The sequence below is a fragment of the Saccostrea echinata genome, unplaced genomic scaffold, assembly GCF_033153115.1.
Source record: "Saccostrea echinata isolate AGI-Se365-2 ecotype Australia unplaced genomic scaffold, CSIRO_AGI_Sech_v1 ptg000003l, whole genome shotgun sequence".
NCBI lineage: Eukaryota > Metazoa > Mollusca > Bivalvia > Ostreida > Ostreidae > Saccostrea > Saccostrea echinata.
Genome location: NW_026889752.1, coordinates 2,244,375 through 2,384,208, shown reverse-complemented (window position 1 = coordinate 2,384,208; position 139,834 = coordinate 2,244,375). Strand labels below are relative to the sequence as shown.

At 32.5% G+C, this 139,834-nt stretch overlaps 7 protein-coding genes across 7 annotated transcripts; 4 read left to right on the top strand and 3 right to left on the bottom strand.

Annotated features, from left to right (window-relative positions):
* Positions 1 to 28,851: 28,851 nt before the first annotated feature.
* Positions 28,852 to 32,305, bottom strand: LOC133178658 (uncharacterized). The gene is made up of 3 exons (XM_061313381.1): positions 32,245 to 32,305; positions 29,400 to 29,627; positions 28,852 to 29,126 (listed from the first exon to the last, which is right to left on the bottom strand). Exons 1-3 carry the CDS (start codon positions 32,303 to 32,305, stop codon positions 28,852 to 28,854), a joined length of 564 nt encoding a protein of 187 aa, XP_061169365.1.
* Positions 32,306 to 37,325: 5,020 nt separating this feature from the next.
* LOC133178514 (uncharacterized) lies at positions 37,326 to 51,305 on the bottom strand. Its single transcript, XM_061313203.1, has 5 exons — positions 51,252 to 51,305; positions 47,709 to 48,306; positions 47,276 to 47,542; positions 47,144 to 47,167; positions 37,326 to 40,802 (listed from the first exon to the last, which is right to left on the bottom strand). Exons 2-5 carry the CDS (start codon positions 48,298 to 48,300, stop codon positions 38,368 to 38,370), a joined length of 3,318 nt encoding a protein of 1,105 aa, XP_061169187.1. The 5' UTR covers positions 48,301 to 48,306; positions 51,252 to 51,305; the 3' UTR covers positions 37,326 to 38,367.
* A 3,059-nt stretch (positions 51,306 to 54,364) lies between these two features.
* LOC133178657 (cilia- and flagella-associated protein 58-like) lies at positions 54,365 to 55,912 on the top strand. Its single transcript, XM_061313380.1, has one exon. It carries the CDS (start codon positions 54,365 to 54,367, stop codon positions 55,910 to 55,912), a length of 1,548 nt encoding a protein of 515 aa, XP_061169364.1.
* Positions 55,913 to 59,298: 3,386 nt separating this feature from the next.
* Positions 59,299 to 82,014, bottom strand: LOC133178512 (calcyphosin-2-like). Its single transcript, XM_061313201.1, has 19 exons — positions 81,955 to 82,014; positions 81,407 to 81,544; positions 80,855 to 80,922; positions 79,785 to 79,895; positions 79,366 to 79,432; positions 78,857 to 78,958; positions 77,082 to 77,213; positions 76,588 to 76,767; positions 76,401 to 76,468; positions 75,864 to 75,959; positions 67,389 to 67,463; positions 66,785 to 66,877; positions 66,404 to 66,497; positions 65,005 to 65,123; positions 63,538 to 63,623; positions 62,291 to 62,445; positions 61,177 to 61,296; positions 60,797 to 60,893; positions 59,299 to 60,203 (listed from the first exon to the last, which is right to left on the bottom strand). The coding sequence occupies exons 2-19, from the start codon at positions 81,536 to 81,538 to the stop codon at positions 60,028 to 60,030; spliced, it is 1,971 nt and encodes a 656-aa protein (XP_061169185.1). The 5' UTR covers positions 81,539 to 81,544; positions 81,955 to 82,014; the 3' UTR covers positions 59,299 to 60,027.
* Positions 82,015 to 82,280: 266 nt separating this feature from the next.
* On the top strand, positions 82,281 to 86,407 carry LOC133178511 (kelch-like protein 7). Its single transcript, XM_061313200.1, has 3 exons — positions 82,281 to 82,312; positions 83,967 to 84,191; positions 85,296 to 86,407. Exons 1-3 carry the CDS (start codon positions 82,301 to 82,303, stop codon positions 86,331 to 86,333), a joined length of 1,275 nt encoding a protein of 424 aa, XP_061169184.1. The 5' UTR covers positions 82,281 to 82,300; the 3' UTR covers positions 86,334 to 86,407.
* Positions 86,408 to 94,566: 8,159 nt separating this feature from the next.
* Positions 94,567 to 109,205, top strand: LOC133178656 (uncharacterized). The gene is made up of 21 exons (XM_061313379.1): positions 94,567 to 94,625; positions 94,851 to 94,936; positions 95,192 to 95,223; positions 95,537 to 96,391; positions 96,577 to 96,657; positions 97,733 to 97,855; positions 98,204 to 98,317; positions 98,442 to 98,507; positions 98,603 to 98,727; positions 99,972 to 100,058; positions 100,341 to 100,433; positions 102,006 to 102,125; positions 102,391 to 102,595; positions 102,813 to 102,956; positions 105,132 to 105,217; positions 106,339 to 106,409; positions 106,569 to 106,681; positions 106,809 to 107,054; positions 107,227 to 107,767; positions 108,375 to 108,448; positions 108,992 to 109,205. The coding sequence occupies exons 1-21, from the start codon at positions 94,605 to 94,607 to the stop codon at positions 109,009 to 109,011; spliced, it is 3,303 nt and encodes a 1,100-aa protein (XP_061169363.1). The 5' UTR covers positions 94,567 to 94,604; the 3' UTR covers positions 109,012 to 109,205.
* Positions 109,206 to 115,397: 6,192 nt separating this feature from the next.
* Positions 115,398 to 127,757, top strand: LOC133178655 (laminin subunit gamma-2-like). The gene is given in 9 exon segments (XM_061313377.1): positions 115,398 to 115,403; positions 117,313 to 117,364; positions 118,438 to 118,650; positions 121,115 to 121,369; positions 124,459 to 124,539; positions 124,675 to 125,064; positions 125,296 to 125,436; positions 126,770 to 126,826; positions 127,492 to 127,757. Coding segments are annotated over 9 exon segments (1,461 nt in total).
* The last annotated feature ends 12,077 nt before the right edge of the window (positions 127,758 to 139,834 follow it).

The window sequence follows — 139,834 nt, the reverse complement described above, 5'->3', positions numbered from 1 at the left end:
TTCCTAAACGACATAAAATCCTTACAAATAAGATGCATATCGGGTTCTAGTGAATGTTCTACAAAGTCTCTTTCTTTATTCCTCATCATTATATTAACGACAGTGAAGGAGAAGCTGAAGGAGTATTGTACAACAATATATTCAAGAAGTGGTGTAAATCAGATTTGGATACTTAAAAGCTCCTAGAAACTTTTAGAAAATTTGAAATCACAAAATTTTACCAAAATCAATAACATCAAAAAGTACGATTTTTTAAAACTCTTTATACAAACATTTCCCATGATAAATTAAAGTTCAGGCTTTTTGACAGCTGCTTTTTCAATTAAAATGGAACTCATAAAAATTCCCTTACCTTGTCATAGATCATTTGCAAAATTATTTTATTGAAAAATCATTCTGATCGCACACAAAAGTGCTCCAAATTTGGTATTAAAAAGATGCTTGAGTTTTTCATTGACAATATCTATGTAGTTTTTAGAGATCAATTCCCATGGGTACTAAATGCACCCCGTTATCAACAGACCTATTTTTAATTCGTATGAAGCAGAATTTATTCAAAATCTTATGCATGAAAAGAAGAAGTCTATTACTGTGGCCTTCAATTCAACATTTAGATATATAGACGATGTTTTATCAATCAACAATATTCATTTTCATTCCTACATTGATTCGATATATCTTTTTGAACTCGATATAAAAAAATACCACAGAAACTGACATATCAGTTTCAAATTTGGATATTTTATCTAGAAGATAAATGGTACCCTAACAACAAAACTTTATGATAAACTTTCCTATCGTCATTTTCTCTTATTTATGTAGCATTATACCATTATCACCTGCATAAGGAGTTTAAGTCTCCCACTTGATTCGATACGCAAGAGCATGCAAGAGGAATAATGTAGAATTTGCAGATAACGAACAGTGATTAAATCAAGTTTAGAATACGAAACCGTGAACAAGGCACAACAAGGATCCCTGGAAACACCAGAGGTAACTCACAACGCATATAAAATAAAGTTTGTTTTTATTTAAATAATCGAATCTGTTTGATTATTCCTGTACAGAAAAATCGATAGGAAAATGAAAATTTAAATTTTAATAAAATTGTTACAAAAATGACTAAAGCAATATATACGTTCATCGAAAATGAAAAATATATCATATCAGCTATATAAGCTTGTTTGTGGAGATTTTAGATGCAATAGATGTGATTTGAAATTACACTTGGATTTTGACAGTGACTACCAAGAATGTTGTTCTTGCTCGTTCCTAATATGGTGGCATGTTTCTTCCCCCTACATGCAAGATAAATTATGTCAACATTCAAGAAAATTAAGTCAACATGCAAGATAATTATGTTTACATACATTATAATTATGTTGACATGCAAGTTACAAATCTTTTACGCCAGTATCTGACATCATAGATGCAAGATGCAACATAATTATGTCGACATGCAATTTATTTATATGACATGCAAGTTACAAATCTTTTACGCCAGTATCTGACATCATAGATGCAAGATGCAACATAATTATGTCGACATGCAATTTATTTATGTCAACATGCGAGTTAATTATGTAAACATGCAAGATATTTAATCTAATAGCAAAGGAATACAGATCGGGTGCATGTAATACACATTACCATTTATGTCTATGCCTTTTATATTATAACATGAAACAGGAAATGGTTCATTGGGTGGTGTGAGTTATAATTCCGATGCGAAAAAGTCGTTAAATAACGCTTTAAGATTACTATATGAGTCTTATATCTAATGTTTATTGCCGACGAATTCATGTCATAATTGTTAAAAAATGCACCTGTATTTTCTAGTCAATTGTTTTGCTTTTACTTGCACTGTCAATTGTTAATCGTTTCTAGTACATTTCGGACAGTTTTTCTGCCTTAAATAAACTCCAGGGTCAAGAGATCAAAAATGTTGTTACCCAATGAAAGCACTTTTGTCAATGGATATTCCTGGTTAATATGAAAGCCCAAGAACCAACCACTCAAAAGTTATGGTCAAGGTTTATGTTTTCTAGAAGTGGGTCAAACTCCGAGGTCAATGTCAAAGGTTCAAAATAAATGGAACGAAAGGGAAGACCTTGTCATAAGAAATACACATGCAAAATATAAAAGCCCTAGCAATAACTGTTCAAAAGTTATTATGAAGGTTTTATTTTTTTCAAAAGTAGGTCAAACTTCAAGGTCAAGGTTTAAGAGGTCAAAACTGTTGGTATCCAAGGGAAGGTTATGTCACAAGGAGTATACCTGTGAAAATTGAAAGCTCTTGTACTCACTGCTCAGAAGTTATGGCCAAGGTTAAAGATTTTTTTTTTAATTGGGTCAAATTTTAAGGTGAAAATATTTACACCCATGGAAAGGTCTTGTCACAAGGAATACACATGTGAAATATGATAGCCTTACCACCATCTGCCTGGAAGTTATGGCCAAGGTAAAAGTTGGGTAATTTTTTTTTCAAAAGTGAATTAAACTCCAAGGTCAAGGTCAAGAGATCAAATATGTTGGTATCCGAAGGAAGGTCTCCTAACAGGGAATACACATATGAAATATAAAAACATAGCGCCAACCAATCGAAAGTTATGGGCAATGTTAAAATTTATGCGGACAAACAGACAAGCAGACAGACAGATGGACGGACGGGGAAAAAAATTATATACCCCGAATCTTCGATTACTTAGGCTAAATAACATAAGTGAAAAGGAAACAATAGAATAATAGAAGGGTCATCCGTAGGAGGTGTGCTTTCATATTTCACATGTTTATTCCTTGTGCCAAGACCTTTCCCATGGATGTAATTTTTTTCACCTTTCGACCTTGACCTTAGAGTTTGACTCATTTTTAAAACTTTAACCTTGGTCATAACTTTTGAACAGTTAATGCTAGGGCTTTCAAATTTCACAGTTATATTCCTTGTGAAAATACCTTTCTTTGGATACCAACAGTTTTGACCTTTGGCCTTGGAGTTTGACCTACTTTTGAACAACTAACTTTCTCCATATTTTTCAAACAGTTCGTACTGGGAATTTTATATTTTGCACATGTATTTCTTTTGACAAGATCTTCCGCTACATGCCATTTATTTTTTACCTTTTGACCTTGGAGTTTGACCCACTTCTAGAAAACATTAACCTTGACCATAATTTTTTAATGGTTGGTACTTGGGCTTTCATATTTATCCGATATATCCATTGACACAAGTCTGTTCTTTGGATAACATTATTTTTTATCTCTTGACCTTTGAGTTTGACTTGCATTTGAGAAACTTTTACCTTCGCCATAAGCTGTGATACGGGGGCATCAGTGTTTTATAAACAAATATTGTTGCACTTTTATTAAACAATTATTTGTTCGATCATCAATCATCAGCAGCATTATCATCATGTTAAGGACTCATAGTTAATAATCATTTTTTTTTAAAGTAAAATTTTCAGAGTACTTCTAGATAAGTTACAAAACAGGGATCTACATTATTGAGAACTTTAATTTGCTCAATTTGACTTGGAGATTCAATATACAAATCTGAATAGAGAGTAGCAAAATAAACATCACACTATTCTTAAATTTGCGATGTTATTGTTGCGTAATTGTGTATTGCAAAATTTAGCATGCTTTATTTTTATTTCACAATTATTGAACTTAGATGTCTTGGAGCATTCAATTGGATGGAGCTTCACAAATATATAGTAATGAAGTGGCTAATGTAGTGCTGAAGAGCCAAATTATCTGTAAAATACACAACTTAAGGAGACTATATACACAAGTCTTAGAGAGCTTTGAAGTTTAAAGAGTTTATACTAATTGGTTCATCTCAGTCTGTTTTTAGAATTCCACTAGGTCATACTTTCTGGAGTTCCTAATGCATGTGCACTATAGATTATTAACACCTTCTGACAATCTATACAAGTAATATCTTAACGTTAAAGGGCATATTGCAATTTAAAAGTTCTCCTTTATAAACACAGATCATTTTATTCATCAAATATTTGACAAATAATAAGAGGCTCCTTTATCAATTTAAAACGCTCAACTTTTTGTCTACTTAAATATATGATGCATCAACTTTTTCTTCTGTAATGGTGAATTATATAAAATATCTGATGTAATAAATTTGATTTTGAGAAGAGTTCCCAGCCATTAAACATAGTTTTTTGATTATATGCGCAAAAATTACCTTTAAAATGATATCTTAATAACTATGAATGAGACAGTACATTAGACGGTACATAATCAGGACGCACATTCAGTCTTTTAACAAGAATAAATTTGGAAAAAAAATGAAAACACGAGAAATAGCATGAAATCGGTTTCCTGTACATACATGTATTTTGAAAGAAATGTGAGAGTTGTTCCTAATGTAATGTCTCTAGGGAAGTCCTAAACGACATAGACTATTATATATATATATATATATATATATATATATATATATATATATATATATATATATATATATATATATATATATATATATATATATATATATATATATTAGATACATATATTTAGTGATCATAAATTACTAATGCCAATCGTTTGATACCTACTTCTTATTTCAAAGAATAAAAGAAATATCTTCTTCTTCTTTTTTTTTTTTTTTTTTTTTTTTTTTTTTTTTTTTTTTTTTGCATAAAAGGGTTTATAAGCTACTACCAAATTGAGATAAATATCTGTTGACCCAATTTATCTCTTTTTCATTTTTTTTAAGGAATATGGTTTTTCACGAAAAAAATATCTAGTAAGGTGTATATATTTTTACTAATTTTGACACAGTGCTTTCTGCAAGATAAATAGCTCGTAATAAGATCCACGGCAGGTAGAGAAAGATCAGGTCATAGTTTTATAGTTTGAGCAGAATAAGATCATGAGGGAGGCCTTGTATGAGTCCATTAAGACAGCAGCAACATATTATATTTTTACATTTGATATTTCATTATTTACATTTGACATTTTTTTCACTAAAGCTCTCTTTCAATCCAGTATTTTTAAGGAGCTAAATTGGCAACCAAACCCTAGATAAAACTTTTCTCAAAATAATTTGATATCCGAATGTTGATTCATTTTTTCAAAGATAAACTAGTACATGTAGGATGCTAACTGTTCTATAGTTTCCCTTACCTAGTACACCGTTCTTCTTGTGAATTGGGATTACCTGGGCTATTTTTACAAGTTTGTTCAAGGATTTGGATTTTTTTGAAGGGGGGGTGTTTTTGTTTGTTTGTTTGTTTGTTTTGTTTGTTTTGTGTGTGTTTTTTTTTTTGGTTTTGTTTGTTTGTTTGTTTTTTTTGTTTTTGTTTTTTTTTTTTGTTTTTTTGTTTTGTTGTTTTTTTTTTTGCCACATTTACAAAGAAATCGTTAAAATTTTCTTAATTTTGGGCTGGTCAGTTTTTAAAACAACATTTTCTAACAAGACTCTCTTTCTGCACTCAGCTATGCTTTTTGTTAAAAAAAGGCTAAAGGCTTGATAGTAGGCCAAAAGTCCTATAACTTATAATCAGTTGAAGCAAAACAAACTGTGAGCAGAGCAAACACTGACATCTAAAAGCATCAGAGGTGTATCAGGTGTCATGGAGAAGTAAGCATCCCTGTCGACCGGTCTCACCGGCTGTTGCTCATTGGAATGATCGGTCAAACGGAAAAACCGTAGACAATTCAGTGTAAAAGTAGTGGCTTAACAATTTGTATGAAAAACGTCAGTCAACATTCGACTTAACGATAGATTGTGTATGCTAACAAGGTCATTGTATCGACCATAAAAAATTGAGACTTGTTGACAAAACGAGACTGTTGAAATTCTTTTATTATCAAGTTATTTTTAATAACTTGCCTCGTTTTAGAAATTGTTCGTCAGTAGAACATGCTCTCGCGTATCAAACTCAACTGGGAAAAATAAAATCCATATGCAGGTGATAATGGTATATTGCTACATAAATAAGGGAAATGGACGATAGAAAAATTAAGTCATCACGGTTATCATAGTATTTTTGTTCATTTGCCATTAGTACCTTTCTCTAGTAAAATATCCAAATAATTACTTAAGTAAGTAGATCTAAATACATGGAATGCTCTTACATTTATATATTATGAATAAATTATAAAGATAAACAAGACTTATCTGGAAGTAAAAAATAACATTGGGTCGGTAGGTAGGTGTGAATATTATTTCTCCATAATTTTCATCATCAAGGCTGAATTCCCAAAATCTATTTTCCTGAATGCATAAAAAGTTGTTTCCATGAAATTAAAAAAAAAAAACAATTGAGTAGGGCTATTTTTGGCCAGTCGGTCGGGCGGGGACATCAAATCATTTTTTTTTTAAAGTTCGCCTTATGCAAAATCTTCACAATTTGCAAAATCGCACGAAGATCGAAATTATTTATTATGAATCACTAAAGAAACACACACTTAAAAGGGCAAAAAAGGACAATTTTCTTATACTATAAAACAATTTTTCGAAATGAGTAGGTCTTCGCTCCGTTTTGAAAGGTTATCCTCAAACTTTGCATAAAAATACACAGTTGTTGGTGAACAATGGCACGAACCAAAGACTAACTATACTTTAAAATAAAAATACAGTTTTATGAAGAAAAAAAAAATATTTGCATCTTTCCGAGAATACCAGCATCTATTTGTGTATACAAAATAGATGCCTTCATTTTACGAGAAAAGTATATTTCGCGGGTATGTTAAGGAAGCATATCAATCGTTTCTCGGGAAATTTAGACTTTTTTAAGAAAATTAAGTTTGATAATTTATCAAAGTCGCCGATAAAACGTAAACTCTAATTAACTATTGCATAAAGACAACAGAGTGTCTGAGGCGAAGAAGTTTACCACCACAACGTCATCACGTGACTGCTATTTATAGCAAAATATTCCTTAATAAAAAAGTTAACAGAACAACAATACCCCGGGCTTTGATATTTTCTTTGTGTAAACAATATAGTTGAAAAACATCTCTTATGCCTAAAAAGTGCTGCTAGAATCCCACTGTCTGGTCAAGAAAATAATTATTCCACATATTCACATGAAACCCTACCCAATGTTTTGCTTTTTTTTTCATATAACCCGAAATATTTCTTCAAACCAGATTTACCTTACGATTCTAGCAGCACTTTCCAAGTATTAGAGAACGCAATCTTTCGATACATACAAATATTATGTTTTGAAGTATCCAGCTTAGTGTTGTTCTTTTGCATTATTGTTGTCACGAATGACAGAGGAAAGGCCGACCAGGATACGTAAATAGCTGACTGTCTTCAATAGAAGATATAATCGATCAAACATGAACTAGCATACCTGTTTAACAAACTTTAACTTCACATGAATAACACACAATATTCACGTATTTGCTTCTAACCCCCCTTTTACGTATCTTTTTACATGCCGTCTTAGCTAAATTCTCGTTACACAACATGATCAATTCTTAATTTACTTGTTGAACAGATATGACGTCATCGGTCGGAGTTTTCAATTCAAGTGAAAGATACAGCATAACAAAATAAAAACATTTTATTTTTGCAAGTATTTGCAGGTTTCTATTCATTTTCAGGAGGTAAATTACATCTCTAAATAACAATATTTAGAAAAATTGTGTTCTAAAATTGACGTCATCTCGCCTACTATGACGTCATATTGTATCACTGATTTAGTCAGGTCAGATTATCTTAGTGCTTCCTTAACACCCCTGCGTTGCAGGGACCTATATACTAGTATATAGGCCCTAAAATTTGTTTATTTGTACGTTGACTTTTAGGAGTCCGGACTGGAAAACATAGCAAGTGCTGTATATATAAAAGGTCGGTTTTTTTCTTCACCTTCCTTTCTGCTAAACCTTTCAAATGTGAAGACGCATAAAAAATGTTTGTAAAAAATACACGTAATTTTGCTTTGTTATTTAAAAAAAAAATCGTAAAATATCCCAATTATATATTGTTTTCAACCATTTTAAATCTTTTATTACTGTTGTGTTTATTGAATAAGGCGGATGTTGTTGGATTCAAATTTCAACGAAGCAGACGACGTGCAAGCGGTTACGTAAAAAAAATATTTACTTTTGAATTGTTATAAAATGATAAAATATTGGTTATCAACATTAATTATTGTCTTTTTGTTTCATACTGCATTGAAATTGGAAAATACCGAGAATAGAAGAATAACAATATGGAAACTAGGTCGGACTTTTTTGGACACATTGAAGATGGGTCCTAATAAATGTCAATGAAAAGAATAGCAAATAATCTGTGAACGAGATGGAAAATCAGACATTGAATATATGTATCATCACAGTCCAATTTAACAGGTACATCCACCACCTTTGAAACACGAATTAGTGGGATCTGTATACTTGATTAACTTTTTGCATAGTAAAACGAGAGCAAAATATAAGCAACTTTCGGCTTACACAGTGCATAGATATTGCTTCTAAAAGTCTTTCCTAAAAGTGTTACCTTTCAGGCTTAGAGTGAAGAATTTATCTTCAATTTTTTTAAAAGAAAGGGGGAGAGGCTTTATAAGGGAAAAATTCAGTTAAATTTCAAATAAAAGTACCAGAACTCAAGCTGAAAACAAAAGAAATTTAGACATAAATACCAGTAAATTCTATTAAACTATGTCACAATAAAATAATCTCCCAAACTAAATACTGTTCTTAATCTTCATAGTTCATTCAAATCATACTAAAATTAACCACAGTATTCTCTCAAAATAGGTCAAAATACTTGCAGTTGCCTGAAAATTGTTCAAAACATTGGTCAAAATAATTCAATATATTGTGGATAGATGCTTTTGTTTGGTGCACATTGTACAGAAGCCTTAACTTTGCCATATGTCAGGGTACATAAGTAGAGTATTCTGGACCTATACATTCACATTTAATTTAATCAGTATTTTATTATGTAAAGTCAAATCACGTTCACATTAGTTTTCTTTTTGTGAGATAATTAAATTTAGTTTTTGTAGAAAATTTAGCTAATATGTAATATTACAGTTACAATGATCTGTGTAATTGAAGATGTAGAACTTGGTGAATCTTTGAAATAAAAAAAAAAATAGGCACAACTTACAACATGGCTCAGACTGAACCAACACTGATTATTTTGAAGAAACAATTTATGAGATCACCAGAACCAAAGAAAGCCCTAAAATTTTTATTTCATGTAAGAATTTGTAATTAATGTGAGATCACTAAACTATTGGAAAAAATCAACAACAGAAATAAACATCGTAAAATATTAGGATCTTCCTTTTGTTATCCATAAGCAAACCTCTATGTCATATCCCTAGTCTGTGATTTACATAAAAGGGAGATTGAAACTACTTATCTTGCCCATATTTGAGTATTGTTATAGTTATTTCAATGCCCCCTGAGCTTTCCTGGAGTTCAGTACTGTGTGTTCATCAAATTATAGACTGATGTTGTGAAGGGGATATATAGGTAAGATCAGTTGCATATCATAGAAGGTATTACAGATTTACACTGGAATTAAGCTTCCAGCTCAAGAAGATGACTTAAAAACAGGGGTGATCTTAATTGTGTGGGGTCTTCAAGGAAAATGATTTTTATTGCTAAGGTTCAAACCCCACGAATACCACATCAATTTTAAAGAACAGAATAAGTTTTGCCGAGAAAATTTTCCTCGAAAAGTTTTGTTTATCATAATTTCATAAATTTGGAGACGTCACCTGACAAGACATGGCGTAAGACGCATTTCTTACGAGCACCTTTGAGTGGAACTATTATAGACTTTATTGTTATACATGTATATCAGTGTGTATTTGATTTGAGTAAAGTTGCGGTGGCAGTGGACAAGGCACGGTGAGTTGTCAGTGACTTATTTTGCAATTTAAAGTGAAAATTCCTAGTGTGCTTATAGTTTTTGATTTCGGCGTACGCCGAGTAGTGTTCAAACAAGCATGGCTAGTAAAGTTACTCCTCTCTCACTTACACCACGAGCAAATCGCAGTAAAGACAATAAAAAGAAAAAAATAATTCAATTGAACATTAAATCGACATCAACTTCGGTGAAGAACACCGTTGTGTCTAACAAAAAGCTACAAAAAACCTCTGCTAATAGTTGCGGCCAAATCCCCGTCGGGGCCCCATACAACGCAAGTGGAAATGACCTACATCCAATACAAGAAAGTCTTGACGAAATAAAGCAAGGGATGGTAGCAAAAAAAAATGATATTGGTGAGAACATTATATATATATATATATATATATATATATATATATATATATATATATATATATATATATATATATATATATATATATATATATATATATATATATATATATATGAAAACATATATATGAATATAACATAAACACATTTAACATGAATATCATGTTGGATTTATGCGGAATTCAGTATCAATAAGGTATGCTGATTTATTTTAACAATGTCTTCGTATAATATAGGCAGACAGTGTTTTTTTTACTCTGTCATTCGTAACAAAAAAGATGCAAAAGTTCATCACTACGCTGCATACTTTAAAACATAATTTTTGTTTCTATCGAAAGTTCTTATTCTGTAGTTCTTCAAAAGTGCTGCTAGAATCGTCTGGTTAACGGGAATTGATGACATTTCTTTGATCTTGTGTATAAAATGTAAAAAGTTTAGTAAGGTATCACCCGAAAGTGTACAATAATTATTTCTGTGATAAGATTGGAGGATTCTATGAGCAATTTTCATGGTCCAGAGATGATTTTACCTAATCATTTTTACAAATAGAAATTAATTATTCCCGAAGAAGTGTTGAACTTTTCTCTTTTTCATTAAGGCATCTTTTTCTATTTATAGACATCACATGATGACGTCGTGTTGGAGTGCTTCCTTTAATCTAACTCTCATTGAAGTCTATAGAATGGATAAATGTTTTATCTATGACTTTTCTCATTTATCAATGTTACATTTTACAAAAAGTGAAAACTCGCCGAATTCTGATCTGTGTGCTGCCTTAACATACCTGCGAAAGGAAACTAAGAATGAAATTATATCCGAGCGAGAAAAATTCACACACAGAGATGATGATGAAAAAAAAAAGCGTGCTAATATTGACAATTCAAAAAAAAAATGATGCCTTGAATTTAGACTTTACTGATGTAGGGAGGCAATCGCAAAAGAAAAAAAGAGAGTTACAAAAACTGAGCAATAACTTAGCTGTAGCGTCTAGGAACGCTCAGCAAGCAATATCAATGGCAAACTTTAACCAACAATATTTTCAAATATGCAGTATTAAAATACTGGGTTGGCGTGAACAGCCGAAGAAAAGTCTCAAAACGGACTTTTGCGCAATTCTTAAACAAAAAGTTAATTGTTCTTGCAATTGATGTGCACCCTAGAGACACCCTTCAATTAACCGAATCCGAATCCCCGGAAATCGGAACGTGGAGCTCGACCGGTCATAGTGAGAATGATCAGCACAGAGTCCAAAACAGTTATTATCAAACATCGCAAAGCAATGAAAGAGGGATCTGTTATGATGGATTACACCACTCAATTGAACGCCAAACTCATACAGAACTAAAGAATCACGAACATAATGTCATAAATTTCAACAATGAGAACCTTACTCTAAATACTACATACACAAATTGACTATCATCTTTATATATCTGAAGCAGTAGGCATTATGCACTCCTTGTTCATCCATCTCCTTTCTTCCACTGTGAGACATAGGGATCAAATGCCCGAACCTATTATACTGTGTTAACAAGATGCTCCAATAATCATTATTATTACGCCTCTGAATTTTGATAATGTGACCATGAACTACATCTTAGTTGATCCCCAGGTCTCTCAAAGGAGGGAAAATACTGGCAAACTTCACCTTCCAGGTGAGTCTCGATTAACTTTATAAAAAGATATGACCAAAGCATAAATATATATTTTTTTTAACGACGACGGACCTAATTCATTTCTGCAATAGATTTTTTTATTCAAATTTTAATATGAGGTAAAGTGACTTTTGGTGAGTTAAAATCAATAAAAGAAATCATATGGTCATCGATATAGATTTTTAATTGAGAGCATCTCAAAAGTTGGCGATGGAAATCGAAAATTAATATAGGAAATAATGGGAAATTGCCAGTGTAGGGTATAAGAGTAATCATTGAAAAAAATTCTGTAATAGAATTTTTATTCATATTAAAGGACAATGTTAACTAGACAATTTGCCAGCAAATTACGCCTAAAAATAAATAGGTGATAGGCTGAGAATTTTCAGAGGGGCATGTCAAATGCAGATGTATGGCACATTTTGGGTGAAATTTTCAATGAAAATACCTTGGCCAAATAAATCATTCATTTATAAAATTAACAAATGAATATAAATCAACATATTTACAATATTAAAACGTTTAAATATCTTTAAAAGAATTAAAAACGTATATTTCCTATCTTTTGCAATACATAATTAAGTCAATCTGATTCAAGGCATATGCGCGATTTTCTGCTCAATGCCCCAAAAATTCCAATTAGGTCTGTCGTCCTTAAACTACAGAATTTAATTCCATTTGACGTCATTCGAGCGAAGAAATAAATTATGTTAATTATGGCCAAATATTGAACTGGAGCCATCATTTTGTTGATCTTGAAACTTTAATCTTATTTCATATTCATGATATTTTTTGTCTTAGATCTTATACGAAAATAACTACTTAATGTAACTATAATTGCAGTAATTATATTTTAATTATTGGTTGCTTTTATCATATTCAGTGCAGAATAATCTGAAATGGGAAGAAAAATAATTTTTTTCAAATATGTCAGTGAAGTTTGAAGTTTGTTGATTTCTTTTAATTTTTTTATAGACCGTTTAACCTACATTAAGTAAAAACCAGAAAATAGTTGAAACTCGATTTTGTTCTTTATATGATTTTGTTACAATGTCGATTCCAATTATTTTTCTTTTCATCTTTTACTTCAATGAATAACAAACATTAGGAATATTTTTTTTTTAAATTGAAGGTCATCTTTTCCTTCGCTAACAAGAATGATACGTGGAATTAAAATATTGCGTTTACCAAATAATCATGGTGACGAAGCCTTTCTTACGATTGGTTTAACTTTCATACCTTTTAAATCAATTAAATATTTTTTTTTTTTGGGGGGGGGGATCTTCTATAAATCAAAACACCTGTTTCAATCACAGAAAAATCATTCTGCCGAAATTTCAAGATGAAGGCAGACGTTATTTTACTTCTTGTGGCTGCTGTTGTTTCTGTATCATCAAAAAATGTATACCTTTCCGAAACCGAGAGAGGACACGATAACATACCATTACAACGAAGGAAACAGGCTGTTCTCCAAGAAACATTGAAAGAAAACATCGATCGGCTGCTTGAAGGACTTAGATCAGAATCTGGGGAATCGGTATCAGTTGAATCAGAGACAGATGAATCAGTATCTGAAGAATCGGACACAGAAGAATTAATCAAAAAAGAGGAGAAAAAAGAAGCCAAAAGACTTAGATCGAATTCGAAGTCAATCGAAAGAGAAGCCGATAGATTGAATTCAAAGTCGAGGTCAATCGACGAAGAAGAAGCCCAAAGGTTTGAGTTGGAAAAATCCCTTTCAGAGGCCTCAGTATCTGAAGAATGGGACACAGAAGAATTAATCGCTAAAGAGGAGAAAAAAGAAGCCAAAAGACTTAGTTCGAATTCGAGGTTAATCGAAAGTGAAGCCAATAGATTGAATTCAAATTCGAGGTTAATCGAAGAAGAAGGAGAAGCCAAAAGGTCTCAATTGGATTAATCCCTTTTAGGGGAATCAATCGAAAACGAAGGAAAAAAAGAAGACGCCAAAAGATTTACTTCCGATTCAAATTTAAATTCAAATTCACTTGAAGAAGAAGAAGCCAAAAGGTCTGAATCAGAAGAAGCCTTTACAGACGAATCAGTATCAGAAAAAACAGAGACTAAAGAATCAATCGAAGAAGAGGAAAATTTGAAAGTGGAAAGGACTGCAAAATTGCTTAAGAGATATCTACAGAAACTGGGCTGAGCATATGTTCACAAAAGCAATGAGTACTCTCATCTTTATTTTATTTTATACCTGTATATAATGCTTTAATGCAAGAAAATTTAAACAATTTCTCTGTATTTAAATTCAAACTCTAATGATGGGTTATATAGGCGTTAAGACGAGAACTGAGCTGTAAAATGTGTTTTATCAATAATTATTATTCGGCCCTATGTCACCTCTCTTCACTGAAAAGAAAATAATGTACACTAAGAAATTTGAATACTAATATGCTTCAATTGTTTTCTGCAATTGAAATCAAATATGTAATCTATGATTTATCAAGTCTTTCCCAAGGGATGATGAGAATTCACGACTAATAGATTACATTTTATTTTTGTACGTTTCCGATATCAAAGTCCTTCCTTAGAGAGTATCTTCTTCCATCTAATAAAGTGCTGTATAGCTGCAATATGTTCACTAAAAATTGTGTTTGATTAATGAAATCACAACTTACAAATCTTCTATAAGGCATGAGATGACTATTTTAATGTAATAAAGCTACAGCTTATATTTGCCAAATTTATAAACAAACATACCCTCACAAAAACGAGTAATTTTATTTCGCGAGAGATGCTTCTCGCGTAATTACGCCATAATTAATTCCTCGCGTATATTTAGGAATCTACAGTAATGATCCTCTTGGTTTAGTCTCTTTTTTGACAAGAATTATTGTAATCAGACTAAGGTTGTTGGAGAATTAGCTTTTTTGAAAGAATTTTACAGATATTTCTATTTTTACTAACCATGGCAACATCATTCATCAAGATCAAAAAAAAAAAAAAAACCAGCAAAGGGCACCGAAAAGCGCAGCATTCCCTCGCAAAAGAGCATGTCAATCCTGATATGAATTATTACCTGCTTTACTCTTGTTAAACACCCCCCCCCCCCCCCGCCCAACACACACACGCGAGCGTAGAAATAGGTGCTTATTATACCGACTAATTTTATCCTCTCTGATTTCGTGGCGAGGGGATACATTTTGTTCTGTATTATTTTTAATTTTTTTCAAGGAAGATAGTAAATAAAAAGTTGACACTAGGTTTTGAATATATAGTATGTTGAGTTTTGATATATTCCATGTCAATTGATATGTGGACCGCTGCCACAGTTTGATTTATTAATCAGTGTAAATTCATTTGAGCAGTGATTATTATGTATGATTTCTGAGTTATAACTGTATGAAGGTGCCATACTTTGCAACAATTATTGTTTATCTAGAACTTTTGCCTTGCTGTAGTGAAAAAAAGTTGATTTTGGAAATTCTGTGACTGATAACAGGCAGAAAAATCAATTCTTGACCAGTGTGTGTATCATTTTTTCTGTGCTTCAATTTAAACAATATGGCATAACATACATACGAATGAATAAGATTACTGAGACAACCCGTAATTGTCGACTTCACTGTACGTAGGTAAGCTACATGTATGTAGCTAATTATATATTGATTGGACAAGCTCTGTTAAGAAATAAATGTTTACATGCTTAAAAAATTCCGACAATAATCGTGGATACGTAAACCTGTAATTTATGAGGTGATTCAAGCTATGTAGCTAAATATGACGTTAACAAAAATTTCAAACTACACACAACTCAATTATAATTTGCACTTATCCCCTCGTTCAGTTTTTCTTATGTGATTGAAATATGAGAAGATCAGACAATAGATGAATAGATTAGAAATATGCAAATAACAAGGTAACATTCAGGTAACGTCACTTACGTTTCGAACACGACTAACTAACACACCTACAAACATACAAACACAATTGAGTTACAATATGCCCCTAACTCTGTTGCGAGTTGATAATGAAGACCACTTTGTATCTCAGTGTAGTCTAACTGGATGCCAAGTTATATTAAAATCAGACCAAACTGTAGGAGAAGTATGTTTTGAAAGTGTTTCACAGAATTTTCTATATTTTAGTAACCATGCAAATATTACTTAACCAAAATCAAAAACCGATACAAGAAAACATTGATGTAACCATCAATTGTCGCCCGGGAAATAAATAAAATAAACAATGGAAATGAGTCTTGATCATCAAACCGCTTCGATATGTGTGAAAAAGGCATGCGTCTAAATGATGGAGACGATAGTCGAGAATATTTTGAAACTTATAGTCGGATGAAAATCGAACAAAAACGATACCCTTTTAAACATTATCAATTCCTCGAGTAAATGTTGGCTGCATAAAATATAATTTGAAACCAGACACATGCATCACCTATTTTCAAAAATGTCTTTCACTTTAAGAATATAAAACACGAACATAAGCAACTTTAAATGTTAAATATGAAAAACATATATATTTTTACAGATTCACTTTATGGAAGTAAATATATTGTGTATCTCGTAATTCATAAAGGGAAAGAACATTCTGATTAACAATCTTTTTAATGTTTAGAAAACCTTTAATTCTGAATAACTTCTCCCACCTCAATCCCCATATACCAACACTTAGACTTATATGTATAGAGCAGCCCGGTCCTCCGGGCTGCAATAAAGATTTATGTATCTCAATGTAATCTACTTATATACCAAATTATATTAAAGACAGACCAAAACTGTAGGTGGGGTAGTGTTTTGAAAGTTTTTCACAAAAATTTCTGTTTTTAGTAACCCTTGCATCACTTTTCATCAAAATTATAAACTGATACACAGACTAACAAAAGTCTTAATATAGCCTACTTTTGTGCCAAGTTATTAAAATCCGACCAAAAATGTAGGAGGAGTAGTATTTTGAAAAAAAATTCACAGAAATTTTTATTTTTAGTAACCAAGGCAACACTGTTTATCTAAATCAAAAACAGATAAATAGAATCATGTATCTTTGTATAGTCTACTTGTGTGCCACATTATATTGAAAGCAGGCCAAAACTGTGGGAGAAGAAGAGTTTTGAAAGGATCTCACAGAAATTTCTATTTTTATTAACTATGGCAACGTCATTCACCAAAATTAAAAATCGATGTATAGAATTATACATCTAAGTGTAGTCTTCAAGTGTCCCAAGTTATATTGAATTTATACCGAAACTGTAGGAGAAGAGTTTTGAAAGTATTTCACAGAAATATCTATTTTCATTACCATGGCAAGACCGTTCATCGAAATTAAAACCGATAAAGAGAATTTTGTATGACAGTGTAGTCTACTTGCGTGCCAAGACTTATTTATACTGAAATCAGATCAAAACTGTTGGAGAAGTAGCATGTTGAAAAATTATTTACAGATGGACACACAGACAGATAGATGGTCAGACACCTTACTATCGCGTAAGCTCTTCTGGTCTCTGACCAGTAGAGCTAACTAGAGGTCAGTGAATAACTAGCTCACCCAAATAACATCTCGCCATATTTAACTGCTGTTTATGACTAAAGCAACTTAGTAATAAGAGCTTATTATATTGCCTAACTATAACTGTAATGAAGACCATATCCTAAGATTAATTTTACAAAATTATTTATAAACTTTGATCCCCTGTTATTGTCAAAACCTAACCAGTTAACTGATAAATTAATTTTCAGTGCACGGGTACTTGAACAATATTAGTGATATAATATGTAGTCATGTTCTCAAGATCATTTGTAATTTTCATCCCTCCGTCTTAATGTCTCTCGAAATTGTTTTACACACCCAGGTTATATGCAAAGATCTCAATTTTTTGAGTGAATTTAAGCCAGTTTGTAGCATTTTAGTTTTTAACAACTCTTGTTGTCTCCTATAGCCTTGGAAGCCAGGATCGATACAGATTTGAATCTAAACAAGTATGTGTTCATATCTTTTTTCTTCTTTATCAATTCTGAAAAGGCTGTTTCTGCAGGAAATAAAATTTGTATACTACATTGTAAAACTCTATTCCCCTACTGCAATCCCATCCCATAACAGTACCACAACTGGAAAAGAAAATGTCATTTTTGGAACAGTCCTAAGTACTTCATCTGACAACAATTTCTATAAATAACAGCCAGAATAGTTTTATAAATCATCATCTCTTCTTTGGACGATGCGTCCCATTTCATTTCAACAAACTTGAATCTAACCTATCAATGTTCTGTAATAAGTTTGGTAGATATAAGCCAAGTAGTTCTCGTTAGTGAAATTCAAAAGAGCAAACTATTAACAGACCATCAGAGGTACAATGGACAAATCTGATCAGAAAAGGTCACTACAACCCTTCTCCTTTGATAAACTAAAACAATGGCATGTAAAATTTAAATATACATGATCAGAGCTAAAAAGTGACAAATTGGGAATGTCTTTGATAAAAAATACAAAGATTTTTGTGCAAAGAATCATATTAGATACTAAGTTTTAAGCAAAACACTGGATATCATTGTGAGTAATACAGTGTACATATTACAACTACATTTACAACAAAGAATAATAGCGTGTTGTTGTCTTTTCAAAATATACCATAAAATCTTTTTTTCTAATTTTATCATCAAATAAAAAGAACGTTTTTGTGAGACACATACATATCTGTTTTGATACAAAGCAAGTAAGAATACATTTTACAGGCAATAAAATTCATAATTTATACATTGTATATATTACAGATTGTATTGGTAGCAAACAGATATGGATAATTATCGTTTTCCCTGATTCTCCTCAAAATGTCAAGACTGCAGTTTCTCCCATTTTTAAAATAGTACATTTTTAAATAGTTAAGATTCTCTAAAACATGTTTATCACTGGAATAAATATTCGTCTCTTTTCCTATTTTCATAATAGTTAATTTTTTTGTCTTCCTTTAATAAGAATATTTGGCATGACTAGTCTTCTCTACTGCTCGTTTGTAGAAACAATTGCAATATACATCAATTTAATGATTAAGGTAACAATAACTACTCGCATGTATTTACCCTGAACTATTTAGTCTCAAGTTCATAAAATAATATAAATGTTTCTCCATTTCCTAAATTTGCACAAATTTCAAACATCTTTCTATAATTTACACTCAACGTTCTGACATTCCTGGTATATTTAAAAGAGCTACACATAAGTTTTCTTGATTCTTCCGATATATCTAATCATCTAGAAAACATCTAGTTACAGTCAAATACTGCTATCACTTTTCAGAGAACTATTATTACTATCGTTTTTTTTATGTCACTATCCTAATTTTCAGACATTCCATGTATTATGAAGAATGTTGACAAAGTCTTCATCTTTCTCAATGGCCAAACTGAGTCCATCATAATATTCCTCAAACTCTACATTAGACACACTCTCCTGTCTCGAGGAGGTTGTAAAAGCCTCTAGGAAGGCTTTCATCCCGGAACAACTCCAGCTACAGATGGAAAAAAAATGAAAAGGTCATCTTTATTGCTCATTATTCAAAAATAACCCATATATTCATGTACATGTAGCTATTTATGGTTCAGGGATTTTCCACTACATTTTGGAAATTGGTTCTGGGCCCTTGGAATTGCGAATTTAATTATTTAAAGCCTTCAAACAAAGAGCACTTACAGTAGATTAATCAACACGTTATTAGAAAAATTCCTCCTAAAATCTTAGGAATTCTATTGATTTTCAAATCCGAATGTATCAAACGGTTAATGTATTTGGAAAAAAGGTTTTTGCATTTGGGAATGGGGCCTAAATTCACCCTTATATGGGGCAGTGGAAAATCCCTGTGGTTAGCTCTACAGAATATTAATATGTGAATCAAACAGTAGTTGCTTCTAAGGTGGAGTTAAATGTTTCGAGAGCATTGTCGATTTTATTTATTTATTTTTTTTTTTTGATAGAAAATCTACTAACTGGCATTTTATATACTGCAGAATGTGTATCAGAAAAAATTACATGTACAGACCTGCTTGTGGGGGTGAAATTTACTGTTAAAGTGTATTCTGATGTCCATTAGTGTAACTCTAACACTCTTCTTGCAATAGAACTTTTTAAAGGCCTAAACGAAATGAAACGAGTTTAATATTTCAAACTTAAATTCACCCGAAGTACAGAACAGAACATTTACATATCCGCCCATAACTTTATAATGAACGTAAACAAATTCTCAGCTACAAAAAAATAGGCTTAAAATGACCCCCTGCATTTCTTACTTTGCAAATTACTACTGTTCAGCGTAAATATTCGGTGATACAAATCTTTTATTTTTTTATCATTTTTTAAACATTTCCACAATTGGAGTCCCTGATGACAATCTTATCTCTTGACTTTAGACTTACAATACTCATTCATCTGTCTTAGGACCTCCCTTGTGTACATCTAATACTTCACAAATGGCACCTAGTATCTGCAATAAGACGTAACAAGCATAATTAACATATGTGAATTGTTTATACCAAAAAGAAATCATCCATAAATAGTAAACATGACAAAAATTTAACATAAAATGAATTATATATGTATCTACTAATGATGTGTATTTTTTACAATTAAGCAATTAATCGCCATTAAATATAATAATAAAGATTATATCCGATTCCATTATACAACTACCTTCTTGCTATCCCCCAGTCTATCAAAAAGAATATTTTTCATTATTTTTAATCTCTGAGGTGAGAAACACGTGAAATTTCGGCTTGACATTATTTGTATCATGTTGTGAATTGCAGTTCAGACCTTGTGACTCCCTCAGATACTCCCCTGTGTGCTTTCCTATGTAAATATATATATTCCTCTTTTTGTCGAGTTTGGGTTTCTTTTTTATGTCAAGAATAAGAAATTTTTGACTCTCGTGTGTTCGTTTGACTTCAATCGTGTGATTTACTTACAAACACTGCACATGCAAAAACTATGTATTCTCTGTGTTGTGTCCCAACAAAAAATACCTTTTAAAATTTAATATGTTAATATATTAATATTTTCTAAAAGAAACCGACACTGGGATTATAATTTTATAAAGGTGTGAAACTTACATTTGATTGTTTATCTATTTCGCGCCTTTCGCGGAAAACAACACTTGCTTAATCAAGTAGTTGTTTTATGTCTTGTGTGTACATATCCATATATATATATATATATATATATATATATATATATATATATATATATATATATATATATATATATATATATATATATATATATATATATATATATATATATATATATATATATATATATATCTTACATTCAGAAAGCGCTGAATGAAATCTACGATAACTTATTCAAAAATCAATTTCCGCCAATTACTGAACATGCTAGATATAATACATTTTCAATATATGTTCATTTATACATCCCAACACTTTGTACGTACATGAGTTCCTGTTTTGCTCCCTCTTCCACATCTATAATTCTGAAGTAAACATAGTCAGCTTTCTTCATGGTGTCTGGCAGAGAGTGCTAGCCCTCTAAGGAAATTATCAGGTTAACTCCCTACATATACACATATACATATAAAAATTTTACGTAGTATTTTGCTTACAAGGTGCTAAGGTATGCAGACAGTTTTTTTTAGATTTAGAAATCAATTACTAAAATTCATATTTTAAATTGATTCTTTTGTTTTAAAAATTAAACTAACTTACTTTCTCGAAATTGATCAAAGTCAGGCCATGTTGTAAATTCACGTAATTATATAAAATTATACATATAAACTCTGATTTGCTATTCAAAAGGAAAATATCGTGTAAACACTTTTTTTTACATATTGCAATCATGTATTACAAAGCTATGGCTAGTTTTAGAACTACATTTCCAGAATAGAAAATTACAAGCTTTTGTGTCATAACAGATTCAAGTATGCTTCAAAGATAATTCATTCATTGAAAATAGTGTAACACTAAACAACAAAATCAAAATAAGGGAGACCCGTATGACCAACCTCATCTTGCAGTTGAGTATATATTATTCATGCTCTCGTCTCAGTCTTGGTCCATCATATTCCTTCACAAAGCAAAATCTGATCTGATATATTAGCAATGTCCTGCTTTCTATTTCAATAATTACCTTTCCTTTTAGGGAGGATGGACATTTTATTCCTTTAACTTCTTCATAAAAAATCCCATTTCTTGACTGCAAAAAAATGTACCACACAAGGTCATACAAGTTTCCTCTACACTTAAGGAGGGATTCTTCTCATAAGAACACTTCTTTCTTATATTTAAAAATCAATGAAATTTTCACAGAATCAAGAAGACAATATCACTAAGTGATGGTATCAGTTAGATTAAATTTGACCGTTTTATATTAGAGGCAAGGTCGGGTCAAGGTCAGTACCTTTTCCCTGGACATTAAGAATAAAAAATTACTGTTGCCAATCATGCGATGCCTACTTCTAATTCAATAACTTAAATGTTTTTCTTTTTGCATAAAGAGATATTACCATATAGGGTCTATAAGATGATATTACCAAATTGACATAAATAATTTAACTAAAATGGATGTTGGTTAATCCGAATTTTCTCTATTTTTCTTAAAATATCAAGATATTTTAGTTATTTTTATATGCTTCCTATATTTAAATTTTTCTTATTTTCACATATGGTAAAGTCACATAAAGATACAAAATGATATAAAAACAAAAAGTTTTGACCGTTTACTAAGAGAGAAAAAACACTTTTTACGGATATTTGGCTCAAATCTGAACTTAGATTGGAAGCTTTTAAAAGCTAACATAATTGTAGTTTGTTTGGAAAATCATATTTATTTGATATATTTTAAAACTTTAATCCCATATTATTAATTTAACTTACATTTAAAAATTTTCTTTAAGTCTTTGATTGTGTAAAAATTATAACTAAATTCATTGTTCTATAATTATTTTGAGAGGCAGAAAAGAAGATATTTTCATACGCTGCCATTCCGCCAAAAATATAGTCCCTGTTAGATTCTAAACTCAGTTTACCATTTCTATTTAAAGTTGTAAAATTGTGATGAGGAAGGAAAAATATGATCTTTTAAATCTCTTACATCTAAATATATAAAACATATAAGCAAATATACTTTGAATATTTCATCTAGTTAGAAACCAGACAAGAATCCCTCCTTAATTTTCAGAAATGTTTTTAAATGAAATGTATTATCATAATTGTTTTGTATCAGTAAAAATTTCATAATTCTTTCCCCAATTTGCCGCATTCAGTAATGAATTGTATAAGTCCTCTAAGAAAAGGTTTTTGCACATAATTGTCACATTGTTTAATATATATGTACATTAGACTAAAATTTACTCTATTGGCATATAGTTTTATATAATAAAATATTGGTCCGCTCCACTAGATTCTTCTTATAATGAAATACTATATTGCAATTTTTCAGTTAGTATCTTATTTTTTATAATTGATTTTTCTTGTTTAAATAGAAGAGATTGGCGTTAATATCTAAAGTATCATAAATTTGTTGACATTGATATCTTTATCCCGCTAGTTGCAAATTCATGAAACGAACAGATCTTAGAGTACTGAAAAATTATATTATATGCATAAGATATATATTATGCTTAACACTTAAAAACCATACACATATATTTGCATACTCACTGTTTTTCCCTCTATGAACCTGCACTTATCGGTTGCATTCATATCACTATGAATGCAACGTTCTCTGCTATGATTGCAGTTCGTTTCTCACACTAGCACAGATCCAACTGTCATCAGCTATGAAACTCGTAAAGATATATATATATATATATATATATATATATATATATATATATATATATATATATATATATATATATATATATATATATATATATATATATATATATATATATGAAAGCTTTTCCAAAATGAATAAATAAGAGTTTTTAATGATATCATCTGGAAAAAGACGTTCAAAATGATTAAAATTGCTGTTTGATGTGTATTTAGAATTTTTTTAAATTAATTTGGATCAATGTATTTGATAGTATAAAAAAAATTTCTCTAAACACAGGATAAAATTCTGCCATTCAGTAAACTGAAAGATGACTTAAAGTCTACTGAAAGGTGACTGATTTGCAGAGCTCTGCCATTCAGTCACCTTTTCAGACCTTTCAGTGAACATTCAGTTGACTGAATGGAGCAGGTTCATCCTGTGAAATTAGAGCTGCTTTATCTTTGGATTTATCTGTACATTTTTATGCATATAACAATAACAAGAACAATAACTCTTCACACTTGAATTCAGACAAAGCGAAATTTCCGTAAAGTTATCTACTTCAAGATTGATTTGAGCTCGTTAAATGATTTAAAATAAACACTCTTATCATAAAATCAATATGAAAGCCTTCTCATTTTCATAATAATATTTTTTTTCACAGAGATTCAATCCTTTAAATGAAACCTTGATGTAGGGAGAGGGCTAAAATAGGCTGAGCCTGCCGTCTAATCCTATTCACTTTTACATCTGTAAATGAAATATCATTTAAATTAAATACTTTAAACGATGACGTCACAACTGCATCAAAACAAAAATTTAGGAGAAAACAAAGACAGCGCGGTTTGCAGCCAGATAATGGGCATTAAGAAGCAAATGGTATGCACATTGCAAGTTTTCCTCTGACAATCTTGAGAACATCACAAAATGCAAATATTAAAAATAAACAACGTTTACGTTGTTTCAGTGAACTCAGCATGTTGTTATGAACATCTTAAGCTTTGCAGGCATATTTACCTTGACGTCCTAACAGACGTCATGGATTATATCTGCAGAGCTAATGTTGTTCATAACACCAAGTTCACTGAAAAACGTTAATCATTTCTTAAATGCTATCTTACGTATTTCTATGTTACTTTTACATCATTTAATAACTGAAAGGAAATAAAGAACACAAAAATAAAAACAAACCCGTATGCACATAACATTTCCATATCTGAACACCGGATTTTTCTTTTCATTTCCGTATTTTGAGGATAAACTTTATGAATTCACTGGGACTTCCTCAGCTGTTCCCCCGGGGACCTCATCAGCCAGAGGTGTATTTACCCTATATAATTTTACAAAATCGTATATGAACACAAAGTAATCAGTAAACCATTATTTTTAAATAATTCATTAAGTTCATTTCTTTCAAGTTTCATTGTTTAATTACTAAACTCATTAATAGACTCAAAAGCTCACATAGAAAATAAAATCAAATTTTCAACTCATTATTTAAAACTAATGACTGAACTTTACTTAGCATTTATAATGGAAAAATATGCATCTCTATGAGGTGCAAGGGTGGTAGATGAAGAACAATATTTTTTAATGATGACAAGTTTTGAGAAACAATAACTATACCGATGCTTGAAAAGATCTTCATGGGCTCTTCAAGTTGATTCAAAGTATACTGCAGGTTTAAAGATCTATCCCGGGGATAAAAGGGATCAAAGTTGATACTTTGATCCTTTCAGACTCTTTCAGTCTTGGAGTCTATATAGAGTATTCGCAAAGGAAAGTTCGCGGACAGGTTTGGGATTCTAATTATGATTTCTTGGAGTGACCATTTGCATAGTCGTGATGTACAGCTCTCAGCACTATTAGAGCATATATTTTCCTTTCTTCGCTATTAGGCACAAGTATATATGACCAGTCTAAATATGTTTTTTCATGACGCGGTACAAAAGGCGCTTGTGCACACTGTAGCAGAATTATATGTTCTGTTAATATTTCCAATTAATTAAATGAAATACTGAAAATGATTTAGGTTATTTAACACTTGATAGGAAAAAACCACGCACTTATTCTAGTTAAAATATATCTTTGAAAAAAAGCTAAATTAAGCATCATTCATAATCACAAGACATCACAGATTCAATGTGTACTGGTGATATTTTTTTGCCCTGTATATCTCCTTTTTTTCAAATTCTCAGATAGCCTAGTTCATTGTGATAGATTTTTATTTCTAATCTATCAGGGATCAAGAAAAGTCAAACGGGAAGGACTACGAAACAATCCAAAAACAGTGTCTAAAATATTAGAAAAAATAAGTGTCCCGTGCTCAGGCATGCAAAGGGTCGCAAAAGCAGACGAATTTAGGGGATTCGTTGCAGTTGTATTTCGGTATCTCGAACTCTGATATCTACGGTATATATGTCGAAGTGATTTGGAAGTCCAAACCGCTTATTCTTTAAGTAATTTCCCTTGATTTCTCGAATCCTCAGACATATCGAAGTTTTTTCTTGGTCCCATTGAGTTCGAGATAACGAGGTTTAACTGTATATACACACATTGACCCTCTCACACACACGTCTCAGCAACTTTTAATCAGGGGGCTTATCTACAAACCTTTGGTCCACTATTGCAGCTTTACTTTAAAGTTAGCAAAGCTCGTCAGTCTATCCATTCGAGATGAAGCATGATATTTGAAACAATATACTTTTTACAAAATTGAAGTGAAAAAACTCAGGAAGTTTTTCCGGATTTTATTGTCAATGCATGTTTGTTCGTAGAAAGCTACTGTCATATTCAAGATAATACTGTCACTGTAGATATTCAATATCTTACATCCGTCTGTGTACAGATTCGTTAATGTGTATAGTACGATGGCCGATAGCGGCCGTCAATTTACACTAATGTTATGTGTAACATGTACAGCATTTTCACTGAAAACTCACTGACACATTACACCTAAAAGGAAAAGTGTACGAAGTGTACAGTGTCAAAGCAAATTCCATGTACACTCTACACCAAAGTTATGTGTGTAAAGTGTCAGAAAAACTTTCATGTACACTCTACACCTAAAGGTGATATCAAGATTCAAAACAGATCCAATGTTTCTTTATCGTGCTGCTCCCTCAAAGTGCCTCTTGATGTTCACATAAACCTGAAGTAATTTTTATTTATATTTTCGCTATAAGGAAATGGCTAAATAAATGCGTCTGTCCAGTAGAAGATATCAAACAGTTCACATAGTTCTGGAAGTGAAAAATCTTGTTTCTAGTAAATATGGATGAAAGGTTATTCAAAATATATAAAGTGAATCATTTTCTTTTACTTAGCAGTAATATTCACAATCATTTTATGTGATAATTATCACTTTCCATTTTTTGACTGGAAAATTTGAATGCTGATGTACCTCTCCTACTGGCAGACTGATCCGTTTTCCAAGCTGTGTCCTAAATAGCATTTTCGATAGTTATTATCATGATCTGATTAAGTACCTGTAATTTAATTGATGACCCTTTTAAACCTTTCATAAAATACTAATTTTGCTCTTTACTGATTATTTACCAAAGAACTTAATTTGCCAGCATTTCCTCAGGCCCCAAAACCATAAAATGAGAATAGAATTAAGTCAAAATTTGATTTTTTAGTATCTTGAATTTTTTTTTTTTGAATGTTGTTGCCAGATCTATGTGAACTTCAAGAGGTACCTTGTGGGAGCAACACAAAGAAACACGTCTGGTTCTGTTTTGAATCTTGATTTCACCTTTAGATGTAGAGTGTACATGAAAGTTTTTCTGACACTTTACACACATAACTTTGGTGTAGAGTGTACACGGAATTTGCTTTGACGCTGTACACTTTGTACACTTTTCCTTTTAGGTGTAATGTGTCAGTGAGTTTTCAGTGAAAATGCTGTACATGTTACACACATAACATTAGTGTAAATTGTCGGCCGCTATCGGCCATCGTAGTATAGGTTAAGGAGATCTATAATAACAAAACATTTCTGTTTCTTTTATTATTTTTTTCTTATATATATTCTTATTACGTTATTAATCTTGCCGGTTTATTCTTTATGTCATTTAAATTTACATATTCCCTCGAAAAGTCTCTAAAACCTCATAATTGATATAATTGTGATGAAGTGAACATGTTTTTTTTTGGACAGAAATTTAGAATTATTAAGATCACTTTGCATCACTCTTTTATAACATGTAATTATCCCACATTTAACTTGAAATCATGTATCCTTCAAAAAAATCTTCATTTTTTCAAAATGAAGTAAAATACCAAACACTGTTTAAAAATGAGGTCTGAAGATCTGTGCCATTTGCACTCAAATACATGTACATAACCCCGAACCCAATTGCTTATATTTTATCATTTTTAACTGATCCTGTATATAATACTTAACAGATTTATAAGTGATACATTTATTCAATATCCATCAAGTTGAAATTGTGTATTCTGTTCTTTTCTTTTCAGAAAATCTGTACGTCGCTCAAACCACTGCGCCAGGCAGTGGTCTAGTTTCATTTTAGAGTCGGAAAAAATGAAGTTGATCCTTAGGTCGCGGATTTGAAAGCCATCGCGCTACGTGTGGGGAGTATTCTTCGGATGAGACGGAATTAACCGAGGACCTGCGTTGCAGTAAATGCTGGCACGATTACGATCCTTTACAGCTAAATGGCCATAAGTGCCGAGTACAGGTCTTCAGCAGTGTTCAATTGATGGCGTCCCAACATGAGTGATATTCGAAGGAATGTAAAGCAAACAAATGAATACATTGGGTGGCGTCATTTGCTAAGCCTGACTTTAAGGGTTCGAGCTAAAACAAAGTTTGGATTTACACCAACAAGCAAGAAAGGTTTGCAAAAGCTAGGAGATTATAGGGTCAGCCGTTGAGAACGAGGTATATACATATAATGTTAATGTAGATGAGCACTGAACAGTCAATAAAGATACGATTGATTTAGAATGTGTGTTGCAAAATTTAAGTATGCATAAAATTTTATTTAAAACTATAAATAATTAAACATTATCCTCATACTATTAGTATATTTGAAATGACAATCATGCAATCATGCACCGATTCCTGACAAAAATTATTACAACTAAACAAAAAATAATATAAAAAACAAACACCAGACAACAAAGCAAAGGGCCTAGTTAACAAATGAAAACTTGATTGCTATATATATAAAATTCACAATACAGAAGCATTCCCATTCAAAAATCGTTAAAAGATCATTTACCACCATAAACTTCTATCTCACAGATTTCCAGAATGGGCCCCGTGGATTTTGTATCTTCTGGAGCTTTATATGTAGATTCCACGATGATGTATCTGGCTCTATGTTCACAGGGAATATCGATAATATTATTAGGTAAGGCTGATCCTATGCTAATGTCTGTATAGCATCGAGTCCTTTGCGTCGTGATAGTCTCACTAGCAGGGGAGTCAGAGACATCCAAATAAAAGTTTCTAAATCTATATTGTTTCCAATCTTTATCTCCATCTCCTAAGACATGAAATTATTTTCTTATTATTAAATTACTTTCTTATTTTCCTACTGTGTTACGCGTGTGTACACCTTGTTAATGTAGAAATACATAAATATTATTCATTTGATCATGATAATTTTTAAATGCGGAGAAAATATGAATATAATAAATCGAATGTCAATTTGTGACATTTCAAACAATTTTGAATTACATGTATATTTGATTCTTAGAAAAAGTAATATTATCTGTTTGAATAAACTACTTTAGATCTTGCATGAATTTTTCCATACCTTCTCTTCTATAGTATATCTTAATGTTGTTTATTTTGTGAGGTTTTCCTAGATCAACTTGGAACCAAGCCTTAGACTGGTTGACAGCAGTATGGGCGCAATAATCAAGTGTTGTATTCAGGTTACCGTCATTTGCGTATGTTGCTTTTCTCTGCAAATACATGGAATTCTGGGATACATTCGTTGTTGGTTTTCTACTCAAGTTCTCTGTGGACGAGACAGATATAAATTGAGATCCTTAAAATTTATTTAGAGATTATCTTTTTAATTTGGTTTACTGATTAAGTTATAATGAAGTGTGTTTAAATATGATTAGCCAGTTGCTTTTCCATTACATCCCACCGGTCATGGTAGCCTAGTGGTAGGGCGTTCGCTTCGTGATCGGAAGGTCTGGGTTCGATTCTCGTTCGCCGCGCCGCTTGAAACCTAAGACGTAAACGAGGTATTGACTGTTCCTTCGCCAAGCACCCGGAATTAGAAGTGAAAGTCACAGGTCTTTCGGATATGACCTTAAAAACGTGGGCCCCGTGTCATGGTAGGCGTTGGCACGATAAAGAACCCTCACTGCTCAATGGACCTTAGTGCCGATTTAGGTCTAAATTTGAAGCCCTTCTCCGGCATACAGTGACGTCTCTATATGAGTGAAAAGTTCTCGAATGGGACGTAAAACAACATGCAATCAATCAATCAATCTAATTACTTCCTAACATACACTATATTTTATTGGTCCTTTTAAAGATTATGACAGAGCATATCGCTGAATAAAAACTAGACAGTTGCAAGGAACGCATGTTTCGCCTGCAGAAACAACATTAATTTTATGAATAAAAGTTAAATGAGGTAAATATTTTATTTGTTTGCATACTAGACTAAGTATTATAGTTCAATGCATGTGCCTCAAAAAGTCCATAGAAGGTAAGACTGTGATGCTACAGTAGTATTCATTATAAAATGTGAAAATCAAATAGAATGTAAAATGTAAAGATAATGAACAGTGATCAATTTCATAAATCCAGAAAATACAACAAATCTGAATAGGGAAAAACACTAATCCCTGGAAACACCAAAGGCGAGATCAGGTGCCTAGGAGGAGTGAGCTTCCCCTGTGTGTTGATCAGGTTTACGGAGTAATGTGTAATCAAATTAAATATAAAAGCTATGACCTGACAAATACATGTCTGTTTGTCCACAATTGTATTCTACATACAGAAGTTGAGAACTTATTAGAAAAAATCCTGCGTTAACCCAAATGGAAAATAGTTTTCATTATATAATGTATATTTAAACATATGCAAAGGGCAATGCCCTGAACAATATTGGTTCATACAGTATCCAGATATTTTCTTGATTTGCCATGCAAAATGATTCGCATGTATCAATCTGGTTTTCAGACAACCCCAAAAGACATTTTAAAAATGTTTACTTAATTCTTTTTACTATATTTTTACTATATTTACACCGAACACACAGGCAGTAGGGACATATAGACACCCCTCATAGACAGCTCATCTGCGAAATATTTTTATTCCCGTACTTTCTAAAGAAAGTGCAGGTATATTGTTGTTACCCTGGTCCGTCCGTCCGTCTGACACTCTTTCCTCCTCAAACTCCCCTTTTATATTAAGCAGTAACCAATTAATCTTTGGGAATATAATAGGTGGTATGCAATAAGGTTTAAGAATTTTCAATTTTGCCCTGAAGCAAAATGTTGGTCAAAAAATGACATTTTTCTACAAATACCTGGTTCCCAGAACTCCTCCTAAATTTGGAAGATGATTGGTGGTGTCCTATAGATGGGCAATAAGGCTTCGGGATTTATATTTACACCCGTGGGTAAAATGACTGGGGGTTCGAAAAATGACGTTTTTGATACCCCAAAAAACCTGGTTCCGAGATTTTACTGCATTTTATGCAGTAGCCTAATCATCTTTTGGAAGATGATTGGTGGTGTATTGTAAATGTAAAATAAGGTTTCAGAAATTTCATTTTCAAACTAGGGGTCAAATGGGAGTAAAAAAAAATGACCAAATGTTTTAGATACCCAAAAACCTTGGTTTCTAGAACTGCTCTTACATTTTATACAGTAGCCTAATCATCTTTTGGAAGATGATTGGTGTGTCCTAGCTGTAGATGTGCAATAAGTTTCGGAATTTTCATTTTCACCATGAGGGTCAAATGGGGGTCGAAAACCGAGGTTTTTCGTACAAAAAACTGTTTCCCAGAACTCCTCTTACACTTCACTTATTAACCTAATCATCTTTTGGAAGATGATTGAGGGTGTCCTATTGATTTGCAATCAGTTTTCCGAGTTTTCATTTTCATCCTGGGGGTCAAATGGGGGTCGAAAATGACATTTTTCCATATAAAAAAACCCTGCTTCCCAGAACTCCCCTCACATTTTACTTAGTAGCCTTATTGTCTTTAGGAAGACGATTGGTGGTGTCCTGTAGATTTACAATAATTTTTCCAAATTTTCTTTTTCACTCTGGGGGTCATATGGGAGTAAAAAGAAATGACTTTTTCTATATAAAGAAACGGGGATAAATACTCAATAAATATTTTAAGAAATTGTATTTATGTAAGACACAAAGATAAAATAAGCATGTAAAATGTACAGATGGAAATGTTAAAAGATGGACATACCGTAACAGTCAACAAATCCACTGATCAAAATAAACCACATCCACCACAGGACAGCCATTATAGAAAAGGAAGCTACACATGTATTATCAAGCAGAATATGCAGTAATGCATCGCAGCTGTTAAGGAAGTACGCCCCTAACCATTTTGATTTCAAAGTGACTGATTTGATATTTTACAAAATGTGTGTTAATATAAATATTCCTATTTACGAAATATTGTACATATACAACCAAACATAATTTTATAACACGACAGACATTCATTTTAAAGGAGTTTTCTATGGAAATTTTTTTTTTTTCGTGAGAAAGATTTTCAAACAAGAAATGAAAGCAAATTTGCTTATCTTCATTTCATAGTGGTTTATAAACATTTCCAAATTTTAACGTTATGGAAAACTATTTCTTCAGACATTAGAAAATTTTAATTTTTTTATTTCAATAATAATTTTATGACCAAAAAATATTTTGAAAAAAATAAAATAAAACAAGCATTCTGAGAGTATTGCATTAGCAATACTAGTCCCCTACCGGCAAGTGTAATCTGGTTCCCGTTAACAATTGAAAATGCCATAATTCCGTCAAAAATCAATGAAGCGGGACGACATGCAAACTTGATTTATAGCTAATCAAGGTAAAGTCATATACCAAAAATCAGCTCAATATCTGAAATCGTTCAGAAGAAAATTGCGGAAAACCCTTAAAAATTGAAAAGGCCGTAATTCCGTCAAAAATCAATGAAGCGGAACGAAATGCAAACTTGATCTGTAACTCATCAAGATACACTCACATACCAAAAATCAGCTCAATATCTGCAAGCGTTTAGGGAAAAAGTGCGGAAAACCAAGTGGGACAGACAGAGGGACAGACAGACGGATAGACCGACAGACAGACAGACAGACGGACGGACAGACTCAGAGGAAACCTATAGTCCCCTCCGGTTTCACCGGGTAGGGGACTAATAAGCGGATTATATGATTTTTTTTCTACAATAGCATTATTGATGTTTACTGATGAAATGTTTCACTTTACATCTAATATTGATGTGAAAATAGTAAAGAAAAGGTTTTTAATGCCTTCTATTGAATTTTTGACAATTTCAATTTATTATTTTTTCATTGTAGAAATATCATTTAACCATTGAAATCACAACAAAAGGAGAGAGAAAATATCTGTATTTTCTATAAAACATAAAAAGTCGCTTTAAGCTCTGTGTGTTCAACAACGACAGAAAAAGTCGCCTGAGGTTTTCAGGTGCCTCATGCTGTTTCCATTACTGTAGATTCCTTATTTTTCGCGAGTACTTATTATTGCAAAATGGCTCTTTAACGTCAAGAGAACAATAATTCGCATGTGGACGGATGATCAAGAGATTTTATATTGATTTCAGCACCATAAAAATAAAAGCGAGTAATTCTATTTCGCGAGTGGTGCTTCTCGCGAAATTACGCGATAATTAAATCCCTGCTATATTTAGGAATCTACAGTATTCCGTCCTAAAGCGTAAACTCTACTGTTTAATATTTTCTGTTTCTACTCCAGAACAGCTATACCAATTTCAACTAATTTTGGTATATTATAATAAATCATCAATGGGTAAAAAATAATATACATGTATGTATACTAATTCATATTTAGATAAATATAATTGCAAATTTTCCTGGCCTCTGACACTCTTGGGTACGATGGGAATGGAGGAAAGAGAAGGTTTTTAAAGAATCTTTGAAAGCTTTCTTCGTTCCTAATTGAGATCTACCAGGCAAATGTTTTGCTTAATTATAATTCGTACTCAATCTTTTACCAAAACTGTGGAAACCAAGTCACCTGAGTCCATGTTTTCAGGCCTTGTGATGGTCATTGTCATATACTGGATATATAACATGATGGGCAAGAACATGTAAACTTTTAACTTTATATATGATAATTAGGGATGTCAACGAATAGTCGACTATTCGACTATCAGTCGATTGGACCGACGATCGAATAATGAAACGACATTCGAATATTATTATTATTATTATTAAATAAATGTAAAAAAGTGGGATAACGAGATGGAATTCTCATCTCAAAACTGAGAAACCCTCAGTCTTCAGACACAGTCGATAATTTTCCTCCACAAAATATTGATTTTCCATATGCATATATAGAAAGTACACTAATTGTTAGTGCTTCACAATCGCGAGAATTATTTGTCCGTATTGTTTTTGTAGTAAATTACCGATCAAATTACTCTGCTTTCTTTGTAAAAATATTAATTGGGGTTGATTCTAAACCGTGTACCAATTATATTTAGTTATTTTAAGATTGCTCAAATCCAAGGAACACACCATAGCCGTGACTTGTTTTGACACTTCGATAATTATTTAAACAATTCGCTTACATTTTACGGATAGTAGAAACAATCAATAATATTATTGAATAAGCAGTATCTAACTGTTTAACAATATCACAAGCACCTGATGTTTCATGATTCATTACATTGTGAGCTTTAAAAAATATCGGCTTGCAATTTTTAAATGCTTTTTAATGCTTGTTAAAATAAAAATTTACTGTACAGACCGATTTATGAATTCGATCGACGGGGAATTTTATTTATATAATTATGCTATCCACACGTCACATCGCATTAATTTTGATGTTACATTTTAAATACATTTAAATGAAAGGGTTTGTGAGTAACAATACGTCATGTACCATGGCGAATATTCGACTTTCGTTCGAATAATTCAATCGAATAATCGACTATGAAAAATAAATATTTTGACATCCCTAATTATAATAAACACTTATATCCCTCTAAAAATGTAAGCCACTGGTTTAGACCCTAGGGTGGTACTCAACTGGTCGTAAATTATAATGCATTACACGATTTTGATATCAGCGCTCCGGCCCTAGGGTGGGGCTAAGTTGGTCATGTATTGAAATTTATTCTACAGGGTGCTTGGATTTCTAGGAGGAAAGCTCCATAGAAATGAGTATATAATCCTCTCAAAACTATTCTTTGTGAGACCAGAGGTCCAAATCTTATGGTACTAGAATGGTTATAGCTTTAAAAACTCATTATACTCAGGTGACTGTCATCCCATGCTTCACTAATTAAGTTTTTATAAGGACTCACATTGAGTAAAGAAATACACTTCTTTGTTTATTATATTATTAAACTGTTAAAGTAAATATGAATACGTTTACTTTCACAGTGAGTTTTCCATTGATAAGATCATGTGACCAATGGTAAGCATTATGATTGGTCCATATATAAAATTCAATATATGGAAACTGAAGTTCTAATCAAAGTGCCTTTTGGAAAGTACGTGTTCCTGAACTTTTCATGTAAACCCACTAATTAATTTATCGTGTGTATGCTTCATTCAGATAATCTTCAATGCTTATTATTTTGACGAATTATAGTTATTTTAAAGACCATTTTCATAGATTTATTTCATGAATGAAATCTAATGAAAACTTTGATCCCATTTTGTCTCACACTAACTCTCCGATTCAAAATATATTCTTCAGCGCATGGGTGCTTAGACTTTGCTGTACTATTCTTAAGACCTTTTTAAGATTATTTCTAACTTTTTATTTCTATTTTTACATTTTTCTATTTAAATATATTACCTATACTTAATTTGTAAGCTCCATTTTTTTAACTCTATAAAAAATGGGGATCTAAATATGTAGAGATCCCCATTTTGTGTAAATTCAAGACGAATTGTGGCATTTTTTGTTTTTCCTTCCCTTCCTAGACATTGTAATATGTTCTTTGAAATAGTCCATTATCATCGTTTAATGAACTGCTAAGCTTAATATTCATATTGCAAAAGAGCTTCCATACACTAACCTAGTGTAAAAGTAAGTCGTTGATAGTAAAAGTCAGCGCTTCTCGCAAAAGTCCAATAGTAGTTGAGAAAATTGGAAATCTATGGTGTTTTTATGATAGATATTAAAATTAACTGCAGTCAAGAAATGTGAGAAAGTAAACACACCACCATTGTCACTTCGACTCCAGTGTGTGTGCAGATTTATCGCGATTCAAAAATATTTGGTAAAGTATGAACATGGTGAAGAATTTAAGAAAATAATAAAAATGTAAATAAAATATGAATATATAAAAATATAAATTGCACACAGCTGGAATTAAACTGATGTTCTAGTTTATAATGTTTGATGTTTTTAACTTAACAAAGTAATTATGTTTGAATATATAATTGCCTTCCAGCATTTACATATTTTCACTACAACACTGCATAACTGTCATATTCCCACCAAAAGCAGTATTGAGATCGTTTGATTAAATCATTTACTTTTTCAACAGACTAATCAAGTAACTCTCAATTTGCTTTAATAACTAGGGGAATATTGTCAGATTTTGGATAGGATAACGTCACGTATAAACGAGGTGTTGAGATCTGCTAGTGCAAAACTTATTTGGTTCTAAAACCACAATTTTAAATCCCACGTTTAAGACAGATGTATAATGATTTTAAGCACAGTATTAGTTCAAAACCAGTCTGTAAAATCAAATAAATTTTATTTGTGTTGTAATTACTTTGATGTTATATTTAAGTTAAGCTGGCATAAAAAGAATCAATAGAAAACGTCTCCAGAAGACTGACAGTGTTACACAGTAACACAGAAAGAGAGAAAGAATTTCATTGTTAGGTTTTCCACAATTGCCAGAGAATTGAGCTCTCAAATTAACCCTCTGCTTTATGAGGTTACAAACATCATGGAATGTGAAAACAGGCTAAATCTATACAGTCGAGCCTTATTTATCTGGACGCTTGTGTTTCCCAACATATTGTCACGATCAGTGAATCGTCAGTCGTATTTTTTATTATTTGAAGATAATTGTAGCAGTACTTTTTGGAATGGAATTTTTACCCTACGTACATGACAGCAAATATTCCATGGAAATTTATCACAGCGTACTTAATGTCTAGTTAGACATACAAGGGCAATATAAGAGTTCCGCGTAATTTTTTACCGGCGGATTTAACAGAAATTGTGATTTCGAGGAATTTTGAACCAGCGTAAAATGTATGTTTACAGTAAATATAAAATTGCATTACCCAGAAATTTAGACCGAAAGATGAAAGGGTCCAATTTGTGGGTCCGGGTTACCAATGTTCCTCAGTAAAAGCTATTATTTTCGTACTCCGAAACTGTATAAAGATACATGTATTATGCATACTACTGTGCATTCTGAACAGGAAATCTCATATTGAACTTTGCAAAAAACTTTTAATAATAAGGAGAATAAACTAGAAAAGAAAAACAGGAAAAAGAAATTTATCAGAAATTTATTATCTATTGTAACTCAAGCAATTCGTTTATCCAACGGCAATGTTCCTAATACAAAAAGGCATAAAATGTACTTAATTGTTGTAAAGCAAAAAGTAAAGAATTAAGTACAAAAATTTGTATATGCACCTGTTAAAACTCATAATGTCACCCGGAACTAAAATTTGAAGACTTTTCTGTGACTATATATACACTTTCTATTAGTAGTCCACGTAATTAGAAGTAAGATACATGTACTTGTTTCACCATCTTTAAGAATGAAATGGAAAAAGTATGATCAATTTGCTCATCTACTTTTTGGATATCCAAAATTGTTAGCTGAAAAGTAGACAAAATTACTTCAACCTTTTTTATGTTATAAGTTTTGATTCACTATCAAGATATTATTTTCAAAAATTCTACAAATATTTGTTTCATTTAAAATTTCAAAATGATAATATTGACCTTAAGGCTTATACAAGAACCTCTAATGTGCAAAAGTTTTTTTCTATGGATCATATTTAAATCTAAGAAAACAAACGTGGAATATCTAAACAGCTACATGTAGGTCTAGAGAAAAATTAGGCTCAAAGGCACAAACACATAGGGGCGCAAAAAGTCGTGCAGGGTTTGGTATTAGATATAAAACGCCCTGTCAGCAATCAGTTGATGGCTTATGTTTAAATTCATTAAAAGTTCTACCATGAGGTACTATACGTGGGAATCAAGATCTATTTAAGTTACTGAAATCTATCCTATAATATTTCAGCATTGTCTCATTTAGATTAATTGCACAAATTATGTCATGTCACTATGAAAACACTTTTTATCTCAATCATTTTTGTTGCTGTTTTCTGTGGTCTTAAATATCATGGACAGTTCAGGTTCATACGTCTAAGTCCTTTTAACACTTATTAACCTATTATTTTAGACCAAGCAAAAGAATTCAAAATATTGGAATTTTTTGGTATATCTGTTTGTCTGTCTGTCTTTCTTCTTCTTCTTCTTCTTCTTCTTATTATTATTATTATTTTGGATTGAATTGGTTAGATGGGTTTTTTGTATACATGGCTCTCCAAGAACATTTGTATGGTATCAAAATCGTCTTTATTCCCATATGTCACCAGGACATTCTCAATTATTGAAAGCATGCTACGGGTCTGTAGAACTTCATCTTTATCGAATTGTTCTGGGGTATCGTATGTTGCAAATTCATCATACCATTCACCAGTTCTACTTCCAGTTTTATCCTGAAACTTTCTTCCTTCAGATATGAGATCGAATGGACTTATCTCTTGAGATCTATCTACTCTTCCTCCAGCCTCCCATAGCTTTTCAGCTATTTCAGCTCGCCCCAAATAGACAGCAACGTTTAGGGGATTGGATAAAAGATTGCTTGATTTAAAAAAGAAAAAATCTAACTTTTTGTCTCCGAGACATTTCACTAGTAGTTCCTTGTAATTGTGAATTATTAGGTAGTGTATGATATTGTGACCATACCGATCAACCTCAAACTGTACATCCTTTGATATGTCCAAACCTTTCTCCGCCAAGATGTCTAATGCTTCCATGTAGCTTTTCTCCCCTGGAAATTTGAGGTTAACATCCAGCTTAATTTTTTTGGTAAAAGCTGGTCCTCTCACAATATGCTGTCCGTATCTTAATCCAAACAAAAGGCAATGAAAAGCAGAGTATTCGTTCTTTGATTTTCTGATAAAGCTTGCATTCTTTTCTTCTAACATTCTCAGAAGTTCAGTACGACCCCCATATGCAGCAAAATGAACGGCTGTGTATCCATCTAAAGTACTTTTTCCTTCTAATTCAGGGTTTATCTCGAACATCAAATTTACAACAGTTTCCCAACCATATGCAATACACAGGTGGAATATGTTTACTCCATCTACTTTCAGATGAAGAAGATCGTGGAGTTTTGTATCTTTTTTAATATATGTCAAAATACTCAGAGTGTTTTTCTCATGTCCACGAATAATGGAGCCTTTCAATGCCAAGGAAATGTTTTCTTTCGTAATACTGATAGAGGGTTTAGGATTCGCAAAACCCAAGATTTTTTTCAGAGATGTTGTTATTCCAGATAATGAATTTGTCCATACCCTACTGTCTTGTATTGGACCAAATCTTTGTAGTAAATTTCGGAATAACATTGCATTTTCGTGCTTTCCATCTTCAAGACATTTCCAGACCTTCCTTAATATTGCTGGCATATGCTCCGAGACTCCATGGTCTAGTAAATACGCAACAAATTTTTCATTTTCACAAGCAGGATGCCACAGAATATCCAGAGCCCCATTTAGAAGTTCACCTTCATCACAGTCACAATCATCACGACGAAACATTCTGTTCACCAAATACTGGTAGTGAGTTTTTGTAATTGTTAAAACGCTTTCATTTTCGCATGATTCGAAGGGTCCAATATACTCTAGAAATGTTTCTCGACTGCAGTATTTGATAAGTATATCTGGTCGCAACTTTCCAAATGAAACGAGTACAACGTCCCCTATTACATCATGTGAAAGTTCGAATATGTCTCCTTCAGTGGTTGATGAAAGAAATGTTCCATGCAGAAAGATCATCAAGGCATTCCTCATATCATTTTCCACAATGTGTTCTGATGATATTCCTATCAGGTTCAAAATACAGACTAGTTCTTTCTCTGGTATGCTTTGAAGATTGATTTGTTTTTTAAACAACACATATACAAGAACACAATAAGCCAGTTTCTCTTGAATGTTGTCGGAATTCATCATCCTGTCTATTAATATACGAAGAGCATTCTTTGCATTTCTAAAGAAATCAGCTTTACTGGAATAAAATGTTTTATTTGCAAAAAAGAAAAAGCAAAGTAATGGAAATCCATAATTGTCAAACAGTTGTGTGTCAATAATCTCCTCTATCTCAGATTCGATAAGCTTTTTGGTACCATGTATGTGATTTGATTCATCTAGACAGGAAATAGAGAATTGTCTTATAATTTTTCGTTTTTCTTCAATTGAAATGTCATGCTTAATATGCCCTGCACATCTAAACATTTTTTTCTTCGAAAAAATATCCAAAGCTTGATTAAGTATGTTTGTCCGCATACAGAGAATGACGTGTTGGTTAGTTGTTTCAACATCCGAGTACATTTTGTCCAGAAAGGCATTCCATTCGTAATAAGAATTTTTACTAATGCAAACTCTGCCAAAAATATCATCCAGCAAAATAACGTACCGACATTTGGTAACAATAACAGCTTCCCATTCTTGAGGAGAAGAAACAATGACAGGAATACGAAATAATTCACGTTTTAATTTTTCTAACTTGCACATCACCTGATATGCAGTGCATGTTTTACCAGAACCAATTTCTCCAGAGATAATGGAAATCTTTTTTTCTTCAAGCTGTTGAATGGTTTGCTGAACAAAACAAAGTTCTGCATATGACTGTGACTCGCAATGCCTTCTCAAAATATGTCTGGTTCTATCTGCAAAGGAATAAACAATCATGCTTCACTTTTGTTTTATTTAATGACGCATGTTATTCTATTTAACTTATGGACAAAATGACATATTGATTGAATCAACGAGTAGCTTTATAAACTATTTTAAAGAAGAAAGTATGCTTTTTTATGTCATTTGTTACATACTCTATCAATGTACCCTCAAAAGATTTTGCGTTCTCCAAATAGTATTGTGAATATTAAGTATCCAAAAAATAAGCCTTCTTCACAATTGCATTATTTGAGCAAGCGTCATAATATGAGGGGTATTTCAAAAGTTCTGGGAATTGTTTGATAAAATATAAACCGTGTAACGGATGTAAATTAACCTGATATCAATGTAAGATTATTTCAAAACAACAGATAGCGTGACACCACTTTCCTTTTTTTTAATTTGTTTATTTATTTATTTATTTATTTATTTATTTATTTATTTATTTATTTATTTATTTATTTATTTTTGCGTAAGAATCCAAAAATGACTTCAAGACCCCTGTATGATTTGTCTTAAGACATACAAATGATATAACAAGATACAAACTTTTAATGAATTAAATTTTGAAAGCCAGCTTTTGTTCAAAATTTGGAAGCACGCGAACAGACACAAATGACAGTCGGGAGAAAGTTTACATAAACTACAGTCTATCATATGAAATTATAATCAGGAGCTCCTATAGTTTAGGAGTGTCTCAAACATGGCATATTATTATCAAAATTGCGCTAAATATGTGGTGAGAAAGTCATTGCCATGCGAAAATGACAAGTAAGTCATAACAGGAGAATGTTTTCAGAATTTGCTGTCCTTAATTCGTCAGGTGTTTTTTTTTCCAATTTATTAGAATGATTAAGCTCAGAAGAGTTTTTGGAAAGGGTGTCCAGTATTTTTTCATAAAATATAAAATTGCGACCTTGTAGTTTTAGCTGAACTGTAACTCTTTATGTTAATTTGCAAAATTTAACTCATGGAAAATAACATTGTTCTTGACAATGAAATGCAGATGTCAAAAGCAATAGGATCGCCAAAGCTGAAATGATATGAAACAGTGCACAGAAAACATGTCGTGAGAAAAGTTCTGTACGTTTCATTTATATACGGTGAGAGACCTATGAACCAAGATACATTTGAAGAAAACAGCAATGATACATTTCACTTATGCCCCTGTAAGTTTTATTTTATTAAAGTTGAGAGCTATATAATAGACCAATAGTCCATCTATAAATAAAATCTTCTATGAATGTGTACATTAACATAACCGTTTATAAACCAAGATTATTATCCAACCAAGTGGAATATGGAATTGCTGATTGACAGTATCATTCTTCCCGTCTAATTCTGTCTCTTTCCAATTTTTCTTTGAAGAGTCTTTTCGAAAAAGCCCATGATAGCCCTATTCTAGTTTTCTCAATATTTTCCAATGTACAGTACCGACCAGAGCTGACCCCAAGCGAACCCAGAGGGCACCTTAAGTGCACCCTGGTTGAACCCAGAGCGAACCCATATTTTTTCAATGACATTTGTATATTGAAATTGTTACGTTTTGACATTTTTTTTAAAAAATTCTATATTGCCTTTATATCATAAACTTATTTACTTTTTGAAAGATAACCAGAGTCCATTACGTATTGAAAATCATAGACCTGTTGAGGAGTTATTTTGGGGTGCAAAGGTTCCATGTTGTGTATCCCTTACCATGGTCAGAGTGTTGTACCTAAGTATAAATCCCCTTACATTTGAACCTTCCATTACTCCCCCCTTCCCCCACCCCACCAACCCCTTAAGTTTTCTGGTTTGTTTGAATATACAAACTTGAAACGCCGATTTAGAACGTTGAATTGAAGGGTCCAGATAGAAATATCTACACAGTGGCGCCACGAACAAAAAAATTACAGGTACAGAAAATATGTTTTTATAGATAAGACTTGGAGAGCGGGATGGGGTGGGGTATAAAATATGGATTACTATGTATAATTCCACTGAATACTTTGATAAACTGGTATATTTTCATCATCCCTAAAAAGATTTTTGAGGACGTAATAACATGAACAGAATAAATTATGAAACCAGCACTTTGATTAAAGGTGAATTACATAATTTATAGAAGTAGTCAAACCACTTTCAAAGCCTCACCAGAGTTTATATTTTAGAAGATAGTCTGCACTTACCCTTAATTTACAACATTTTTTGTCAAAAATCCAAATTTCTGTTACTTAAGTCATCTTAAATTTAAATTTAATTTTAAATTCATTATTTTTATACTTTTCATAGATACTGCTTAATTCAAAATTATTTAAAAATGAAATTCTGTTTGACCTCATGCCGCTAATAAAGGAGTAATTATATTTCTTGCTGTTGTATTTACTTAAACATTTTTGTTCTTTTTGAAAGGGGTTGGAGGCATGCTTATGAACAATCATTATGTACAAAATCCGCTTATATACAAAATTATTATAATTGATATTTTTTTCGGGCATTTCAAAAATCATCATTTCTGGATATGTCTGTTTGCAATTGAAATATTGAAATCATGATGAGTAAATGAAAATAATTAATTGTAAGTGAGTAGAGACAGGGAATTTTTACCCCCTTTTTGAGAGTATGCGAAATTATTAGAAACAAAACATGACACGCAAGGTATATGCAAATCAATATCTACGTATTACATAAAAAATGCACTTCCAATTCGGTTAAAAATTGAAGTAACTAAGATAAACTGTACTGAACAAAAAATCAAACTATTTCTCTTTCTCGTCATTTAGGCTACTGTTCATTGTTTTTTTTAATTATTGAGATTCAACATTAATTGAAAAAAAATAAATGTAAATGTACCTGTTAAACAATGCAGTTTAACATAACAGTGATATGAAAACTAAATAGAACAGATATAGATGTAAGATGACCACGGAGTTAAAAACAAGAGGCCCAAGGGGCTTGAATCGCTCTTCTGATAAACTGTACAACCTATCACTTCTATTTAAAGCCTCTACGTATCCTGTATATTTAGATAAACCCTTTAAATTCCAAAGGTAGGTCATCATGACCTACATTTTAGATGAAACACTCTGAGAACCCAAGATGATTCTAAGCCAATTAGTACCTGAGAGTTGGTTATGGTGACCTACTTATCACTTGTCATTCTTTGAGGACCCAAGATGCATCAACTAAGTTTGATGTTTCTAAACCAATTAATACCTAAAATATTTTTAAAATTATAACCATAAAATTTCAAAAGTAGGTCACAGTGACATACTTTTCAAATGACATACTTTGAGGACCCAAGATGCATCAACTGCCAAAGTTTGATGGTTCTAAGCGAATAAGTACCAGATATATTTAAATAAAGCCATAAAATTTAAAAAGTATGTCACCTTGACCTACTTTTGAGTCAAAATGATATGAGGTCCTTAGATGCATCAACAGACAAGATTTGATGATCCTAGTCCTTATAGTAAGCAAAAAATCAACATTTTAATAATATGTAATTTCTGGTCAACTTTGAAGTGACCTTGAGATCACGCCCTTTTCCCCAGGGTAAATCCCTGTGCAAATTTTAATCTACAACATATCCTCATCCTTTTGTGTAAGTTTGGTGATAATCTGCCGAGTGGTTCTTGAGAAGATTTTTTAGCAACCAGTACTTTTGTTTCTATTTTCCTAATTATCTCCCGTTGTTTAAGGGTCGCAATCCTAGTTTTAGTATAAACGGGAACCCTTGGGCCAAGGATACCCTGTGACAAATTTGACAATAAATGGCGAAGGGGTTCTTGAGTTATGGCCCATATTCTTAAAAGTTTATGCACACCGCACAAATGGCTATAGCATTAGCTCTTTGAGCCTTTGACTCAGAAGAGATAAAAAAAATGTTTACGTAAATAAAAAAGAAAACACAAAAATAGTTCGCTCCTGACCCGAACGTACAGCGAACCCAGACTGCAACATTTTTTTTAAATAGCGGATCCCGAGCGAACGCAGATTAAACCCAGGGTTTACTTTTAGAATTTGCTCTAGTGTTAGGTTGTATCTGGTTGGTACTATACGAAACACATGGTATTCTAAACGTTAATTTCGGAGTCATTACGTCGTACATATATAAAATGACGTCAATTTACCCATATAGACCACGATTTGAACAAACTTGAATCTACACTATCTGAGGATGCTTTCAGAACTTTTCATTGCTTTCTACTTCTAGACAAGAAGGTTTTTAATTTTTGTTTTCTTCATATTTATTCCTATGTAAAACTTTGATCGCCTATTCTGGTCCATCCCTTCACCCAAGGGTCATGCTATTAACAAAAATTTATTTACACTCCCTGAGGATGCTTCCTGGTAAATATGACTAATTTTTGCTTTGCTGTTCTTCATAAGAGGATTTTTAAATATTTTTTCTACATATTCATGTCATCTCAAATTGCGGTCCCACCCTGACCCCGGGGGTCAGGATTTGAACAAATTTGAGTACACTGTACCTTAGTACAATCAGGACTTTTGTTGCTCTGGAGAACATTTTTATCTATTTTCCCCTCTATATTTCTATGTAAAAGTTTTATTCCCAATTGTGGCCCCGCCTAGCAAACTTGAATCTACAAATGTAATGAAGCTTTCAGATGTTTCATCGTTCCTGACCGAGTGGTTCTTCAGAAAAAGATTTTTAAAGGATGACATCATATTTTCTCTGAATTATCTCCTTAAAAGCGACCGTTCACGGTAGCTGAGGCGGTAGAGCGCTCGCTCCGTGATCGGGAGGTCGTGAGTTCGAATCTCGACCGCGACTGACCTAAGTCTATAAAAAATGGGTAGCAACTGTTCCTTCGCCATGCGCCCTGCACTTTGAAGTGAAAGTTGCGGGTCCTTCGGATGACACCTTAAAAACCGGCAGACGTTGGCACGATAAAGATCCCTCACTGCTCAATGGCTCTGAGTGCCAAGTAGAGGTCAAAATTTGAAGCACTTCACCTGTATATGGTGACGTCTCTCTCTGAGTGAAAAATTCTCGAATGGGACGTAAAACAACCATCAATCAATCAATTCCTTAAAAGCAGGCGTGACCCTTCAGTTGACCAACTTGAATCATATTTACCCAACATTGGTTTGTGGGAAGATTTGGTTGAGATTGACCAGTGGTTCCTGAGAATTGAAAATGAGGAAAATTTACAGACAGACGGAAAGACGGACGTCGGACAAATTGTAATTAGAAAAACACTCACTTGTGCTTTCAGCTAGGATGAGCTTATAAAACAACTATCATTTGACCTAATAATTGTCCAAAAACAATTTTAAGCAGCCTAAAAGGTGCATTTTAATTTTTAACCTCAATTTCATTTTTTTTGGGGGGTGGGGGGTGGGGGGTGGGAGGGGGGGGTCTATATGCAACCTTAATATTCCTAGTCTTATATTTACATAATAAAGCACTGTCCTTCAGCATTCAGATGGTAGTATTTTTAGATATGAGATATATATCTGTATAAGAAAAAAAAACAGCCTATTTTGTCACGACATGACGTGCATGGTGATTCTAATTTGTCGTTTAACTAAAGTGACAGTGGTGACCCGACAAAAGATAATGTTGGGAAATTGACATCTTTTCCATATTACATTTTTATTATAATTTTTAACAACATGTTTGGCTTGGCAACAATTTGCTTCTTTAAACTAGACAGTGGGAAGTAGTGGGATTATTCGGTAAAATTTAGTCATCATAAAAAATAATATTGAACTCCTTTTGAAGCAATAACCTACCTTATGGACCGTGATGTATAAAATAATGCTTCAAAAATTTGCTTACAAATTGATTAAATGCTATACTATCATTATGATAAAAATATTCTTATTTGTTTTTCTAGGATTTTTTAATGTTTAACATTGCATGGGAGATTATATATGAAAACCCATTCTAACCCCTGAAACTACATTCTGAAGAAATATTCTTAGTACCATCATTAAGTCATGTTTTGAGGACATGCATGCTTTGTAAATGATGTTATGAAGAACCTTTAATGTATTGATAATGAAATGAATCCATAATGGACGTAATTACAATTTAAATATAATTGTGCATTTTCCTCCAGAAAGATATAGTTTGGACTACTGGAAGTCAACCAATGCATGTACTTCTCATGAATTACTTGTTCACATAGAGAAAAAGTTCCCTCTTAGGTGCATCTTTCATATTCAACACATTGCATAATAGAAAAGGAAACTACACCCTTATTATACAAAATATTTTTCTATAATAATAATTCGTTAGCTGAATTCTCCAAATTTTGGACATAAACAATAACTAATTGTAAGTAATCATTTTCCTCGAAATACTTCTTTTCATATTTACCTGTCAACATAAACACCTCTTTTTCTACAAAAGAAGAAAAATATTACATGAGGTGTACATGATATGACCAATAATGATAAATAGCAAAGCATTACTGTTGAAGTGTGTTTCCAAAATAGAATTAACATGTACCAATGTGTGCTCTTAGCTGGGCATCTTTTATTAATCTAGCTGCGTCTGCTAGTTTTGCCTCTGCTTTTTCTAATAGGCGTTGAGCTTGATTTGTACATTCTATGGAATCTTCAAGCAGATAAGATGCTTCACTGTGTGGCAAAATATTGGTTTTTTGGCTTTCTGCAACCTCGTTTTGTTTTTTCACTATCTTCTTTAGACGTTCCAGATCCTTAGAAAAAAGCTGCAGAGCATCTTCTTGCTTATCAATACGTTCATTCGTGTGTTCTAGATAGGGAGAATTTTTTTTACCAAAATGAAATATTTTTACCTTTCATACGTAAAATAAACGCAACAAAGGTGCATGCCAAATCATGCATTAATCCAAATAATTAAATGAAACGATTTAACATCTGAACATTTTGTATGTATAAAGTTTTAAGTAAGTTATTACTTATCTGAGTTTTCAAATCCTCTTCCTGTTTTGCAAGTAAACGTAAATCATCTTGGTATTTCTTGTCCCGTTCCGGATCCATTGTTTCTGTTTCTAAAAACTCAGCCTCCTTTTCATAAAATTTGCTGTTACTTAAATATGTATCAATATCAATGATAGACATTTTTACCATTGTCCACAATGCTTGAAAATCTTTTCTATTCATAGAGTAGTTCGGTAAGTGAGCAATCGTGTTTCTGGCTTCTCTTATTCTCGCTATGTTTGCAGATATGGACCTGTCACTGTCATCTGGTTTGTCGTCCCAACCGTTGGTTGGTTCACTTAGACCACATATGCTTCGCAACAAGACATAGAGTAATGATAAGTCAAAATCCTCATAATTTCCATTGTAGGAACCGGATTTTGGGGAAATAAGATTTCGCTGAGAAAATGTCAATTTTGGTAGGTTTTTATAATTGTGTTTAAGTACGTAATGAAAAGATTTGCTTGGTACGTAATGTTCTAGCAAATCCCTCATTTGACCTTTGCACGGTCCACATATCAAACGAGCTGCTCGATTTGCATAAGTTGTTTCTTCTGTTGATGCATACATTGTGTTCTGAAATATTAAGCAATATGTTCATCTTAGAAATAAAAAATAAAAAAAAAAAACCCGTTCACGGTAGCTCAGTTGGCAGAGCGCTCGCTCCGTGATCGGGAGGTCGTGATCGAGTTCGAATCTCGGCGGCGACTGACCTAAGTCGATAAAAAATGGGTAGCAACTGTTTCTTCGCCATGCGCTCGACACTTTGCAGTGAAAGTTGCGGGTCCTTCGGATGACATCTTAAAAACCGAGGCCCTGTATCATGGCTGTTGTTGGCACGATAAAGACCCCTCACTGCTCAATAGCCCTGAGTGCCGAGTAAAGGTCAAAATTTGAAGCTCTTCATCGGTATATGGTGATGTCTCTCTATGAGTGAAAAATTCTCGAATGGGACGTAAAACAACATACAATCAATTAATAGAAATTTAAAAAGACCCGATAATTTATAAAACTCTTTTATCGCTCTCTTTATCCGGTCTTTCTTGAAAATGATATGTTAATTACTTTTAATACAAAGATTAAAAATAGAAAAATGCTATATGGTAGGCGAACATTTACTATTGTAAGCAATACTGTAAGAATTATTGGTGTATTTGATAGGATAGAGAAATTGTTCATATATATTAAGCTGTGCTAAATAATTGACATTACAAATAAAGTTTGTAAAATTTGAAGACATTTTAAGGGTAATCGTTTTATTCTTTATACTGAATGATAGAAAATCAAATAATAAGAATTAGATCTTATAATTACCCAAGTTATAAATGTATAACCTGGGTTAGAACAGTTTTTGCATAAAATGTTTCGTGTTTTTTAAGCGTTAACTGCTTTGTCATCAAAATATAACAAATAAATGCTTGTAAAAGGTGTTAATATTTTAAAGACTCCTGGCTTTATAATAGCTAGGCACGCCAATCGTCTGCATTATTATAAATAGCACAACAGAAAAATAAACAAAAGCCAAACATTTTCAAATTACAAGAAATCACGGTATCAATCCGAATTAAATTACTTCTACTTATCTACTAAGTTTGAATTGCAGGGTAGATTTTAATTTCAAGGAAAAGATGTTTCTGAAAAAAAAAAAAAAAAAAAAAAAAAAAAAAAAAAAAAAAAAAAAAAACTAAAATAAGCTATGGATATAAATTGTGTTACATTTTATATGAATACGTACCTTAAGAGACCCACAAATTCATGTCTACCACGAAATGTGGTAAAACATAGTAACATTACATTCTTCATCCACAAAATCAAATACCCACGAACCCATATTTTCTCCCCTCAAACCTGGAAAATTTGACCCCACGGAAATACCCTACGTGATTTTACAGTATCAACTTTTTGCACATAAATCTCAAGATTATCGCAAACAGATCACAAGTTATATCAAACACGATTCGCAACTGTTCTGATATAAATATCTAGCTTTTCAAATATTAAGGAGGGTGGACCCTGTTATCAAAAGTATTAAGAACTTTATTGTTCCGTATATGTTTAGAATTTACACACATAGTTTAATTATAAATCAAAACAAATAAGGAGGGAACAATGCGATACGGAGTATTTGATAAGACCTTTTTGCACTGTTATTACTTCTAAGACAAATTTCAATTTTTAGATGTTTTTCCTCCAATATTTTTTTTTATCCAAATAGATTATGGGACCAAAAACAATCTTCTTTTATCTTGAATAGACACATTAAAATTTGTGACAATGAAAATTTTCAACTTTACTTTGCATAGTCCATTATCTGACCTTTCTGCACTCAAAAATGTCATTTTTCTGGTATTAAAAATTTAAGAGGCAAAATAAAAACATTTTAATCTTCTAAACTTTCACTACATTTAAGCTTGATGATACAATTATCTTATTAATATGCATACAGAAAAGGAAATTGAAAGCGTAGGCCTATGACGTAAATTCTTAGATATTATTAAAATAAAGTAAATTTTAAGCTTTATTTGGAGCTATTTTCTCAAGACTTTCACAATATATGTGCTATATTTTTCACAATGTGATGATAAACTTTAGACTAAATCATTTAGTAAATAATATGGCATCATCATAAAACATTTTATTGCACAAAATAACTATCTGTTCAGCCTGCATGGAAAAATAGAAATGCAAACATAACAGTATTGAAAATACATGTACTTCGAAAGAGAAAAATTGACCATTTTCTTCTCAAAAAAAAAAATCTGCAACCACAAAAAATAGTCCCTCACTTAATGCTTTGGTATGATTTTTGGTATAATTTAATCACGAAATTTTAATTGAACATAGTTTAATTAATTGGCATTGTATAATCCAAACTGACTGTAAGAACTAAAATATTACGCAGATTTATTGAAATAGAGGACTGGTCTTGTGTGAATATCTGCTTGACGTTTTGCTAGAACGGTGAATTTTTTTCAATAAAATTGCAAGGTTAGGCAGAAAAACCTGGAATCATTATGCAAACGTAATAAAATGATCAATATCAATTACTACGCTTAGTAATATTTGTACTACTGGTAAAGATTTTGAAGAATGCTAATTCACCTTCTACAGATTTAAAGGCTTTAAGATTTTTTTTTTTAATTAATTCAAGTACGTCATTTAAATGGGTATTGTGTGTTGAAAATTCTATACGATGTGCAAATACCGTGAAAATCCTTTATCTTTAGCAATACGTTCAAAAGCCCAACACCCATTGTGAACCACCATTAATGCATGTGATTGCATGTTGTAAATATTGTCAGTGAAAAACAATGCGAATCCTAATAGATAACACAAATTAAAACATACATTTGTTGTTAAGTAGATCGATCAATTTCCGAAAACATTTTTTCTTGATTAGATCGATCGACTTCCGTCATATCAACTTCAATTATCGTCTCATATTTGTGAGCATTTCATTAATTATTCTACCGATTAGACGTAACTCATTTTTAATCATTGCCTATCATCCTTTTACCCACCTTTTCTATAAGGCTATCTTTCTACTTTTCATTTTGTTCCCAACTTCGAAAACATGGCAGACCCTTTGTGTTGTTAGTTCAAGGACATTTTCTACGGAACATAATGGGAGACATAGATTTATAAAATAGAAATATGTCCATAAGACATGAATATCCCCGCCCAAGATACTTTTGTTTTGTTTGTTTGTTTGTTTGTTTGTTTGTTGTTTAATGTCCCTCTCGAGAATTTTTCACTGGAGTTTCCACCACTTGCGGATAGATGGCTGCGAATTTAGTCCTATACTAGGCACTCAGAGCCATTGAGCAGTGAAGGATCTTTTTCGTGCCAGCACCTACTGCGACACGGGACCTGGGTTTTTACGGTCTCGTCCGAAGGACCTGTCTCCCCGTCCCACAGTGGTATTAGAACTCCTGACGTAAGGATCAACTCATAACTCTGCGACTCTAGTGCAAACGTTCTAACCACTGCGCCACGCAGGCGACTAGGTGCATTTGTTTTACAACATGTAAAGAAATGTACCTTAATTTCCTTTCTGTGTTAATACCCCGGTAGTAAAACATGATAAAAGTATTTTTTATTTTATTTTCATAAAAACCTTTAGTACAATTATTGCCTTTTGTGGCAAGGTGTGCAGTGTTGATTCATGCTATTTATCTGACATCTTAGTGAAGTCTCTGTGTTTCGTATTCATTCTCTCAGATGTGGCAAAAATGTATGTACATTCATGAGATTGGTAAGGTAGACATGCTCTCAATGAAATTTGTTTATGGAGTTGTAGAAAGTAATCCTCTATAAAATTTAATAAAATGGGCTGCAACAAAATGGGGAAACATTACGTTCAGTGACTTACAAAAGGTCAAAAAATTATGACACCATAAAGGATTGCTCTCGATCATCAATTTATATCAATGTATTAAGTTTTGAGAAAACCATGTAATTTTTGTGTTTCGAAAACTAAGGTAACTGTGCAAGCAAAATAATTTTATAGGAAGGTCCATGTCATAGGAAGATATAGAATTATTTTTAGCATAACATTACTTATTTTTTAAATAAATCAACTGTGTTCATGGTTGTCCCTTGAAATTAGAAATTGAATCATAGTTGTGATTTAAATGCAAAATCTTTATCAAATCAGGGACCTATATACTAAAATATAGTATATAGGTCTCTGATCAAATACACTGATAAAATTTTAAGAATTTATATATACATCGTTTTGAATTCTTTCTTAAAGAAAGCTATAGTTAAAAAGATTCCGGAGGTTTCACTCCCTAATTCCAAATTAGAGTTTTTCTAATGTTCTATGCTCGGAGCCTCAAGGTGGTCCCAAATCTCATATCCCCTGCCTTTGCATAAAATTTACTCTATGACTGCTGTGCAACTGAGAGTATAATAATTTTTCCGACAATGTGAGCCTAACTATCAAGTGTGAAAGTTATTCGTCAGTTTATTTATTCATTCATTTTTTTTAAATGTTATCAGTCCTTTGCTATTTCAAAATATAAACCTCAACCCCTACGTCTTCCAAAACGTTCCTTCTCCACGTCGGTGAAAAGAAGAAGAATGATACCCATAGATAATGACTGAGGGTAATTTTTGACGTCACAGAGAATTTACGTCGAACGTTTATGACGCGAGGAACCCGAGTTTAGACGGATATAGATACGCGTTGCTTTCAATAATGTTATATAATAGAAAACATTTGGAAATGTAAATACTTATGTCTACATACATAATAATTATGTGAACATGCAAGTTGCCAACTTTTTTTTTTGAGAATCTAATTTTATTGTTAGTAAACTCACTAACGCCAGTATACGAATTCATACAAACAAGATGCAACAGAATTATGTTGGCATGCGACTTTTATGTTAACATGCAAGATATAAATTTATATTAATTAACATGCAAGATTTTATGCCAACATACGACTTGTCGCCCGCGTGGCGCAGTGGTTAGAGCGTCTGTTCTAGAGTCGCGAAGTAAGGAGTTGATCCTTACGTCGCGGGTTCGAATCCCACTGTGAGACGGGGAGACCGGTCCTTCGGATGTGTCGCAGTAGGTGCTGGCACGAAAAAGATCCCTCACTGCTCAATGACCGTAAGTGTCGAGTATAGGACAAAATTTGCAGCTCTCCACCGGCGGGTGGTGGCGTCTCCGTAGGAGTGAAAAACTCTCGAGAGGGACGTTAAACTACATACAATCAATCAATCAACATACGACTTATTTATGTAACATGAAACATGAATATGCAGCTGAACTATGACGTCATAAAGATGTGATGTCATAGAGGTTACTACGACGTTATGGAGATAACAGTTTTAGAGTTTCAATAAACCACTATACGATACAGGAGTGTTTTACTTTAGCTACATTCCTAACATTGGTGCCGTGACAAAAGAGGAGTTACGATTTCTAAACTCAAGGCAGTCCGAGCAGGACAAAGAAGTGCAGTAACCAGACTTTTAAAAAGACTAGAAGAATATGGCTCTGAAGAAAATACTGAGGATATGGAAACAATTTTGGAGACACTGACAGAGAAGCAAGAAGTTCTCAAAGATCTTGATGAAAAAATTTGAACAGAAACAGCAGAGGAGGAAATTGAGAAAGAAATACTTGATACAGATGAGTACAATTTTAATCTAAATTCTAATTTGCGGAAATTTAAGAAACATCTGTTAGTAGAAAGATCAAATTTAAATCCAACTGCCAACAGTTACTCAGATCACAATGAGAATTCACAAATCAGAGAGAATGGTCAATCATCACATAGTTTCAGTGAAAATTCCAGAGGCCATCAGTCCTTCACAAACTTTCATTCTAATTCCAATTCGAGTAGCAGTAGTAACTTTCATAAACTACCAAAACTCAACTTGCCTATTTTTGAGGGAAGTGTATTAGAATGGCAGTCATTTTGGAATTCATTCGATTCAGCTATTCATAGCAACAACACGTTAACTGAAGTACAAAAGTTTAATTACTTAAAGTCTTTAGTAGAAGGAGAGCATCGAACACCATTGCAGGATTTGCACTTACCCATGCAAATTACAACAGAGCGATTGAGCTCCTACATGAAAGGTTTGGAAAAAAACACAAGATAGTGCAATCCTACATGCAAGCACTTTTAGACCTACCTGTTCCGAAGAATAATCTCACAAGCCTGCGTCATTTTCATGATCAAGTGGAGACATATGTCAGGGGACTAGAATCCTTCGGTCAAGCTCAGGATACATATGGTTCACTTCTTGTACCTATTATTCTCAACAAATTACCAAGTGAATTGCGCAAAAATTTGGCACGTGAACGTGAACATGGCTCTACTGATTGGTTGCTAGGTGACTTAAGGAATAGTCTTTACAGGGAACTTGACATTTTAGAAGCTGGAACACATATGGACACAGCAGAAGAAAGTGCTACAGCTATTTTCTACATACACTCAAAATCCAGTGATGAGAAAGTACAACAGAATTACAGTCATCAGAAACATCAAGTTTGCTGTGCACTTTGCAAGGAGTCACATCATTCAAATGACTGTGAAAGATACAGAAAACAAAACGACCGTGTGAAAATTCTCAAACGAGACAAACTGTGCTTTAACTGCTTAGGCAGACATCGTGTTGCAGATTGCCAGTCTAAATCTAATTGTAAAATTTGTAAAAGACGTCATCATACAAGTTTGTGCACTGCTCATGACGTAGTCAAAAACAAAAAGGTGAATACCCCTACATTACAAGCAAAGGCTGAATTGGATGCAAAGACTAGAGAAATCAAGAAACTACAGGGACACCTACAGAACTATAAAAGTGACATCACGAAATTGGAACAGCAGATAAAAGAACAGAAGATTGTGAATGAGAAAACTATGAGGGATGTTAAGTTTTTACAAACTCGACTTGCAAAGCTTCAGACCAAATTTGATGCACAGTTAATTGCTACAAATCAGTTGACTGTTGAGAACCAAGCTCAAGTAACAGAGTTAAAGAAAAAAGAAGTTGAAGTTAACAAGCTCAAACAGGAGATACAAGGGCTCAACATATCGAGAGAGACACTTCAGAGGAAACATCAGCAACCAAGAGACAAAAATCATTCGGATGTAGAACAGCAGAGAGAAACTTTTACGGATCAAATTACTGGTTTGAAGAGAGAGTTGGAGGCAGCAAAGAAGCTAGCTGAAGTTGATAAGAAAAACCTGAAGCAAAACATTCAGAATTACAGAGAGGAGACCCAGGAGAAGATGAATATCATCTACCAGCTGAGAAGGGAGCGAGACCACTACATTAATGAGGCCAACAATCTAACTCAGAATTACATGAAAGATAACAAAGTTCATGGCATGCAGATTCTTGACTACAAGAAGAAGATTTCTGAGAATGACACCAAAATCAGGCAACAACAGAATCTATACGAAGCTTTCAAAGATGAAAAAAACACTTACAGAAAAAACATCATCGAGTCTCAGGATGCAGAGATCACAGATATGAAGAGGAAGGTGAACATTATGGATCAACAGATTGATCAGCTTAAGCAGGAAATTCAAGCCAAAGAGAATGCGTTTATCAAGGAGTACTTCGAGCATCACAATGCATATGCAGATAAAGACAAAGAGAACTTCAGATCTGAGTTGAACCATTTAACAGCAAACAAAGCTTTCAGTACATAACATCAAGTTATCCAACATTTCTTGGAGACTTTGTTCAAGTACATGATGATACCAAACCCAAAGACAGAGTGAATCCAAGCTTGAACCAAGTGAAATCGTGATATTTCTCATGTCACATTGTGAATAACTTTTGTAATGCACATTTTGCATTTTCATTTAAAAACCGCCTTTTATTTCTCTGTCCAATGACTTTCTCAATTCGTACTTTTGTGGGCCGGAGAATATTGTGAAATATGGACACTTTTGGGGGCCGGAGAATGTTGTGAAATATGGACATTAGTACATGTAACTTTCTTATTTACCTTGATTTATCATGATTGTGTAAATGACTTTTACTGAACTATGACGTCATAAAGATGTGACGTCATAGAGGTTACTACGACGTTATGAAGATAACAGTTTTAGAGTTTCAATAAACCACTATACGATACAGAGGTGTTTTACTTTAGCTACATTCCTAACACATGTTTACATAATTACCTCGCATGTTAACATAATTATCTTGCATTCTGACATAAGTTGCATGTCTACATAATTATCTTGCATGATGACATAAATAAGTCCCATGTCTACATAATTATATATGTATAACATGTTGAAATAAATAAGTCGCATGTTGACATAAATAAGTCGCATGTCGACATAATTATGCTGCATGTTAACATAATTCATCTTGCATGTAGGGGGCAGAACTATGCCACCATACATCAAAGAAATTTTCATTATTTTTTTTTTCAAATGTGTATGCTGTGCCACTGAATGTTATTTCTTTTTTCTTCAATTCAGAATGATTATGATTTTCAATTTGAAAAACTCTGATAATATTAAAGGGGCCTGGACACAGTCGCATTGTTTACATTTTAAATTTCTGTTATATACATAAAATAAAACCAGTTAAAGGAATTGAACTTATATGAATATTCTTAGAATTTAATGATAACGATATTCTTCTTTACATCATGTCAAACATCTGTTTTTGTAAACAGGACACGAGCTCTATTATTTTTAATGTTTCTCCAGGTATGTTCAATTTGTTAAACTCTGCACACATCACTGACAATACTGGTGAGTTGGTTCTGCTTTCTCACATTTCTACTCTGATTAAAGTTTTAATATTTTTCATTAATACACAACAAATTTTCTACTTTTCCTAAGTATTAACTTAAGGAGGGATTCTTGTCTGGTTTCTGACGTCATGAAATATTCAAAGTATATTTGCTTATTTGTCTTATATATTTAGATGTAAGGGAATAAAAAGATCATAATTTTCTTTCCTTGTCATAATTGTACAACTTTGAATAGAAATGGTAAACATAGTTTGAAATCTAGCAGGGACTATATTTTCGGCGGAAGTGCGGCATATGAAAATATCTCATTTTCTGCTTCATAAAATTACTAAGAACAATGAATTTAGTTAAAATTTTAACAATCCTTAACTACAAGAAATTTTCTGAAATGATTGAAATTAATAACTATGGACTAAAAGTTTTAAAATATATTATATAAATGTGATTTTCTAGAAAAAAAACTACAATCTTGCTAGCTTCTGAGAGCTTCCAATCTAAGAACAGATTTTAGCAAAAAAAGTCAGTAAAAAGTGTTTTTCTCTCTTACTAGACGGTCAAAACTTTTTTATGTTTGTATCACTTTGTATCTTTATATGATTACTTCACCATATGTGAAAACAAAAAATTTTTAAATATATGAAGCATACAAAAATAACTAACATTCCATAAAAAATAAGAAAAATAGAGGAAATTCGGGTTAGCCAATATCTTTTTTAGTTATTTTAATTTGGTAATATCACCTGATAGACCCTGTATGGTGAGATCTTTTTATGCAAGCAGAAAAATATTTAGTCTTTTGAAATAGAAGTAGGCATCAGATGAATGGTAACAGTATTTTTTTATTCTTAATGTCAAGGAAAAAGATACAGTGACCTTAACCTGAACTTGCTTCTAAAATAAAGCAGTCAAATTTAATCTAATTGATACCATTACTTAGTGATATTGTCTTCTTGAATCTGTGAAAATTTCATTAACTTTTAAATACAATAAATATGCGAAGAATCCCTCCTTATGGATAAAGTTTACTTTGTGAAAGTGCAAGGATGTGTCAATCAAACAGGTCCCGAAATTCGTAGTTTCAATAATTTCCAGATAAAAGAAGTTTCTGAACAGGCTTTAATTATATTTCCATGTGAAATGCTATAGCAACATATAAAACATGATATTATACAGAAAAATTGAGAAAACATTAACTTTAAATCTGTGTCCAGGCCCCTTTAGTACATGACTGTCTTTAAATATACTAATGGAAACACATTTTCTAAGTTCTGTAAACTTATTCCCTATAAAAGACTTATAAATTATACTTAAAAATTTAATTATATAAAAAATTCATAGGACGGCTTAAATTTGTTAAAAAAAGAGTAAGACCAATAATTCACAAAGATCACCCAAGTCAAATTTCTCCTCACACTTTCTCTTGTATTTATATTTTGATTAACTGTTGTCATGACGTTCCTAATCTCTCTCTCTCTCTATCTTGTTTTATTTGTATTTAACTATATTTTGTATCTCTAGGTAGACTTTTGACCTATTTCCATTTGTTCAGAGATTTTTTAACACCCTCAGCGTAACACAAAACTGGGATCCATGCCATTTGCATATTTACATATTGTTTGAATTTGAGCCAAATTGTGGCATGTAGTTTTTAAGATTTTTGGTTGTTCTCTTTAACACATGAGGGCCAAGATTCAAATTAATTTGAAACTACATTATTCAAATATTTTTCTATATTAATTTTACTACATGTAAAAATTCTTTTTTATGAAAAATTATGCCCTGTTTATTTCTTTATAAAATTTTGCATTCTTAACTAAGGCCCCATTCCAGCAGCTAATAAGGGCCATAATTAGAAGTACATATGATCCTTATCCTAGACTCTACATAATGATTTTCTGCCAAAGTGCTTCCTGAGAATAAAATATTTATGTAATCCAACCTAGTTCTATTCTTTTATATTTCCATTTTAAGAAAGAAGCATTTACCTTCATTTCAACAAACCTGAATCTTGCCTATGGATACTCTGTATCAAGTTTGGTTGAAATTAAATCAACACAGTGGTTCTTGAAAAGAGGTGGAAAATGTTAATAAATGGACAACAGAAAAATTTGATCAGAAAAGCTTTTCAGCGTAAAACATTGGCATTGAAAATTTGAATAAACATGATCAAACAGTTAAAGGTAACAAAATAAAAGACATGGGATCTTTGATTTAAAAAAAAAACAAAACATAATTCTCATTTCTGCATCTTGAATTAAAAAAGGATAAATATCACAGATAGAAACATATCATAAACAACATGGATTAATTACACATTGACAAAATTCATAAAACAAAATTTCTAATTCAATCATCAAAGGAAAAATGAAACTTTGTTCCTGAGATATAGACATACACGTTTACATCACAAGCAAGCATGAATGTATTTTGTAGGCAATAAATCAAATTTACATACATTGTATATACATGTATTATCAAATTGTTTTGGCAATATATGTTCAATTTTTATTTTCTGTAATTCTCTTCAAGGTGGCAAAACTCATGATGCTCCCATTTTTGGAACAAAACATTTTTTTTCATAGCTCAAATTCTTTAAAACACATATTATTAATCACCGGAATCAATGTTCTGACTTTCTGCTCTGTACTTATTTCCATACCATTAAACGTATCTGGTCTTTCTTTCCTATACTAAGAATGTCTTTTCTTCTGTTCTTTGTGGAAACAATAGCAATATACATAAATTTTTTAATAACTACGACAACTCCTACTTCTAGCACATGTTTACCCTGAACCTTTTTGACTTGTGTTCTTAAATTATATAAAAGTCTCCATTTCTGATTTCCCATACTTGCACAAACATCTATCTATCTTTTACACACAAAGGGTTTGAACTTCCTGGTAAATTTAAATGATCTAGACACAAGTTTCCTTTTAATCTAATACTTTTTCATCTCCTCTGGAAAACTCCTGGCTATTATCAAACACTGCCAATACCTGTCCAAGAAGTTCTGTTACTATCACACCTGTTCTAATTCAATCCTATATTTCAGACATTCCATGTGTTATGAAGAATGTTGACAAAGTCCTCGTCTTTCTCAATGGCCAGACTAAGTCCTTCGTAATATTCCTCAAACTCTACATAAGACACACTCTCCTGTCTTGAGGAGGCTGTTACAGCCTCTAGGAAGGCCTGCACTGGGTTCATCCCGGGGACAACACCAGCTGCGGATGGGAAAAGAAATGAAAATGCCATCTCTATCACTCATTATTCAAAAAATAAAACACTGAAAACCCATATATTCATGTAGCTAATTATGTTTCAGGGATTTTCCACTACACTTTGGGAATTGGGCCTGGGACCTTGGAATTGGGTATTTGATGACATTTTATCAGTGATTGGAAAATTATATCACAAGACAATTTTCAAGAAATAAACACTCATTATGAATAAATTTGAGCTTTTATTTAATTATCAGAACCTTCAAACAAAGAGTACTTAGAGTACATTAATAAACACATCATTAGAAAAATTCCTCCTCAAATCTTAGAAATTCTATTGATTTCCGATTCCAGCTGTATCACGATTAATTTATTTATGAAAAAGGTTTTTGCAATTGGGAATGGGGCCTAAATTCACCTGTACATGGGGAAAATCCCTGTGGTTAGCTCTATAGATTATTATCATAACATGTGAATTAAATTGCTTCGAAGGTGGGGTTAAATATTGAGAGAGCATTGTCAAATTAATCATATTTCTTTTGACAGAAAATCTAATGTGTATTGCAGAATGTGCCAGAAAATCTGCATGTACATACCTGCTTGTGGAGGTGGGCGGAATTTACTGTTAAAGTATTTCCTGATGTCCATCACTGTGACTCTACCACTCTTACTGGAGTCTAACTTTTTGAAGGCCTAAATGAAATGAAGAGATTTTAAAATCTTAAAGTCAAATTCACCCAAACTACAGACCAGTACATGTACATAAATGCCAGCCCAATTAAGGTACGACCAAATATCATGAATGTAAACAATTTCCTAGCTACCAATGTATGAAGTAGGTTTAACAATATTTCCTGCCTTTTTTTACTTTGCAGACTACACATTCAACATATTAAGTATTCAATTATACAAAACTTTGATTTTTTTTTCACTTTTTTAACATTTCTACATTTCAAGCCCTAATTGTCAATCTTGCCTTTCTGACTTTAGACTTGCGATATTCATTCATCTGTCCTAGGACCTCCCTCATGTACAAACTGTAGTCTAATTCTCCTGTCTCGTCTACATCTAATGCTTCAAATATGGCATCCAGTAACTGCAATAAGATGAAACAAGCATTAAATTACATTTACACATGTTATTTATTCTTGCCAAAAACATCACTCATAAATGGTAAACAATATGACAAAAAATACACAGAAATGGAATCATACATGTATCTAACACCATGTACATGTATTTTTTCTGAGTAAGCAATTATTTACCATTAGAAATAATGAAGATTATATTCATTTCCTTTGTACCAGAACCTACTTTCTGTCCCCCTAGCTGTCCAAAAGAATGTCTAAAGTCACTTGATCAACGGAGACTCACATTTTTCATACACATTAAATGTAAATGAATACATAGAATATGAGTGTATAAAAATAAATCATGCAACTGATTTTTCTGTTAAAAACAATATTTATACAAGAAATCTAAGTCAAAAACCACATTGACAAAACAAACACGCTATGGAGATATAAATGGGTGAGACCATGTGACTTCCAGAAGTAAACAAACCCAGCTGAGGTCACCGTGATAAACACATGAAATTTCCATTTGACATACATGTATTTGTATCTATATAATGTTCCGAATTGCAGTTCATCCCTGTCAATTCCCTCAGGTACTCCCCTTTGTGTTTTTTTCTAAATGAATACCCTGCTTTTGGTCTCTTTTGAGTTCAGGTTTCCTTTTTTAAGCCCAGAGTCAGTTAGAGATTTGGGACTACCATGTGCTCATTTGACTTCCATTGTGTGATAAGTTTACAAAGCAAATGCACATGCAGAAACTTTGCATTCTCTCTAATTTTTGTGACCCAACAAAAATTACCTTTAAAAATTTATTGAATTATAATACCTTTTAAAAGAAACCAACTCTGAGAATATAAATTTATGAAAGTGGAAGCTCAAATTGGAGAATTATTTCTCACGAACAACCAGAAATATTTTTTTACCATAACAATCAGACCAAGCAACTTTAAAATAATGCTCATTGGTACTGAAAATACCGAAGAATAGACATTAGGAATTTTAAATGTCATTCACCTCGGGATCAAGATCTATGTGGAATGTGAACAGTCCTTTCTCCAGCTGGAACCTGTACATAACTCCGTCCCCCCTCTCATCTCTCTCCCTGTAGTACCGGCCCAGTCCTGTGTATGTCTTTATACCTCTCTTCTTTATCTTCTCTCGCACCTCAGCTACAAAAGCATACATTGAATATATTCATTTTTCTATATTAAATTAATATTATTCAATGAATCAAGCTTTATCATCCCCTAGCAATGAAGTTGGAGGGGACATAGTTACATGCTTGTGTGTGTGTTGGCGAGTTGGTGAGTGCATGCCCATAGACGGCTGGGAGGGGGGGGGGGGGGGGGAAGCACTTTTTTCCTATGTATTTTGCTATAATTATTTTTTCCATTTAGATGCTGGTTCCCCTCCCCCCCCCCCCCCTCCCCTCCCAACTTTTTGTTGCTGTAAGGTAGAGCACTGGAAAAATTCCAAGATTTGGACAGTATTTTTTAATATTATTCAATGAATCAAGCTTTATCATCCCCTAGCAATGAAGTTGGAGGGGACATAGTTACATGCTTGTGTGTGTGTTGGCGAGTTGGTGAGTGCATGCCCATAGACGGCTGGGGGGGGGGGGGGGGGCAGCACTTTTTCCCTATGTATTTTGCTATAATTATTTTTTCCATTTAGATGCTGGTTCCCCCCCCCCCCCCTCCCAACTTTTTGTTGCTGTAAGGTAAAGCACTGGAAAAATTCCAAGATTTGGACAGTATTTTTTTCTTCTTAGATACCTCCCCCCCCCCCCCCCCACACACACACACACACACACTTTTTGAACAGTTCAGGTTTTTTTTTTTTTTGCTTGTCAGATTTTTTGGGGGGACTTCGGACATCCCCCCCCCCTTTTGAAATCATTGCTACGGGCCTGGAGTGTATGTGTAATCATGGAAGTTACTCAAAATAAATTATAATGGGATAGATTTGCTCTACTGCATAGGGATGCTCTGCTTTGAGGTGTCATTGTTAACATTGTGACTGCTTGGATTAAGATGTGGCAACAATAGGGGGTTAAAATATATATTGGATAGGAAGAATATCTACATGTATTAAAACTTCTTCTACAGTAAAGCTGGGGCAAAAGTCCTTGTAAAAAATTAAGCATTTTCATGCACTTCATAAATCATGACCCCTAGTAGATAAGTACTGGGCTAAAATTGGGGGTAAAAATTTTCCATGCAAAGATTAACTTGCAAACAAATGATATTTCATTTATTCACCTTGTACAGCAGCCACCACTTTCTGTACATCTGCATCAATGGACTTCTGAAGACCTTGTCTGTAGGTGGTTGGCATATCACTAGCACTACAAAAATATTTGTAAATCAATATTACCCAATTTTATTTTTTTAAGAGATGACCAGAATTTTTTGACAAGATTTTGCTAAAATTTAGCAGGGTTTAATATTTTAAAACATGAAGGTTGAAGAAACCATTTTCAAAAGACTGCTGTCAGTCAGAAGTGTGCACATTTGTAAGCACATTTTTTTGTATGTTCTGCCTAAGCTCATTACTGTAAATTTACTACATTTGGCTGTGTACTCTACTTAGCGCCTTTCATGGAAAACAGCTTCTGCTTAATCAAGTACATATACAGTGCTAAATGTCTTGTGTGTGCCATCATAAGATACCCACGGGCGATCTTGTCTTGTACTTATCACCCGCGGGGAAACTCGCTAAAATCTTGTCGTTTATTACATTATGCAAATTTATTGATTATAAACAACCAATCAGAAAGTTGGAACTCCTCAATTTTGAATGTACATTCAGAAGTTTGCTATTTATGGTAATACTGTGAAATTGTTAAAACATGCGAAATTTGTTTTAAAACGATAAAAAACACATAGTACATGTACATGTCACTGCCAGGCATTAAATACCTTTCAGGAATAATATAGGAGTACCTTTCTCAAACTGCTAAATGCACAGGCGTGCTAACATGGAAAAGCGTACATACATATATAACGTAAACTGTGATGCGTTGATATGCCATCGCGATTCTGTGCAGCAGCCAATCAAATGACCCACGCATATTAATTACATACTAGGATATTTCAGTGAGTTTGCCCACAGGTGATAAAAGACGAGATCACCAGTGACTATCCGATGATGTGTGCATATTTTACATATATATCATATATTCAGAAAGCATTGAATCAAATCTATGCTAACTTGTTCAAAAATCAATTTCCGCCAAATATTGAACCTGCTAAATATAATACCTTCACAGTATATTTTCAATTATACATCCCGACACTTTGTACGTTAGGGATGTGCGATTTTAACGGTAAACCGGTATGTCGTGATTTTTAATTGTGTGATACGTATTGTGATACGGAGACTAAAATACTGGTATTTAAGTACATTGTTAAAAATTCCAGAAATTATTCATTTTTTGTTCAGTCTTTCAAATTACAATTACAGGAAGTGTAAAGAATGTTGAAAACGGTAAAAGAAAGGCATCCTAGTATCCAAATTTGCTTGATCTTACGTAAATAAAAAATGAAAAAAAAAGTGAAGTTATGTTTTTCCACCATATTTTTAGGAAAAAATTATGAATATTCATCTAAAATCATTGTAAAATTGCTTGTAAAAATATCATGATATTATCGTGATATTTTGGGGAAAAATTGTGATATATCGCGATATACGAAATTTTTGGTGATACCCATCCCTATTGTACGTACATGAGTTCCTGTTTTGCTGCCTCGTCCACATCTGTTACTCGGAAGTAAACATGGTCAGCTTTCTTCATGGTGTCTGGTAGAGAGTGCTGGCCCTCCGTGGAAATTATCAGATTTGCTCCCTATATATATATATATAATGTAATATGAAAACTCCATGGCCAAAGACAGAAAAATATTTCTATGGAGATTTTTTTAACATTTGTTATTAGATATGACATTTATAATTTGATTAATTTTATGAATAAATATTGATGCAACCACACTATTCTCAAGCATACATGTCAACTAAAAATGTCAATCTCTATCCCTAATAATTATACCAGAAAACTAATTCACTAGAAGCAATATTAATATAAGTGCTTGATGAAAATTTAGATGGAATGTAACTCTGAAATAACTTGAGGAGAATATGCAAAAGTTATGTTTTCGAAAGACCATACTGTGAAATTGACTGCAGAGAATATTTTAGTGATGTGAAATAGTCATGTCCACTTGCATCTATAGAGACTTACAAGTAATTTAACATTTTCTGTGCGAGGCATTAATTTTTTTTTTTTTGGAAAATTAATCACTCATAAGAAGTTTCTATCATACTGTAATAGGTAAGATTTCAAAATATACAACACCTGGATTAGACAAGCTTCAGTGTATAAATGTTTTATTTTACTTTTTGCAATTCAAAGTTCCTGGAATGAAGCTAAATAAAGGTTCACCATATCCCTGTTCAATCATGTAAAAACTTCAATTCTAATGCAACTGCTTTGTAAAATGAATTTTGATTAGCTAATGCAATGATGTTTAAGGTAGTTAAATGAGTATTAACGAGAGTGAAAACTTTTGATTGTGATGTCATAATAGAGCGAAGCAAAAACACAACACTCTGTGACGTATTTCATATAACAAAACCCAACAAAATAAGACATAAACATCAAACAAAAGGCATAAATTGCATTAGAATGGGAATAACTATCTTCTAATTTAGTATTTGCCACAGTAAATGCTGATTTAACAGTCGCAAACATCCGTTTTACTTGCTCCGCTTACGCGTCACCTGTAAAACTCAGTTTGCAACCATTAAATCAGCATTAACGATGGCAAATACCAAACTAGAAGATAATTTAACACTAATGATTTTTCAAAACAATCTGATTTATAATTAAAATGCAAACAATTTTTGCATAGCTTACAGAGCAAAATTTGACAAAAATTGGCCTTTTAATTTGACAATTTCATAAACAAATAATAGGCAATAATATCCCAATCACAGTTATCTTCTCTTATAAGAGTATCAATGAACCTTAAATACACAATTTGAATTCATCTTATTTTGTGTGAATTTTATAAAGGAACAGCAAAAACTGCATGGTCTTAAAAATTACTGTTTATATCAATTACTTACTGAGTATATATCTAACAGTGTGTATGGCTCATTCTTTCTGCCTCCTGTCAGGTGCTTGTATTTCCCTCTCTTTATTAAGGGCAATGCTTTAGCACTAAAAATAGAGAATCAGGGGAAACAGATATAATTTTTAAAAATCAGTATAAAATCTTGATTTTTTTTCTTTAATATCTTCATCCAACAAAAATTCTTTGTCAATGAAATAATTTTTTTTTGTATATTTATTGATCTTTCATATTTTTTGCTTTTTTAAAATTTTGGTTATTATTTTTTTTTTACTTTAACATGTGTACCATTACTCTCAATTTCAAAATCAATTTTTTAAACAAATGATATCTTTTCAAAGTTATAAATAAAAAAAAAAATTAATGCTACACTAACCTTTTACCAAACTGTCTAAATTCATATATTGTGAGTGTGTTGTCTACATGGAAATAAAAACCTGTTAACTCTCTTAAAGCATCATGCCCATTTCTACAATCAAAATAAAATACATGTACACATTTATCTTTTCATACTGTTCATGAAAGTAGAATACACACATGAAGTGATTTGGATTGGAATGCAATTTCATAGGAAAGAGGGCCTAAAAGTTAAGAAAACTAAGGGCTAATTCAATGGAATAAGAGGAGATGCAGATAAAAGAAGGGTACCTCTCGATATTATAGAAAGAATGGCAGCATCTATGTTTTGCTATTGGAAATCCGACATATGTGTCTGATCAAAAAGTAAAATAGGAGGTCACAAATGCACTATGTAACAAAAATTCTGTAAGTTTCATTAAATTTCATTCGGTGGTATAAGAGGCGTTGCGGATAAGAGATGTGTACCCCAAAGTGTAATGGACGGACGTGCAGCTAGACGAACGGACGGATACCCCCATCACTATACACCCCCTGCTTTTCAAGCGGGGAGTATAAAAATGTATTCTTTGATATTACTTAGAAAAAGAATCTTTTAAGTATGGTCAATGCCTTAATCTTACCTTGTTAGAATTCTAGCACCAAATCGGACCCGTTTTGACAATAAATTTTCTGTGGCAGTGGCACTGGTTCTGACTCTATATTAAAATATATTTATAATATATTATACATTATGCAATATAAATATTACTAAGATTTGAAGAAAAAAAATTGTTTTCTTTTTGTTTTTTTAATCTAATTTTTTTTTTTAATTTATTAATATCATTTTTTTTTTTTTGTGAATTAAGTACAGTTCTGTGTAAAAATCATGCAAAGGGTGATATATGAGGGTTCTCAGAATTTGATGATTTTCCACACATAGTTTTCTTTTGCCCTATGAAACATGTATGCAAAAGGAAAAATGTTTTGATTCACGGTTACCATGGAAACATAGGTAGAGAAATTTCCCTAGCAACCAGCCAGTTTTCAGCTTCGATGGACTAAAAAATCTCGTATCTTTCAGGCTCAAATTAAATGTAAATACTAAAAGAATTTCTTTTTCATTGCTGTTATTCTCAAGATAATGATCTTAACAGTTTTCACAATCAAAAATATAGAAATAAGATTTAAAGATATATCTGTGATAGATGTGGGAATATATGCATGTTTTTCCTTTTTGCTGACTCAGCATTTTCCTTGATTTTGGAATTATTCAATGCCTAATTACTCCAGTGATGGACCTCATACAGACATCCTGTGTATATAACATAAAAGTAGAGGATTTTGTCTTTCAGAATTTGAATTCAGAAGCGTATAATTTTTTGACATTCCTATCCGTTGCCTAGCAACAAAAATGGATGTTTTGATGAATAAAAAGAGAAAAAAATGTAAAATGCTAAAGTCATAAATCACATAATTTGTTGTCTTTGAATACTCAAAACATATTTTACAATAAATTGAACTTTTTGAGACCTCTCTGCAAACTATGGAATGTTTTACAATTTGTAATCTCCATGGTAACAACAATTTCCCCTTAGCAACACATCAAAGAATAATAATTTTAGCATCTTCACATACCTGTGTTAAGGATTTTTCAAAGCATGCTGTAAAATTGTGATTAGGCAAATTTTACAATGCAATTAGCATCTTATAAAATTCTATTTTTCACTTGATTTTTCCATGGCAACGATTCTGAGCACATAGCAACCAATGTATCCTATGTAGAGTTAAGAGTCATTCTTTGTAGGAATTTCAATTGTTTTGATACTCAGAGTCAAGATTACTGGACATTGACATGTAAAATCATTGCTGGTGCAAAATATACATAAATATATACATTTGCAATCAAGATTTAAAAATTCATACGAAGAATGTTACCATGGTAACGGGTATAAACATTTTTATTTATATCATTTCAGCTTTATTTCTTCATTTTTCTTCAGAGCTTTCTAAATTAAAAAAAACAAGATACCCCCGTATGGAAACTTATAGCAAAGGTTAAACTTTCTCAAATGCAAATCAAATATGTTGGTACCCAAAGTAAGGTCTTGTCTCGAGGAATATACCTGTGAAATATGAGAGCCCTAGCAGCAACCATTGAATAGATATGGAAAAGGTTAAAGTTTTTCAAAAGTAAGTCAAACATCAAGGTCAAGGTCAAAAGGTACAAAATAATGGTGCCTAAGGAAAGGCCTTCTCACAAGAATTATACTGGTGAAATATGTAAGCTGAAGCACTAATCGTTCAAAAGTCATGACCAAGGTTTATGTTTTCCAAAAGAAGGTCAAACTCCAAGGTCAAGGTCAATTGATTACAATTGTTGGTTTCCAAAGAAAGGTATTGTCACAAGGATTACATATGTGAAGTATGAAAGCCCTAGCACCAATTGTTCAAAAGTTATGGCCAAGGTCAAAGTTTTTCAAAAGTAGGTCAAACTCCAAGGTCAAGGTCAAAGTTGTTGCTATCCAAAAGAAGGACTTGTCGCAAGGATTACATATGTGAAGTATGAAATCCCTAGCACCAACGGTTCACAAGTTATGGCCAAGGTTAAAGTTTCCCAAAAGTAGGTCAATCTCCAAGGTCAAGGTCAAAGGATCAAAGTTGTTGGTATCCAAAGGAAGGTCTTGTCACAAGGAATACACATGTGAAGCATGAAAGCCCTAGCACCAATTGTTCAAAAGTTATGGCCAAGGGTTAAAGTTGGGTAAAATTGTGTAAAACTAGGTCAAACTCCAAGGTCAAAAAGTCAAATATGGTGGTACCCAAAGAAAGGTCTTGTCACAAGGAATACACATGTGAAATATGAAAACCATAGCTCCAATCAAAGCTATGGGCAATGTTCAAGTTTTTGCTGAGAAACAGACAAACATTTAAACAGACAAACAGACAGACGGACGGACAGGGCAAAAACTATATACCCCCGAATCTTCGATACGAGGGCATAAAAAAGAAATATACAAGCACGGGTTTTCATGTTTTGAAAAAAAAAATATTAATGCACTTCTTTAATTTTTATTTCATGAATGAAATAAATTCATTTTTTTTTTATTAAAGTATTTTATAAAATGAATTTTCGCATTTTGGCATAGTTAATTTTTTGCTATGCTTGTACCAGAAAATTGAATCTGATATGGGATTACTGTGGGGCAAATTCTACTCTAGAGTCTGTTTTCCGGGGGAAAGATTTTATTAAGGATTCTTCAAAGCATGCTGTAAAATTGTGATTAAGAAATTTTACAAAGCAATTAGCATCTTATCAAAGTTTTATTGTTTACTTGATAAACCCATGGCAACGATTCTGTGAACATAACAACCAATGTAATCTATGAAGAGTTGAGAGTCATACTCTAAAGCACTTCAACAGTTTGTAGTAACGTTCCAGTGTCACTTGCTTATGGTGTTTATTCGGTATTCAAGAGCTTGCTCTGAGTACGATCAATTTTTAAAGCGAGGCATGCTACTCACTGATAAGTTGATGTTACAGGGATTTCAACAACCTTATTTAAAGTTGGTATTTCGTAAATTTTATGGTCGTTATAATGATCTTGTCAGCAAATATATCCTGTCATTGGGTCGTATTTGGATGACTTGTTTCATACCAATTGTTAGGCCTTTGTTTTTATACTGAATGGACTACGAAAAGTTCCGTCATCCTGATAAATACATAGGGCTAACGGCGGGTGTGACCGGTCAACAGGGGATGCTTACTCCTCCTAGGCACCTGGTCCAACCTGTGTAATTTCCAGGGGTCCGTGTTTTATGCCCTCTTCACATATTTGTAATGTTTATGGATTTTATGAGATCGATCACTGTTCGTTACCTCCACCTTCTGTACAGGTGAACTTACTGAAATGGTCCAATCAATGCGAAACTAGAAAATAAAATATGAAGAGACAAACAAAAGACCATCTGTGAATTTCTACATATGTAAATCTGAGGGCTATACATTTCTATCTTTATCATGATTGTCAAACCTAATCTTGGTCATTGGTTTAAAGAAACATAATAAACTTCAGCTAATTATCTGCAGGCATAGCAAAAGAAAAAAAAAGATTTGAAATTTTTATTATTGAACTGAGCAGTGAATAAAAGGATTTTTTACATTCAAGGTACTAATACAAGTACTTTCATAAAAGTGGGTCAGTCAGCAATAAACTTGAATTGATTTGTCAGTCAATCAGCTCTACAGCCAAACATTTAAAAAAAGTAAATTATTAGAAATTTTTCATTTGAGCATATTTTAATATGATCTACATAAATATATTAGGCAGCAGGCATTGTCTATAATTATAGCCTTGTTTTGACAATTAGAAACTAAGTCTAATAGCTATAACTTTTGTATCAAGAGGCCCATTGGCTACATAGCTCACCTTAGCACTTGGGCTTAAGAAAAACAGAACAGAGTTCAGTATTGAAAACTTAAAGATATTGGTCCAAAATTATTTGACAAAACAAAGGCCTAACTATCTAAAGATGCTTCCATATCTATTTACCTAATCATAGCTTTACAAGGTTTTCCCTATACATTCGATCTTCTATCGTGGTCCTCACCCTAAGCCCGGTTACATTTGATTTCGACAAACGTAAAATTTCCACTAAGGATGCTTCTGAATTAAAGTGACTAATTGTGGCTTTGCTGTTTTTAAACTTTTCTTTATATAGTAAAACATGCTTATATCGAAGTACCAGGGATAGACAATTTTAATACATTATAAGTTTATCTTATGGGTAGTGTCCATCACATGTGTGAGATTAAACTAATTACCTTTAATCTCAAACTTGTGGTAGATACTGCCCATAAGATAAACTTATGTTTTATCCTTGCCGAATGCGTATGCTTTATAGATAGCACTTCCTGTTTTGACACAATCCCATGCTTAAGACGTAAAATTTTCAAAACTTTTATTTTTGAAAGTTCTTGCATTTAACGTAAATGATAATGAGCAAACATTTTGTTAAAAACAAGAAAGCTCTCGTTTTACCTCAACGAAATTTCATTTTTTTTTAAATTGACTACTGTAAATATGAATGTTAACCCCATTCCCCACACCACCAACACGTTCTCAAAGGAAACATTAGGCCTATCAGTGAAGTTCGTGTTGCATGATTCATTTTACCATTCAGGAAAGTCTAGCCACTTTCATCAAGTTCGTGTTGCATGATTCATTTTACCATTCAGGAAAGTCTAGCCACTTTCATCAATACTTTCTTACATATTAAAACGTGTACAACTTCAAAATTAAAAGTTTGTATAAAATGAATCTTCAACAAATTGTCACGTATCTTTTAAAAGACTCAGCAAATATAATTCCGAGATTTCATATTTTGTATAGATTTACAAAAAAACCTTCAACATTTCAACGTTAACAATGCGACGTCATCAATTTACTCGTCGTCGATTTGGATAGAGATCAATTAACATCATTTTACAGGGATTATCTTAAATTTTTGTGAGAAAAGAAAATCTAATGAGATAACCAAAATATCTATAATTGTGCGATTAATAAAAACTATAGCTGTGTGACGTGGTACTTGCCTTATCCATGTCGTTTAAGTTGTGTATAGTCACTCGGAAAACATCGGGAATATACGCCATTTCAACTCATTTGATAAAGTACAGTACCAAATATTTTCTTAACCCACAGATCACTTACCTGTAAGCGTCATTTCATATATGAGCTCCTTATCTATAAGCATGTTTTTTTCTGTATTCCTTTGTATAACTTTGATCATTGTTGTGGCTCCACACTACCCCTAAGTGTTATGATTTGAACGAACTTGAATCTGCAGCTTCTGTATTATTATGAATATAATTAATGGATTTGTGGTCCTTGAGAAGATTTTTAAAGATATTTCCCATATACTTATGTATTCCTATGTAAGAAAATTCATTGCCTAATGTGGCCCAAACTTCCTCCCTCCCCCCATCCGGTCATGCTTTGAACAAACTTGAATCTACACTACCTGAGAATGCTTCCAAATAAATGACTAATCATGACTATACTGTTCTTGAAAAGAAGATTAAAAGAAAATCCTGTGTATTCCTATGTTAGACTTTGATCGCCTATTTTAGCCCCACTCTTCCCTTGGGGCTTATGATTCGAACAAACTTTAAACCTACCTACCTCCAAAAGTCATTTTTAACAAACTTGAATCTACGCTATCTGTGAATGTTTCCATATATGATTAATATTTTCTGACCCATTGGCTCTTCGGAAGAAGATTTTTAAAAGATGTCAATAATTTTTCACTAAATTCGTAATCATCTCCCGTTGGAAGAAAGCTTGACCCTTCATCTGGACAAACTTGAATTCCCTTAACTAAAGAACACTTTGTTGCTATTTGGTTGATATTTGCCCAGTAGTTCTTGAGAAGATGTCGAAAATGTCGAAAAAGTTTTCAGACGGACAGACAGACGGCAGTCTGACAGATGAACAGATCGATGGACGCCGGACAAAATATGATCGGAACCTTGAACCATCTGCTCTGGTAAGCAACAAATGGACCAAAGAAACTCGAAACCTGATTTGTAAGTCAACAATATCAAGAGACATACCAAAAATCAGCTCATTATCTACCGGTCTTGTAGAGTAAGATTTCCCCTCTAACCCCCCCGACAAAACTGGCTCAAGAGTAGGATTTCCCCCCGGAAAATTAACTCTAGAGTAGGATTCCCCCACGGATTAATGACTCTAGAGTAGGATTTTCCCCCACGAAAATCCCACATAAGATTCAATTTCCGGTACAAGCATAGGAAAAAGTGCGGAAAATTTACTATGCCAGAATGCGAACATTCATTTTATAAAATACTTTAATTAAAAAAATGAATTTATTTCTTTCATGAAATAATAATTAATGAAGTGCATTCATATTTTTTTTTTTTCAAAACTTGAAAACCCGTGCTTGTATATTTCTTTTTTTTTTAATTTAGAAAGATCAATGAGCTCTGAATGAAAATGAAGAAATAAAACTGAAATGATATAAACAACAAGAGGTCCATGGGCCACATCGCTCACTTGAGCACTGTGGCTTCGAAAAAAAGAAAGAATCAGTTCAGTATTGAAAAGCTTTAATGAATATGTGGTCCCATCCTACCCCTAAAAAGAGGGGGGGGGGGGGTATAATTTGAACAAAACTGAATCTACACTAACTAAAGATGCTTTCATATTTCTTTGACTAATTGTGACTTTTTTCATAACAAGTTTGAACTTTCATTATGGTCCCACCCTTCCCCCGGGGGTCATGTTTTCAACAAATCTGAATCTACACTATCTGAGGATGCTTCCATATAAATATGACTAATCATAGCTTTGCTCTTCTTGAGAACAAGATTTAAAAAAAAAAAAAAAAAAAATGTCCTATGTATCCCTATGCATAACTTTAATAATCAATTGTGACCCCTAAATATCCCCAGGGGGTCATGATTTTAATCAAATATGACTCTACACTACTTTAGGATACTTCCTAATAGTTCATAACCAATGATGGCTTTGGTGTTCTTGAGAAGACTTTTCCTATATATATTTTATGTAAAATTTTGATCGTCCATTGTGGACCCACCCTAAACTCGGGGGTCAGGATTTTAACAATCTTGAATCTACACTACCTGAGAATGATTCCACATGAGTTTCATCTTTCCTTGCCCAGTGGTTCTTGAGAAGGAGATTTTTAAAAGATGCCATTAATTTTTCACTAATTTGAAATTATCTCCCCTTGGAAGAGAGCATGGCCCTTTATTTGAACAAACTCGAATTCCCTTTACTCAAGGATACCCTGTGCCAAGTTTGGTTGAAATTGGTCCAGTAGTTCTGGAGAAGAAGATGAAAATGTGAAAAGTTTACAACGACAACAACGACAGACAACGGACAAATTTCGATCAAAAAAGCTCACTTGAGCCTTCGGCTCAGGTGAGCTAAAAATGTTTATACCCATTACCATGGTAACATTCTTAGTTTGAATTTTTGAATCTTGATTGCAAATGTATATATTTATGTATATTTTGTACCAGCAATGATTTTACATAACAATGTTCTGTAATCTTGATTCTGAGTATCAAAACAATTGAAATTCCTACAAAGAATGACTCTTAACTCTACATAGGATACATTGGTTGCTATGTGCTAATACTTGTTGCCATAGGAAAATCAAGTGAAAAATAGAATTTTATAAGATATTAATTGCATTGTAAAATTTGCCTAATCACAATTTTATGGCATGCTTTGAAAAATCCTTAACAACAGGTACGTGAACATGCTAAAATCGTTATTCTTTGATGTGTTGCTAAGGGGAAATTGTTGTTACCATGGAGATTACAGATTGTAAAACATTCCAAAGTTTGCAGAGAGGTCTCAAAATTTTCAATTTATTGTAAAATTTGTTTTGAGTATTCAAAGATAACAAGTTAGGTGATTTATGACGTTAGCATTTTACATTTTTTCTCTTTTTATTCATCAAAACATCCATTTTTGTTGCTAGGCAACGGATAGGAATGTTTAAAAATTATACGCTTCTGAATTCAAATTCTAAAAGACAAAATCCTCTGCTTTTATGTTATATACACAGGATGTCTGTATGAGGTCCATCACTGGAGTAATTAGGCATTGAATAATTCCAAAATCAAGGAAAATGCTGAGTCAGCAAAAAGGAAAAACATGCATATATTCCCACATCTATCACAGATATATCTTTAAATCTTATTTCTATATTTTTGATTGTGAAAACTGTTAAGATCATTATCTTGAGAATAACAGCAATGAAAAAGAAATTCTTTTAGTATTTACATTTAATTTGAGCCTGAAAGATACGAGATTTTTTAGTCCATCGAAGCTGAAAACTGGCTGGTTGCTAGGGAAATTTCTCTACCCATGTTTCCATGGTAACCGTGAATCAAAACATTTTTCCTTTTGCATACATGTTTCATAGGGCAAAAGAAAACTATGTGTGGAAAATCATCAAATTCTGAGAACCCTCATATATCACCTACATGCCTATTTTGCATGATTTTTACAAAGAACTGTACTTAATTAACTGATTTTTGTTTTAATCAATAGCCCTTGTACCTGGAGTCATGAAGATATCGATTACTTCCCCTTGCTCGCCTGGTATCGTTAGGGACTGGTGTTCGTATATTCTGTTCTGGGTCACTAATAACGGGCCTTAACAAAAACAAATTTTCCTTATCAGCAAGAATCTCAAGCACTTGAGATAAATCATAAGAAGAAATAAGTAAACATTCAAATTATGATTTCAACGGTAGTGGTTATAATAATAGAAATTTAAAGATTAAAAACAAATATTCTGGGGATTCTGACCCCTCCTGGAATTTTTAAACAATTAAATTTCTATGTAAAAGTAACTAAAAATGACCTTGGAACCCCCACCCACCCACCACCCTACTGCTGGAAACATAAAACTCTCTTAAAATGGTAAGGGGATCATATATCCAGTCATGTAACTGAAGGAAATTGACTAAGGAAAGTGTCTTCTCCTATACCCTCCTACCCCCAGAAAAAATTCTTGGATCCGCCCAAGTTTTGAATACTTTTGATTAACTTACTTGTAAAGTTGTAAACATTTTCTAATGTGTATATAACTACCTTGATAATTGGTCTATCATCACAGTTTCGATTAATTTCTGCTGCTTGTTAAATTCTATTAATTCTTCCTGGAAAACAATCCAATTTGGAAAATTAATAAAGGAATGTATTTAGTACCTTATCCAGCACTACATGTTTATATTACAAGACAATATAGAATTTTTAAAAGAAAAATAATCTTTCTTACGGCATCCATAATTTTCATCATCTGTTGTGTGGAGTAGGATTTTCTTTCTGCCCAGTTCTTGTCCAGGATATCCTCTGGTTCATCGTACCTGGCACTTTCTTTTTCTACCTCATCTCGAATCTCTCCATAAGTTTTGGGGTGAGACTTTTTTACAGCTGCGATTTCTTTGTGTACATCCTCCTATCAATTATAATTCCATTCAAAATTCTAAAATACAATGTACAATCTAACCTCATTATCTCAAACTCAACCGGAACAAGATTAATCTTTGAGATATCCAAGGATTCCAGATAACCTGGGTAAAAACATTAAAAGTAATGTGATCGGGACTGCCAACACACCTCAACACATCTCTAGTATTCAAGACATTGGTGTTTGAGATAACGAAGTTCAGCTGTATTAGAGACAAACCTTGGTCACAGACTGATTCAAGAACATATATTACTATATTTATTCACTCTGACAAATCCCAATAAATATTTGATATTACACACCTCTGTAGCAGACTGATTTTTGGCCCTATAAGATTGCTTCATGTCATCAGTATACTGTTGGTACATTTCTTTATATCGTTCCGAAGGAGGGGGTAAATCATCTGGACACGGGTTTTTGTCCCAAGCAGTGGGCTATAAATAAAACCATACAACATCATAATATTATTGATTAAAAACAGCCATTTGTATAATACAGATTTTTATGTTGGTAAAGGGTTTCATCCCAAACCCATCTGCCTACAGTCCAAGGGAGATAATTCAGAGGATCACACTAGATGCCAAGACAAAGACAAAACAGCCCTTTCCAGGGCAACCAAAAGTTATGTCAACTTGCCCTAATTTTTTTCATCAACGTGGGAGATTGCCATTAAAATTTGTATATGTCAAGCATACAATATGGACATTTAAATAGCCAGGACATGACAATCATGAAAGCTACTTGTACATGACAGTGTTTTCCCCAGGCCGTTTTTGCATAGCGATCCCCCGCCATGCATCACACATTGCCGCTATGCTTCCCGCTATGCATGAATTATTAAGGGTAGACTATGTTAAAAAGAAGATATACCGGTACTTTGAATGTTATCAGTTATTAATCTTTCAATAAAACAATTCAAATTACTAGAATCATAGCGTGTACTGTACACATGTTGCGCACCTGTAGTGAACTCGATGCGAATCGCGGTACAGGGTATGATGCAAAAATTGTCAATTTATGTTTATTGCAATTTACTGATATGTTACTAAGTATTAAGCTTTTATTTGATTAAAAATATTTATAAGCATGAAAAATTTATTAATTGCTGTCAGATAGTACACACAGTGAAAGTAATACACTTTTTAATGCACATGTGGGTTTTTCCAACATCCACAGGTCATTCTATAAATAGCATTGATGTTCCGACATAAAAAAAAAAACACATAATTTTAAAGTCATTTTTTTTAGCCTAAATATGCCTAAAAAATAAACATGTCAAATAAATATTATCATTGTTTATTTACTGTATGAACTATGGGCAAATACTTCGTTCAAGCGCACATGCTTGACCCACATTCAACAGCTTGCGTTGAATAGAAAAAAATCAGAAACCAATGTACTAAATATGTTGTCACAGTATTTACATGTAAGCAATGGTGCTACATAGTGTGCACCCTTTTTGTTTAAAAAAGACTGCATGTAAAAGTAGGGACATCCACAAAAAAATGTACTAAATAAAAAAAGGGGGGATCACTAGGGTCCTATTCACTTTGTAGAAAGCAAGAATAACACAGCACATGATAAAAAGACCGTTGCTTTAGAGGAAAATAAAATAGAACATTTTTTTGTGATTAGGTCTATTTTTATAAAAGAGAACTTAATTGTTTAGCTTTTTTAAACATGAAATTGACAATATATTCAAAATATATCATTTAAATTAAAAAATATATATATAAATGAATGATGCATTTTTATTTTTCATTTTAATATAAATTCAGATATATGCACAAGTAACTCAATGAGACACACCATGCGCTGTCAATTCAGCAAAATTCCCCCCATGCATTAAAAATTTTATGGGGGAAACACTGCATGTCTGTATAGTATATGCACACCTTTGTTTAATAAATATAACTGGAGTTAATTTAATTTTAGATAGTAATATTTTCTGAAACTGAAAGAAGATTCTACCACAGGACTTAAAACATAAGGTACATTTAGTAAGATACTGTAAATCACTTTCTATTTGTGAAAAACTATTTTCACACGAGACCATTTGGTGATCTAGCTACAGTACCTGTTTTTCTTTGTGTACTTTCACTTTTTGTTTGTTGTCGTCAGTGTATCCAAAGTAAAGACCAGGAACACTATCTGGTCGTACACTTTTGCCGCTCTGTGGCTGAAAAAGGAAGTGAAAGAATAATTTACTTGTATTAAATTTCAGGTAACTTTTTGGAACAACAATAATAGGCTTTGCTCGTTTTGCCTTATCTCCTTGTACTAATCTTTCCCAAGCTCTAAATAGAAAACCACATTTATTTCTCTCTGTATACACTAACTAATAAAAAAAATGGAAAAAACATATTTGCATTGTGTTAATATTTTACACCTTATGAATTGTCTTTGCCAAGTCATATTCAGTTGAACTTTGATGTGGCAAACATCAATCTCTTGAATACCATGGATACATCCAAACAAGCTGCAAGTCCCAGCCTCTGTTTTCTTAATCTCAACATGTCATATCCTTGGACATTTAAAAAATTTTCTTTGTCTTGTTTAATTCTGTATAATGAGGTTTGACTCTACCTTATTTGCTGTCCTGCTTGAAGTTCTGTCCATGTTGTATCTAGCTGATGAACAAGGTGTACCCCAACTGCAAAAATGAGAAGTCTATAATTTTCCAACAATGAAATTGATTTTTGCATATTAACAACCTAGTGATGTAAGCAAATTTAATAAATTTTTATTACTCAAAGAAATTTTCAGTTTTTACGACAAGGTTTTATAGACTCATGATAACAGTTACTATAAACTTTTTCCCAAAATTTGTCCACACCAAATAAACATGCAGTAAGAATTTTTCCCAGGTCTTACTCTTATTTGACAAAAGTTTAGATACATTGTCATTCTTTTATGCTTCATCTCCTGATTCTAAAAATCTCTGACTGTTTTTGTTAATATGAGCTATGGCTTCTTATTGAAGAACAGTTTACTAAATCTCACACCTTATAGTAGACACCCCAGATCTCCCTGTGTCTGGATAATCTATCATTTCTATTGGTTTGGACACTGTGTGCTCTTCGTGCTGGAAAGCCTTAAGATTCAGAGCAGGTACCCTGTCAATATAAAAAAAAAAATTTCAAACATATCTCAATATTTTATCATTTTCATCTCTTTTAAAAAAGGGATATCATTTCTTCATATTGCTGTCGTTTCTTCATATTTTTTATCGTTCTCTATACATCGAACTTCAAATTGGTATTCAAAGATTGCCAAGCTCACTTCAAGGAATGTGCCAGTGTTACCAGCTAAACATATTAAGGCAAATCTCATAACAAATCCCAAGAAAAATAACCATTCAAGTTTGGTTCGGATAGACTCCCAAAACTCTACCCTGGTCATTCATGTGGAAAATATAAGTCTGGTAGTGTGCATCCCTAGATGCATCATCCCTGTAAGTTTGGTTGAGGTAGGGTTTATGGATATTTGGGAATAGAGCTACTCTTAACCTGGTCACTCTACCAAAAAATGTAGGTCAGATCCAGCATCAGAAGCAAGTCTTATACTGTCCAGTGTCAATCCCTACATTCATCAACCATGCTACGTGTAGTTTGGTTCACCTAAGGCTTACAGTCACTCATCTGGAAAATGTAGGTCACATCCAGCATCTGAAGCATTCTGAAAGTGTATATTCCTAGATGCATCATCCCTGCAAGTTTGGTATATGTAAGGCTTATAGTTGCATGAACTCTGGATGTAGTTGCATGTAAATCTGGACCAAAAACTTTCATATGGAAAATGTAGGTCAGGCCAGCATCTAAAGCAAGTCTGGTAACATACATCCCTTGATGCATCATTCATGCTAGTTTGGACCAAGTAAGACATATAATTACTTAGGAATGGACTTGTTCCTAAAGACGCCAATGCCAACACCATTGCTGGGGTCATAGCACAAGCTCATCTTGACTTTGTCCAGTTGAGTTAGGAATATAACATCTTCTTTTCAAATTCCACAATAAAATACCTTACAATACCAAATTAAAGAGTCTTTAAATTCTAATCTAGAGATCCATACCCAACTGGTCTGCTGTCTGGCCTACTGGGAGGTTTATCATCAGGCTTACTAATAGGTTTCTCCTCTCCCTGCAAAAAATGTAATAACTAGTACAAACAAAACTTAACAAATACAAGTATGAAGTCTGCTAGATTATAGATTATATATATGCACTTTCATTAAAAAGAAAGGTTCACCATCTTACTATTACAATGCACTTAATTTCATTGATTCCTTTCACATTCTTCAAGGTTTAATACCTCCTTTTGTTGGAGCAACTAATTTTTTTTTCCACTATCATGACTATTGATGTATCTTTTGTAATTTTTTGTACATTTTCTTTCTTGGCATAGGCTGGGGCAACATGGAAAACATTTGAACTTAAACACATTGTAAATTGAATTTATCATTTGTCAGAAACGGTCCCATAAATTAAGTTGGACATGTTATAGGACCGATAACAGTAACATACACTGGTTTACCCTAGACTGCCTGTCCACCCCCACCCCTCCCATCCCACCCCCCGAGCCCAAAATGAGAACCATCGACTACAGAACTAATAACGACCCTTACAGTTATGGGATTTCTGTTTACTGTTGGCTTTGCGCTTGGTGGTCTTCCACTTCCAGGTCGATTCCGTGCACTACCTGGAATAGCTCGCTCATGATTTCTTGGTGTTGGTGAACCATGAACCATAAAATCCATATCAATCTGTAAAAAAAAAATATATCAACATATTTACATATTTAACATGTTTACATGTTCAGTAATTTTTTTTTTCCTAAAAAGGCCTTTAAAGGTAAGCATGCACTGCCTTTTCATCAGCTGTTATTGTTTAAACAAAATACAAGTATGGATCAAAATTTACGATAGCTTTTTTGGTCTACAGATTATTTAAGAGCATAACTCCAAACAAGAAGGCGGTTCCATCTGTTACTGTGTTATGCATGTCACTAGATCTTTCCAGAACCACATAAAATTACAATATTGGCGATGAGAAAATTGTGACATCTTTTCGTTAGATTTACAGTTCAGATTAACGAAAGGGTAAAACTTTAGGGTATACTAAGCTATACCTACTATAGGGTGACTTATTTTAATTTATTAGACAAGTTTCATACCTTGATGTTTACAGTTTGCTCAGCAACCTGAAGCGGAATTTCAAAACGTTTTATTGATCTAGCCAATTAGTACCTAAAAGTGAAAGTCGTCATGTTAAATTCCGGAAAGCATATTTTTTGGGGGCTTTTTATTTATTTTTTCCATTATCCTTTCAACTCAAGTTCAGAAACATAAAATTTACTGTCTCTTAATATTATTTTGTCTTTCGTGTAAATTCTTTTTTATCATATTTTAGATGTGAAATTTAACATATTCGCAGAACAACCTATCTAAATAAAGTTTAAAACGCAACAACAGCGCGGGCATTTTATAGTTTAAACACAGGAGGAAAGAGTAAAAGATTTAATGGACACACAGGTTATTTTGTAATTGTGTATATCTATTTTTGAAGATTTTATGGCGCACTACAAGTTTCAAGAATGAACGATACTTGTTCTCAAGTAAAATTAACTTTGGGGCGAGGGAGGGGAAGCGGCGATGTTCACAACATATTTGTATGTTCCTTTTATGCCCTTAGGCAATTTTTGATCACCTACATGGACTGGAGCCATATTTTACAGTGATAAAATATATATAATTTAGGAAAATTTGCTTAAGGACAGATGCTACAAATAAAACTCTGGAGTTCCAATTTTTACCTTTTTCATACCTTTTTTTATCACTAGCCTAGTATGTTTCCAACAACATCATGAACATTAATGTGAACATTTTAAATATAAGATTAAAAAAAAAAACATGTGGCTAAACTTTCATGTTACTTAAATGTTAACATGGCTTAAGTTGTTATTTTCATGATTATAAAGAAAGATTTTTTGTATCATCTGTCATGTCTCACCCCACCCAGCTGTAATTGGCACTGGCTTACATTGTATGCTGGGGGTTAACCTGCTATGGGCTGGTGTCCCATCCAATGGGAATTAATGATTCTCATCTGCTTAGCATTACAGAAAATGGGTATAAACACAGGCCTTATGAGCCTCATGACAAGATGATGTTTTAAGTTTAACTAACTATTGATTGATTATATTAAAGGTGCTTAGACACAGATTTGAACTTAATATTTTCTCAAATTTTCTGGATAATATCATGACTATTGCAATAGATTTCACACAAAAATATATTTAAAAACTTATTTTATCTTGAAATTATTGGAACTACGAATTCCGGGACTCGTTTGATTAACACATCTTTGCAGTTACACAAATATTAACTTTATCCTTAATATTTAAGAAAAGAAGCGATTTGGTTATGTATTAATGAAAAATATTACATCTATAATCCAGAAAATTCAGAGTAGAAATGTTCGAAAGCAAAACCAACTCACCAGTATTGTCAGTCCGTGCTCTGTGATGTGTACAGAGTTTAACAAATTGAACACACCTGTGAAACGTAAACTGTTTTTGTAAGCAGGGCATGAGCTCTGTTATTGTTCAACAGTTCATGTTTACGATTCACCGGGTGTGTTCAATTGTCAAACTCTGCACACCCCACTGAGCACGGACTGACAATACTGTGTGTGGGTTTTGCTTTCGAACATTTCTACTCTGAATTTTCTGGGTTATAGTTTTAATATTTTTCATTAATGCACAACAAAATTGCCACTTTTCTTAAGTACTGTATTAAGAATAAAATTAAAATATGTGAAAGCGCAAGGATGTGTCAATCCAATGTGTCCAGAAATTCAAAGTTTTAATAACTTCAAGATGAAATACGATTTATATTATATTTTAGTGTGAAATGGTATAGCAACATCTGAGTCATGAAATTATTCAGAAAATTAGAGAAAATATTATTAACTTCAAATCTGTGTCCAAGCACCTTTAAAGCAATGAAATATTCTTACTTTATTGTTGATAATAGGAAATTTCTGTTAACATCTTATTGTTGTGTACTCATGTATGACTTTTATTTTTATATTGTCAATATTAAGGAATTCTAGTTTACATATACTTGTATATGACATTTATAGTATCAAGTATTTGTTAATTAACATGTTTTTATAATCACACAGGGTTTCGACATGATGGAAGGTTCAACTTCCTCTTTGAAATATGGAAAACGCCTGATGCAAAAGTATGGACAACAACTGAATGGGGCGCAGCCGCCAGATTATGGGGTTTTCTGTTGTAACGAAGAATTCAGTGATGTTAGAATCACGGTTGGAGACACAACCTATTTTGGTCATCGCATTGTTCTGGCAAGCGCCAGTGAAGTCTTTCAAACCATGCTTTCGTCTGTAAGTCTCGAGTGTTAACATGATGGTTAAAAGTTTCCATTTTTCCATCAGTTTTGTCTCTACTCACAAATCTGGTAACAAACCTTTGACCTTGGAAAAAAAAAATATGTTTCTGCTTAACACACTAACCCTAAAATATAGCACTGACCTTTTTTTCTTTTTCAAAATGTTTATCAGTGAGGATCTGAATTTTGTATTTTTTCCAATGTATAAAAATTTCGAATGTAAATTTAAATCACAGAAATGTTTCAAAGCATCAGTCCTATCGTCATCCATGTTTTGTTTGAAGAAATTCACAAAAAGTGAATAAGTGCCTTTCTAATCCCTATGTACCATAAGCTTGAAAGTGGAAACATATTTCTTTTTCTAGGCCTTGCATGCATTATATACAGAGAGAATCAGGAATGCTGTATATTGCAACCCCCAGTCAAGAATTAGTTTGAAAGTAATATTTCATAAACAAAATCAGGTTTGGGGATACATGTACAATTGGCCAAAGACTATTTTCAGTGGATGCAAAAGTTTTTGGGGTCTCGTAGGACAGTCTGTCCTTTGTACTCAAGGGACACAAAGAACTGAACACAAAAAATTTTTCAGACCAAAATCATTTACAATCATCCTGCAGGGTTTTCCTTAAGTAATGAAATAGAAGGGGACATTTAAAAAGTAAAATGGGATCTGGGGTTCCTCCCCTAATGGGGATTTATGAGGAATACCAAAATAACCGGGGGATTACATCATAAAGGTGGGGAAATTCCCCGGGTCTTAGGAACAACCCTGCAGCATGTATAAAAATTCAAAGTGAAACAAGTGAAAATGCAGAACCTAGGAAATCTTGCAGTCCATGCATATTTACTCGCCTTCATTTAAGCTCTTCAATTTCATTATGTGCCAAATTTTTGTCTCTTAGATTTTGGCACAAATCCAAGAGCTTGAATGAGTCTGATTATAAGTGATAGAGATAAAGAGAATATTTAAAATTTCTATGGAGAATATTTTTTTCCTATGATGATATGCATTGGATGGATGTGGAAAACTCCAGTATAGAGTAAAATCAGATTTCCAATCATAAAGTAATTTTTTAAACTTAATTTCTAATTTCAGGTCTGGTGTTCGACCTCTGATCTTCATTTGGAGGAAACTGGTGACTGCGAGGAAGTTTTCCCAGAATTCCTTGAGTTTCTCTACACATGGAAAGTAAAGCTGAATGAGGAAAATGTCATTCCACTCGGTCTATTGGCTGATAAGTATCTGGTCAAAGATCTCGCTTCACTGTGCATTGATTTCATGGTTGAGGAAGTCTGTGGTGAAAATGCCATCCCTTGGTTTAGGTTTGCTTTGAAATATGATGTCAAGGCATTGTACAATAAGTGCATTACGTACATAAGCCATAATTTTGAGCATTTCAACCTCAGTGGAAAGCTGGTGGAACTGGAAACCAATGAGCTGAGTTTGGTGTTGGATTCTGGCGCCATAGTTTGCAAGTCGGAAATGGATATCATCCAGGCAATAATAAAGTGGATGAAGGCATATGATCGACCAGTTCAGGAAAGTCTGCGAGATGATATTGTCAAGTTGTTTGGCAGTGTCCGTGCCCCAATGCTTTCTCCCGATGATATTGATAAGATTGAAAAGATGAAAGAAATACAGGATTTTGTAATGTTACTGCTTCCCAAGTTCTACATAAGCTACAAGTACCACTCATTTGGCTTGGGAGTTCAAATTCCACCTGAAGACAAAATGTTCAAAAATTACGTCCCAAGAATATACACCGAACGTTGTGGAACCACTTTCAAAACCACAACATTTTGGGAACATTATTTCCAAACGCCATCACACATGTCGGCAAAATACGGAGCCACTTTGAAATGGAAATACCAAAACAGAAAACCTAACGAACTAGATCTACTTCCCTCCCCGGTCAGTGCACTGGGGAATCTGGTTCCCTTCAAGCTTAGGGTGATCCGCTTGACCAAAAGAGAACGAAACGGCTTTGCAGAGGTGAAAATTATGAATGATACCGTAAACCAGGTGTCAAGCTATGGTCCATGTATCAACATGGGAGACTCATTGGGCTACGAAAATGACATCAAAACTCATGGATTGACTGTGGTCATCCTACCAGACAGTTTGCCAATATGATTGTGGACGATTCTGATGCAAATTTATATTTGGTTTGTACAGATGTAAATGTGTTCAAATATATGGGGTTTTTTTTTGGGGGGGGGGGGGGTGATTTAAGGGTACTTATTTTCATCATGTTCATAAAATTTCATGTTTTTTTTGAGTGCACTATGTTTATCAAGCATTAGAAAATGGTAAATGAATAAATTCTGAATTGTGATGAAATTGGTAGTATTTCTTTGCTACACCTGTGTGCATCTGCAATCATGTATATTGAATCGTTTCGTGTTTTTATATATTCGATATTTACAGATAAATTGTAAGTACCATAGATACATGTTTAAGCGTAATTTTTGTTTGAGTGACTACTTTTTAAAGTCTGAAAATGTTAGCAGTATATGGTTTTATTGTCATGATTGTGTGTTGAATGGTAAGCAGCTGATGTTGAACAAAATCAAAAAATAGAATTTAAAGAGCACAGTATAGGGGGCACAAGTACCTATTGTTAACATGCTGATCCATGTAAACAACACAAGCAATCCACCTTTACTTCATATTTTTTTTAACTAAATCAATATAAATATTTGTACATCCAATTAATAAATTTCAATTAAACTTATTTGATTTAATAACATCCCTTCTTTAAAATCTTACATTTGTCAAAAATAATTTATAGATCATAAGCTTTATTCAGCTTTATCATGTTTATTGTAGACTTTCAATGAACTTGTTCCATTACATCAATAGTTCAGAGATGATTATGGTTCATTTTCTGACTTAGTTGAATTATATAATTGATTTCAAGAGTGTTAAGATTTCATGAAAGACAACTTATGATGAAGTGATTTTTAAAGTCACCAGCTTTTGCAGAAATTTAATTTTAATGACTATTAATTTATTTCAGTTGACCACCTAAATCTGTGTTCATACTGAAATTGTTAAAGTACTTTTGGCTTTTGCACAGTTGTGTAATATTACACTGATTACGCACATGTATAAACTAGGGCATTTCTTGTAGAAGACTTAAATAAATTTACAAGAAGCTTTTTAAGTTGCTATTTCTATTTGTTTCATTTGTGAAGGTTGTTTATTAGATTGTATATTTATTTATTTATTTCATGTTGCTCAAAATAAAAAATACACATTGATATAAAATTCATAAACAAGATATACATTCTGTTTCAGAGTCATTACAATTGATCCCAGAAGTGAATAAAATTTGTTGATAAATATAGGGACCTGATTTTGTTTTGTTTTTGTTATTATATGTTTTGTTAATGGGTAGCTATTGTAATATCTTATAGTTTTGGCACTTTATTATAACATTTTCAGGTGTATATTTGAACGAGAACAGAAAAATCTTGGGAGACTAAACAATTTATTTATTTGACTGTCATTTTAATTTTCAGTTTTATTCTTGTTTTATTTTACTATTAATGGCTTTTTTGTTACGTTGGTTGTACCTATATACCAGTACATGTAATTTATTACTGCAGGTATTATGTGTCCACATTAAACTTTGATTTTACTGTGAAAGCTTATATTTTCGTGGGGTCAAATTTCTAAGTTTGAAGAAAAAAATATTGGTTTGTGGGAATTTGATTTCATGGTTGAGGAAGTGTTCAGTAGTTATGTTTATGAAATTTTACATTTTCGTGATGGACATGATTCATGGATCTCTTTATACCTTGAAAACAATAAAAATGAAACCCCCACGGAAGTTAGTGATTTTCCAGTAATTCATTGTCTGACTTGTATGAATTACATTAATGATTTCAAGAGTGTTCAGATTTCATGCAAAACAATTTATGATGTTGATTTTTAATGTCATTAATGAGTAATTATTTAAAATGAATACTCTAAAATGTATAAACTATGGCGATTCTTGAAAGAAATTTATACTTAAATGAATTTACAGTAAGCATTGTCATTTCTCTTTGTTTCATTAGTCGTGTTTGTGTAGGGCTTTTAGGTTGTATATTTATTTAGTGTATGTTTGCAATAACTTGAAAGTGCTTAAGGCCAAGCTTAAAAATTTCTTTGTTTGCAGTTGCCAACCCACAATTTTTAGAATAGGTGGGTAGGTAAATATTTTTTATGCCCCCACCTTGAAATGGCCTGGGGCATATACACATGTAGTGTTACCCTCTGGGTCTGTCATTCTGTCGTAGTTTTCTAGAGTTTTTTGTTTTAGATAATAAGCTGGTTTTTGGTATGAATTTTGATATCTATGATCAGGTTTTAGTTTTGTGTTTAATGACCCATTCTTACAAAATTTATGACCCTTAAACTTTTAAAATTCTCAAAGAAATCACATACTGCATTCGAGACTTTATGGCCTTAAAAATTAATGATGCACTGTTTTGCACCTTTTTTATTACTTTGCTTGTAAGGGATCACCATTTCAAACAGCTTAAGGATGTTGTGGTATAGACAAGTTATTCCAGAAAACAAAAGCAACAGTGTGATATATTTTTGTGTCATTTCTACCCATTGTTATATTCACATTCTTGGACTTACACATTTTTTAAAACTTGCATGTAAGCAGGGACATTTCTTTCACCCTGCTACATTTTTACATTTTCCCCCTAGTTTTTAGGTTTTTGTTTGGATTATGAGTTATAGGGATTTTCACCATATTTAAACATCCCAATTTGAATGTTCTGTCCTTTTCAATAGAAAAAAATTAAATATTGGAAAAAAAAATCTTGTAATAAATAGCTGGGAAAAAAAAACAGATTTGGTACATTTTAAGTGGGTCAGTAAGCAACTGCAAACAAACAATATTTTTTAAAAGCTTATAAACACCATTTTAATTAACTTCATATACAATATGTAATAGTCAATATTCTATCATTGTGATACAAGAACTTTGCTGAAAGAGGTAGTCAGATTTGTTTATACTTAGCATATACTCAAACTTCATACTCAAACTGGCACTAATTTATACATTCATACATGCATGTTAAAACTTTATCATTTTAAATTTTGCAATAATCTATCTTGGTATTTATACATGAATTACTTATTCAAGAAATAGTATTTAATATAAACAATAGATACTATTATATGTACATTTAACTATTTTTTTTACCCTTAATGTCAGGTATAAAGTTAAGCGATTCTTCATATCATGGCAGCTATTTACACTGACTGTAGGCCCCTATCACAAAATTAAGAAAAAAAGATTATAAAAGAGGGAAGGAAGGAAACAAACAACAAATGTTTGATTAATATATTTGCCCCCCCCCCCTTCCCCCTAGTGTGGGATAATAAAAAGAGAACAGCTTTCAATTTACATTAAATTTACATGCAGAATGTTTGAAATGATAGTGAAAGCAACAGTAAGCAACAGCAACATCATCTAAACTGTAAGAGGCAAACATAATACTTAGTTTGATCACTATCAGACGTAATTTACTTCTTGAAGGAGCTACCTGACTGTATACTAATCTCAGCGAGATTGGTAGGGACTAAAAATTTTGGTCTGGTGTCCCTACGAATCTCAGTACAGTGTCACACTAAGTGATTCGGGTTTTCTTGTCCCGACTTCGACCGCTTGTTTCAAACCCGAATCACCTTGTGTGAGACTGTACTGAGATTCATAGGGACACCAGACCAAAATTTTTAGTCCCTACGAATCTCGCTGAGATTACCTGTATACTAAATTTAATGTCTGTCATGCAAAGGGTTCTCAAGATATCGAGCAGTCAATATTCTCCTATGTCCAGTTTGACCGCAATGTGACCACATAAGCAATATACGGGTCATCTACTACTCTGTGGAAACCAGTGTATCAAGTCCAGGGTTCTCAAGATATTGAGCTTCCAATAACTTCCTTTGTCAGTTTGACCCTTGCCTTTTGACCTTGTGACCAAAAATCGATAGGATTCATCTACTCCTTTAAGGGAACTTATGTACCGAGTTTGATGTCTCAAGCAAATGGTTCTTGAGATAATGAACAGACAACATCTTCCTACGTCATGTTTGACCTTCGACCTCAAAATCAGTTTGGGTCATCTACTTTCCATTTTTCAAAGGCACGTAAAATGAAAAATATTCAACAAGATGTCTGTGACTATATTTGTTTCGTTTTTTTCCTGATTATCAAAGATGCATTTTAAAGTGAATGTTGACTTATAATGAACACGGGAAATGCAATTGTTGTTAGCCTGGGGTATCTTCATCTGAGGGGTCTGGATCTCTAATGATGTTAAGATTTATCGAAATTCATAGAACAAAAAAATCGAATATAAAGCTCCCCTCCCCTTTTCGAAACATGGATTCCCTAGTTAGAAAGATTTTTAGCTCACCTCGACAAAGTCGAGATGAGCTTATGCTATACCGTCGGCGTTAGCGTCGGCGTCCCAGGTTAAAGTTTTAGGAGCAAGTCCATTCCCAAGTAACTATAAGCCCTACCTGGACCAAACTTGCATGGATGATGCATCTAGGCCTAGGGATGGACACTACCACACTTGTTTCGGATGCTGGATCTGACCTAGATTTTCCAGATGAGTGACCAGATTAAAGTTTTTGGAGCAAGTCCATTCCCAAGTAACTATAAGCCCTACCTGGACCAAACTTGCATGTATGATGCATCTTGGACACTACCACACTTGCTTCGGATGCTGGATCTGACCTAGATTTTCCAGATGAGTGACCAGGTTAAAGTTTTTGGAGCAAGTCCATTCCCAAGTAACTATAAGCCCTACCTGGACCAAACTTGCATGGATGATGCATCTTGGACACTACCACACTTGCTTCGGATGCTGGATCTGACCTAGAATTACCAGATGAGTGACCAGGTTAAAGTTTTTTGAGCAGGTCCATTCCCAAGTAACTATAAGCCCTACCTGAACCAAACTTGCATGGATGATGCAACTAGGGATGGACACTACCACACTTGCTTCGGATGCTGAATCTAGATTTTCCAGATGAGTGAATTTTAGCCATATTTTAATCAAATTAGCATGGATGATGTGTCTTAGGATGGACACTTTCAGACTTGTTTTGGATTCTGAATCTGACCAACATTTTCCAAATGAGTGACCAGAGTAATTTTTTTGGAGTAGCTATATAATATTATGGCATGTTATGATTAAACATGCATGGATTGTGCATCTAAGGATGAAAACTTCCAGACTTGCTTTGGATGTTGGAACTGACCAAAATTTTCTTGTTTAGTAAACAGGTTAAAAGTTTTTTGAGCAGGTCTATTTTCAAGTATCTATAAGTCCTTCTTAAACCAAACTTGTATGGATATTGATCTTGGGATGAACACTAACTAGAAAAAATATGATGTGAGATTTGCCTTACTTATAGATACAACTTTCGTCGAGGTGAGCTTCGTAATCTTTGATTACCTATGTTTCTTTTATGTAATAAATGAAGGAAAGCGGCCTGTATATGAGAAGTCCCCCCCCCCCCCCCCTTTCCGATTTTTTTTTTTTTTTTTTTTTTTTTTTTTTTTTTTGTGCCTCTCGGAAAGAAAATATTCTGAACGGTCAACCGCACCCTCCCACCCACCCTTTCCCCCGTTCTGAAATTTCTGGTTCCGCCACTGAATGCTGACCATTAGAAATTCAACATTTCAAAGTAACTAAGAATTAAGGTTTGCTTTAGGAGAAAAGCTCATATAATGCATGCATGTACAAGTTATAAATTTTCATCTAGATTTATTATTCTGAATTCTGAAGATGAGTGAACAATTTTTTAACGTTATACATTCCTGAAGATTTTTTTTTTTTTGGGGGGGGGGGTCTGTTTTGAGGATTTGAAATTTAGAATTCTGAATATAAATATTAAAATTTTGAATCTCTAAATCATTCTCTTAGACAAAAATTTTACATCCTGATAGAAAAATACAGGTAACGTTAAGATTTTTTTTTTAAATTAAAAACCATGATACTTATAATTCCTTTAATGTCGTTATGTAAATTAATTTTATATTTACTGGACCGTAAACTTATTATACTCTGCTTATTCGGCGAGCTTTATACTCATAAGCCTATGATCATCCTTGGCATATTATGTGTAAATATACACATGTATACGTATACACTGAACTGATGTATTAGCTTATCCTGCTGTATAGACGCAGATACAAAGGCAAAATATACTCAGTTCTGACAACATATTTGCACCTAGTCAGGGGCATGTGCATGTTTACTCATATTGTGTTCTAAATGGTTCATCTATATGGTGTTTCTTAAAAAACTCGATCCTTTCTAAAAGGCGTTATAACACCAATGAAGGCGTAATAACGCGAAAAAAGGCGTAGTTACGCCTTTCGAAAAGGCGTTATTACGTCTTTTAAAAAGGCGTTATTACGCCTTTATAAAAGGCGTTATTATGCCCTTTCAAAAGGCGCTAAATATTACGCGCTTTCAAAAGGCGTTATTACGCCTTTTCAAAAGGCGTTACAACGCTTTTTTTTTTTTTTTTTTTTTTCAAAAGGCGTTATTACGCCTTTCAAAAAGGCATTTTTTCTCCCTTTACAAAGGTGTTTATTATAACGCCTTTAACAAAGGCGTTTATAGCTTCTAGATAAGACGTTAATGACCTTTTGGGGTTTTGAATCGCCGTTTATGACAAGCCCGTATTTTTGAAAAGGGGGGAGGGCAACCTGACGAAAAATTTACAAGCAAAAATAACATTAATTAAAAAAAAATTGTTTTAAAAAAACCTCATAAACAAAAACTAAACTGCCTAAAATCGAAAATCCTATTTCGTGAAATTCATGTTCCGAGAGTCAGCATTTCAGCCCCCGCGGTTGGGCTAAGTTAGTCATATATTGAAAATAAAAGCCTTAATATCGTCTCTTGAATAGGCGCAATACCGGCTTTTTGAAAGGCATGATAATGCCTTTTGAAAATGCATAATAATGCTCTTTGGAAATATAAGTTCTTCGAGGCTTGACATTTTTTTTTCACTTTTACCCCCTTTCTTTTCCACTTAAAAATTAAAGATACTACGTGAATGAAACATAGTGTACATTTGCTAGGATTCTATTCATAAACACCACTTGAAATTTATAATATTTTATTATTTGATTATTTCGATGTACCAAATTGACAATGATTAAGATAATTATATATTTTCAAAACAAGGTCATTCATCACTCGTATGTAATATGTATATAAAACGTACATATGATAGGAAAAACTTTGTGATAAGGAAATTTTTCAAATACTCAACAAACGGAAAGCAGGTTTCCTTAAATAACTGTAGGGGAATTGAACGTCTATTTATAGATTGAAAATTATCAGCAGGAATATAATGGACACACGACAGTAAAAAATCAGAAGGTTCGTAAAATATAATTTGCATTAATTATACATGTTCTGTTTCCTTTTTTATTAGTCTAATATCTTGTATAGCCACTTGTACTTTTCCCAATTCAAAAATGAAAATTAGATTCAATATAATGTTTACGTCATTGGATCTACTTTCACTTTTACGAGTACTGACAAATTATGTGTATGTCAACATTTTAAAATCATACATCATGTCGAACCAGTTCTATTGTTATATATATATATATATATAACGAAGTATTCAAAATCACAAAAAATCTTAATAATTAAATCATTATACATATATATGTTCAGTAAAAAATTTGGATATATTATATCATGACTATGCTCAGCTAGATACTAAATTAATCCTGTATACTCCAATTATCCATGTAATATGTATACAAATATATAGCGTGCATGTATACCATACATATTCAGATTGATCACTGACAATTGTGGACAAGAATTTATTTTTACTTCACTAAAAATTATATATACATGTACGTCGAAGGAAACATCGTAAAAATTACAAATTAAGCTAGCTTAATTACTGACTAGTCAAAAATGAATCAAGGCACAACTGGTAAATTTCATTCCTATTTACGGTAGTTACTGAAAGTTAAACACTTAATATTCTTTTGACTTAGATATTTTCAAAGTACATATGTATATATACATTTAACCTATTAATTAGATGAAAGATCAAAAATGAACTTTATATACAAAAATCATATATAACATGTATGTCATATTGCTTTAATTTACAAATTTACAAATTTAATTTACAGATTGTCTCAAGAAAATTTTCAAGTAAAAATTTTCATTTTTAGTAAAAATGCATTTACATATACATACTTTTACGTATACTGTTGTAGAACCTTGCGACATCGTTTTCAGGTTTTTATTGATCTCGGGTGATAATTTTTTATAAAGCAGAAGTTAGATCTCATTTCATCTGTTGAAAGAAGGTGGATCAAAAGTATTTCCAGATATGGAGGCATTGATAGAGCAGGTATGATGAAACTGTTTCTTTCAAACTTTTAGGAAGATCGAGGGTATAAGATCTAGAAACAAAGAAAAGATAGCAATTCTTGATGGCCAGGGAGAGAGAGAGAGAGAGAAAGAGAGTAATTATTGATGAAGCAAGACACTTTAAAATTCGATATAGAAATTATACATTTGCATAAATTTTTTTAAACATGATAAATAATCTTCCAGAAATGTATGCATTTTTCAGTTGAAGAGCGTGAATGAGAAAATGGATATAGTACAAAAAGAAAACATGTTCATCACTAAGAGACTAAATAGAGAGGAAGAGTTGAGGTAGACCATGTTCATATAATTTAGTTCTGCACATGTTTTGAAATAAAATAAAAGAGATGCTTAGGAAATTAATGATCTGGATAGAAATGTCTACTTTACATATCATAGACGCTTATTTAATAATCTTACACGGCAATAGTCATAATTATGCACTAATCACCTTAGTTTCACTGCTTTATTGTATTTTGTTGCAACTGTTTTGTGTTTGTAATCAAATTGGTATACAGTTATGCAAATGTTTTGTTTATTTTACAGGAAAACATCTGAAATCGATGACAATAAATTAGGTAAGATATTTAGGCATGTTTTTCTTCCTCCATCGATGACACCTGATCCCACTCTTATGTTTCTGGGGATCCGTGTTTGTTATATGTCCTCAATTTGTAATGTTTGGATGACAAGCTTGATTACCGACTTAATCTTCACATTTTATTGTCTTCACACTTCGTTGATACACTTTTAAGATCATGAAAAAAGAATTGGACAACTGAAGTGAAAAAAAAAAACTTGGCGAAAAATTTTGAAATAGAAATCGTGAAATAAAACCGTACACCTATTAACAATAAAACTGCCCTATTAGAATTGTTTTATTCTCTTTAGACAAGCTTTTAGCACAGGTGCTGGAATTGTCCGAGACAGATTCCAGACAGAACAAAGAAATCTCGGAGTTAATCACAGAAATTCTGACAACGAACGAAAAAATCTCCGAACTGAACCAGGCTATTGCTCAAGTCAAGGATATAGGTACAATGCAAGCTTTAGGGAATTCTGAAGTTCATCAACATACCACTGGAGTTGATGACCAACAGAGAGAAGAAAGCAGAACTGAAGTTGATGTAAATCAATCTGATGATTTAAGTAAAGTAGTACATGATGAACAACCAACAGCATTACCTGGAGTTGGAGATATATCAAGAAAACTTTCTTTAGAAGTATTAGAAGATAAAACCGATGAAGAATTGAATACAAGTGATGAAAAGACTGATGATCTTGACGTCAGAGGAACCGTTGATGAACATGATTCTGCTGAAGAATCGAAATCTGAAGCTTCGATAGTGGAAACCTGCCATTCTGAACAAAATGGACCAGTGGAGACTATGCAGGCAAAAGCTGAAAACGAACACAGTTTGTCAAGAAGTAATGTTGAGCATACTTCCGTCGTATTTGAAGATGAGAAGCATATATCTGAATCGCCGAAGCCTTCAGCGGAGGATAATAACAAAGAATCTGAACAACATATCAAAGAAAATGGTACTTCGTTTCAAAGATCAGCTGCCATGGAGGAGATGCTGACCAAAACGGAGACGACACGGAAACTGAAAAGGAGGCAAACACGGCCTGACTTTGACAACAGACTTGTTGTCATGACCGAGGAATCGCAGAATGTGGTAACTGAGGAATCGCAAAATGTTGAACAAAAGTTAGACAGGAAGACAGGGTCTCCTTCTTTAGAAGGTACATATTTGTTCAACATCAAAATCTAGCACAATGAGGTGTGCACATAACTTTTTTTTGTAACTAGACCTGTTACTTTTATCGATAGTTTATCGATACGATTTTTTTTACTTGATTTTCTTTATGTACCTTGAGGCCTGTACAATCAAAATTTGCTTTATAGGTCAAATATGAATTACTTTCAGACTTTAAGATGTCCTTGGTAAAGGCAAGACGAGTTGACACAGACCACTGGTTGGAAGAGGCAAGATTAGCAGGAAGGAAACGTAATACAAATTATGCTATCTTTTTTGCTCAGTGCATTTATAGATTCAAAATTGTTAACATGGTTTTCAACAATGGATAGAAAATTTTAGTGCAGATTAAGTCAGTATAAGGATGGTTTTTATACTCTAACTATCTACGAAAAGTATTTTCTGTAGCAATTTTCCTGAAGCACAAGAGAGTTCTGTCGCAAAGAAAGAGGGCGTACAAGGCGAGGACATTCCCCCGCTCTAAGACAATATATTTCTCAATTTTCAAAGTCCACAGAAAAGTTATATTTTCATAAATTATGTTGTCAGTATTGTCATCCTCAACACATTTGATTCATTTTTTCTATTGAATAACTAACTGATTGATAATTGTTACTTTAAGTGGAAAGTTAAGCATATTTGGTAGAAAATGGGCATATTGGAAGCATAAAAATAATATTTGAATATGAATGGGTCAAGTCTCCATTCTACATTATCGTTTAAATAACGAAAAAGTAAATGTAAAATTTATTTTATGATTTAAATAAAATGGAGTCTGAACCCATGAAAATCGAACATTTCTGAAAAAAATATGTGTTTCAACAAATTCGTTTATTTAAAGCACAATGACACACATCATTGACAAGAAGACCTCGTAGTGGTTAACGCGTTCAGTCTTACGCCTAACATTTAGCTTTGGAGAGAGTTCGAATCTTGTATGATCTTCATGCATACCTTTAAGACATAAGTGAAAAATAAAATTATTTATTAATAAGTTATTCAATAAAATAAAGGAGGCAAATATATAAAAGATGATATTGACAATACAATTTTTGAAAAATTAAAATTTTTCATGAACTTTTAGAATTGAGAATTTTATGCGGGGGATTGTCCTCACTTTGTACGCCTCCATTCTTTGTTTTTTTTACTCTGAAAATAACCTTTATTTGTTTATTTTGACATAAAAATGACATTCTGTGAAAATATCATTTTATTCAATGGACATTTTTGCTGTTGAAAATAGATCGAAAAATTAATTTTCACTCCGTTTGTATATCCATAAAACCGTTAAATAATTATCTTCAAATCAAAATACTCATGCTATTAGATGCTGACTCAATACATCAACATGGGAGTGGATTTGATACTGTATTCATTCTGGATACATCTGCCAGCATGGAGGGTGATGGTATTAAACAACTTAAAGGCGCAGTTAGGGACATATTAAATGGTATTAAAACATTTGCTGTTTCGTGCCAGAATTTCAGTTTTAAAAATATTTTCATTTTACTAAATCATTTCAATTGGAACAATTATTACTAAGAATATTGCATACACCAGAAGTTACCTCCATATCTTATATCGAAACGTGTCTGTCTTGTTGAAGCGTCCGATTTGTAAGCCTATAATAAATTGCTGTATTTTTAGAAAATGCTTTAGTATTTCTTTAGTATATGATCATAGAAAAATTATTACTTAAGATAAACAATACAAATTAGTATAATAATATATTCTTATGCATATATATACATTGTGAGTACACTTTTTTACTGATAAAAAAAAATCATATTTGTTGTAGAATACCAAAGATTTCCTGCATTAGATCAAAATGTGGCTGTTATCACATTTGGAAAAGAAAATAAATTTCGTTGCTATTATTCTAACCGCTACTACGAGATCAAGCAATCTGTTGGTTAGTATACTTCATCTATTTTACGAACTTTAATGTATATTATTTTCTTTGTTGAGTAACGCAAAAAAATCATTTCCACAACCAATCGCTTTAGTAAATGACATGGAACCTTTTATTCTTTCAGACGAATTAACTTGTGGTGGTTCGTCTCCAATGGGAGCAGGTCTCTTGCTTTCATTAGGCGCACGAGGTAAAATTTATTTGGTAGTTTTATATCAATACATCTAATAATGTGCTGATGTAATGTCTCATTAAAATGCTAAATATTTTAAAACTGGTTTTTAGTTGGAATTAGCAAAGTTGGGAAGTGGCACATTAGGCCAAATATTATTCTCATTTCGGATGGCAGGGCGACAGATGAACATTACCCTGACGGTCCAGAGGACCCAGATATATACGATAGAAGAAGAGTATGTTGTTTTTGGATTATTTATTTAAAAAAAAATACCAGATGAATTATACAAGTTTCATTGTTGAAAATATATATAGAATTGTAGCATATTGAAATATGTGCTACATCGTATCTGTATCTTGAATTTGAATTAATATCACCAAATAGAAAGCATATCACCAGTCCACTGGAAAAAGTTATGATTAATTTGAAAACAGTTTGAGATACAATATATCAAAAGACATTTGAAAATTTTTGTTTGTAATATATACTCTAACAATTTAAGGGCGATAATCTCAACACACCAAGTCCGCTCAATTTTAGCATCTTCAACAAATTAATCTTATGTTTAGCTGATAATAGGACATTTCTGAATAATGGCATTGAGCTTATAAGTTCCAAATGTGACAGTGTTTTGACAGGTCATGCATCAGTAATCAATATATAAGTCAACAATTATAACGACTAACATGTGACTGGGTTATATAATATATATATATATATATATATATATATATATATATATATATATATATATATATATATATATATATATATATATATATATATATATATATATATAATTTTATTCACAAAAAGTGAATTGGATTGGGCAGCAGGCATAGCCTATTTTAGCCCTCTCCCCACAGCAAGGTCAAGGTAAATACACTGTATAACATTAATTAATCAAACATTATTAAAAAATGCAAGGAAAAAGAAGGGAAAAAAACGATGAAGTACCGGTTTGGAAATATTGACAAAAGTTATATATACATTTACATGACAGTGTTCAAATAAAACGTTTTGTTGCTGCTACATAGGCATGTACTGCTTCAAAACTTCGGATATTAGTATTGAGTCCATGATCAGGACTACCATATAATAATAATTCTAGTTAATTTGAAACATTTTTGTTGTCACAAATTTTATTGTTTCTATTCTAGATAAAATAAGACTGTGTTTGTTCCCATAATTTATTTGAATAAAAAATATTGGAGGAAAAACTTTTAAAATTAATTCATGTGTTAGACGTAATTACAGTGCAAAAATGTCATACTAAATGCGCTGTAGCGCCAAAAGAAGCGCATTGACCCCCATTTTTTGTTTTGATTTTTAATTAAGCCATCTGTGTAGATTCTAAAAATATACTTGATAAAAAATTTTCATTACTTTTGATATCTGGATCCAACCTCCTTAAAAACAATTTTCAATATGTGAAACCATAAATTATGTGGTAAAATTGATTCATTTTGTCTCTTGCAGACACTTTTAGAATTAACGAATATTGTTGAGCACCTTGCGCATAGAGAGCTTTCAATTAAATGTGTACCTGTTGGGGACCCAGATATGGTATGTTTGTATATTTCCTTTGCACCACTAAAACTGTAAATTAAATACAGATGCTACTATTGTATTCTTTGTTTAGTTGTATTAAATTCAATCAAAAAGTATTATATTATGAGCCCGGTGGCAAAATAATTTATCTAAAAAAGAAAAAGAATGGACATTTTTTTTTTTTTTGCACGATATAAGAAAACCCAAATGTGACATACATGAACTGTCATTTAAATAATTTTAACATGCATGTTTTAAATAAAGTTACTTTATCTTTCTTTTATATCATGTTTCTAGTCTGTATTTGAAATGATATCTGGGCTTTCGATTGGAGGAAAAATCGTCCATCTGCATGAGGCCAGAAAGCTTGGGAGGTTTCCACACAACGTTGTAAGTTCGTGCTTTTAGCCAAAGTATAAAATTCATTTTGCAACATTTGATTTTTTTAATCCTGATCAAATGCTATAATCCACTTGAATCATATATCAATGGCTACAATTTTAAGCAATTTGAGCTGTCATGTAGATATGGGCCTCAAGAGTAACCTGATGTGTCACTTTTCTCATAAAGAAGAACAATAAAATGAATGAAACCCTTCACTGTAACATCAGATTGATTTCAAAATTTTAATCCACTGTTTGATCTCTAGACCATGATTTTAATAATACTGAACGTTACCTGTATTAGAAATAACCGATGGCTCTGCCAAAAACTAGAATCTTAATTTTTTCCAGCTTATTACATTGTAAAACTTGATTAACCTATAGTAACTCCACCCAAAGTAGCAGTGAGGATCTTGATTTGAATGAAATTGTCATGGTAAATTTAAAATAAGGATTTTTGTATATAATCCATTCAAATAACTGTATGAAATATATGGAGATAACGAACAGTATTCCAGCTCAAAAGTCCATTAAACATTACAAAATAGGAGCAGAGCAAACACGGACCTTCAAAACAACAGAGGTGGGATCAGGTGCCATGGAGGAGTGAGCATTCCCTGCCGACCGGTCACACCCGCCATGTGCTCCTTGTCATGATCGGGAAATAACGGAAAAATCCGTCGACAATTCAGTGTGTAAATTATGGCCTAACAATTAGTATGAAAAACGTCAGTCAGCATTTGACTCGATGATATATTGTATACTTTGACGAGGTCATTGTATCGACCATAGAACTTACGAAATGATGACTTTAAACGAGACTGCTGATATTCTTGTTTCATCAACTTGTGTGTCAATAATTTACCTCGTTTTAGAAATTGTACATACGTACGGTAGAGCATGCATTTGCGTATTGAATTAACTGAGAGATATAAACCCCGTATGCAGGTGATGTAGGTATATTGCTGCATTAGTAAGGGGAGATGACGATTGAAAAGTTAAAGTCATCACGTTTATAATAAAGCTTGGTTGTTAAATTGCCATTAACGTCTTTTTCAAGTAAAATATCCAAATATGAAACAGATGTGTCAGATTCTGTATTTGAAACAATAACTCCTTTTCGTAATTCCATTATATCCCTTGGAACCATAGTTTGAAAAAAAAAATAATCTACACACAATCAGAAAGTTGTAATGCATAATTATTCTTTCCTTTCCCAATTGTAATTGAGAGGAGGAAGATTTTCTCATGATCCCACACTATGCACTTATACACACGAACATGTGCTCACCCTAATGCAGTGAAAAAAAAAACCAACAGAATAACATATCTGAGTTCGTGGCAAATTATCCTAAATCATTTGGTGGACATGTATTTTATTCCTTTCGGAAGAATGTCGTAAAACAAAGACAAACAGCAATTTTGTTTTTGTGCTCATGTATAACTTCAGTTGAAGGATATCTTTGAATATGTAATATGCATTTTTGTTCAATAGGTGTGTGTTAAACCTTAATTTTATAAGCAGAAACCTTCTTTCTATCATTCTATTAAAACAATGCATAAATTAATTGCTTTCCAGAGAATTGCTGGAAGGTTGCAGGATGCCTTAAGGAACCCCAAAGAGATGGACAAACCGACATTTGAAGCAATTTTACCTAATATAGTGACGACACCAACAGAATTCACTCAAGATGACATGGTTTGTTGTTTACATAACTACATGTATAAGTAAGAAAATTTTAAAATCAGACCGAAATGAAGAATGTTGAAATAAATGCTGATTTAAAAGGGGATTTGATATTACTTGGCTTATTTTTAAAGCCGGGAGTTTTATATATTAATATCGTGAGCCTTGTAAACCATAATGAGCATGATCGACCCTACATAAGTAACTTTCTAAGTTCCAATAAATAAAAAGGTTTCGTATTATGAAGTTGAGTTACATTTTGGAATACATATACCAGGATGATATATATGAGATGGTTACTGGATCTTCAGAAGAATTTAAGCCAGTAATCGATAAAGAAGAAGAAGAAAAAGATGATGAATGTCAAGAGAGGGACTCCAACATGCCTCACATCGGCACCAGAGTACGGCGTGGTCCGGACTGGATATGGAATGAACAGGATAGTCGTCGTCCAGGCACAGTGACAGGGCACCCTAAAGATGGTAAACTCATATGTTTTCTTCTTTTACAAAGATTGTTTCCATCTTGATATGAAGAAATCCTTTGTGTAATTTTTTTCGTCTCATTAAATGGCATGCAATTATTTTTTTTAAATTCCTAAGCATATTTGACAAATAATTAATAAAATGTACATATAATAAACGAATGTTGATGTGTTCTTTATTATTTTTTTTTTACTGTACGATGTCTGATACACAGCTGGTTGGATTTCCGTGGAATGGGATACAGGAGGGAATTATAGGTACAGATACGGTGCTGATGGATGTTATGATGTCGTGGTGTGTGATGACCCTCGGGTACTGCATGATGAGATGATAGCGGTGGGCTGCTTGGTATCTAGAGGTTATTATGAAACCTTATCATTTTTAGACACATGAGACTTATTTCTGGCGCTAATGATTAAATTTTCTCTAACAATGAAGATTTGTATGCTTGTTTGTTGTTTGTTCCTTTCAATTAGAAGATTAATTATTAATATTTTTTATATATTTTTTCTAAAATCGATTCAAATAAATTTGTCATCTAACTATTAAATTTTTGTAGTGTCATAGACATTTTTAGCAATCCTAATTTAGGCTTGCATAATCTTGCAATGATTTCATTTATAAAAGTTTGTTATATAGCTATTTTTTTTTTGATAGTTTAATTTGAGTTTAGATTCAATTTAGTATTTCTATAATGAAAAAAGAAAGCATGAGGAAAAGAAAATATATAACATTTGTGTCTTTTTAGGTCACCTGAGTCACTCAGGTGACCTATTGCTATCTCTTTTCGTCCGTCGTCGTGCGTCCTCCGTCGGTCGTAAACTTTTGAACATTTTCAGCTTCTTCTCTGAAACCAGCAAACCAATTTCAACCAATTTTGGCATATAGCATCTATGGGTGAAGGGGAACAAAAATTGTGAAATTCGTGGCCCCTGCCCCCCTGGGGCCTGAGGGGTGGGGCCAAAACCATCAAAATTAATGCAATCTTTAAAAATCTTCTTCTTTACTCCTGGACATCAAGCAGTCAAACTGTTGGCATGATTGTAATAAGCATTGAGCCCTGTACCAAAATTGTGAAATTCATGGCCCCAGGGTCAGGGGTTCTGGTGCTAGGGCGGGGCCATATAGATCATATAGTGAAAGTGCATTATATCTTCGAAAATCTTCTTCTCTACTCCTGGGTATTATTGAAACAAATTGAATACATAGTTATGATAAGCAAGAGTGACTCTACCAAAATTGTGAAATTCATAGCCCCAGGGTCAGGGGTTCTGGTGCTAGGGTGGGGCTATATAGATCATATAGTAAAAGTGCATTATTTCTTTAAAAAATCTTCTTCTCTACTCCTGGGTATTATTTAAACAAATTGAATACATAGTTATGATAAGCAAGGGTGACTCTACCAAAATTGTGAAATTCATGACCCGAGGGTCAGGGGTTCTGGTGCTAGGGCGGGGCTATATAAATCATATAGTGAAAGTGCATTATTTCTTTGAAAATCTTCTTCTCTTTTCCTGGGTATTATTTAAACAAATACATGGTTATGATAAGCAAGGATGCCTCTTCCAAAATTGTGAATTTCATGACCCCTGGATCAGAGGTTCTGATATTAAGGGGGGGGGGGGGGCTCTATTTATTGTATAGTGAAAATGCATTAATGCTTTAAAAATCTTCTCTGCACCTGGACATATCAGAGGCAAAAAGAGTAATAGCTTTAATAAGGAAGAGTGTTTTTACCAGATTTTTGAACATCAGAACCATTTGATCAAGTGTTCTGGTCCAGGCCAGGGCTCTATTAAGGAGGTTGGGGGTCAACAAATTAACCATCAGATATAACTTAATTTTTTGATATGATATCTTAAGCTGTCAACTATCATTTGGCAAACAAAAATTTCATGCATTTTAGTTTTAAAATTTGATCATTTTTGTGTATCTTTATATGGAGCTCTTCTTCTAAAGGAGATCAATATAGTCTGAAAATGGCCACAACCACCCAGCCCTCTTAATTTGTATTCTACTGAGAGAAGTTATTCCCCTTTGCCATTTACTTGTGATAATTAATCACTGTTAATAATGTACTTGAAAGGTTAATAGAATAAGAGAATTATGCAAGAATTTTTATTGTATAATACAAAAAGTACTTTCATAGTTTTAATGATCAGGTAGACTTGTAAGTAACAGATAAATAAAAATGAGACAAAAATAACTTGTCTTATTTAATGTTCATCAAAGACCAAGAGAGGCCAATGTAAGAAATTTCAACAAGGAATTAAAAGAGTACAGAAGCACTGATTATAAGTTTGTTTATGTACTGTCTGGTGAGAGTGATAAATGGGGAACAGATTAGAACGTAATTTATGTACTGTTAATGAACACTAGACTAATTATTTTGTTGATCCTGATCAACCTATTTTTCTTGCTTTTGGGCAACAAAGCTTCACCTTTCAGTTCATTTTATACTCTATGGATCCTCTAAATTGTTGTATTATACTCAGGTGACCGTTAAGGCCCTTGGGCCTCTTGTTTTTTGTAGGAATTGACTGGGAATGGGGAGACCAAGATGGAGGCCCGGGCTGTGTAGGATCTGTTTATCGTGTCAATGACAGTGCAATTATTCACGTAGGTATTTAGAGAGCTTAGTTGATTTTGCCAAGGAACTAATCAGTGTATTTAGCATGTTATCTAATAGCAGCAGCACAACTGCAAAGCCCATATTGATAAAAAAGTCTGGTTAAATATTGAGTATAAGTACCCCAGTAACAAAATGAATTAGCCCCATTTGCATTAGTATTTACTTTCTCTATTTGCATTAGTATTTACTCAGTTGTTTGAATTATAGATAAGGTTTTTTGCTCCTGCATCATATTTGCTTCCATAAATCATAAACTAATGCACTGTACATTGCAAAAAATACATGTATCTAGAGATGGATGTTCTTTTATCAATTTAATGATAAAGGATAACAATGGAATACAGTACTACCAATCCATTAATTGCATTATGTTCCAATCGGTTAACAAGTTAATCCTATCAAAAGATATGCCTGTACATGCATGTAGGTTTTGTTTTCTCAAGTATAAGGTCTATTCAAATCAACAAATATAACTAATGATATAAGAAAAAACATCAGTACATGTAATACTCTTTTTATGCTAAACAGAACACTATATGAATTTTATTTTAAATTTAAAACATTTAAACATGCTATCAGGGAATAAAACATTCATTGAATCAGATGTCACATATTTGCTCTGCATTGTCACCATCCTCAGAATAAAAGATCAGTTTACATTTCTAAGTGAAAATCTAATTTGATTGACAATGCATAGAATAGACGGCATAAGATAAGCATTAAAAGCAGTTACACAATAACATTTGCAGTCCCCAACACTGGTTTAAGTATTTTTCACTCATTATTAATGAAAAGAAGGCTGGGCACTGACACACGGTATAAACAGAAATTAGCATTTCACAAAATGACCAAATGAGTTTTAAATTATTTTATTTATCAAACTGTGATTAAATTTGCATATATTTTAATGTTTCCGACTAAGTGAGTACAGATTTTGTAACCTATTACCTTTGTTCCAACCGAGTAATCAGTTAACTGCTTAGCAGTGGCCATCCCTAGATCAAACAGAAAGAACATTTATTTAATGCATCTTGTCACAATCAATATTGATACGAAAGCAATATTTATACAAAAGATAAATGTACAGCTTCATTTATTTTTTTCAAAGGTACGTTGGCCAAATGGTAACAAAAGTAATTATCGTTTTGGATTTGACGGAAAATTTGATGTTCAACTTTGGTGAGATATATAATGATATCGTTTTATGCATGATTATTCATTATGTAGTTATCTAAATATGTGATTAGGTATAAGGTTTTAGTTGTAGGATAAGAAAAACAGTATAACATAGATTGGATGCAGTACGAAAAATATTTTCAATCAAGTTTTGTTTATCAGTGATCCATTCTCTTCGGAAGTGAAAGAAGCTTTAAAACGTCAGAATATGATGTCTTCCGCAAGTAGTCAAATGATGAACCCACCTACACCGTCCAAAGCGACAACAAATATAGGTAATTCCTGTTGTTATAGAAGTGAAGCTAGAAAAGATCAATTTTAGATGAATTAAAGTGCACATTATTGTTATTTCTTACATAAGCAATATTAAATTTGAAATCGACTGTGATTAAAATTGTCTAGACCCGAAAAAAGGCAAAGATATAGAAAAGCAACATGAAGCTGAAGAAGATAAAATGTCCCCTGAAGACTTGAAACATGCTAGTACTTCTTTTAACATTATGGATATGGCACCCCCAGTAAAACATTCCGTTTGGTCGGATTTTGATTTTCCTGCTGATATCTCCAACAGTCCTTCAAATATGAGAAACAGACAAAAACCTGCTGCCAGGGTAACCACCACAAAAGTCAGAAACTCTAACAATCAAGGTAAAAAGAAAATAAGACGAAAGACTACTGTTCAGAATAATGCAAGTTATGCTAAAAAATTAATCGCAGGTAAATATGTCATATTCATATAAGTATCAGAGTTACCCCCAAAAATTAAATACACGTTGATGTACAAGATAAAGGTACAGGTTCTGTTTAATTTTCCTTTCAGGGGGAAAAGAAAAGTCAAATGATCAACAGCAATCACATTCGCACGATAGATCACTGAAAAATAGTAGTGATTCAAAGGATGTTCAAAATGCAGGTCCATCAATGGAAGGTGCTTGGCAAATAGAATACAAAGAAAGTGCTCATGCAGAACCAGATGTTCAAACTGTAGACACTGTTAATAATCAGTTTGTTAAAAATCAGTCTGCAGTGTCAAGTAATTCAGTCTCTCTATACAATCATGCACCTGCAGAATACGAGAAAAGCACAAATCAAGTAAAACCTACCGACACTATCGATGAAAATAAACCAAGCTCAATATCTCCTTCAAAACGTTTGGAAGATCAACACACAGGAGAGCAACAGAGGAGTAATAGAAATAGCTATTCAAGCGTTCCGGATGAAGTCTCTGACACAACGTGCTGGGAGTGGAAAGATGCATTTGGACAGTGGAATATGTATCCCGAGGAAGTACAAGATAAATTGCGGAAAAACATCCTGAAAAATCCGAAATCAACAGTGCTAATATCTCTAGACAATTCACAGTAAGATAATTTTAAAACATAAAGTACCCATTATACTTTTCAGTATTCATGGTCCCATGTAAATGGATTATTACAAATATTACTACAACTATTATTATTATTATTTTCAACACCTTAAAAATATGTAAAATATATATAACGTATTTTGCAAATTGAATTTAATTTGCAGCAGCATCAACATTTGATAAGGGGTTTTATCATTTGCTAAAATTATGCAATCTATTGATTATTTTTTCGGTCATATTACATACATTGGGCAACCTCTTTTGTGGTTACTTTTGTATTTCATGAAGGTAAAGGAAGATAACAGTCTTTTATAACATTTTTTTGTTTGCGTTTTATTCTTGGAAACTTTATTTCTAATAATATTTTAAATACAAATATATTTTTTCACCAATGCGTAACGAATATTATCTTTCATTGCATCAAATGTGTTTGCTCTGCTTCAGATTTGTATTGTTTTAATGGACTTTGAGCTTGAATACTGTTCGTTATCTCCATATCTCATGCAATTTGGAATCTTGCAATTGATTCTTGCAGATTTTTTGCTATCATACTTGATGAATATCAAATACTATTTTCATATCAAATATGATTTTATTTTCAGTTTCAGAGTTGTACTATCTAAGGGAAAACATATTAACACAGAAACCAGGGAAACTTCAGAAATAAGAAAATTTGGTAATTACATATGCATTAAAAATACATAAATAGCATTTAAAAAAATTTGTTTCCCTGAAAAAAAAGTTTTTCAGGAAACCAAGATTAATTTTCAAATTAACGACACAAATATTAACATTTTCTACTCAATCTTTTTTTTTAATCTGATAATTTTCAATCTCCAGGAGAACGTTTCTAAAAAAGAATTTCTTATATTGTATATTGAAGTAAATATTTTTGTGCGAAAACGAACTTATGAAGTACATGAGGATAGTAAAATACTTGATTAAAAAATTGATTGAGAGAAATATTGACGGTTTAATTTTCACATGAACATTTAATTCTATTATACTTATGTTTATCTATCTATCTATCTATCTATCTATCTATCTATCTATTCTCCAAAATATATAATAAATTATATAATTATCACAGTCTCCAGCAATAAATATTTGAATAAAGAAAAAAACGACAACACAAGTTGTAATGATAATTATGGGATATCGTACAATAATATCGGAATTTTTCTCGTTTACATTTTAGCTGACTGAATTTTTTTTTCAGATCCTTATCAAGTGAAATGACAAAGGAAAACCAGGATATTTGACAAAATGAAATTTCCCCCCTGCCAGTTGTTCAAAGTAAAATTAACTGATCATAAATCTAATTTGATTGTAACATTTACAGTGACTTACTGATATTTAATTATGAACGTATTAAGTTTAGGTAATTTATTCTCGCATTTCAGCTTTGAATTTGACCAGAGCTAGGAATAAATTTTGTGAACATTTCAATTTTTGTCTTTTATATACATGTATTAAGAACGTTTGTCTTGTTACTTTAACAATCCTATTATCATAACTTATTTATTTACCAGTTTGTACTATGTGACATCGTTAGGATGTACAATGATTATAATTCCTTTTATTTATTTCCTTTAATGGAGTATGATCTAATATAATACCAAATTATTATAGGTTATTGATAAAGGTGATTGCGATATGCCATACATATATGAACAAATATCTTAAAATTATCATATCATTAGTACCTTAGAAGAATGTCTTTAGACATCACATATACTCCGTGAAGAATATACAAGTTTTTTTCATTGAGGTTACAACATTTAGTGACATTGTTAATGTTATTAACATTCCCTATTTTACTAATAATATTCATTAACAATATTTAATGATAAGTATTATATGCTCTGATAACTTGAACTCAATTGCAAAAAATTTAATTTAATGAGAGTAATGCAACTGCATGCATTGTGTCATAGTATTTATATGTTCTGGTTTAGATGCGCATTGTGTCTTATTATAAAATCCAATTATCATTCAAATCTAGATATTTGTATTTTCGTCCGGAATTAAGAGATTGACAAGTTACTAGTCTTTATACAGCAAAGAAACTTCCTTTCTTTTAACATGAACTTTCTTTTTTAAGAATTGTTCAATATTTTTAAGTATCTCGATATTCATTAGAAGCAAATCTTTTTGACTCCAACAGCCTTTGATTCTTATTAATGTACTGAGAACTCTTGTCATACTTAGTAATAAAAACAATTTTTTGCATGTGCGATATGCCCGACATAAAAATAATTGTATCAGATTGTAGTTAGTTGCCTGCCTAGAATAATAAGCAATTCTGTATCGCTTCTTTAAATGCTACACATTTCAATTGTCAAAGTAATGTTTGAGGAATCCACATTGTAATTCAAAAATTGCTCCCTTATCTTGCGCTATGGAAATCCATATTCAACTTGCATGTGAAAATGTTTATCAAATTACATAACATACATACACATTGCCATACCTGCGTATGTACAATATGTATCCACTGGTGCAGCTAATTTACAAAAAATGTACAAGTGCAATTCAGCTAGCAGAGACCTTAACTCCTATTTCTTTCTTTTTCTTTTTGGAATATTCATTAATGTAAATTTACATGTATAGTAAAATTGAAGAGCACTGTTGGCGCAAAAGTGACATGTGATCAGAAAACTATTTTAAAAATAATTCGGAGAGCAGGAGCTTAAACATTTAGCAAGTTTAATTGAATGGTAGCTCATCCATAAAATTTGAATTCCCCCCAAAAAAGTAAAAGGCAGTTTTTGACTGCTTACATATTGTCTTTAGTCAAGGTGATTTGAAGTTTACATATATTGATAGTTCTATGATTTTCTCCTTATGAATCTTGTGCAATTTCTTATTTTCAGGAAAGATCCTACTCTTGGAAGACATAAGTATATTATGAACGCATCCTGTTGATATTGTTCTCCACTCATTTTCAACTTTTTTATTTAAAAATATTATTAAGCAAAACGAAATTCTAATACACTTACAAGTACTTTCGTATTCCTTATAATTTAACGATGACCGCAGCTATGTTAAGGCAGTTAGAAGCATTAAATTGCATTCAAAACATAATTATCATTACATTTCCAGCTGGGTTTTGATTTCAATATGTAGGCTATGACCATAAATACAGACGATTTGAACAGAGGAGTCGCCTATTGTTGCGATATCACGTGACAGTCATGATCAGTTATATTTTTTATACATTTCACATAAATTGCTTCGACTCAATGCTGTATACAATTCTTAATTAAATTCTGTTGCACAAACAAATTATTTTATCCTAGGTCACCTGAAAATTGCTTGGGACGAACCACAATATTATAAGTGTAGTTTAAACCTTCCCACATATTATTTTGGACGCTTCCGTGTTTATATCAACACAAAGAGATTTCATTTCCATCTTAAGGAAGATACAACGTTCTCCTTGGATGAATTTCACTAAATATTTGAAGAAGATCTTCAATTTATTTGCATAGCCTGTTATATATACACATGCATTCTACCTCCAACCACCTGCAAACGAAAGCAGTGCAATATCGTATTGAATACACGTAATTTTAAACCAGAAAAAAATGAGGGAAACAAATTAATATTAAATAATAATAATAAACCATCGGGCTTAAAATTAGTCAAGACAGTTAAATTTTACAAACGTTTTCATAGTTTACATTTGGCTTTAAGGTAAGGCACTTTATGGCACTCTTCCCTTCAGGACAGATCAAGTTTGTAGTGACTTGACGTCAGATTCTAGTAGTTCAGAGAAGTAAATGCATTGGATATAGTGTGATATTTTACAGGGAACCTTAACCTTAATAAATACAATTTATTTCCATTCCGGGGTAGTGATAAGAAAATTTTGCAGTTTTTTTTTTCTATCAAATATATATACGTAAATATATAGCAAGATAAATTTGAGAAATTTTGCAAATTTTACTGTTGATTTATATTCAAAATTCTTTTATGACATTTAGGATAAGGGGTTATGAGGAGTAAGCATTGCCGATGGACCCGTCACACCCACCGTAAACCCTTCGTATCGATCAGGCAAACGAATAAATCCGTTAAATGCAATTGACTAGCAATGAGTATAAAATTCAAACCAACGATAGATAACGACCATAGAATTTGCGAAATATTAACTTAGGTGGACACTGTTGATATCTCCGTAATATCAGGGGATATATTAGTAACTTCTGGATTTTTAGTTTGATCATACACAGAAAATGCTCCTGTGTAGCAAATCTATTTGGAGACATTTAATCCATACGCACATGATAGTAGTAATTTGAATTACTTGTATGTGTTTTTTTTTTCCAAATTGCTGATAAATAAATGATTTAATTAACAAATATGAATGAGATAGGTATATATAAAATTACCCCAAATTTATAAAAGGTAAGATTATTTATACTACATATTTGCATCTTTATTCCAAAACCTTACTAGATATCAAGTTTCCTGCTAGGATAAAGAGGATTAAAACTATATGACACTTTATATATTAGTAAAATAAAGCTGCAAATTGCCGACTACAAAAAAAGTTGAGATATGGTATTATACATTATATTATTTAATGTCTAGTGAACATACATACAAAAATAGGAACTTTGACGATGTGGAAACATTGTCATATTGGAAAAAGATTTTTAAAAAAATCGTCAAAGTCCCCACTCGCCATAGTTCTTGTCCTTGTTTAGGAGTAATGTGAGATACAAGTAAAGCTCCGAAGTTTCCAAAGGCAAATTGTCTAAAACCAGGAAATCGACAAACATTCAACATTAATACAAATAATAGCTTTTCAAAAAGCTTGCCTGCCTAAATCAATAAATATCTATAGAACGTATAAGCAAGAGAAGTGCTAAACGTTTCCGCCATCAAGGAGCGACATAGTTGCGATACTTCATTGCACAAGATGTACAATTGACTTTCTCAAATGTCATAACCAAAAATTACAGAATAACGAATATCTAAGACATTATTTGGTCATTTATTGTTAGCCAACTTGCTGACTAGTTACGTTGGGATAAAACTGCAAGTGTACTTGCGTATATTGAAACTCTGGGAAAAGCAGTTAGACGAGTCGTTCTAAAGAAATTCATATTTCTCTCTTACCAGAGGGTCCACCCCGACAAAACTCACTTGCGATGATGGTCTTACCATATATTATGAATAAGTTTAAAACACATCATTATGTACAGTTTTTGAAATTGTTTACAGCTTTAATTTCTCGATTTCTTATTTCTTCCATAATAACGTGCTTTTTATGAAATGAAAATCAGTACAGATCATACTGTCTTCTTCATTTTGTCGATTCTATACTTAGAACCTTACGTGAGTGAAGTCCATTCCTCTACGGGTATTGGCCTACACACTTGTCGATACATTAAAAGGAAACCCTTCAGGCGCAGATCCAGTCTGAAAAAAATTCCAATTCAAAATTTTCTTGACAAGCAAAAAAAAAAAAAAAAGAAAAGTAAAGTAAAGTCCCTTCCCAAAAGTTAAAAATACTTATTTCGTGGTGATGGAAGTGGGGGTTCACGTGTTCTGGAGAGGGGGGGGGGGGTCCTAAAGCCTTTTTTATTTGCTTCAGTATATTTTTTAATGGCTTTGCAAATCCCAGGTGGGGGGGTGGGGTCTGGTAAGGTCCATTCAAATAATACAAATTGGAAGCAGAGCAAACACTGAAATGCACAAACATCAGAAATGGGATCAGGTGCCATGGAGGAGTGGGCATCCCCTGCCGACTGGTCACACCCGCCATGTATACGTACTCCTTGTCATGATCGGGAAAAACGGAAATATCCGTAGACATTTCAGTGTGTAAATAATGGCCTAACAATTAGTAGGAAAAACTCGGTCAGCATTTAACTTAATGATAGGTTGTATTTGCCGACAAGGTCATTGTTTCCACCATAAAACTTGCAAAATGATGACATCAAACGAGACTGTTGATATCCTTGTTTCATCAACTTGTTTGTCAATAGCTTGCTTCGTTTTAGAAATTGTTCATATGAAGAGCGTGCTCTTGCTTATCGGATCAACTGAGAGACATAAACCCCATATGCAGGTGATATATTGCTACATAAGTAAGGGAAGCTGAAGTCATCAGGTTTAACTTAAAGCTTTGTTGTTAATTTACCATTAACGCCTTTTTCTAGTAAAATATTCAAATATGAAACAGATCTGTCAGACTATGTTGTATCTTTTATTTTAAGTTCACTATATCCACTATCAATTACCTACATCCACTATTCAGATTTTCTAATCCTTTATCAAATCAGTGCCTTCGTACATAACACACGTTTAAATGTAAAAGTAAGTCATCGACTGTAAAAGTTAGCGCTTCTCGAAAAAAGTTCAGTATGTACCTAAAAATAAACATTTCACTTCCTCTTTTTAAATATGGCTTTCACACGTTGGGTGTGTTTCATATCACTAATCAGAGTAGGCTGTTTTTATGGTATGTATTTTTATTGACAGTATTTTTTTTTTATAATCATGAATTTGAGACTTTGTTTCATATATTTTCATAATGTATTAAGCTTAAACAAAGTGTGTTGTGGTATAAACATTTGCAATATCTAGCCTTCCTAATGTTACGAAAAATTGGGGATGAATAGAACATGAAATTTTAGGTTAACTGCCATTATAAAGAGATGAATTATGTTATTATCCACAGTATCATATGGTAGATCTTTGTAGAAATTGTATTTGTTTAAAAATTATTTAATGATCAGTTTAAGATTCCGTAAAAGTAACAAAATTGTTATTTTTACATTGTAAAAAATAGGAACAGTAAGTGCCTAGTATCACTAAGGCATACAAAATCGCTATATCGATCAATGAAAAAGAGTTAAATTTTCTCTTTTTTATTTTAAATTTACGATTGCCAAGATAAGCTGGATTTGAAATTGTTTATTTGTATTCCAATTTTTTGTATCTCTCTCATGCATTTATACTCTCCGTAATATTGTTCCGATTTTCAATTTAATGAAGGTAAACAAAAGGACAACCAAAGTAAAAAGTAAGAAACAGAAAATACAATGTATATATGGAGGTATTTTTGTTATGAGGCATGATGCTGATATTTTCACTGGTGCTTAGCACTTGTGAAAATATAAAAAAAGAATCCCATGTTAAAGGATTTTTTCAGAAATTCTTTATCTAAAACAAAGAATCTTTTCGATTAGTTTAAGCGTTGTTTGTATAAAACATACCACACTTGGAATGACATAAGAATGTTTTTTTTTTCTAAGGGCCGAGGATGCTTTTTTTTCCTACAATGGTTACTTAGTGTCCTTCTTCCTTCCTTTTTATACCATGCTATTTAAGAATAGAATATATAATATTCACAAAAAGATTATTGCATTGCACAAAAATCTACCAAGCAAATAAATGTGCAATTTTCATCTCTTTTCATTTTAATTTAATTCAATCCAAGTTTCCAAATAGCTTCGTTACAGGAAATATTTAATCTCTCTCTCTCTCTCTCTCTCTCTACGTTGCGGTTATAGAAGACAGGTTTTTAATAGACGAATCTACATGAATTCTTTTATTCTATTGTGTCTCTTACATTAACAAGGAAAGAAATAACATTTAAAAAAAGAATGCAGGTAAGTTTCATGATTTGCAGCTAAATGTTTTGTTTTGTTATCATTTTTTTCCAGTCTTCACTGTCTCTTATATATATGCCATAGTTCAATTCAACCTAAAACTTGGTTCTGGAATTGCTATATAAAGAGGCGGGGCCTAATGTATAATGGCAATGTTTGATGTGTCATCACACAAAATTACTAATTCCTCACGAAATGAAAATGAAAATAAAAAAATGTGATTTCAAGCTGTACAAAAGGTATTAACTACATTAAAACTTACCACTGCGTTCATTTTTGTTGCTAACTAAATCTTGCACAGAAAGGTATAATTTACACAATGATCTCAGTGCATTTGTAGACAGGGCGTCATCATGGTGAAATTTGTGTATTTTATTTGCAGTGAGTGGTGGATCAAGTTGTTTAACGTCCCTCTCGAGAATTTTTCACTCATATGGAGACGCCACCACTTGCCGGTGGAGAGCTACAAATTTTGTCCTATACTCGGCACTTACGGCCATTGAGCAGTGAGGGATCTTTTTCGTGCCAGCACCTACTGCGACACGGGACCTCGGTTCATACGGTCTCATCCGAAAGACCCGTCTCCACGTCCCACAGTGGGATTCGAACCCGCGACGTAAGGATCAACTCCTTACTTCGCGACTCTAGAGCAGACGCTCTAACCACTGCGCCACTCGGGCGACCAGGTGGATCAAGTAAATTAGTCATAGAGAAAATTCATCTTATCATTAAAGGAGTATTATTTATAATGTTAGATAGACCATCAACACCAATGCAAAACTTTTGTTAAGAGTCATTGTTTAATCATTATAGAGAGAATGTATTAAGTGAATTCTACTGTGGTTTTTGTGTACGAGGTTGGCAAATATACATCAAAGTTCCACATTAAATTTCCTTTTTGCACGGGCATATATTTAATGGATCATGACCTTTGTTGGATATAGATAAAGGAAGTATTCCTTAACTTGGAAAGTGCTGCTGCTTTAGTGAAATCCAGAACACTACTAAATAAATACAAAAATACTTGGTAAAAGTACGTGAAGTGTGTTATTATCAAAAGAAGAGTTGAAAAGCTGACAGATGTTTTAAAAAATTTTTTCGGCAAAGAAATAAGTTTTAAGCTCTCGAAGTTAATAATTTTCGGAAATAAACTGAATTTTTTCTATTAAGCAAATTATTTTTCTCTCTTTCTATTAATTTTCTCCGTTCTTTAGAAATTCTTTATCCCTTGATCCATTTTCTATCCACATTTTCGTAATACTATATATATCGCTAAGTGTTTACCCTCAATAATTCTAAGTACATACGTGGGCTGTTCGGAAATTATTGAGACATTTACCTTTACTTCATAAAGAACAGAGATAATTTCATGAAAATTCGTCAACACAACAAATAATACAATTGTGCAAAATTTCTAATTTAAAGGATAAATAGATAAATTCCTGTGAAATTATAAACATGCATATGTCTATCGACCTGGAGCAGCATCGCTACGTCATTTTCACGTCACGTCAGCCGGAGATGTTTTCGCATGTGAATCGATCGGGAAGCGTTTACTCTTCTCTCTCTCTGATATTATATATAACATTCCAAAAACCAAACTGTCTCTTTTCGTTGAAACGATTCTTTTTAAAAAATTAATAAAATAAAATGTGTTATGTTGCTACCCCAGTGTAAAATATACGTGCAGTGTCATATATACAGGTTGACTTAGCATCATGTAGTACTGATTTATGCAATGCGGGTCAACGTTATTTAGTCCGTAATTTTAAATGGTGGTTCGGAGCATTTGTTTTTACTCTGTTTGAATTACTTGCAAGAAAAAAAAAATATATATGCTAATGAAAAAAAAAAAAAACCAAACAAACCCTTAGACATGTTTTTTTTTTTCTCATTGTTATTGTTTTAGCAGATCATTAAGACTGGAAAAGAGTTCCTCATAGCGCTACACAAAATTTTAGGTATGCTCGTTGCACCGCCTTGACGTCAAAATCCATTTTGTCGTCGTTATCAGATTTCTATACCGCGCTTAAATTTTTTTATGATCTCCGTATTTCTGATTGAAATTCTATCAAACTTGCACAAAATGAAGTCAAAATTAAATTGAAAAATTATATACCTTAATTGAATTATTTCCGCTCTTACTATGGGCCCATCGGGAGTTTGAACGTTGGTATTACATATCTTCATATCTGATTTTGTGACTGCGCCGGGTACCCCTACCATTGACACATAAATATAACATTGAAAAGAAGAAATAAAATATTTGTAAAATATTTCTTGTTTTTATTAATTCTTAGTGTTTGTCAAACGTATATGCAAATTTTCAATGAAAAACGTTCATCAGAAAGAATATACACAATGTCTCAATAATTTCCGAACAGCCCTCGTATATATACACTTAGCAAATCCATGATTATTAAAACAATAATGTTTAAAAGTTCTTCTTCCTCTGTTTCGACATTAAATTACTACTATTTACAGGAAAAAAATTGAAAAATGTGACAATTTCCTTATTATCCAGACGTAGGTCCTTTTAAATGATGTATAAATGTCTATCTTTGCATTAAATTGTTTCGTTTTATAATTGATGATATCTCTGAGCAATTTTTCTCTTGTACAAGAAAAAATATCAAAAGGAAAAGAATTTGAAAAGTGCACAATCTACATAATGATAATAAGAAATGCATGAATTATTATTTCATTTCAATAGCATTGATCAAAATTTAGTCTTATGATATCATTGTTTTGTTACGACCACAAATTTTCAATCCATATTACATCTAAAAAATATTTTAAGCAATTTATGCTATTACATGTAATTTGTTTTCTTCTTTTTCATTATCAGTTCCATTGAAGTGTGACAAATGAATCTTACAAATAAGTGAAAGCTCGAATGAAATATGAAAAATTGAATCATAAAATATTAACCATTCAATACTCTTTTCTTTCTTTATCTCGAGCTCTGGATCCTCGATCATTGACTTTAAAATTTTGAAAAGTCGGCTACATTTACATTTCATTTCTTTTTCAGAAAACCTGAGTAGGAAACCAGGGACAACTGCTTTACAAAGCTCAACATATCAAGGAATTCTTAATGCAAGCTTAGTCATAAATGGAAACATAATGCAAGATAAATATCAATTTTGTTCTCACACGTCTTTTGAAAGTTCCATAGCTTGGGTTCAGGTGGATCTTGGAAGTACCCATAGCTTGAAAAATGTACACATTTACTACAGGAGTGTAGGTGAGGCGTGTGTTTGTTTTTATTATTATTTTTTTTTTTGGGCTTTGTCTAATCACAGGTAATTCAATATATGACATATTCGTTCAAATGCAAGTATTTGCGCACACATTACGCCCTGCACTACACTGACAGCTTCATGTAAATCTTTCATAATATGTTATGGAGATTGCAATTGCATCCTGCTATCGTAAGTTTGAAGAATGTTTTGCCAAGTATATTTTAGTATCTACACTCATATTTTAATCTAAAAAAAATGAGGGTCATTGAGCTTCTTTCCTCGGTATAATCAATTCAGTATGACCTTTATGCACTTTATTTGTGTCTTAAAGAGATTGGATCCTAATATCAAAATTATTAAGGGTTTTTTTTATCAAGTATATTTTTAGAATCTACACACATAGCTTAATTAAAAATCACAACAAAAAATGGGGAATAATACGCTTACTTTAGCGTTACGGATCATTTAATTTGACCTTTTTGCACTGTAATTACGTCTAACATATGAATTAATTTTTCGAAGTTTTTCCTCCAATATTTTTATCCAAATAAATTGCCTGTATGGGAACAAATACAATCTTACCTTTTCTTGAATAGACACCAAATTTTTTTGACAACAAAAAAGTTTCAAATTACTTTGATTAGTCATTTATTTGACATTTCTACACACAAAAATGTATTTTTCCGGCATAAAAAAATCAAGAAGCAAACAATTTATTTTAAAGTATTTAGATTTTACTGAATTTAAGCAGAATAGTTAATAAGAATAGAAAATTAAAAGTACAATCTGTGATGTAAGTTTTTAGATATTACTAAAATAGAGTTAATTTTAAGCTGAAATTGGGGCAAATTTTTCCTAGACTTTCATGATATATTTGCTGTATTTGTCACAATCTGATGATAGAGTTCATGACAGGTAATTTAATGAATAATTTGGGAACAGCGTGAAACATTTCAAGGCACAAAATAACTCTGTGTGCAACTTTCATGGAAAAATAGGAATCCAAAAATAAATATAATTCCTCAAATTTATTTTCAGACATTTCATGATGCTGGCTATTGATATTTCATGCCGATAATTTAAATCAATTTTTTAAAAAGTAACTACTATTGCTATCTATATTCGTTATTTCAATAAACCATTTCAGTCCCTCATATCGTAATTGAAAGTAGATGTACTTTGGACAAAAAAAAAAAAAAAAAAAAAAAAAAAAAAATCCTTGCTTTTACTATCATGAACCAAACATAAAACCTTACATGTATAATCCTGGTTTTGTATGAAATAAAAAGATAACGAATAGTATTCAATCTCGAAAGTCCAATGAAACGATACAAATTTGAAGTAGGGCAAACATGGACCTCAAAACTTAGAGGCGGAATCAGGTGCCATGGAGGAGTGAGAATCCCCTGCCGTCCGGTCACAACCGCCGTGTGCTCCTTGTCATGATCGGGAAAAAACAGAAAATCCGTAGACAGTTCAGTGTATAAATAATGGCCTAACAATTAGTATGAAAAACATCAGTCAGTATTTGATTCAATGATAGGTTGCATGTGCTGACAAGGTCATTGTATCGACCATAAAACTTGCGAAATGATGACTTCAAAACTTGTTTGTCAATAGCTTGCCTCGTTTTAGAAACTGTTCATACGCAGAGCATGCTCTTGCGTATCGAATCAACTGAGAGACATAAACCCAATATGCAGGTGATAAGGGTATATTGCTACATAAGTAAGGGAAGTTATATTAACGATTGAAAAGTTGAAATCATCGTGTTTATCATAAAGCTTGATTGTTAGGTTACCATTAACGTCTTTTTCTAGTAAAATATCTAGATATGAAACAGATGTGTCAGACTCTGTTGTATCTTTTATTTCAAGCTCACTGGGATATATCGAGTCGACATATGAATGAAAGTAACTATTGTTATTTGATAATACGTCTTTCATATATTGAAATGACTAGTTGAAGGCCACAGCAAGTGTTTTCTTTCTGCTAATAATGGGGCGCAATTGGTACCCACGGGAATTCCAACAGATTGTTGGAAGACCTGATCTCCAAAAACTACATAGATCAATCAGAAACTCAATCTTTTTACTATCAACTTCAGAGTACTTGTGTGTACAATCAGAATGCTTTATAACAAAATAATTTTGCAAATGACAAAGTATGTATATTTATGAGTTCCATTTTTACTTTGTACCTTTATTGTAGAGGCTCTTTTTTAATGAAGAGAAAACTCAGTGTAAGATGTAGAACTGCAAATTTGCCATAAATAAACAATATATGCATTGCTCACCTTGGCACATCAAAAATACCATTTTTGTTAGTTTTTCTTTTTTCAGGCCAACTAGGTTGACGAATTCCATTTGAAATGTTTGATACCCGATGCCAAATATGTCTATAACAAACAATACTACTGTTTAATAGAAAAATATTTTTTTCTCAAATCATACTTTTCTTCAATAGCTGGCTGGCCCCCTTATCGTTTTCGTCAGTTTTACCTAGACGTATCGAACAAATCTGCAAATTCCTCTACCACACTGACACCACAGAGAGTTCGATGTTACACAGACAACACTACAGCACCTGACACACCCTCAGATATCATTGACATCAACTGTCATTAAACAGCCAGATATGTCATCGTAGAGACAACATATGATGCACCAGAGGATACTGAATCTGGACCTGTACTCGAAATTTGTGAAATAGAAGTGTTCGGTAAAATATTTTTCTTATCATCCTGAAATTTCTAAACGAAACTTGTCTAAAAAAAGTTCGTGGGCACATGCAATAATTTGCTTTATAATGTCTACACTGCTGTATAAACAATGTGTATTTGTTTTAAATGTTATCAGTATGCATACTATTTTAATTTAAAACACACAATCCAGTATAACTTTCAGCTAGTTTTATTATAAGTCATAAATAGGGATTTTGTATTCATATCGCTTGTTCATTGACACAAGTTATTTTTTCTTTTGAATGCTACACTGCCAAATGTACACGATGATACTTTAATACAGACCATGATCGAGTAAATTTATATACATGTATAAAAGAAAAAAATAAAACTTAAACAAGCTGCAATACCTTTAATCATCATTAGTACAAATACTTCGTTTATTTAGGCTGCAATTGCAAGGCCCAATCCAAAATTATACACACCATCAAAAACCGTTATCAATTGCAAGTCAGTGAACTAGAAATACTCCGAGTATCTCCAGTTGACTGAATAATGATTTTGTCTCTGATGCCGTTTTATCCATATCAATATATAATTTAATGACTGGACATAGTTCCTTTCGGATTGCTAGCGTTGCATTTTTTAACATTTTTCAAGACATATTTCTTGCTGTTGTTTTCTTGCAAGCCACCACTTGCTGGTGGAGGGCTGCAAATTTAGACATATACCTACCACAGCGCGGGCAAATAAAATCAAAGCCAAACTATTCCAACTTGAATTTTTTTTCTTAAAAATGTTATACAATGCTTATACATAGGACAAATTACTTTGACAAAAATACCATTGCTCACGAACAATCCTAGTAAAAACATTTTCATGAACATACATAATTTTTATAAACGTGCCCACTTGTCAGTGAATGTGCCGTGCGTGTTAGGGAAAGAGAAGTTATCCTGAAACATGTATTGGCATGCACAAGAATGAATGGCGGCATTTTATAAAGTTGAATCCACTTCGTACTGTATATTCAAATTGTTGAAATTATGGATTGATCATTTGGTTATCGAGAACTATAAAAGTTTTGGTTCATCTACAAGTATCTATTTATTTGGAAGGAAAAAAAATGATGCCTCTTTATTGAATATAATATCATCTTGTTTTCAAAAAAATTATTTAAACTATGCTAATTGTAACACAAACCGTTACAGATGTTCCCCAAACGCCCCCCCCCCCCCCCACTTCGTTATGGTTCTCTTTACTCTACAAACTTCGTTTAATCAGGTTAAATCAGGCAATTCAAAAGTATTATCGTCGCCCGCGTGGCGCAGTGGTTAGAGCGTTTGCTCTAGAGTCGCGAAGTAAGGAGTTGATCCTTACGTCGCGGGTTCGAATCCCACTGTGGGACGTGGAGACCGGTCCTTCGGATGAGACCGTATAAACCGAGGTCCCGTGTTGCATTAGGTGTTGGCACGAAAAAGATCCCTCACTGCTCAATGACCGTAAGTGCCGAGCATAGGACAAAATTTGCAGCTCTCCATCGGCAAGTGATGGCGTCTCCATATGAGTGAAAAATTCTCGAAAGGGACGTTAAACAACATATAAACAAACAAACAAAAGTATTATCGATCTTTACTTCATTTTTCAAACTTTTTTACTCGGAAAAGAGCGTCGATCAGATTTCAGAACGTTTGCTTGCACACGCTTTCTAGATTTATCACAAACATCTTCTTCAAGTTCTCAATTCATCATACATGTACCTATGCATTAAATATCAAAGAAGTTAATTGCAAAAAAAAAAAAAAAAATAGTCAGAATCATTTAAGTTTTAGCCAATCAGAATTCAGTAAACGTGAATGTACGTACTCCCATTCAATTTTATAGTATCATTATTTAAGAACTCATTACATTTTTATATATTCTAAACTTCATTCTGTTTTCATGAAAACTGAGAAAGTTGTACCCATTAAACGTTTCAGCCCATCAAACTTTTGCGCACTTGCATACGCATTATTTGAAGAATTCCTTCATTCAATGATATAATCTTTTTCATACATCTAAGTTGTGAACATTTACTTTTAGAATTTAAAGCAGTTTATGAAAATAATAGGAAAAAAAGCTGTTTCAATTATATTATTCATTTTTCTCATCCATGCGCAGTGTCGTCGTACAGACATGGCCTTGCATTCATTCTTCATAGTAGCAAAATGTAAGAACCCCTAATACGTATTTATATTCTAAATTTCATCCTCTTTTGTTGAAAACTAAGGATGTGATAGACATAACCAATTTAAGCCAATCAAATTACAGGACGTGTGAAGTATACAATATCACCGAGGATCACATTGAATAGAATTTACTTTTCTGCCCAACTTCACGTATTAATCTAATAAATCTTCGAATTTCTCAAAAATAAATGCGGTATATATCTTTGATATGGCGTTATTAAATAAAGACTTATATAAAGCATAGTAATATATTGTAAAGGCAGTTATAAAGAAAGATTGAATGTTTGATGATCTCCTCGCTTTTTTTTTTAATATTGGGAGTGAAAAGTTTTGATGTAATATTTTTTTCAGCATGTAAAATACTGATTATTCTGAGGTGTATAAGCATCCACTAACCTCTATTATATATTTATATTTTGATTCTTTGCTGTCACGATAGTCCTGTATTAAATAATTAAGAGAAATGTTAAATGTAGATAACGTGTTTTCAGAAAAAGAAATTCTTGAATCATGGGCCATATTTTTAACGATTTTATCTAAAAAATATTCTTATTAACTTATATTTTTCTCTATCATATGTTGTTTTAAATAATGATGACATTTAAATAAAACCCAAAATTGTAAAAAGTTCAATTCAAATTAACTCAATAGAATGCATCCTTTAAAATTGCTGTTTAACTAGCATGAGAAAATGCATGAGTGGTAGCTTAAAAGATTATCAAATGTCTATGTTTACAGTATATATATTGATAAAATAATAGATTTTATGTATTTTTCTATCTCGAAAAATCATATCGACCATTTTCATAGAAAAGGTAACGATTAATAATTCTTTATGTTATCAAGTAAAAATCATAATATAAGAAATCTATACACAGCTAGTGAAATCTTCTTTTAAGGTTGCAGTATTGGAAGCTATGGGGAATCCTGTTCAGCATGTCCTGGTTGCTTAACATGCAACATTATTAACGGGTCTTGTCGTATGTACATGCAATTTTCAACTGTTCAGTAGAAAATATTGAATTGCATTGAATGACAAAACCATGTAAAAAATCGTAATCTTCTGAATTTTTTCTTATTCATGATGAAATTTACATATGGATTATTTTTTACAGCATGTAGTGGAAACTGTTTAAACAGCGTGTGCAATCCCTCTGGTGAATACTGCACAGAAGGATGCAAAAAGGGGTTCTGGGGATATAAATGTATGTCAGTTTGTAATGAGCACTGTTCGAGAAATACATGTTTTCAAGAAAATGGGACTTGTACTAACAGTTGTACAGACTTTTATTATGGATACCAATGTGACTATCAATGTGCCTCTAACTGTAACCCAAAATCTTGCGACAGATTAACTGGTACTTGCAGTGGATGTAGAAATGGATATTACGGCGTGTTTTGTGATAAAACCTGCAGCCCTTTTTGTAGAGGAGGAATTTGCAGCTTGGAAAACGGTGTGTGCACTAGAGGTTGTAAATCACACCGGACTGGACCATTTTGCGACAGTAAGATTCAAGAAATTTGTTTTCCAAAATTTAATTTAGAGATTTATAATGCAGAATTTATTTTCTTTTGAGATGCTTTACTTACCCATTCATTGGATTTATTCATTTTATTGCCGTTTTTTGGAATGCACAACTAATGAATTATACAATTCACATGCATCAATCAATTCCACAGCAAAGTAAAGTTTACATGTATATACAAATATTTGATACTGATTTAATTAACTTCAGATTGCGTGCCAACATATTACGGTTCTAACTGCAACAAACTTTGCAGTAGAAATTGTCTATTATTGGCTTGCAGCACACACAACGGAATATGCTTTGGAGGCTGTAGAGGAGATTTTGTTGACGAAAGATGCACAATTCCAGGTAAACAATGTTCAATATTTGTAAATTAAAGATGATATTGTAAGATTAATTGATTGGATTGTCTTTTGTTTAACGTTCCATTCGAGAATTGGCCAAGCACTTTTGTAGACAACTTCAAAATACCTTAAAATGATTAAATTTCCTTCCGTAAGTGTTATAAATTTCTATAGCACATACTTAATTCAATAAAAAAAAATGCACAGGATAAGACAGTTTCCGTTCCTAGAACAATCGGATAGCTGATTTTCGTCGGCCATTCTTCAGACATATACTTTTTATTTTGTACGAGAATGTTCAAGTACCTGCAATTCATCGGTAAATAAAACAGAATGTCCCACTTTCTTCATTTTCAATTCAACACGAGACGGGTTATAAACAAATAAACTGTTTCAATCAAGTTTATAAATTTAGAAGATATTGAATTCATTCCTTATAATTTAAAATCCATTCATTTCATGAAAGAAAACAAATGATTGCCCTTAAAACGTATTCCATATTGTGGAAAATTTAAATGTATAGCTAGGCGGGTTAATGCGTTTTTTGACGATATGAAGTAATTTTTTATCCAATCAAATGGCGTGTAACAACCAGAATTCAATAATTAAGAGTTATTCCACAAGACTTTATCACAACGTTTAATTTCTGCAATATCACTCTGAACTTTCTTTTATTGTTAATGCGTCGATTGCTCAATTGCGAAAAGGTAGCATCGTACGGTTTTTCATATTTTACATATGGATGTAGGAGGTTAAATCATAACTTTTCTTTATGTTTGTAATTTATTCGAAAAAGCAACAAAAAGAAATGTTAGGACTTTATAATTATAACTTTTTTCCTTCCTCAGAATGACTTATTTAAAGAATTTTGTGAAGAGAAGAAAAATACAAAGTGCATTTAATTTTTTGTTATTTTGTACATCGAATATCCTTTGTTTGGAAACCTTTTAAGTCAAACATTTATTGTCAACTTGACAACAATGATTTACAAGAGTGTAATTTTCAGCAAAAAAAAAAAAAAAAAAAAAAAAAAAAAAAATCGGGCAAACTTTCTACAAAATATGCTTTTAGAAGGAACTTAATTGTTTGGTCCTATATGAATATTTTTTATGTTGATCCGCCTTTTCTATTATCATTTTTGAATTCTTTTTAAAAATGTTTTAGGAAATGGACATTAAATTAGGGTATGATGATTGAATGACTTGTTTTCAAATGAACTTCGTTTTTTCCCTTTTCCTTTAAACTGCTTATTAATTCTGAGTTCATTTGAAGTCATAGCTCAATCACATTCATATCATTGTAAAGATTTATTGATTGTTTTTTTTTTTATTCTATAGCTCCAAATAGCACGGAGATTGAACATGATCCAAAAAGTACTCAGTGGTTTGGCATTGGTATTGGTGCTACTGTAGTTAGTTTAGTTCTTTTGTCCGGCATCGTGCTTTTAGTATTGCTGTTCAGGTAAAAATCTAATGAATGAAAGTTCAGAGTAGTGCAAATTTTTAAGCATTATTTTCTTTTTTCTATTCGAAAGCAGAGGTTTAAGGTAAGAATATTTGTGGAGAATATGAGTATCATTTTGAATACGGCTATATATTTTATTTCATTAATGCATTGGAACAATTCCACTAATAATAATTACTATTGATTATCATGTTAGTCCATGTCTCTGCAAGATTTTAAGAACTTTATTTCATGACTGGTGATTTTGGGGATTTTGGTATTAAATAATGTGAAATTTCTTTCAGATTAATAAGCAAGAAAATCTGCAGATGCTCACAAAAATTTATCTATCGGAAACACTACGGTACCATTTTATTGATTTTTAGCATACCAACGCTATTTTTTCGGCAATGTCAATTTTCTCAGTTTTGAAATTTATTAAATATTCCACAAAATCTTTCGATTTAAATTTAACAAATTATAACTTGCTTTACACCCAAGCCTTGATTCTGTTGATTCTGAACGTATATGGAAGTAGGATAACACAATCTTTCTCATTTGACATGCATTAATCATGTTAATACTTTAAATACAAAAGATTGTCTGAATATTTTAGAGGATAAAGACGTTGTACTTAATACGGAAAATAACCAAGATATAACAGTCACTGATACAGACGGTACCGGTTCTCAAGGCACAACTAGTTTATCAGAAAAAGACGAATGTATATACCAAAATGAAATCATGAACACCTCTGAGGCAAGTGACAACATTGAAGCATCTCGAAATTCATATGATCCTAGGAGAGCGAATATTTATCTGACAATAGCAGATACAGATGAAGATAATTCCAAATATGATCAGATTTATTTTGAAAAGTAGCTTTATACAAGGTTTTAGCCAGTATGTCTCGCACAACAATGGTTAAGTGTTTTATAAATAATTCATAGCATTTTAAAAAAAAATTATTTTAATTGAAGCATTTGGGGAGTAAATATGTATTATGCACTAAAATTATTTTTACAAATTCATTGCATTATAATAATTAGTAATTAATAGCATACACTAGCCATAAAGTGCATTTATTCAAGTATTTCAGATAGATATTTTTAGTCACATACAATTATTTCTATTGTAAAAAATTAAATAGGTTTTGATCATTACAATTTTTTGACCTGGAGATACTTGTTACCATAAATCATGTATCTAAAGGTTATAAGCAGAAAAAATGGATTTAGAAGCAAACAATTTTATACTAATAGCTATTCCCATTGAGAAAACGTAGGTTGATTGATTTTATGTTGTTTTCCTTTACCATTCTAACATTCTTCACTCACATAGAAACGTCACCATATACGTGTGATGTTCTTCGAATTAAAACCTTTACTCGGCACTCAGAGCTTTTGAGCAGTGAGGGTTCGTTAGCGCGCCAAATCCAATCGTGACACGGGACCTTGGTTTTTTTTAAAGTTTCATCCGATATACCGATGACTCTCAGTTTCATGCCTTGTATCTGTTGAAGGAAAAATCGCTACCTTTGTTTACTTCTGAGTTTTGATGCTGCGCGAAAAATGAGAATCGTAACGGGTCTTCTCAATCACAAAGTGAGCTCCCTACCACTATTGTTTTCGTGACTGGTACAAAAAACATAAGAAGAAACTACTATATCACCTTTTTTCTACATGTTTTCGTACCTGTCACGGTAGCTTAGCGAAAACATGAAACGGCTAGATGAACATGTTGCAATGACATCCGAATTGTTTTGTTTGAAAGGTCATAGTACTGTTTGTTAATGAAAAGCTGTAGTTGCTTTTTCAAAGGCAAAGAACCATTCAGAGACATATCATTGGTATACTAATAAATTTGAAAATTGCAAATTAATTTGTGCTAAGGTTAAAAAAAAAAAACTTGGACTCTTCCTAATAGTGCATTGCAATACCCTTGCTTGCAAATTCAAACTGTCGTTGGGTCGAATGTTGATTGACATTTTCATACATATTCTTAAGCCTTTTCCAACTGATAATCGTTTACATAGACATAAGGCTCACGGTAGGTGTGACCGATCGACAAGAGATGCTTACTCATCTGATACCTGATCCCACATCTTGTATTTCCAGGGGTCAGTGTTTTGCCGAGCTCTATCATGAATTTCTGTATTTGAACAATATCAATGGTCGTTATTAGCTCACTTGAGCAGAAAACTGATGTGAGCTTTTCTGATCATATTTTGTCAGGTATTCATCTGTCTGTAAACTTTCCACATGTTTGACTTCTTTTCAAGAATCATTGGGTCAATTTCAACCAAACCTGCCACAAATATCCTTGGGTAAAGAGGAATAAAGTTTGTTCAAATGAAAGGCCACACCTTCTTCCAAGGAGTGATAATTACGAATTAGTTGAAAAATTAATGGCTTTTTTAAAACTCTTTTCCTCTCAGGAACCACTGAACCAGAAAATATTACACTTTTGTGGAAGCATCCTCAGGTAGTGCAGATTCAAATATGTTCAAATCTCGACCCCGGAGGTAGGGAAGGGCCACAATAGGCAATCAAAGTTTTACATAGGAATACGTAGGGAAAAATATATATGAAAGTCTCCTTCCCAAGAATAGCAAAACCGTGATTAGTTATACTTATATGGAAGCATTCTCAGGTAGTGTAGATTCAAGCTTGTTCATAACCCCGGGGGGTAGGGTGGGGCCACAATGTGCGTTCATGTTTTACATAGGAATATATAAGAAATGTCTTTGAAAATCTTCTCAAGAACAACAAATCCCTAATTAGTCAAATTAATGCAGAAGCAAGCTCAAGCTTTGTAGATTCAAGTTTTCTCTATTCATAACCCCAAAAGGTATGGTTAAGCCAAAACAGGAGATCAGAGTTAAACATGGAAATATAAAGGAATCATATTAAAACCTGTTCTTCTCATTCACAGCAAAGCCATGATTAGTAATATTAATACCGAAGCATCCTCAAGTAATGTAGATTCCACTTTGTTCAAATCATCACCCCAGGGGTTAGGGTGGGGACACAATGTGCGTTCAAAGTTTTACATGGGAATATATAGGAAATATTTTTTATAAATCTTCTACTTAAGAACAGCAAATCCATGATTAGCTATATTAATTCAGAAGCAAGCTCAGGTATTGTAGATTCAAGTTTGTTCAATTCATAACCCCCAAAGGTACGGCGGGGCCACAAGAGAGGATCAAAGTTATGCATTGGAATATGAAGAAAACATATTAAGAAATCTTCTTCACAAAAAAACAGCAAGGCATGATTAGTCATATCAATAAAGAAGCACTCTCAGGGTGAATGTAGATTCAAATTTGTTCAAATCATGACCCCATGGGGATCAAAGTTGTACAATGGAATATAAAAGAAAAATCATTAAAAATCTTTTTCTCAAGAACAGGAAAGCCACGATTAGTCATATTATTAGGCATTCTCAGGTAGTATAGATTCAAGTTTGTTCAAAACATGTCCCTTGAGAGTAGGGTGGGGCCACCAAAGAAGATCAAACGTATAGGAAAAAAATCTTTAGAAATATTGTTAAGCCATGATTAGTAATCTTTATATGGAAGCATTCTCAATTAGCGAACAAATCATCCGGTGTTGGGGGGGGGGAGTGGGGGTGGTAAGTTGGGACCACTTACATGTATTTTTTCAAACTTTTAAATACTGAACTTTCTGGGGGGGGGAGGGGTTCTTAGCCAAAGTGCTCAGGTAAGCGATGTGGCCCATAGGACTCTTGTTGATTTATGCAATCATTTCAACTGATTACTAACTAATTTCTGACATGGTTTGGTATTAAGGCAGATGAACATGTTTTCCTGAAATCAAGGCAGTACTCAAATGTATGATACAGCTAACCTAAGTGATCTCAAATCAATCTTTAATACAAAATTTTAATTAACATGCAGGTTTCATATTTTTACATCTTAACTTCCCTCATCTAAAAGTACACACAGAAGCAAGAGGTATATTTTCTTTATCATGATGATTTCAGCAGCAATTCATGTTAATGTAATGTAAATAAAATGTGATATCATATTTTTTGTTGTAAAGTTATTTGCAAAATCTAGTTAAATATTAAATATGTGATTCATAAGTTCTAATAATTTCATTCATGACTTCTAGGTATTTTGTACAGGGTGATTCATATTATGAAAATCATTTGCTTATGCTACCATGTTTGGATATTGTGTCAAATATGTCCGTAACCAATATTTACGTTTACGTGGCCAGCAAATATACTGTGTTTTTGTATCACATAATACATGTTCAAGTTATACATTATGTTTACAACCATACATTATTCAAATAAAACAGATTTTTGCAAAGGTTTTCAAGGTGAAAAACCGTGAGAACAGCTGTTCCCTTACATAAATATATTATTGTAAACTATAATTCACTATAGGAAACTTAAGTACTATAGTAAATCAAAGTATCCTATCAAAGTATTCATATAGTAAATCAAAGTATCAAAGTTACTAAATCAAAGTTTTTACCATAGTAGTACAAATACCATTTCTGCTTGAACTTTCAGCTTGATATTCTCGGCTATACATGATTAGCGTCTCTCAAATAGTGACCTAGATTCTCATTGGTTGCCAGATTAGCTCATCAACACTGAAATTTACACAGCTTTTCATTCACGGGTGAAATACACATGGAATAAAAATGGTTCAGACGTCAAGGAACCGGTTTTATCGTTTCTTACAGTAAAGAGGTGTGGCTTATGTCATCTCATTGTTTGTAAACAACAATCTGAAGTTACTAATGTTATGAATTTCTTAACCAATGAGAATCTAGGTCACCATTTGAGAGACACTAATTATGTATCGCCGAGATTGTCACGCCTTACTGAAAGTTCAAGCAGATATGGTTTTTGTACTAAATCAAATTCTTTTTTTACTATGAAATTCAAATTGTTTTAATTACAAAATTACTTTTCCCGAGTGAAATTTCTCTATATTTAAAGAAAATATTTCTTGCATATCAAAGTATTAGTTCCAACATTACCATCATTGATGTGGAATTCATATATATTTATGCTGCAAATCACAAAAAAAGTTCGAACGTTCCACAGTTAATAAAGGTTCTATAGTAAAGAAACTCTACTATAGTTTCTAAGTTTCATAGTACATCAAAGTATCAAGGAATGTATTTCAGTAAACTATAGTGTAATATTCAACTACTGTTAACTTTTGTCAGGGTCGCTTGCTGGTTTGTACATTTGTATAGTATTCACTATAAAATTTTGATGAACGTTAAAGAATTTTTGAGTTTTTCGGTATTACATCTGCTAATTGTTGTTTTGGTTTTATCAATTCGGGAGAAGGTGCAATCGAACGGAAAAAAAAGCATAATGGTATTGACTTTTACATTGTAACGGTAATAAATTCATATGACGATGAACACTATTACATGTAGTTATACAGGTCCAATCAAGGATGTACGAGGATTTATCCCGGGTTTTATTCCATACACTCTGAGGCCGAAGGCCTCAGTGTATATAGTCACTGTAAAAAATCGTTTGGTATAATGAATTATCTGATTATGCTTTTGACAGTGTAAAACTAACAAAAAAGTACTCATCCATAACAGTGCCAAAGAAGTGGAAATGTTATACTTTCACATACTCTGGATAATCAAGTTTAACGCCCCCCCCCCCTTCTCCTTTCCAATGCGTTTAGGTAAAACGTTATATCTCCTTTATCTATGGTATATTTTACTTCAGTCTATTCATCTGATATATATAGAGTTTGTTGCAATTGACTTTTTAACAACAAGAAAAAGAGAAAACATATACTTTCGACACTTTCTATACTGAATACATTCATTTAGACTCAATTCTTTGTTTTGATATTATATCACAAAGAAAAATATCAACTTAACTAGAACATAACTAAAACATAAAGCAGTAAAACATTTCATGCCATGTATGACTTATTAAACGATATTAACCGGATAGACAATGATCCTGCGGAGTGATTTTGACGTCACAAACGACATCTCAGATAAGGGTGAAAACAATGGCTGCGAGTGTTGTATCTGTTCGCAGTTGAAAAGGACAGATGTTTTCAAGTTTTTTCTAAATATATTGATAGGAAATGAATCCTTGCACATAAAGCAAAAACATAGGCCTTGTTACTTGTAAACATTTCGAACTTATTTGTCATGAAAATTTCTTGATGAAAATTTCGTGGCTGTGCAACTTTTATTGTTTTTTTTAATTCCATTCCGGAATATATCAATACTTATTTCTTTTTTAACTCGCCCAGATCTTCATCTGTACCATAGACATTAGACATTAATTAATGTCGAAAACTATATCCTCATTTCGCATATTTTGCTATCTTACATATGCAAGCCTTTCAAATATTACCTAATATTTGACTGTTTCAAAGACAAATAATTGTATAAATATTTATCAATAATATAGTGTATGTTAAATTTACATCTCCTTCTGCATCCTACGAAGCAAAAAAATCCCAGTCATCATCTTTGATATAAATAACAGATATCAAAATCTAATCCACAAAAGTACACTACTATTGCATTATCAGTATTATTAATTTAATACTAAGTATTGTACTGAACCACATTCAACCGTACTTAGAGTTGAAATTATTCTTACATATAATAAAGACTGAGAAGGTAAACTACAAGGAAAAGGTGTTACAAAATAGCATTCACTTCTCCTGCTCGTTCATAATTACTTTCCTACTAAATGCATAGGTCCAAATTACAGGTAATGAGATGTTGACAAGGAAAAATTTAAATTTATTCTCAATTAAATGAAATTCGATACATGCACTAGTTAGTTTTTTTTCTAGTGGCTCTTGTCATGTCTTCACAATACCGCACGGTATTGAGCCGCTTTAATTTGGAATCAAAGTTGATACTTTTCTAGACAGCACAAGCTTTGCAAGCTGCGTCAATCGAAATATGAATCATCGGAAGAATATATCTGTAGGTAACTAGTATCTGTATATTCAATACTAATAAAAAGAAATCTAATAAGAGATATTTCTTAAGAAAAAGGAAAAAATATTCGAATTTTATCATTGGACATGTCGACTATATTAGTTATCCAGGCTCAATCAAGGATGTACGGGAATTTACGTCGGGTTATATTCCATGCACCCTTTGTCCTCACCAGGGTGTATATGGAATACTACCCGGGGTAAATCCCTGTACACCCTTAACTGGACCTGAATAGGAATTTATTTCCTATGTAACCAAATCAATTCTTTGCAAACCCAAGTAAATGTGTTTCAGATTTTATTACTACCTGTTACAATGCATCATGACGTCAGGTTATTTGTTTTTTGTGACAGAGAAACTTTGATAATTGAATTTTTAAACTAATTACTTAATCAATTTTCAATAGGAAATCATATAATTTTGAAGAGCACATCCATGTGATATTACATACGTATCATGCACAAATAAGAGAATTTTTATGGAGATATAAGCAGGAAATTGACTTTATTGAATATATAAATAAATTGCAGAATTTATCGTAACAGATATAAAAATATACATGAAATTCAGCTGAAAGCTCTTAGAGCATAAGGAATGAATATGAAAGTTATTTGTAGTGACAAGAAATTCTGAACCTGGTCTTATTTTATGAACAACAAAAAACCTGTCTACTCTGACACGCACTAAAACGCAACGAGGGCGACGTCATCAATATAAAGACACTTGAGTACGTTGTCAATACAACATCTTTCTTTAGTTCCGAGAAATGGAAACAGTTGATGAATAGATATTTGTTTTGACGTTGCAATTAAAAATTACATTTTAAATATCTAACGATGGTTTTATTTAAAAGCTATCAAACTCATATCAAATTCTTGTCATGTCTATCTGTAATTGATGATAAAAAGGAATACTTAATACTTGAGCTCGAAAGATCCGATTTGTTTTAACGTATGATTGAACACTTGGTGATTGTAAAGCTCTTTCATATAAAGAGCAACATTTTAGCGTTTGTTCAAGTGAATATCTATCTAAAGAAAAAACTTTGTAAGACTGCTATACACATTTAAACAGAAAAAAAAATAGATTTTGCAATAAAAAAGAAATCTAAATCTGAAAAAAACCCAAAGTATAATAGTTAGCAAAATACATGTACTTTTAAAAATTAATTTTTAATAATGCATTTATAAAGTATTGCTACCGGTTTCTCAAAAGCAGTATATGTATTCTATGTTTCAATTTTCATGCAATATGTAGTCAGAATATTATTAACAAGTTTAAATACTTGATAAATTTTCAGTGTGATTACAATATGATACTTATTCATTTCCAACTAAAGATAAAAATAATAATAGGCAGAACATTCTAAGTTTATAAAACATATTTTTCTTCTGTGTAAATAAGAACAACTTTGAATTCAATTTGTTTTTTTTTTTTATGTGTCGCAATTAATAATTAATTAAATAATCATCTAGGACTGAAAAATTTGAAACTTGAAATTTTCAGACTAATATTTAAAAGAAGGTGCAAACAATGGAGATTTTTGAATCGTAGTGAATTCATACTTTTTTTCCTCTAAACACCTCATATATTTCGAAAAGAACTGTGTTATATTTATAGTATTTCATCGAAGGTGGATCATCACATTTTCCACCTTTGTTGTTTCTCAAGTATCAAAAATGAATCATCATACTTTTGAAGCAAGTGCTTAAAGCTGCTCGTGTGTTCAAATAGATAATCACAAATTCTATCTCCTATGAAAGTTTTTCCATTTCCGATGTGGTGTTTTGCTGACCTCTGTTCCTTTTTCTGTAAATAATAAAAATTGAAATAAATTCACTTGAATCTTCCTATCATGTCTTTTAATTCTCATCTTACTTTTCAATTCTGGAAAAAAATCCTCTAATGTTCACCTCCGGCGCCAGATAATTATGATAGTAACTATCCCAAAGGCCACCACGACAAAGACAACTGAAACAATGATTGCTATAACATTTGGAGAATCTCTGAAAATATAATATTATAGCAAATGAAAGAAATATTAAAAATATTGATTAGTTTAAAACGTTGAATTCAATCAGTTATAAATATTAGTACACCAGTTTGTATTATCATATTCGTGATCATATTCGTGATCCTATTCGCGAAAAGCAAGGCTGCAATGAACTTAAAAGTTTTTTGATTTGAAATAGTTCTGTGATAAGGAAACTAGGTATATTTAATTAACTTTTCATTTCCCACTGACACACTTTATTTCAAACAGTTTTTGTGGCAAAAGTTGAGGGTTCTGAGGTCAAGTTTCAGTTAGATTTATTTTACCTCAAATTGATATGATGTAAATAGAAAAAATATAAAGATAACAGAAGGTGTCCTTACTTGTCATCAGTGTGAATGGAGTGAAGGGTATTGTTGTACTCATAGCAGTCCTGATCTAATGTAAAAGAAAAAAAAGTCTTAGCGGAGAAACAGTAGCTTATGTTTGTTGTCTTGGTCAAAAGTTGAAACTTTCCTTTCTCTATCTAATGCATCATTGGAACTTCGAAATACTTATTTTGAAGGCGAAATATGATTAAAGAATTGATAAATATACGTGTGGTAGATACTATCCATAAGATGAACCTATGCTTTATCCACGAGTATGCTTTATCAAAAGCACTTCTGGTTTTGACACAATCCCTCGCTTCAAGATTTAAATTGATCGAAACTTCTATTTGTGAAAGTCTGCATTATAAAATGAATGCTAATGAGCAAAAATGTTCGTTAAAAACGCGAAAAGATTCGTTTTACCTCAATGAAATGTCTTCTTTTTCTTAACTGGCTACAGCAATAACGGATGTTAACATCCCCCTCCCCCTCGTTCTCACAGAAAAGGTTATGTCTACCAGTGAAGTTGATGGAGCAAGATTCAGTTGACCATACTGGAAACTCCAGCCACTTTCAACAATGCTTTCTTACATTATATTATATAACTTACCATGGTTCTACAAGTAACCTAGTACTGTCGTCGTACACAGAATGATTTCAGAGTAGGATTCATGATTTCTCGGTTCTTATACCAATGTGCAACTTCCAGCCAAAAGTTTGTATAAAATGAATCTCCGACAGATTGTTTATGTTTTAAAAAACGCGGCAGATATCATTCCGAGATTTCACATTTCTATCGGTACGTCATTGTCAACAGTGCAACGTCATCGATTTGCGCGTCATCGATTGGGTAGAAATCAATCAACATAGTCTCCCAGGGGATATCTCAAAGTTTAGTTAAAAACGAAAATCGTATGAGATAAACAGAATTTCAATAATTGTGTGATTTGATATTTGTTTCATCAAAATCGTCGAAATGGCTTATATTCGCTCGGCAATCCTCGCGAATATACACCATTTCCACTCGTTGGATAAAGCAAATATCAAATCACACACACACACACACACACACACACACACACTCTCTCTCTCTCTCTCTTCATATATATATATATATATATATATATATATATATCGTAAATGCTTATTGCCAATAAATCGATAATAAAACAGGAAGAAATACACTTGAATGTTTCATTTGCTGAATATGGTTTAAGGCATGGCTCGGAGAAATTTAAACAGCTTCTGTTATAAGATGGTTGTAATACACTTCCTCCAGTGTTCCACTCGGGACAATATCCTATAATACAAAAAAATAAAGCTTGTTCATTTTATTTTAAAATCACATTTGAATTCAGATGACGAATAACTATAGGAATATCTTGTTCGTCACTGGTGATTCGTGCCTAATTTAAATACATACCAAACAGTATTAAATGTGGAGCACACACTTCGACAAATGTGTGCATGACTTCCGTAGGTACACAATGGTACAAAAGTTCCTCTGAAGAAGAACAATTGTTATTTATCGACTTGCAGTCTTTTCTTGTCTTTGAATTTAACCACTCATCCTTGTTGGAAGGACAACGACTTATAAATGCAACACTGTTATTCGATTCCTTGCATCCTTTGATTGCATCATTTAACTGAAAAGAGTTATCAGTTTTAACGTTGATTAGACGTGAAACTTAAATTAAGTAGTTTTTAATTCAATTGTAGAGGAACCAATGTCTCTACAAAGAACTATTTGATACGTAAGTAAGAGAGTTTATATGTTATATTCATGTACCCATCAATGTTAAAGTCTTATAAATTTCCGAAAGTGATATATATTCTATGAATCAAATAATGGAATATCAAATTGAATAACAATTAAGGACTTTTTTCGGTGGTGAATATGGTTTGTTATTCACCAGAAAATTATCAAAATTGACCGAGGCGTAGCCGGGGTCGATATTGATTTTTTTTCTGTGAAAAGCAAACCATATTGACCACCAAGAGAGTCCATAACTGTTTTATTATATAGACCGGATTTAAATAAATAAGACATTGAAGGCTGCAGTAGGACACCATATTTATTAACGAACTTCTGTCGAAAATAGATTGAAAATGCCTAGATTACAAGTTAGAACTTCCGTGTTTTCCTTTCGTTGTGTGTAAGACATCGACATATTTGAAAAAATAATATCCTCCAAAAGGCTTTCCTTATATTTTTCCAAAAGAGTTACATAGGCGACTGACTGCGGTCGTTACAACCACTGTTTTCAACGTTGTTTGAGGTGTCGATTGTGATGTCACAATCGCCGCTGCACGCGCACTGACCTTCCTGTGAATACGGCTTCAAATCGAGTGAATATGTGATGTAAAGAACCGTTTGTGTTTATATAGATTACTTAGGGACTATAAATATCCTATATAATAATATTTTATTGAAAAAAAAATACAACAGAAAGGTTAACTTATACATGTTATATGATTTTACCTTCAATGTAATACACAGCAGGAAAATTTCATAAAAAACACGCATCCTTCAGTCCCAGGTTTTCCTTAGTGTTTTCTAAACTGGACCAAAAAAAAAAAATAATAATGAAAATTGGATTGCTCATTAAATAAAGATAGATGTTAGGTCAAATGTTTGGAGGGATCCCTCTACTCTCCAACTACATGTAAATCTTTGATATTTCACAAGATGTCTAATTTCGTTTAATATTGTTATTGATGATGGGTATGAGAGTTTTCAGATGAATTTCAAATATAAATATTTGCTAAAAAAACAATGTCACTTCAATATTTTAAAATTGTTGGATCATAAGAATAAGCTATAAAAGATTTAAATTTCGTAATTTTTAATCTTTAGGGGACAAAATCAGTTAGTTACATCCTTTAATTCGTTATATCAGAATTTGTCATAATCGTCAAATTTTATAAGGAATAATTAAGCATTTTTCTAGGTATCAAAGAAAAAAATCCTTATTTCCGTAAATTCACTTTATCCTTGTTCCTATTGAACGAGTTTTACTGTACTTTTTATTTAATAAAGTGTCTCAAAAGATTTCATGTAAATTCTTTTATTGGATGCTACTTGCAGTATTGAGATATTGCGTAATCTCATATTTTAAATGATATTTTATGAGATAGAATGGTGAAGTGGTGAAACTTTTCTTCACCTGAAGTTGCTGTTTTTTCCCGAGTTGCTTTAGGAAGAAATTCAATATTAGTTTTTTTTTTTTCTTCAATGGTTATTTGAATTCCGATTTTATTAAGTGAATAAAATGATTTTAAACAGAATTATAGAAGGAACTTATTTATCAATATTATTTATGATTGACTTGGAGAAAAAATGAGAGATAGGATTATCACAGTACAACGCAAACCTTGTATTTCAAAACCTATTTAGACACAGTAACAATAGTTACATGAATGCCCCGTATTGGATTCAATTTGGAATTAAAGGATTTCCGTCCTTCCGTCAGGAACAGAAACGTATTGAAATTTCATTTGAAAACAAATATTTTTTAAAAGCTTGAAATGTAAAAGGTGAAGATAACGAACAGTGATCAATCTCATAAATCAAGTAAAATATATGAATCGTGAGCAGGACAA

What these genes read in the sequence shown, in the direction of transcription:
- LOC133178658 (XM_061313381.1), bottom strand. Translation starts at nt 32,305, where the DNA reads ATGAATGTCTGTCGTGTTATAAAATTATGTTTGGTTGTATATGTACAA. An exon ending in TGTACAATATTTCGTAAATA is followed by an intron (nt 29,628 to 32,244) that starts GGAATATTTATA and finishes AAGGATCTCAAT; the next exon opens with TTATATCTGTCTCGTCCACA. An exon ending in GATATACTATAGAAGAGAAG is followed by an intron (nt 29,127 to 29,399) that starts GTATGGAAAAAT and finishes TTCATGTCTTAG; the next exon opens with GAGATGGAGATAAAGATTGG.
- LOC133178514 (XM_061313203.1), bottom strand. Translation starts at nt 48,300, where the DNA reads ATGTATGCATCAACAGAAGAAACAACTTATGCAAATCGAGCAGCTCGT. An exon ending in GGATTTGAAAACTCAGATAA is followed by an intron (nt 47,543 to 47,708) that starts GTAATAACTTAC and finishes CTCCCTATCTAG; the next exon opens with AACACACGAATGAACGTATT. An exon ending in CCAGCTAAGAGCACACATTG is followed by an intron (nt 47,168 to 47,275) that starts GTACATGTTAAT and finishes CTTCTTTTGTAG; the next exon opens with AAAAAGAGGTGTTTATGTTG.
- LOC133178657 (XM_061313380.1), top strand. Translation starts at nt 54,365, where the DNA reads ATGCAAGCACTTTTAGACCTACCTGTTCCGAAGAATAATCTCACAAGC.
- LOC133178512 (XM_061313201.1), bottom strand. Translation starts at nt 81,538, where the DNA reads ATGGATTTTATGGTTCATGGTTCACCAACACCAAGAAATCATGAGCGA. An exon ending in CACTGTTAGATATATACTCA is followed by an intron (nt 65,124 to 66,403) that starts GTAAGTAATTGA and finishes ATATATATATAG; the next exon opens with GGAGCAAATCTGATAATTTC. An exon ending in GCAAGTCTAAAGTCAGAAAG is followed by an intron (nt 60,894 to 61,176) that starts GCAAGATTGACA and finishes CATTTCATTTAG; the next exon opens with GCCTTCAAAAAGTTAGACTC.
- LOC133178511 (XM_061313200.1), top strand. An exon ending in TTCAAACCATGCTTTCGTCT is followed by an intron (nt 84,192 to 85,295) that starts GTAAGTCTCGAG and finishes TTCTAATTTCAG; the next exon opens with GTCTGGTGTTCGACCTCTGA.
- LOC133178656 (XM_061313379.1), top strand. Translation starts at nt 94,605, where the DNA reads ATGGAGGCATTGATAGAGCAG. An exon ending in AGGGTCTCCTTCTTTAGAAG is followed by an intron (nt 96,392 to 96,576) that starts GTACATATTTGT and finishes AATTACTTTCAG; the next exon opens with ACTTTAAGATGTCCTTGGTA. An exon ending in TTCAGAAATAAGAAAATTTG is followed by an intron (nt 108,449 to 108,991) that starts GTAATTACATAT and finishes TTTTTTTTTCAG; the next exon opens with ATCCTTATCAAGTGAAATGA.